We start from the raw sequence: 144,179 nt of genomic DNA on the forward strand, positions 1-144,179 counted from the left end.
CACCCTGAATCACCTAATTAACACACTTGGCACATGTTTTACTATAGAATATTCTACATAAACTTTACCTGTACCTCTCTAAGGTTGCAGGTTCCCTAAGAACTCCTGTTCTCTGAAAAACCTAATAAATCTTTACCTTGACCTCAAGAAGGTTTGAGTTCATGAATTCTTCTCCAGATGGTCCACACAGGGAACTCCACCCTTGGAGTTCCTGTACCACTATTATCTTTCCAGCCCTCATCAGTTCTTATCCTGGGGTCAAAGTTATTAACAAAAATGTTGAAAAAAGGAGGACCAAAGAAACAAACCCTGTGACACTCTATAGGAAACCTTCTGGTATGTTTTACTCTTTAATGACAATTTAATGCAACCTGTCCTGTTTGATGATGGCTTGATGATGACAACATTCAAAATGGATTTTTATGAAAAATAATGTAATAGGGACACACAAAAGGCAAAGCATGAGAAACCTGCAGGTGTTCTAAGTGCCTTAAATTAGTATATTTGCATTTTATCTGCATAGTATTTATACAGCTTAATCTTTTTTTTTAATAATTTAATAATATTAATAAAGATTACTTTGAATACTGAAATTAATGACCAAGAAAATATTTAGAATGATTCATTCTTCCTGAAGTAAGCAGTAATAAAACCCTACAGCTTATCAGCTATATTCCATGAAATATAATATAGGATCATGTATAGCCCTCTAAATTTTCTACGAGGTAAAAAATGGAATTGTTCCTTTTTCTTTTTCACCTTAAGATCAGGAAAAACTTGGGGTAGATTTTCATACAATACTCTTGTATCAATGAGTTATAGAATATAGATTTTGTTTACAAGACTCTCTTTTTGCAAAAATCAGGGATAAAAATGGAAAGGGCAGACATATCTTGCTTTAAAAAGCCAGACATTATACATGAAAATATGTATTAAAATAAAAGTTAAAAATTATTTGATTTCCAAAGTATGCAGAGTATAATTATTTCAAATAGCAAACTCTTATGATATATTGAAAATATAATTTAATTGATACATAAATTTTAAAAACCTATCTATTGAGCAAGACATAATTGGTCCCAGATCAAAGTAAGCAAGATCAACAAAAAAAAATAAAGTTACAATCAACAGATTCAGAAAAAAACTTTTAATAAGATACCACATTCATTCCTAATTTTAAAAAAGCCACACTAGAAAGCATAGGAATAACTGGATATGTTCTTAATATGATAATAGTATCTATCTAAAATTAAGAGCTAGCATTAGCTATAATGGCAATAAACTAGAGGTCTTTCCAATAAAATTAAAAGTAAAGCAAAGATGTACTTTATAACCATTACTATTCACTGTAGTGGTAGAAATGCTAGAAAAGACAAGAAAAAGAAATTGAAGTTACACACATAGACAATGAGGAAACCAAACTATCACTTTTGGCAGATATGATAATTTACTTAGAGAATCAATTAAAATAACTAATAAAACAATTAACAACTTCAGCAAAGTTGCAGGATAAAAAATGAACACACACAAATCATCACCCTTTCTGTGTAATACTAATGAAATCCATCAGGAAGAGAGAGAAAGAAAAATTCCATTTAAAAGTACTAAAAGTACTAAATTTAAACACATCACCTCTAATCTCATCACAGTACTGCTAACTCAAGCCTGCACTGACACTACCTCCCTTAGCTTCTTTTTTTTTCTTTTTTTTTTCTTTTTCTTTTTTTTAATTAAATTTATTTATTTAACTTTTAACATTCATTATCACAAAATTTTGGGTTACAAATTTTCTCCCCTTTTATCCCCTCCCCCCCCAAACACCAAGCATTCTAATTGCCCCTATGACCAATCTGCTTTCTCTTCTATCACCCCTCTCTGCCCTTGTCTCCGTCTTCTCTTTTGTCCTGTAGGGCCAGATAGCTTTCTATACCCCTTTACCTATATTTCTTGTTTCCTAGTGGCAAGAACATTACTCGACAGATGATCCTAACACTTTGAGTTCCAACTTCTTTACCTCCCTCCCTCTCCACCCCTTCCCTTTGGAAGGCAAGCAATTCAATATAGGCCAAATCTGTGTAGTTTTGCAAATGACTTCCATAATAGTTGTGTTGTATAAGACTAAGTATATTTCCCTCCATCCTATCCTGTCCCCCATTACTTCTATTCTCTTTTGATCCTATCCCTCCCCATGAGTGTCGACCTCGAATTGCATTCTCCTTCCCATGCCCTCCCTTCTATCATCCCCCCCACCCTGCTTGTCCCCTTATCCCCCACTTTCCTGTATTGTAAGATAGGTTTTCATACCAAAATGAGTGTGCACTTAATTCTTTCCTTTAGTGGAATGTGATGAGAGTAGACTTCATGTTTTTCTCTCACCTCCCCTCTTTATCCCTCCACTAATGAGTCTTTTGCTTGCCTCTTTTATGAGAGATAATGTGCCCCATTCAATTTCTCCCTTTCTCCTCCCAATATATTTCTCTCTCACTGCTTGATTTCATTTTTTTAAACATATGATCCCATCCTCTTCAATTCACTCTGTGCACTCTCTCTATGTGTGTGTGCGTGTGTGCATGTGTGTGTGTGTAATCCCACCCAGTACCCAGATACTGAAAAGTTTCAAGAGTTACAAATATTATCTTTCCATGTAGAAATGTAAACAGTTCAACTTTAGTACGTCCCTTATGACTTCTCTTTGCTGTTCACCTTTTCATGGTTCTCTTCATTCTTGTGTTTGGAAGTCAAATTTTCTTTTCAGCTCTGGTCTTTTCATCAAGAATGCTTGAAAATCCTCTATTTCATTGAAAGACCAATTTTTCCTCTGAAGTATTATACTCAGTTTTGCTGGGTAGGTGATTCTTGGTTTTAGTCCTAGTTCCTTTGATTTCTGGAATATCCTATTCCATGCCCTTCGATCCCTTAATGTAGAGGCTGCTAGATCTTGTGTTATCCTGATTGTATTTCCACAATACTTGAATTGTTTCTTTCTAGCTGCTTGCAATATTTTCTCCTTGACCTGGGAACTCTGGAATTTGGCCACAATGTTCCTAGGAGTTTCTCTTTTTGGATCTCTTTCAGGCGGTGTTCTGTGGATTTCTTGAATATTTATTTTGCCCTCTGGTTCTAGAATCTCAGGGCAGTTTTCCTTGATAATTTCATGAAAGATGATGTCTAGGCTCTTTTTTTGATCATGGCTTTCAAGTAGTCCCATAATTTTTAAATAGTCTCTCCTGGATCTATTTTCCAGGTCAGTTGTTTTTCCAATGAGATATTTCACATTATCTTCCATTTTTCCATTCTTTTGGTTTTGTTTTGTGATTTCTTGCTTTCTCATAAAGTCATTAGCCTCCATCTGTGCCATTCTAATTTTGAAAGAACTATTTTCTTCAGTGAGCTTTTGAATCTCCTTTTCCATCTGGCTAATTCTGCTTTTGAAAGCATTCTTCTCCTCATTGGCTTCTTGAACCTCTTTTGCCAATTGAGTTAGCCTATTTTTCAAGGTGTTATTTTCTTCAACATTTTTTTGGGTCTCCTTTAGCAGGGAGCTGATCTGCTGTTCATGCTTTGACTTCATGTCTCTCATTTCTCTTCCCAGTTTTTCCTCCACCTCTCTAACTTGATTTTCAAAATTCTTTTTGAGCTCTTCCATGGCCTGAGCCCATTGGGTGGGCTGGGACACAGAAGCCTTGACTTCTGTGTCTTTGCCTGATGGTAAGCATTGTTCTTCCTCATCAGAAAGGAAGGGAGGAAATGCCTGTTCACCAAGAAAGTAACCTTCTATAGTCTTATTTCTTTTCCCTTTTCTGGGCATTTTCCCAGCCAGTGACTTGACCTCTGAATATTCTCCTCACACCCACCTCGCCTCCTGATCCTCCCAGCCAGCACTTGGGGTCTGAGATTCAAATGCTGCTTCCAGCCTCAGGGCTTTTGGTGGTGGCAGGGCTGCTATTCAGTGTGAGATTAAGTTCAGGTGGTCAGGTTGGGGCAGGGCCGCCTCTCAGGCTCAGTTCCTTCAGGGGGTTTATGCAGAGTCCTTCAACAATGGATCCAGGCTCCTGCCTGCTTGGGGAGCCCTGGTCTGCCGCCGCCTCTCAGCTTCTGCCTCCCGAGGGGGCCCGAGCCATGGGGGCACCCCACTCCCCTCTCGACCCGCCAAAGAGACTCTCCCACCAACCCCCATCACCTGTGGGTGGAGGGACTCGTGCGGCCGCTGGAGATCCTGTCCCTGAAGCCTGCTCGGATCTGTTCCTCTTGGTGCTGCAGCCACGGCAGGTCTGGGCTGGGCTCTGAGTCTGCAGCGTGACGGACCTTTTGCGAGAGGTTTGCAGGTCCCTCTGGAACAGAAATCTCCTTCACTCCACTGTTCTATGGCTTCACTGCTCCAGAATTCGCCGTGAGTTACTTTATACAGATGTTGTATGGGTTGTGGGTTCGGAGCTATGTGTATTTGCATCTTTCTACTCCGCCATCTTGGCTCCGCCCCCAGCTTCTTCTTCCCTCTGATTACAGGACTAGAATATGAAGCACCAAAGTGGTCCCAGTGCTTTCCTTTATAGAGGGTAAAAACTCGACTTTTGTGCTCTCTCCACTCTGCATCTGCTGCCCTGCCTGGTTTTTTCAAATCTTGGGAGAACAAGATGCCTTCTGGTGTTCCCAACCTTTTCCCTTCCCACTCAGCTCTGAGAAGGCTGGGGCTGTCTTTTATATACAAATCACTCTGGTCCCAGATCAAGCCCTACTTAGACACTGTTTGGTCCATGACTGGCTCAGCATGAATGCAAATAACAATTGCTTCTATTTTGGCCAGAAATCATGAAGGTCTTCCCCTCCCAGATCTTTTTTTCTAAAGGGGGCCATTCTATGCCTCATCTTTTGTTAAGCCTTAATCACTGAATGGGCGCTGCCTTCGTAAAAGTTAGACCTGTTAAAGTCCTTAGCTTGAAAAGGTCAAAGTCCTTCATTTCAGGCTGGGCTACTGGACCCAGATGCTTCAGGAGCAATGAGTGAGGCTGGTGACTTGACATAGCCCTCCCTCACTTAAATCCAATTCATTTGTATGTCATGGCATCACCTCCCTGATGTCATGGTCCTCTTCAAGAATGAAAGACAAGCATCAGTAGGGCTTGGCACAGAGTAGGCGCTTAATAAATGTTTATTGGTTTGGGTTGGAAGTATAAAATATTTGGGAGTCTGCCTATCAAGACATACACAGGAACCATATGAACACAATTACAAAACATTCTTTACATGGATAAAGATGGATCTAAATAATTGGAGAAATATTAATTACTTATGGTTAAGCGAAGCCAATAGAATGAAAATTATAATGCTACCTAAATTAATTTACTTATTAAGTGCCATAACAATCAAATTTCCAAAAAGTTACTTTATGGAGCTAGAAAAGTAATAACAAAATTCACTTGGGATAATAAAAGATCAAGAATATCAAGGGAATTAATTTAAAAAAGGGAAGAAGGGGGAGATTAGCAGTGTCATAGCTTAAACCATATTACACAGTGTTAATCATAATTAGGTACTAGTTAAAAAATAAAAAGGTTAATCAATGGAACAAATGTACAGAAGCAAATGAGCATGACACGTTAAAGATTTCTAATATTGGGGTAAAAATTCACTATTTGACAAAAAACATTGAGAAAACTGAAAAGAGAAAAAGAGAAACTAGTATAAACCAGTTCTAGCAGAAACCAGGTATAGATCAATATCTCCAGCTGTATACCAAGATATGCTTCAAATGAGTACATGATTTAGACTAAAGGGTGATGTAAATAAAAGAAGCGAGGAAGAAATTGTCTGTCATATCTATGGATAGGAAAAGAGTTCATGACCAAACAAGAGATAAAGGATAACATAATGTAAAAATAGAGAATTTTGAATAAATAAGATTTAAAAGGTTTTATATAAACAAAATCAATGTAGCTAAAATCCTAAGAGAAACAGATTAATAGCAAAAAAAAAAACTTTACAGATTTTTCTGATAAGTTTCATTTTTAAATATATAGGGAACACGTTCAAATTTATCAGAATAAGAGCCATTTCCCAATTGATAAATGATCAAAAGATATGAATAGGTGGTTTTCAGAGGAAAATATGCAAGCTACTGATGTCAGTATGACAAAATGCTCTAAATCATTAATAATTATCCATCAAATTGGCAAAAATGAAAAATGACAAATGCTACAAGGGCTGTAAGCAAACGTACTTTAATGCATTATTAGTGGTGTTGGAAACCGGTCCAGTCGTTCTGGAAAGCAATTTGGAACCATGCCCCAAATGCCCTAAATTATATATATTTGTTGATTCACCTAGTGATATATCTATACTCCAAAAAGATCAAAGAAAGAGGAAAAGATCTTGTATGTACCAAAATATTATTGCAGATCTTTTTGTGAAGGCACAGAACTGGAAACTGAGAAGGTGCCCATCAATTGAGGAATGACTGAAGAAGTTGTATGCACGTGATAGTATAATTGTGCTGTAAGGAATTATGAAGAGGATGATTTCAGAGAAACATGGGAAGACTCGTATGAACTGTTGTAAAGTGAGCAGAGTAACGTATACAATAATAGCAATAATATGAAGACAAATAACTTTGGAAAAACTTGAGCATTTTGATCAACACAATGACCAACCACAGTTCTCAAGTTCTCAAGAAGAAAACACACTATCTATCTCCTGCAAGAGAGGTGATGAACTCAGGGTACAGATTGAAACATATTTTTTGGACATGTCCAACGTGAGAATTTGTTTAGCTTAACTACTTTTTTGTAATATGAGTTTTGTTTTTGTTTTTCTTGCTTTCTTTAAAAAAATTTTTTTTAAATTTATTTTTAGTTTTAAACATTCATTTAGATGCATACCCTTTGATCCAGCAATATTGCTTCTAGGACTGTATCCCAAAGAGATCATAAAAATGTACATGTACACATGTACAAAAATATTTATAGCAGCTCTTTGTGGTGGCCAAGAACTGGAAGTCAAGGGGATGCCCATCAGTTGGGGAATGGCTGAATAAATTATGGTATATGAATGTAATGGAATACTATTGTGCTTTAAGAAATGATGAACAAGAAGACTTCAGGAAGGCCTAGAAGGACTTACATGAACTGATGCTGAGTGGAAGGAGCAGAACCAGGAGAACTTTGTACACAGCAACAACTACAGCGTGCGAGGAATTTTTCTGGTAGACTTAGCCTTTCACAGCAATGCAAGGACCTAAAAAATTTCCAATGGACTCGAGGCAAAATGCCATCCACATCCAGAGAAAGAACTATAGCATTGGATTGGAGAATGAAGCAGACTTATGTTTTGGTTTTTCTCATAGTTTCTCCTATTCATTTTAATTCTTCCATGCAACATGACTAAGGTGAAAATGTATTTAGTAAGAATGTATGTGTAGAACCCATATAAGATTTCACACCATCTGTGGAGGGAGGGGGTTGGATGTGGGGAAGAAGGGAGGAGAAAGGGGAAGAAAATCTAAGATTTATGGAAGTGATTGTAGAAACCTGAAAACAAATTTAAAAAATTTTTAAAAGTAAGCATTCATTTACACATGATTTTGAGTTTCAAATTTTCTCCCCATCTCTCCCCACCCCATATGGCATGCATTTTGATTATCCCTTCCCCCAGTCTGCCCTCCCTCTTATCTCCCTCTCCTTACTTTCTTGTATGGCAAGATAGATTTCTATACCCCATTGCCAATATATCTTTTTTCCCTAGCTGCATGTAAAAACAATTTTCAACATCCGTTTTTAAAACTTTGAGTTCCAAGTTTTCTTCCTTCTTCCCTCGCCCCCCCCATTGAGAAGGCAAGCAATTCAACGTGCAGTTATGCTAAACATTTCCCTAATAATCATGTTGTGAAATATTAACTATATCTCCTCTCCATCTTATCCCGCCCCCCCCCCCCCACTAATTCTATTTTCAGCTTTGACCCTGTCCCTTTACAAAAGTGTTTGCTTCTGACTACTGCCTTACCCAATCTGCCCTCCCTTCTATCATCCCCACACCCTTATCCCCTTCCCCCTTACTTTCTTGTAGGGTAAAATACCCAATTGAGTGTGTATGTTATTCCCTCCTTAAGCCAAATCTGATGAAAGCAAGGTTCACTCATTCCCTCTCACCTCCCCCCTTTTCCCCTCCATTATGATACTTTTTTCTTGCCTCTTTTGTGTGAGATAATTTACCCCATTCTATCTCTCCCTTTCTCCTTCTCATCCCTTAATTTTATTTTATAGATATCATCCCTTCATATTCAACTCACCCTGTGCCATCCATCCATCCATCCATCCATCCATCCATCCATCCATCCATCCATCCATCTATCTATCTTTCCTCCAACTTCTCTAATATTAAGCAAGGGCTCATAAGTTATAAATATCTTTCCATGTAGGAATGTAAACAGTTCAACTTTAATAAGTCCATTCCTATTTACTTTTTTATGCTTGAACCTTACATCTGAAAGTCAAATTTTTTATTCAGTTCTGGTCTTTTCAGCAAGAATGCTTGAAAGTTATCTGCTTCATTGAAATTCCATTTTTTGCCCTGGAGTATGATACTCAGTTTTGCTGCGTAGGTGATTCTTGGTTTTAATTCTAGCTCCTTTGACTTCTGGAATATCATATTCCAAGCCTTTCAATCCCTTAATGTAGAAGCTGCTAGACCTTGTGTCATCCTGATTGTATTTCCACAATACTCAAATTGTTTCTTTCTGGCTACTTGCAATATTTTCTCCTTGATCTGGGAACTCTGGAATTTGGCTACAATATTCCTAGGAGTTTTCCTTTTGGGATTTCTTTCAGGAGGTGATCAGTGCATTCTTTTGATATTTATTTTACTCTCTGGTTCTAGAATATCAGGGCAGTTTTCCTTGATAATTGCTTGAAAATGATATCTAGGCTCTTTCTTTGATCATGGCTTTTTGGACTTCTTTTGCCATTTGGGTTAGTCTATTTTTCAAAGTGTTATTTTCTTCTGTATTTTTTAGGGTCTCCTTTAGCAAGCTGTTGACTCATTTTTCATGATTTTCTTGCATCACTCTCATTTCTTTTCCTGATTTTTCCTCTACTTCTCTTTCTTGATTTTCAAAATCCTTTTTGAGGTCTTCCATGGCCTGCAACCAATTCATATTTTTCTTGGAGGCTTTGGATGTATTGACTTTGTTGTCTTCTGGTGGTATGTTCTGATCTTCTTTGTCACCAAAGTAAGATTCTATAGTCTGACTTTTTTCCTTCTGTTTGCTCATCTTACCAGCCAAATACTTGACTTGCTAACTCTTTGTCAAGGTAGGACTCTGCTTCCAGTGAGGATGGGGGAAGCTGTCCTAGTATCTGTGTGATTCCCCCAACTTCTATGGACCCAGAGCTCTGGAAGCAGCTGCTGCTGTCTCCTCCTCTGCTGTGGGACTGGGGTTGGACCCCAATAGGACTGCATCCTTGCCCTACTCAAGTCTGACAAGAGTTTTCCCACTGACCTTCTATGCTGCTTTTGGCATTTGTGGGTTAAGAAGTCTGGAAACTGCCACAGCTGCCAGCAATTCAGTCCCCTGAGGCCTGCTCCAGCCAGTCTGTGCTGGCTCAACCCACACAGGACTGTGCTCCACTCCCAACCCAGCGTGACAGATACTTCCTGTGGACCTTCTAGTATATCCTGGGCTGGAGATTTGCCTCACTCTGTCACTTTGTGGGTTCTGCAGCTCTAGAATTTGTTTTGAGTCATTTTTTATAGGTATTTGCAGGGGTTTGGGGGAGAGCAAGCAGGTCTCTGCTTTCAGTCTGCCATCTTGGCTTTGCTCCTTTTCTTGCTTTCTTAATGGGGGTGGGAAAAGTGAGAGGTAAAGAATCTGAAAATTAAATTTAATTATTAAACAATTTTTTTAAAGAAATTAAACTTAATTCAAATCAACAAACATTTATCAGGTGCCTACTATGCCCAAAGCCTGGTGTTTGAAATATGCTTGAAAGAAATCTTGACAGATCTTTTCCATTTTTCATTACTTGTTGTCTTCATTTCCATTTTCATTGTTAAATGCCTTTAAGATGCTATTGCTTTATTGTCTCTAAACTTTCTGCAATCTTTTCCTTTCACTGTTTCTCTTTATTATATGAGGTAACACTGTTTGTAGACCCTTTTTCTTTGGCCCCCTTTCACTTCTGAGGAGATGGTGTGAGAATGGAGAAAAAGGTGACAAGAAAGTGCTAAGAATTTCACAGTTCTTAGGCTATTTATAAATATTAACTTAACTGTTGGTACTTTAAATGTGAGTGATCAACAAGCCTACACACTACTAATGGAACTGAATTGTATTTATCTTATATTGTCTTTAAATTAAAGCCTGAATACAAAAGGAAACTGTAGTTAAAGGAAAGATGGCTGACAAATTCTTGTGTGAAAGACAAATAAAGGAGTTAACAGAATTAGTTTTATCTTATGTCTAAAAGCAACAGAAACATCATTTCCTGGGACATTTCATCATTTTAAATTGCAGGGAACAAGATAAGCAATTGTAATGAAAGCTTATGCACCAATATTAGTGGCAAAAGATGAGGAGGTAGAGAAATCCTATGAGGAACTCAATAGCACCACGTAAATTAAATCAATTATAATAACATATTAGATCATTTAAATTCAAAGGTGAACATTGAGAAAAGTATTAAAATATATAACTTAAAAATATGGCACAGGCACAAGAAATAATAGAGGTTTATGGGCTACACATATATACTCATATTTCATAAATATGTTCTTAGAGAATGGAGTAGAAAAATACTGGACATATGAGTACCAAATAACATAACCAAAAATTAAATTGGTTATATTATAATAAACAAGGAGTTACTAAATACTAACATGGGAGCCATTATCTAATGTAGTCAAAACAATGATGTATTAGAACAAAAATATATATTTTAATACAAAAATAAAGGAAAAATAGTTTTTATTTAAAACAACTTCAACTTGACCTATTTAACAAGTTACTGATTCCAAAAAATTGGGAAACAGAAGGGAAACTGTACTGGCAAAACAAGATATTTCATAAGCAAGTTTATCTCATATAAATTAATTGCTGTAATAAATTGTCCAAAAGGCTTAGAAATCCCCTCAAGAAACCAATCTTTCCAAGTAGAGAAAGATCCCATCCAAGGACAATACTGGTTTAAAATATATACTCATTTGCAGAATCTTACAGAGAATGGCAGAAAACCTAAAGTGGTTTAGCAAAAAGCAACAGAGGGAACAATAAATTTAAAGGAAATTTTTTTTATAGATCCTGCTAATCAGCAATGCTTCATGAACTTAAGGACAAAATTCCAAGGAGGATGACAAAGAGATGGAAGATGGAAAAGACTTGAAAATATTTACAAAATTTTTTTGATATCTTCTGTTTCTTACAGTTATTCCAAATATCCCTCCCTCTCCCATTCCCAGAGAGCCATCCCTTATAACAAATATTTATATATTTATAATATTTATTAATTATAACAAAATTTTTAGAGAGGAAAAAAATAACAGCTTAACTGATTGATACATTGAAAAAGCCTGAAAACATGTGCAGTAATATCTGTGGACCTCTTCCCTTCATGAAGGAGTGGATTGGGGGTGTCCTCTAATATTTTTTTCAAAGTAGTTCTGTTGGATCTTCATAATTTTGTTAAATTTACTTTTGATTTTTCGGTGTGTAGTTGTTCTTTCCATTTACTCTGCTACAGTCACTGTGCATGACTTGTACATCTTAAGTAACACTACACTGTAAAGCTTATGGTTTCATTGAGTTACAAAAGCCCCTCTACCACAACAAGGCAGTGATGGGGAAGGAGTGTTGTTTCGTTGTTCTGTCACGTCCTACTCTTCCTGATCCCATTTGGGGTTTTCTGGGCAAAGATACTACAGTGATTTGCTATTTCCTTCTTTAGCTCATTTTACAGATGAGCAACTGGGTCAAAAAGGGTTAAGTGACTTGCCCAGTGTCACCTAGCTAGTAAGTATTTGAGGCCACATTTGAACTAAGGAAGATAAGTCTTCCTGACTTCAAGCCTGGCATTCTATCCAGTGAACTATCTAAGCCGAAAGTTTCATGCAAAAATGGGCATGATAAAAGACAAAAACAGTACGTATTTAACAGAAGCAGAAGAGATGAAGAAGAAATAGCAGAACTACACAAAAGAACTATACATAACCAATTAACACAATTAACATAACCAATAACCACAGTTCTGTGGTTACTGATCTAGAGCCAGGCTTCCTAGAGAATGAAGTCAAGTGGGTCTTAGGAAGCACTGCTAACAATAAGGCTAGTGGAGGTGATGGAATTCCAGCTGAGCTATTTTAGCTGAGCTAAAAGATGATGCGTTAAAGTGCTGCTCTCAATATGCCAGCAAATCTGGAAAATATTACAGTGTCCACTGGATTGGAAAAGATCACTTTACGCGTCAATCCTAAGGAAAGACAATGGCAAGAAACATTCAAATACTTGAACAATTGTGCTCATTTCCCACGTCAATTAGAGTATGCTTAATATTCTGCAAGCTAGGCTTTAGCAATGTGTGAACTGAGAATTACCTAAAGAAAAGAGCAGGCTGGTTTTCAGAGAGAGAGGAACTAGAGACCAAATTACCAACATTCACCAGACTATGGAGAAAGCAAGGAAATATCAGAAAAAAAGATTACACTAAAATCTTTGACTGTGTGGATCACAACAAAGTGTGATAAGTCCTCAAAAGAGATGGGAATACCAGATCATCGTATTGTTTCCTGAGGAACCTGTATTTGGGCCAAGAAGCAACAGTTAGAACCAAACATGGAACAAGTGATTGGTTTGAGATTGGAAAAGGAATACAACAAGGCTTTATATTGTCACCTCGTTTAATTAACTTATATGCAGAGTACACCATGCAAAATACTAGACTGGATGAATCAAAAACTATCATTAAGGTTACTGGGAGAAATATCAACAATCTCAGATATGCACATGATACCACTGATGGCAGAATGTGGAGAATTAAGAAGCATCACGATGATGGTGAAAAAGGGGAGTGTAAAAGCTGACTTGTAGCTTTACATTAAAAACAAAACAAAACAAAAAAAATAAACTAAGATCATAGCAACTGGTCCCACCACCTCCTGGAAATTAGAGGGAGAAGAAATGGAAGCAGTGTCAGATTTTAAGTTATTGGGCTCAAAGGTCATTGCAGATAGTGACTGTAGCCATGAAATTAAAAGATGGTTGCTACTTGGAAAGAAACTTTTTCAAATATGGACAGCATACTAAAAAGCAGAGATATCTCCTTGCCAAAAGAGATCCACATAACGAAAGCTATGGTTTTTCCCATAGCAACGTATGGCTGCGAGAGTGAGACCATAAGCAAAGCTAGGCACCACAGAACTGAAGCTTTCAAATTGTGGTGCTGGAGAAGAGTTTTGAGAGCCCCTTGGATAGCAGGGAGGTCAAAACAGTCAATACTTAAATTAAGTCAGGCTACTTATTCACTGGAAGGTCAAATGCTGAAGGTAAAGTTTGAATACTTTGGTCACATCATGAGAAGATAGGGTTCACTGGAAAAGACTCTGATGTTGAGAAAGATTGAAGGCAAAAGCAAGAGGGAACAGCAGAGGATAAGATGGATAGATAATACGGAAACAATGAACATGAACTTGAATAGACTTTAAGAGACAGTGGAGGATGGAAGGCCTGTTGTATTATGAGCCATGGGGCCATGCAGAATTGGATATGACTGAACAACAAGATGTCACTGTGTATATTATTTTCTTGATTCTGCTTACTTCACTCTGCATCAGTTCATATATATATCTTTCCATGATTCTCTGTATTCATCACACACATTACAAAGTACAATTATATTCCATTAGAATATATTCCATTACATTCATGTATGAGTTTGTTTAGCCATTCCTCAGTTGATGGGCATTAAAAAAAAGGAACACAATCTAACCACATGCACACAACAAAAAACCCCAACAACACAAAAAAACCTTAGACTCAGAAACAAATAGGATAGCTAATATTATATTTTAATTATTATATTAATATATTGTAACATATTATATATATATTATATAGTATTACATATTAGTATATTAATGATAACTGTTAAAATTAGTATACAACAAATTTTCTCACAAACTGTAGCTTGGAATTTGTAATCTTATGTATGATTTTATTTTGTTCAAATGTTTGAAGAAGAAACAAGTCATATCTCATTTTAAGAATGAGATATTCATGAAGAGCTGTGTAAATCAAATTTTTGTAATCTAAATAATTATAAGCAGGAATCCTTTGCTGACTGTTTAAAAAAATATTGCCCCCTAATTGTCTTTTTATTGAAAATCTATTTTTTTCACATATTGGGTAGCTTAAATAACATATATCTGTACTTTTCATAGCTATTATCACATTTAATCTTGCCAACACCTCTGTGATATAAGAACTGGTTATTATTCACACTTTATGAATTATGAAACCTGTGATCCAGAAAAAACTAAGTAATATGCTGAAGGTTACCCCATTAATTTATATAAAAGGAACTTGACAACTTCCTCATTTGGTTCTCTTTCCATTATATCAGATTTTTAATTTCTAAACAAAACTATCCCGGTATAACTGATTTGTATATTATAAAGGAACTGCTATCTAGAGACCAAAGGCATTCTAGGGTATGGCAGTCAGTAAATGAACAAATATTAACAAATTTAGAATATGCTAGATACCCAGGACACAAAGAAAGGCAAAAACAGTCCCTGCTATCAAGGAGCTTGAATTGTAACAAAATGCCTCCCTGGCAGGATCCCAGGAGGCTGACAACTGGCCCATAGAGAGAAGGAAAATGATAAAAAGGGGAGGAAAGATAGGAATAAAGAAGACAGGATGATAAAAAAAAAAGAGAGAAGCGAGAGGTTAGAGAAAATAATAGCAAAGCAGAACAATTATCAGCCTGAGAAAATCAGGGAGAAAAATAGTTAAAACACTACCCCAGCCTGAATATCACTTCAAGTGTCTCCCAAACTGAATTCTGATTGCTACTTAACCTGAACATCTTGGGGAAAAGAAGTGGAAAATATCTGAAAATTCCATCCTCCACCTAGTCCATACCATTCTGTATGTGCAGAATTCCCAATTCTCAAGCCCTCCTACCTGGGTCCCTGTATCCCTGTAATATTATACTTGGACCAACAGAATCCATACTGCTAAAAAAAAAAAAAAGGCAAAATAACCTCAAACCCACTCACCCACTTACACACCTTTGAATGCTATGTACAACTACATAAAATGTTATTTTAATTTATATAGTCCTTAATATTACATCTCCCATCTCCCTACTTTTCCCCCACCCTATATCCACAATGCAGTCTTAGCTCATCTGTAACTCCCAGAATCCCTGAATTCTTTTAAAATGTAATCCTTGTTTCCCCAACCACTATACTTGGTATTCATTTTTTTCTGCATAGCCATCCTGTTCCCCCAGAAGGAGAATAGTAACCCACATGTAGTAAGTAAGTGTTCAATAAATGCTTGCTCTGCAGTCAGAGGATCTGGGCTGAAATACCACCTCCACACTACTGTGTATCCTTGGGCACATGGTTCACTCTCCTTGGACCTCGGTTTCCTCATCCAGAAAAAGATGGGGTTGAACTGAGGGCCTCTGATGTCCCTTCCAACTTTAGCTCCATGATCTTATGAATGAAAGTTTCACAACTGTCTCTTTACACCACACCCAGGCTAAGTAGGTCAAGCTGTTATTATTAGTTTGCTGGATGGGTAAGGAACACATCACACAAGTTATAAGGAGGAATTAGAACAGCTCAGCTGTCCCTCTCAAAAAGACATCCCCTCCCTTGTCCAAGTACAAATCCTCCAAAATGAAGGGGGTTAGTCTGAGGTCCTTGTATTATGATTTTGCAAACAGTTTAAATGGCTAAGGCTTTTCATTCAAAACACATATTAAGGGCCTACTAACACCAGGAACCAAGCTAAGCTCTGGGGATGCAAAAGGACAAGACAGGCCCAGTCCTCAAGGAGTTTACCATCTACAGCCTGGGAGAGTTGGGGGGCAGGGGAGGAGAGACACAAGATAATAAACATATGCAAAACAAGCTTCTGGACACATAGAAAATGATTAACAGGTAAGGAACTGGAAGCAGAGAGGCTGAGGATGTCTAGCCGCAGGAGGTGGGATTTCAGTTGGAATTTAAAGGAAACTTTTTACTTTTTCAAACCCTGCATGTACAGAGCACAAAAGAAGAAAGTCTCCGTCGTTTTGTACAGGGTCTACTTCGTGTTCATGAGAGCTTCCAGGCCTCTGGATGTTTAAAGGTCTCCACAGCTGACTGAATTTCAGTGTGGCACTTACACTCTGCAGGAGCCTCCGACACTAACCTTTCCCCTTTTCCACTGGACTCTGCATTGGTATTAATAATCACTCTTTTTCATTGTTTTGTCGCTTTTTTCGGCCAGCCATCCCAACTGAAGCTTCCTTAACCTACAGAAGGCCAGGCTAAGGCTGCATGGATTCTCGGTGGTTACAACGATAAAAGTCAGCACGTGTCGAAGGCTGAAGAAAAAAAGGTATAGTTTGGGAGAGGCGTTATATAAAGAGGGGCGGGAAGGGACCGCCTTCTTCATCCCCAGGGTCCAATCCTTTCCCTCCAAACAGAGAGTCCTCCGCAACTGATTGGCTAAGAACAGGAATGACAAGCTAGGGCGGGGCCCGGAGAGACGTCCGTCACGTGCGGCCTGCTCCGGAGGTCCTGCGTAGTCGCAGTGCCCTTCTGAGCTACTCGCGAGTTGGGGTGGGGAGGAGGGGCCCGGCGGGGGGGCGGGGGTGCTGGCACTCCTGGTGGCGCGCCTGCGTCGTGGGTGCTCCGCGGGGTAGTGGCTGCCTCCGCCTCCGCCTTCTCTGTCGGTGCGGCCGCCGCCACCGCGTTCGAGTGTAGATTTCAGAATCCCCCGGAGCTGTAACAATGAAGCAGAGTTCTAACGTGCCGGCTTTCCTCAGTAAGCTCTGGACGCTGGTGGAGGAGGCCCACACTAACGAGTTCATCACCTGGAGCCAGGTACTGCGGCCGGCGGCCTCCGACTGCCTCGGCTCCCCTTCCCCTGTCCCCGGGCCCCCGTCGAGGCCTGCCGGGGTGGGGGAACATTCGCATCACCCCCCCACACCTCCTTCCGGGCGCTCCCTGGACACGGGTCCCCCCTCCCTCCCCTGGATTCCCCCCGGTATTGTTCCCCCGGCGGCTCCGGGAGAACGTGCGTTGGGAACGCGGGACGCCGCTCGGACTAGCCGTGCTGCGCCCCGCCGCGGAGCGGCCTCCTGGGGGCGGGGAGGGGGCCGCGGCTCCCGGAGCTGGGCACGCACCTGCTGCCCGCCGGGCTCGGCCTTCTCCGGCTAGCCTGGGGGGGGTCCCCCTGCGAGGGAAGGCCGGGGTCTAGAGCGGCGCTCGGTCTTGCGTGCTCCTCCATCCTCCGTGCCTGGGGCTGGGGGAGGGGGCGGGCCTAGATCCCGGAGCTCTGCGGCTCTCCTCCAGCTGAGATCTTCCACCCTGCCATCTTTCCTAAGAACTCCATCGCTACACGCCCCTCAGGAGAAGAAGGAGGAAAGCGTCTGCCTCCGGGAGGGGTAGGAGGGTCGGGGAGGAGAGTGGGAAGGGTGCCGACCGTCATCGCGGCGGGATAACTGACTCTAAAAATCAAGTGGTTGGCCAGAAAAAGGAGAATTAATCGGACATTTGGGGCCACTTTACAGGTTGTGTGTTTTAAGGATTGTGTGCCTTGGTGGTAGGCCGTCATGAAGCCGTGGGCTGGAACAGAGGAGCGACCCAGCCGGGTGATGTCATGGAAAGAGCCACCCTGGGCAGAGTGGAGAGACCTAGACTTCCCCAAGGTCACACCAGTTGGGATTTGAACCAGGGCCCTCCCGCTCTAGCGCTCTTTCTCCTCCTGCTTTCATTGGTTCCATTACTTTTAGCAAGTCACTTAACCTTCTGTGGCCTCAGTTTTCTCATCAGGAAAATGAAAGTCTTTGACTAGCTGATGATCTCCGGGATCCCTTCCAGTTTGAGCAAAGCCTTGTGTAATGGAAAGGAAGGAGTTGTGTCAGCACTTGGCATGTGGAGAGGCTGGGGTTCGAATTCGGTGGCTGCCGCTATTCATTTTGAGTGACCCTTGGCATATTTATTTGAACTTTCCAGGCCTTTGTTTTCTGATCTTATAAAATGGAATCCTATTAGGTTGTGACACTTAAATGAAGAGAAGAAAGGAATAAGCATTTATGTAGTTTCTACTGTCTGCCAGACGCTGTGAAGAGCGTTACAGATGTTTTCTTTGCTTCTCACAATAACTCTAAAGGTTGTAGTTGCTATTATCCTAGTGGAGGAAACTGAGGCAAACAGAGTTTTAAGTGACTTGCCCAGGTCACTTAGCTAGTAAGTGCCTGAAGTTGGATTTAAACTTAGGTCTTCTGACTCCAGCCCCGGTACCATCTATTTCACCACTTAGCTCCATCGAATGAGTTAATATGTGTAAAGTACTTTGCATACCTTAAAACCTGTGTAGTGTAGCTCATTAATCCTATGCCAGCTAAATGCAAACACAGAGGCCATTGCTAAGTTATGAAAGAGAAATGAGTACTGTGTCATTGTTAGATATAGTTACTCAGTGGAAGGGTAAGTCCCTGTTTGAATGCATCAGTTTGCCCTATTCAAAAATAATGTTCCCTTTCATAGAGATCATAGATTTGAAGATGGAAAAAACCTTAAAAGTTGTCCTGTCAAGCCCCCACCCCCTTCCATTTTATTGGTGGGGAGACTGAAGCCTAATTTCAATGTCTTGCTCAGTCACAGAGATAGTAAGTGGCAGAGGCAGGATTCTAATCCAGGACTTTTGATGGCAGATCCAGTGCTCTCTGCATTGTTCCAGAATGTCACTATATATAGCCTCACAGCACTTTGTTCTTATTTCTCCTATACACTTAAGTACTCTTTTATATTGTACTTATTCATCTTTATATCTTATTAGATTGTAAGATTTTTAAGGTGAGATGAACTTTTTTTGTGTTTTCACCCAACACAAGAAAAATCTGTGCTTAAATATTTGTTGCATTGTTGAATAGTTTATAGTCAGTCCTTAAAGGTCATCATAGAATGCTAAATAAACAAATCCTTCCAGAACCATCATTTTATATTAGTACATTAAGTTCTACGATTGGTTTCTGTGAAGGAATGATTGATTTAAACTGGGGTGGAAAAGAATGATGTAATCAGCAATTTGGAGCTACAAGTGAACCTTAGAGATCTTATAGTCCATCTTATAGTGTTTATTTTGTAGATGAATAAACTGAAGTCCTGAAAGGTTGAATGACTTAAGATGGTATGATATAGAACTGGAAGGGAGGTCATCCAGTCCAACCCCTTCATTTTACAACTAGAAAATTAAGGCCAAAGTAGATTAGTCAGTTAAGTGACTTGCCCACAGTCTCACAATTATTAAATAGGAGAGCACAGATCTTAATCTAGGTCCTCTAATTCCACATCTAATGCTTTTGCTACAAAAATACTACTTGTCTCATGTTACACGATTAGGCACAGGTGGAACTAACACCTACTTTTCTGTGTTCATTGTAGTATCCTTTTCTATTATACCATACCAGGGACAAGTTTAGTATCGTTCAGGCTGCCAGTGATGAATTCGCATTGACCTATCACTTGATAACTAGCCTTCAACTGGTGCTGTTCTTTGGAAGAATGTAGCCAAGACCAAGAAAAGGGGACAGTATGTGCCAGTGTTTGGACAGAGATCCAGAATTCAATTCAATCCAGTAAACATTTATTAAGGGCATACTGTAGGCCAGACACTGGAGGAATGAGAACAAAAATGAAACTGTTCCAGTCCCAACACGCTTTCATTCTGTAGGAAACAACAGGTACATAAAGAAATAAATACAAAATTTATACATGGTAATTTTGGGTGGTGAGGAGAATCTACAAGGGGGGAAATTGGGAAGAGGGGCATATAGGAGGTGGCACTTAAGCTGAACCATGCAGGGAACTAGATTCTAGACTAAATTATTATTATTTTTTATTAATCTCTCATAGGGGTCATATCTTTGTAACTTCTATAAACCTTCCTCAATGCTTTTCACATAATAGACTCTCAGTAGATATCAGTTTAGACCAAGTGACCTTGGGACAGTAAAATATCTAATGGCCATTTCTTTGACCTCTCCAGTATCTTACAAAAACCTTGACTCATGTCTGGGTTTTTGTAATGCTGCTCTCTTAGTTCTCCTGCTTTGATGGCCCTCTTTATTATCCTTTGTTAGGTCACCACTCATGTTCCACCCCTTAACTGTAGGTGTACTCAGGAGGAAGGCTCTGTACTCTTGCCTTCTCTCTTTCTATACCTCTTTCTCAGTGATCTTCATAGATAACATTGATTCAGTTAGCATTTCTCTGTATCATTCTATAGCCTTTTAAGTGCCTCTGTTAGGTTTTGGATCCATACATTTTCTTCTTGCCTGTTGGACATTACCCACTTTGTGCTTCGTAATCATCTCAAACTCAACATGCCCAAAATAGGATTCATTATTAAATCAATGTAAGTGGTGCTTTATAAATGTTTATTTCCTTCTTTTTCCTCTAAACTTCTCTCTTTTTACTAACTTCTGTTCAGGGCATTACTGCTTCTAGTCACCCATGTTTACGGTATAGGAGTTATCCCAAACTCTTGACTTAACTTTCTTCCACCTAGCCAATTACTTTCCAAGTCTCCTCAGGTCTACCTCTACATCTCTTGAATCCATTCCCTTCTTTCCACTCCTCTAAGAACACTATTCTAGTTCAGGTATCCCTCAATTAGAAGTTTTCTAATTGGTCTCCCAACTGCAAGTTTTTCCCCTCATCAGCCCATCTGTCAATAGCTGCCAAAGTGATGGTCTTGGAGGCAGTGTGGTACAGTGGAAGGAATATTGGATTTGGAGTCAGAGGACCTGATTTCAAATACTAGCTTTCTTACTGACTGATTTTCAGCAAATGATTTTACTTTTATGGGCCTCTTCTTTAAAATGAAGAGTTAGGAGGACTGGATGGCCTTTCTAGACCCTTCCTGATCTGAGGTTGTGATTTGATGGCCGTGTTACTCTGCTATTACAAAAGCACTACTGCCTCTCTGATGAAAATTTTTTTTTTTTCTGTTTGGCTTTTATTAACACTTAACCTGTTTTCCAGGCTTATTTGTCTCTTCACGTATTCTATAGTCCCATACAGGTCTTTACTTTCTATCTTCCCTGTCTTTGCTTAGGCTGTCACTGTTGGGAATACACTCTTCTTTCTTATTTCTTAGAACTTCCCTATCTTTTTCAAAGCTCAGTTCCAGTATCACCTCTATACTGTTAGAATGAATGAGGTCCTGACTACTCTATTTCACCCCTCCCCCCACTACAGGCTGTTTGTCTCTCCATTCAACTAATTACCTTAGAGATTTACTTCATACTTATTTTGTGTTCTTTCCTCCTGTAGAAAGTAAGCTCCTTGAGGGCCGGCATTTTGAGTTGTTTTCTATTTTCTTTGTATTAACCTCTGTGGTAGCAGAGGTCCTTGATAAATGCTTGTAAAAAGTATACAACTTAGTCTTCCTGTCCAGCTTTTTTGGCTGACAAAATGAATATTAGGATGACTGCCTTTACCTACTTCTTAGGAGCACAGAATTATTTACAGCAACAAATCATGTTATGATCTCTTCATTTTAAAGATGAGGAAATAGAGATTAAGTGAACCTCTCAGGGTTATATGGTATTAGAACTAGAAAAAGTAATGCATTTGCCATCTCTTCTAGTATGTAGTGGTAACATAAGAATAATGTATCATATTTTGGTGGTTATTTATTGTTCTTTATCCACATTTGGAAAAATACTTTAGCAGTCCAAATGTTGAATGATTACCCAAATATCTTCCTAATTTCTTAACAAATTTGTTGTTTCATCTATAAAATTAGTGTCTTAGTATTTTTTCCCTTAAAAATATGCAAATTTAAAAAGCTTTCATAAATGAAGTCTTGCCCAGGAGCAGCTTATTGAATCAAAATCTCTGGTCTCTTAAAGACTGAAGGTCTGCTTTCCATCTACTGTGCCAGTAGGTTGACTCTGATTATTATATTGTTATTTGCTATTTGGAGATTTTTGAAATATTGATTTGATATATTTGATATTGAAATATTTGATATAATAGAAGGAATACTCCCCTGAGAATCAGAAGACCCAATGAATTCCAGCTGGATTCAAGCTCTGCCACTGACTTGTCTTCTTACAAGTTACTTTCTACCCTAGACCTCATTTTCCTTATCTGTGCAAGAAGAGATTGGAATAAATCAGTGTTTAGAGTTTTTGTTTATAATGGGAAAGGGGAAGTAAAGGAAAAGAAGGCTGACTGTTTTGCCCTCCTCTTCCACCCCCACCCCCCAAAAGAAAGAGAATAATTTGAGCATTTTTTATAATTCACCAAAGGAAAAAGAATGAAGGCTAGAAACAGTTTCAGAACAGCTTTGAAAGTTAAATGTTGAGCTTATTATATACTTGAAGGGTAAACTGTATGTAATAGAGATTCTTTTATGAATACTCATTTTCTAGTCCATCATTTTATTTGGTATTTAAGTTTGAAGTTTAAAAATTAAAATGAACCAAGATGGCCAGAAAAAAAAAAAACACCCAACTCACTTGGCAACAACAGCTCTTGGACTTGAAATATGTTGACAGAACTCTTAAGTGCAGATCAGCCAATCTAAAAAGCAGGTTGGACCAAAATAGAGGGAATAAAACTTTTTGTCATATTGGAAAAGTTTCCTTACATTATTAGTATTTTAATAATTATTATTTAATATTTTAAATAGAAGATGTTGCTAGCACCATAATCTTACAGAACCCTCATTTAATTTTTTTCCCTTGAAATACAGATGATCTCTTTCCTAAAGATTTCTTCAGTGTGCTTTTTGTAGGCACTTTGGTAGAATTCTAACCTATTCACAATTCACTAGGTGGGGCAGTGGATAGAGTGCCAAAAGTCAGGAAGACTCATCTTTTTAAGTTCAAATCTGGCCTCAGACAATTACTAGCTTTGTGACCCTGAGTCAGTTACTTAACCCTGTTTGCCTCAGTTCCTAATTTGTATAATGAGCTGGAGAAAGAAAAGGCAAACCACTGAATGTGACTGAATAATAACAAAATTAAAAATGTATATATACCTTAAATTGTATACCTATTTCTTAGGAAAATTAACGTCACTTCTTGAATTACCCTGTATACAAACTTCAGAAAGGCATATTTCTGCTCAGCCTGAGTAAAAACTTAAAATGTTCCCGAAGTAAAACGGACTGTCTCAGAAGTCGTAGTGAGTTTTCAGTCATTGGAGGTCTTCAAAGCCCAACGATCTTACTGTATGTGTATGTGTAGATAAGATTGCGAAAAGTCAGAGTTGGAATAAAATTTACAAAGCTGGGTAACAAGTACACTCTCTAACAAGAAGTTCTGTACAAATGTCTAACCTGACAAAGTGTGAAAAGAATGATTTAGGGCTAGACTGGAGAATTCATGAATTCCAGGTTACCTTAGAATTCATTCTATAAGCTAGGTAGTAGACTTTGAGCAAACAATCAACGTGCATTTATTAAGCTACTATTCTAAGAATAGTGGGCAAAAATGAAACATCCCCTGTTCTCAAGGAATTTCTTATTCTATGAGGGAGACAATATGTACACATATAAGTAGTGTATACACAAGATAATTTCTGCATGGAGACATTAGGAACAAGGGAGAGTAATAAGCTGAAAATAGAAAAGATAAATCAGGTAACCCTAGGATGGGTTGGGAAAAGGAGACTGGAGATAGGAAACCAAATAGAAAACTAATGTAGAAGTTCAGGTATTTTGTTAGGGGAAAGTAATAAGCATTTGTATGATGCCTGCTATATGCTAGGCGCTGTACAGATATAATCTCATTTGGTCCTCAAAACAACCTTGCAAATTAGGTGCAAAGTAGTGAATTCATTTTGCTGGTGAGGAAAAATGGAGGCAAACAGATATAAGTGACTTACCCAGGGGCCAAATAGCTAGTATGTGATTGGAGACTATATATAAACTCAGGTCTTCCTGACACCAAGCCCAGGACTTTGAACCATTGTGCTTTCAACTGCCTCTAACACCATATATTTTCCAACTCACAAAGTAATATTACTGTTGTGATAACTTTTTTAGGAAAACAGATCTAGGTTTAGGCCAACTGGTAGTAAATACTTAATACTAAATTGGGAGAGCTTTATTGAAGTGTGGTTTGCCAGGTAGGCAATAGTGCCAGTGAGCCCTTCTAAAATTGCTTTGAGAGCATAAGAATACTGATGATATTTCTGTTGGTTATCAGCTACCTCAAAACACTCTTGATATTTATTCAGACAGTAAAGGCATTGATTTTATTACCTTTTTTTTAAAAAACTGTGAATTTGCAAACATTAGCCAACATTTATCTTCTTAAGGATTTTTGCCTGGATTAAATGAAATGAGGAAATGTACTTATGTCTTGTTGAATTTATCTAAAATGGGGCTATCCTATACTAATACCCTGATTGTTAATATTACATGCCATTAAACCATTAATATTAATGATAGAAACTGGAAAATGGACATGGAACCTTCAACTTAGAATATCCCTTTAAATGGGGAAAAAATTCTGTTTTATACTATGGTATTGTTATCTGTAAAATTCTGTGTCAAATAACACCAATTGAATGCTTAAGACTGTAGTCATGAAAAGTGTAACCCTACTGTTTAAACTAGTTATGGAAAATGATCATTCATTGTAATCCTTATTTTCAAATAGGAACACAAGACAAGGGTTGAAACTTTCATAAGGCTCCTGAAGGGATGAAAATAAAAAAAAAAATGTAGTCATACTTAATTCCCATTTCTGTTAAGCTCCATATGCTAACTAGAACATTGTGTTAACACTGCTAGCACTTAATGCGAACTTTAGTTAGTTAATGATAGCTAGAAAAGCAAAAACAAGACACTACCACATTTTTAAAATTGCCATTTGAGGATGCTGTTGATTGTTATGTTTCTGGTTCCCTTCATGCTTGTTTGCTCTGTTTAGTGTTGAGGCAGTTCAGCATTTATGCTGAGTGAAAATCTTATTAAGGCCTCTTTAGAAATAGCAGCTGTTTTTGGAATCAGATAATCATTCATTCAAAAAGCTTTTATACTTGTTATGGAAAATGTCTTTTATCCATCCTAAACTTTAATTGGAAATCTAATCATACCTCTGTATCTTCTGCTCTGTTACAAATAATAAGATGGCAAACAAACAGGATAGATTATGTGGTAGAGTACTGTTCCAAAGCTGGCTTATTCCTAGCTTCCTGGAGCCATGTCTGAATACTTGTAGCCAATCAGTTGCCAATACAGGTTCATTGAGCAGAAATAGCTTGGGGTAAAGTAGTAAGGGGAGGGGAAGTCAGCCTGAGCACATTCTCTTGATGATGACCAAATCTTTTATGAAGTGATGGTAAGACTTATGGTCAAATACACATTTAAATGGTCCCTTTAAAAAATACTTTATTTTTCCATATATTTGTCATATCATTCTAAAGTAAACTTTAAGAAACCACTCTTGGTTTGATTATAGTTAGTATAATAATGCTTAACCTTACTCAGTATTAATTTATACATCAAATAACTATTTCATTTTTTATGCTGGCCTCATTTCCTATGTGAATATCTGATTGTTAGCTTTAGAATCTTACTGAATTAATCATGGTTATCATCCCTTACTATTATAAGGGTTTAGAATTACAAAGTGACTTGAACATTTTTTCTTTCAGCCATTCTGTTGAAGCCAAGTATGGTAAAATTCAGCAGTTTTTTGTGCAGAATGTTCATTGTACAGGTAGAATTAATGCAGAGCTGTTAAAACTCGATCCCAGGCATTAGTAATAGGGTATGGCTGCCCAAACTAGTTCTTCTTGGCAATAAAACTATCAGGGCAGCTAGGTGGCATGGCATATAGAGCACTGACCTTAGAGTCAGGAGGACCTGAGTTCAAATTTGGCCTCAGACATTGACTAGCTGTGTGACTCTGGGCAATTCACTTAACCTTGCTTGCCTCCAAAAGAAAATAATAATAAAATTATCATTCAAATACAAATTATTTTTAATAATTTGACTACTAGTCTGATATTTTAGTGTTTGTTGTGGGGCAGTGTAGAAGGCAGGCAGAATTAAGATTTGTTGATTTATATGAAGCATAAACTGTAGAATGGCCCCATCAGGATGTTGACATATCCTTCTTTTACCTTTGAGATACTTTTTCTAACTGCTTCCCCCTGACTTTCATTTCAGATATTTGCTGTTAAGGTTTTTTTCTTGGCCTACACATTTCTATACCAGCATGATAATTTTAGTATCAAGCCAAGTTATAGTACATTTCTGTATCTCTAAGCAAACTGAATAATAATTTAAAATTTTTTTTATCAGAGTATTGAACATTTTTCTCCTAACTCCATTCCCATTACCCAAATGAGGTAGAGATGATTTTACCAGGAAATCCAAGGGTTAGTTTATATAGTGTGAGGGATACAAATCGGTTGCAGGTGTGGTTATGATGTTCTTTTTTTTTTTTCTTACAACATTCAAGAAGAAAATGAGAAGAGATTCTCATTTATAGTAAAAGCCACCAGATCTGTGTGGTAGTGGTTCTTTCCTACTTGAGCTGCTGTATTCTGGATACTTAACGATTTTTTTTCTTCAATATGGATGGATAAGATTTGAACTATGATATTCTTAAGGCTTTTTCCTTTTAGAAAAAATGATGTGATTGATGAATTCTGCCTTTGCTCTCTGGCACTTAATGGATCTAGGCAGCTTTCATTTATGAATTCTTGAAATATGATATCCAGCTTTTTTAAAAACTTGGTCATGATTTTCAAGGAGTCCAGTAATTCTTACATTATCTTTCCTTGACCTGTTTTCTAGGTTGGTTGTTTTTAATAACAACTAGCTTACATTTTTATTGCAGTCTCATGGAATCATTAAGTTTGGTCTGTTTTAATTTTCCGGGAGTCTCTTACTTGGGTAAAGTTTAGCACATCTAGGATCCTAATAATTCTGTCTTCTGTAGCGTTTGTTTAATTTCTTTTTCTTATGCTTTTTTTTCAGGTCTTCATGGAGACCTTGTGGAAAGTTCATTTTTTTTCCCTTTGGGTCTCTGCTTACATTTGTTTCAGTTATTGGCCTTTTATGGGATCATCTAGATCTGTAGAACTTTTCATCTTTGTTTTATTTACTCTTGTGTCTGTTTGTGGTTCCTGAATTGGGGTGTTATGCCAGGGCCAGGTTCTCCCTTGTATGCTTTTGAGCGAGGAGGGAAGAGGGTTGGCTTTAGTTATCACCCTGTTAGGCTTTCCTGGTTCTTTGAGTTTTAGAACTCTGGATATAAAGAGCTGTATCAGACCATGATATTAGAGACCTCAGAGTTGTCTTGGTTTGAGAACTGCAGTACTGTGTGTGTGTATGTTGCTGCCCACTGCCACTACTTGGCACTTTCAAGTACCCTACTCTGGAGCTATCTAACTAGCCTGAGGCTTTCTCAGTGCTTGCTTTGAAGGTTTTCCTCTTTCCTATTACTCTCAAGCTTCTGGAAGATTTTTTTCTGTAATTCAGAGGTAGAAGGAGTCACTTAATGTAGGTTTTTATTAGATTGCTTGATTGGTATTTGATCTGGTGCAAATTTCATCATCTTAAAGGAGTAGGTATGTGGAAGCTAGATGGCTCATTCCTATTTAGCAGCCGCTTTCTGGACGTCTCCTATTATACATTTCAGACTACATGTGCTGGAAACATTTCAAGCTCAACATGTGCAAAACTGAACTTGTTACTCATTACCATTTCCTCCAAAACCTTTTCTTCTTCCAAACTTCCCCTTGTTGAAGGCATAACCATTCTTTCACCTCAGAGATTTATAACTCCATTGTGCTTTCCTTCAACCTGATCTGATTAACCGTAGCTTGCCTTTCTCTCTATACATTTTCTCTTCTGTAAGTTCCCATCTCCACAGTCACCCACCCACCTCCCTAGTTCTTCCTCTGACTTTTTGGCCTTCCACTCAACTTTAGAGGGGACAGATGGTGTGGAGGGGAGTAGAGTAAGAAAACTGGCTCAGAGTATTGCTTAATCAAGGCATTTTAATTTCCTTAGCAAGTGTAAGCACCAAAACACTAACTGGGTGTCATACCTTAACTTTTCTGAGCTGAGGATAGCTGAACAAATGGACATAATCTTTTGAAAATCTCCTTCCCCCCAGTTAAATGAGTGATAAAAATTTAGGAGATTGAAGGTGAAAGAACTAGGTTAGGTGGCCAGGTGGGAGGTTTTTTAATATTCTGAGAAAAGTAAAATGTTAACAGATCATTGATTATTACAGTTGATTGAGGTGGTGTGGTTTTTCATTGTTCTGCCTAAAGGCAGCAGTTTCCCCTGGAAAAGAAAATCTCTCTGCATCTCTGTATCTAAGTTATCCACAGTCCTCTGCTATAATGTTAGTCTCTCTTAGAAGTACAACAAAATAAGATGAACCTAGAGCCTGGATCCCTCAGTTGTCTTAAGCATGCTTCAGTTGTTGGGTAAACATGCTTTTAATAAATTGGAACCAAAGGATGGATATAATCTTATTAGACTTTTAAAGTCTTCTCTACCAATGTTTAGGATAGAAACTGGTTCAAAAACACACAAAAAAATAAAAATAAATTCTCACTCCTGAGTGACCAAGTAGTATAAATAATAGAGATCTACTATGTAGAATTAGTGTTGAGACCAAATTATTTTGGCTATGACTTACTGTTAAAAAAACTTTATATAATTTAGTTTCAAGGTGTGTATGATAACATCTCTCAAGTTTGTAGAGAACAGTAGGTTCTTCTTGATAGTGAAATGCAAAGCCAGTGGGCATAAATTATAGGAAAACCTTGAGAAGCTGTGCAGAGGAGAGGAAAAGTAGCCATAAACTTGATTGTACACAAGTTCTACTTAGTGAATTTAAGGGAAAATCATCTACATATACTATCCTGGGAACTTTGAGTCCATCCTTTGCTTAAACACTGACCTAGGAAAATCAAATCCACTTCAGATATGTTGGCTATGTGTCCTGAATTGATAAGGTCAACAAAATGTTTGGCTTAATTTGGGTAGTGGAAACAAAAAGGATCATCCTACTTCATCCTTAATGTTAAAAACTGGTTGTGTACTTCTACTAGTTTCTCCTTAAAAATGCAACAAATTATTAAAAATCCAGTGATGGGAATGTAAAATTTCAGAACTTTGGAGATCATCTAGTCTAGTTCCCTTATTATACTGATAAAGACCAGTAAGCCCAGGGAAATTAATGACTTGCTCCCACTCATTCAGGTAATAAGTAGAAAGAGTAGGCTTTGAAAGGAAGTCTTTATCTTCCAAGTCATTGTTTTTTTGCACTGTGCCACAGTGCCTCCACCACAGGAATGGAGACTTTTCTATAGTAGAGGAGATTCTTCAGTCTGGAAAGTCAAAGGCTGAGAGAACAGCTGTTTGAAAATATCAAAATGATAAATAGCACGATTTGACCAAATTCTTGGATTTTAAAACTAAAACTTGGAGTGGGAGGGAGATAAATTTAAAGTGGAAGTTTATATTAAAGCCATGTTCTGATGTCTTATTGTATCCAGAAAGTGACCTGGATTCTCAGACAGTATTGACACCAGAGTGCAAAATTCCGGCAAATTCAACTCAGGTGGGAAGGCTTTGAGTATGGACTAAGTGACAGATAATATTCCTGTTGTTTTAACTACATTACAAAGGGCTGGTCACCACATTTCTGGGTGGTGGATTTTTTGGTCACAGTAATTTTCAAGGATCATCTACTAAATTGTAGAGAAGCTCCCATCTTTATCATTGAAGGGAGTAGGGAAGAGATATTAACACAGAGAAGATGAGAGATCTTTGAAAATATTGAAGTAAGGAAGGTCGCTGTGCACCTTCTAACAATGTATGCTGTTGCCAAAGACTACTGGATTGGACTCTGCTTGGTCTGACCTACTGTGTGTGGACACATAAGGCAAGGGGTCTTCCTTAATAGACATTTGTATTCATTTTAGAATGGCCAAAGCTTCCTGGTGTTGGATGAACAGAGGTTTGCAAAAGAAATTCTTCCCAAGTACTTCAAGCACAACAACATGGCGAGCTTTGTGAGGCAGCTAAATATGTGTAAGTGTAGAGAGCTTTTGGTTTGGGGAGGGGAATGTAGATGGATTAAGTTGTTGGTTTTTTTCTCTGGGGTTGGTAAAGGAAAAGAAAACCCTTTGAATGCAGTAGGATTGAATTTTGATTTCACTTGCTTTTCTCAGTCTTCTTGGTTGTGTAATTCTATTTCAGATGGTTTTCGTAAAGTAGTTCATGTTGACTCTGGTATTGTAAAGCAAGAACGAGATGGCCCAGTTGAATTTCAGCACCCATACTTCAAACAGGGCCAGGATGACTTGTTGGAGAACATTAAAAGAAAGGTAAATTACTGTTTAGTTTTTTTTGTTTTATTTTATTAATCTAATTTGTTTTAGTGACTGAATAATGTAGTGTGCTTAACTCACATAATTATTTTCAAATATAAACAGGAATATAGGTCACTTTTCCAGTTCCTAGCATTTGGGATAATAAAAGGAAAGTTAAAAAAATTTTTGGAATGCTATCCTTTTAGAACTTGATACCGCAAAATTTCTTAATTTATGTAGTAATAGATCATATTATGACTTGGTGCTGGGTTTTGTTTTCCTAGCAGTTTAAGCCTAATACTTTGCTGGGATGATAAAGCTTATATTAAGTGTCTGATTACACATAGTTCTATGCTAGGCATTGTACAGAGTGATCTGTTCCCTCTCCATTTAGGAGCCTAAAAGTATTTTAATACAACCACTACCATCATCTTTCTATATAAAAGGCAAATGTCATGGTAGTAACATCTGCCCTTTCTGAGCAATTGAAGATCATGTGGAGGCTTGAAAAAAAACAACACTCTACCCTTAAAGTCCTGAAGTAGAACAGATTTTTACCTGTTGCAGAAGTGGTGCTGAGCAGAAATAAATGTCTGTACAGACTTTGATATCAGGATTTCAGTTAGTTTACTAAAATTTTTACATATTTAAAAATGACAGATATTCTTGCTAAGTGATTAAAAAAAGAACAGGTCAGTGTTCCATGCCCTGGAGACAAATTGCATAGCATGCAGCTGAGTAATTACTGTAGCATAGGTTTACTAAATAAATGGAGAAGTCACAGAAAACATTTGAGAATAAAGCCATAGGAGATGGTGGAAAAGGAATCCCTGAGATATTTCTTCCAGAGAGAATATCCTGAAACTGAGGTTCTTAAATGAGGGTCTGTGAACTACTTTTTAAAATATCTTGATAATGATTTTGATACCAATCAAAAATTGTTTTTTTCTAATTATTTTATGCCTTTAAAATAGTATTTGAAGTAGAGGGGTTCATAGGCATTGCCAAGTTGTCAAAGGAATCCATGACATAAAAATGGTTAAGAACCCCTGCCTTGAATCATCAGATAATATTTGGAATTTTTTTGCATTTAACAAATGGAAATCATTTTTTCTTGAAGCTCTGTACTGTTCTTCCCTTTGGGAAACCAAATGTTCAGCATGTTCTTTGACAATCTATTCAGTTCAGCCTTGCATATCCTTCTTATTACCCTAAGCTCTGTGTGTTTGTGTTAATGTATTTTTTTAAAACTAGAATTGAGACTTGGAATCCAAGTGTTTAGAATTTATATCTGTCTTCCTCACTGTTTTATTTGAGCAGGTTTCGTCTTCAAAACCAGAAGAAACCAAAATTCGCCAGGAAGACTTATCTAAAATCATAAGTAGTGCTCAGAAAGTTCAAATCAAACAAGAAACCATTGAGTCCAGGCTTTCTACTTTGAAAAGGTAAAATAAAGTTTCAAAAGATACTTGTCTTATGGGTATATGGGTTTAATCGACTGTATCCTTAGCTTCAAATTTTCATGGTGGTGGTCAGGAGAAAGAAGGGATGAACAGATAAATGAATGGTACGAATCTTTTCTGTCCTTGAGAAAAATAAATAAAAGTAAATGCCCTACTGTCATATCATTAGTATATGAGGATTAACGTGCTAAGAAAATTAATGTGAGTAGTTTTCACATAAAGAGGCAGAAAGGTCATTACAATCTCTTTTCTAAATGTGTGAATGCCCTGTTTAAGATACCCTTTGTTTCCTATGTTGTGAAGGATTCTCCAGAACTTAATAATGTGGCCTTGCCACCCAGGATGAAATAGAACTCACTCCCGATAGAACTGCCCTATTTTATATTTATTATGTTAGCTTGGAAAAATGTATGTTACTCAAAGTGCCATTAAAAAAAATTATCTTATCATAATGCCTGATGTTTTGGTTGTTCCCAACATCTCACAGATAATTTGTGTGTGAAGATAAAATTCAGCCCATATAAAAACGCACACTTTACCTCATACTAATAAATTTCTGTGGAGCTTCTTCATCTAAGTAGGCAGGAAACTAAAGACCTCTCAAGTTAGAAATAGAGCAGGTTAAAACTTCCATGCCGAGCAGCAGAGATTCAAGCCCTCAAAACACCTTCAATGTGTTTTGCCTCAAGAGTCCATTGGTTCAAGCTGCTGCCCTTCCAACTTGGGCAAGATAGATAAGGTCTCAGAAAAAAAAAAAAGGCATTTATTCCAGGTCTTGTGTTGACTGTTCCTGTTCTGTATTTTAGAGGGCAATTAAGTTGATCTTCTTTTAAAATGTTTTATTGATACTATTTTATTTTTTTTAACATCACTGTTACTTCTCAGTGACCCTTCTCTTATAAGAAATAGAGTCAAACAAAACAAATATGCTGGACATGTCTGAAATATATACCTTATGTCCTTATAGTCCCTCACTCATCTGATTCTGTTTTCTTTTTAAAAATATATTTATCCCGGTTTCTTTTATTTCCCATATAAAGTAACAACTCTGTTGAATATGGTGATTCAGAGGTACCTCCTGACCTCAGCCTTGGCTTTCATGATTCGTTAATGTCAGGTATTACAGTTTTCAACACATAAGTCTTTTTTAAAAAAATTAAATTATTTTATTTGTTTTCAGAGTTCAACAATCACTTCCATATATCTTAGATTCCCCCCCCCCTCCCCACTTCCTCTCTGAGACAGTGTACAATCTTATATAGGTTCTACAGTCTTATATAGGTTCTAATTTCCTATTAAATACGTGTTGCATAGAAGAATTAAAATGAATGGGAGAAACCATAAAATAAAACAAAACAAAACATAATACAAAAGAAAATGATCTGTTTCTATCTGGGATCCAATTCCATAGTTCTTTCTCTGGATGTGGAAGGTGTTTTGCCTCAAGAGTCCATTGGAAATTTTTTAAGTCCATGCATGTCAGTGAAGTACTAAGTCTATGAGAATAATTCCTCGCACACTATGGTTGTTGCTGTGTACAGAGTTTTCCTGGTTCTGCTCTTTTTGCTCAACATCAGTTCATATAAATCTTTCCAGGCTTCTCTGAAGTCTTCCTGTTCATCATTTCTTATAGCACAATGGTATTCCATTGCATTCATATACCACAACTTGTTCAGCCATTCACCACTTGATGGGCATCCCCTTGATTTCCAGTTTTTGGCCACCACAAAGAGATCTGCTATAAATATTTTTGTACATGTGGGACCCTTTCCCATTTCTGTGATCTCTTTGGGATACAGTCCCAGAAGCAATATTTCTGGTTCAAAGGGTATGCACATTTTTGTAGCCCTTTGGGCATAGTTCCAAATTGCTCCCCAGAATGTCAACACATAAGTCTTGAAAATCATACTTAACTGCTTTATTGGCTAATACAATAGGAATGGACTGATCATAGGACCTAGAAATTGTTGCTCAATGGAAATTGAAGATACTACAAAAATCCTGTTTTCATTTTCTGCTAGTCTCTATATATACTTAGTTTGTGTTAAGAAATTTGGCTTTCATCAAGTTATAAGAGAGTTGAAATTGAAGCATTTAAGAGTTGGGTTTTTTGATATCCTATCAACTTTGTCACTGTTGTCTCTGAGAAGGATGCAGTACAGTTTCAGTAAGAAATTGGTAAAGAAAGGTTTATTGTTAGCTAAGTTCTAGAATGGTTGTGTCCCTGGATATGACTGCTTAGAGTATTTTGGTCTTTAAGTATTAGAAACTAAAGGCTCTGGCATACTGTAAGTAGTGAATCCTGGGGGTGAATCAGCCCATGTTAGAAATGGAGCAAGTCAGAGCTTCTACAATGATAAGCATAGGTTCAGGACCATTAATGCTGCTGCCCATCCAGTTTGGAAGAGATAAAGAGATGAGGTCTCCGTAACTCTGATTTATGTTTGTTTTCTTAGGAACTTTTTTTTCCATTTGCTCAGTTATCCAATGGCCAAAACAAGATTTTAGTCATATTGTAATATACCAAGTTGTTGGGAGGTGGAGGGAGGATCTTTACACAGGACCTTAGGGATTCAGGTCTGAGCGTCAAGTATTTATTTATATATCTGTTGCCATTGGTAGCAGATTCTCAGTGTGAAGCTATCAAGTGTAATATTGGGTTTGTTCCAAAGATAGCTGCTATTACTATACTGCTCTCTGGGCTAGGGGCTGCCCAGTCTCTTGAAAAGCTTTCACTAAAATATGAATGAGTTCTGTAATATAGTCATAATTTTAACTAATGGCATTTAATTTCTTCTTGTCCCTTTATTTTAAATGACAGAGAAAATGAATCCCTTTGGCGAGAAGTGGCAGAATTACGGGCAAAACAAACACAACAGCAGCAGGTGATTCGAAAGGTAATGTGTTTATTCTGTGGCTATGAACTACTACTACTTAGTGCATGTTTATAATTAGCTACACTTGGTTCTATATTGATTTCAATCTTATAACAGTTGGTGTGTGGTAAAGATTGTTGCTTGTAAACTAGGAAATGAAAGCAAGGATTGAATACCTCTTCACTAAATAGATAGCTGTAATGGCTATTCTAATCACATAGACTGTTAGAGTAGTTTTCAAGGAATTTCCCCTCCATTTTACTAAAGTTTAGGTACAGTTATCATCTTAGAGAACTGACTCAGTTTTAAAATTAGTTGTCTATAATTTGTTGGTAGGTGTGGGTCATTTTACCTGAGAATGGTGGTGACACTCAGAGTTTGCATGGTACCACCACTTAGTAATGTCTCAGAATTAAAGCCCAAATAAAAGGATGTGAGTAGGTTAATTTTATTTTCTTCAAGAACAAACTGGATTGGACCTTTAGATGGTAACCCTTTTATATGCTGGGACCATCCTGGTCTCACTCCTGAGCCCTTCCAGGTAAAAATAAATTTATGGCTGTGCTTCACTAAAGGTATGTATTTGGGTAAAAAGTGATAGTAGACATGTGGCACATAAAGTCAAAATAACTTTTCAACATTTGATCATTATGCAAATTTAGGCACGTGTACGATGGTAGTGGTTATTCTTTTGCATTCTTTTGGTGTTATTTGATTTTTCATGATGAAGCCATTTATCTTAAATTTATCTCACTCTTTGCTGTCATGGGCTTCACAGCAATCCCTCTTAATATTTTAATGAAAATATTCTCTTCTGAAGAAATTTTGTAAATATTGATTGATAATGTAAGAATTTTAAGGTTTCAAAAAAAAAGAAAACCAAGGACAAAAAGTTGGTTATGCTGTAACATTTAATATAATAGACGCTTTATTCAGAAAAGGTTAGTATTAGTGTTTGGTGCTACAGTTTAAGATATTGCATTGATTGATTCTAAGAAAGGAAAAAAATTGTCTGAAGCAGAATGCCATAATTGGTGTATTGCTTACCAGAAAGGAACTGTATAACAAGAATAGACTTGATGTTTCCTAATTTTAATATGACAGGTGTTTTATAGAATGTTTTTAGTCATTAGTCTACTTAGTAGTTTCAGTACTTAAAAGTATTTGCTTATACAACTATGTGGAATATTTCATTGATGTGGTAATGCCAAGAATACTTAATTATTTTTTTCTTCTACCCACTCGTACTCCCCTTTTTAGATTGTCCAGTTTATTGTTACATTGGTTCAGAATAACCAGCTTGTGAGTTTAAAACGCAAAAGGTAAATTTACTTGTTTATAATAAAATGGGAATTCACCTATAAACTGCTGAGGGGGGATCCTAGTGTCTTAGATCTGAGTGAATAACAACTACCTTTTTTACATCACTGGCTCTCAGACTTGGTGGCCTGCACTCTTAAAAATTATTGAGGACCACCTCCTTCCAAAGAGCTTTTGTGTGAATTACATCTATTAGTATTTGCTGTATTAGAGATGAAAACGTATTAGTATTATGAAAATAGTTTTGACCTTGGAGCCCCTGGAGGCATGCCTGCTCCATACCTAGAGAACCACCATTTTATCCTACCAGACTAATTAGTGTATCCTCCTATTGCTGTGGCTCCTTGGTGTTTGTCTTTGTGTTGGGATAAATTGCATCATTAATGCAAATTTGTCTCTTCACCCAGTCCACCAAAATTCTACCTTCCCTCCCCACAATTGAGAGAGCAACAGATAGAAAATGCATTTTCTACAAAATTTATATAGGAACAGAAAGCCAGAATTAGTGCAGTACCAGAGGCAGAGCCTGTGCTGGAGATAACAGAACAATTTCTATTGCCTATCCTGTTTACGCTTAGTTACTGATATTTACATTCTCTTTTATCTTGCTTGCCAAGAGTGGGCTAGGTTATAACCATGACTTCTACTGGTTACCTTTGGCATTCTCAGGATAAAGATGTGGTAGAAGGACTAAGGAAGAAAGGGAAAAAAAGAAAGCTTTGGCATTATTCCTTTAAAAGCCAAAATTTTGCCTGAATTTGACTTAATGTTGCTTTGTAAACATTTGACTAAATCACTACTAGTTTGTTTGGAAAATATTATCTTTTTATAGTGCCACAAAACAGTTGTTTTAAAAAATTGTTTAACAATAGATACTGTAGTAACCTAGCCCCTTATTTTTTGTGTGATTGTGTAATTAAATGTATGAATTTTTCTTCTGATTTTTCAGGCCTCTACTTTTAAATACTAATGGATCTCCAAAGACAAATCGATTTCAGCAAATTGTCAAAGAACCATCCAATAACCGCCACCATAAAGTAACTTTTCTTTTTAAATTCTGTAACAATATAGTACTTTTAAAAATAGTGTTATTCAGTTTTTCTACATTTAGTTCATTTAATTAAGGCTTAATTAATAAACACCTATTTCATGTTCTTTATGCCTTAGGTTAGATCTTCTAGCATAGTCACTTTTAAAGTAGCTAATTAGCATCTTGAAACTGTGAACTCTGTGAGGGCAGGTACTCTCATTTCTTTAAACTGAATTGTTGACTGCTTAAAATGTAACCTACAGAATATTTAGAATGATTCCTCTATTTCAGTAATGACCACATGAAATGAGTTAAGATTAGCTATTAGAAATTCTAACACATTAAAATCAGGAGTCCTTAAACATAGTTCTACTGAGACGCAGCCCATACTTTGGCATATGTAGTAATAAATAGAATTTTCCAGTGCTACCATCCAGTGATATTCATTCTTTACATTACCTCTTCTGGTAGACAGTGCTTGATTATTTTTTAAAATGGAGTGTTTCATTTAATTATAAAATGGTAACTGTCACTCTAGCCCCCAACCCATCTCAATGCACATTATAAAAAATGCCCATGTAATTTGCTGTTCTTTTGAATTAAACTTTTGACTTCATGTTTTTTAAATCAGTCATTTCTGAGATTCCCTTCCTCCAAATTAAACTCTCTCATAACAAAAAACAATTAAGCAAAAATACCTTTTACAATAATTTGTTAAAGTATACATCATTCAGCCACCTCTCTACCAAGATGAGGAAGGGCAGTATGTTTCATTTGCTGTTCTCTGGGACCATTAATTGTTTTTTCAGTTACTCAGAGTCTGGCTTCATTTTTAGTGATCTTTTATTTAAATTGTTATTACTTTATTGTAGAGGTGCATATTGTCTTCCTAGTTCTGCTTACTTTACTATACACCAGCTTACATAGATCTTCCCATGTTTTTCTGAATTTTCTCACAGTTGTCACTTCTTCCTGCACAATAACGGAACTTTTGTTTCTAATTATTGATGCAGTAGTTGATTTAGAAATTGGAACCTTGCTCTTAGACATATTTTCTTTTCCAATTTCATAGGTTCCACATAGTAGGACAGAGGGTTTAAAACCAAGGGAGCAGATTTCAGAGGACATCATTATTTATGATGTCACTGATGATAATGTAGATGAAGAAAATGCTCCAGTTACTCCTGAAACCAATGAGGATGCTACATCTGACACTTCAAAGTAAGAAGATTCTGAAAATAAGTGTTAGAAGACAACTTTATAGGACTTGTTATTCAAGGAATAACTATTAAAGCCCAAATCACTTGATACTAGATTTTCATTAGTTTATAATAGTAACTGCTCTGTAGGGCTATTCAGTTAAGTTTTGAAACCTATATTTCATTTAAACAAAAAAACAAAAATAGTTTAAAGTAGACCTGACTTGGATTAGCTGATGGGTTCTGCTTATAAAACACCAGACTAGTTTTGGACTCTAGTCTGGATCTAGTCTGGACACTTTCTTGCTTGGTGACTATAAGTAAATATCATAACTTCTGAGCTTATGGTAGCTGTCATCTACTACTAAGTTGTAGATAGTTATAGACCTCCCTCAGTGGTGGGTGTTACTGAACCAGCAAAAAGTCACAGGTCTTGACATTGGCATAACGAGGAAGAACTGTTAAAATGATTGAATAATTTTATTCTAGACTGTAGTTCTAGAATATAGACTCTTTTTCTAATAATATCTTATATCACTGTGTTCTGTGGTTTTAAAATCTAAATTCTATGTTCTGTCAATGTTAAATATCTATAGAAATTTACAAGTAGGGATAAGAACTTCAGGAAAAAGAATATAACTGCTTCTTTCTTTTCTCTCCTATTCACGGCATAGTTGTAGCCAGTACCCTGATATTGTCATTGTAGAAGATGACAATGAGGATGATTATGCTCCTGTTATTCAGGGTGGGGAGAAAAGAAGTGAACCAGCCAGTGTTCCCACCAGTCACCATGTGAATTCTGTCAGTGAGAGTGGCAGCTCGCTCATGTCTAGTGCCGTCCAGGTAAACAGCTCATCTACTCTGACTTCAGAGGATCCTGTCTCCATGATGGACTCTATCCTGAATGAAAACATCAATCTTTTAGGAAAGTGAGTGATTTAATTTTGAATACTAATTTTGAGCTTGATCAATTAAATTATTAGTGTTTGTGTGTTTCACTCTATTACCTGTAGATTTATGCCTGTTTCATTTCCACCCCTTCAGTTTCTTCTTCAATTCTTGGAAAACTGAGTTATTTACTGAATAATATTTATGTCCAGTTTGCTAAATCCTTCTTTGGTCTGCTTAATTATAGCTTCTTCTAAGCCTAAAGATATGCTTGTAAATACTAGTGTTTCCTTTTCTATCATCTCTGCCCTTTGTGTGTGTATGATGTTATCTATGTAGCCTCAACACAAAACAGGTAGAAAGAATGCTAGCCTTGGAGTTAGAGGACCAGGGTTCAAATCATGGCTCTGACTCATAATATTTGTGTGACCTCGGGCAAGACACCCTCTCTGAACTTCAGTTTCCTCATCTAAAATGAGCATATTGCACCAGATAATCTTTAAGGTTTCTTTTGTCTCTAAATTCGTGATCCTAAGTTTTGTGATTTGTTTCTTGCTTTCTGATACATGTGACTTCTGTATTTGTTTTCTACAACTTCTGAAAAATAAATACTTAAAGGCTGAGGATGAATTTTTAATTTCTGGCTTACTAACCCTCCCTTACCCACCTCACATATCTTTTAGTTAAATATATGTCTTAACTGTTGAATAATGTTTTCAATCTTGTTCTTTCATGGTTTTTTTTTTTTTTGTGGTCTTGACTAGTTGGGAGGGTTGGAGGTAGGAAGGGGTTCCACTTGATTGTTTTCAGTTAACTCCTGCTTTTGGATTTCTGAATCACCATTGGTTCTGGAATAAACACAACAAAACTTTCATGATAAGGCTGACAACCTGCCCCATTTGGTTGTAGCCTAGATTATCCACAATCACTCTTTGTTTTCAGATGGTTTAGCGAGTGGGACACTTCCTTTTCTGAATTCAGGGAATTGGACCTGTTCATTCTCCTCCTCCCAACTTGGAAAGTCCCTAATATTTCATCTAATTAGAAATCAGATTATCTAACATTGTATTGTTTCTTTTTAATTAACTAGCCTTATTTGATTGTTTTTAGTGTATAAAAGTCTGTATTTGAGTCCAGCTCAGTCTAAACTGAGGAGGTCTGGTCCTGCTTTGTCAGGCAGTTGGCATGCATTTGCTTAATAAATCAATATGCTCGAAGATCAAACTTTTCTTAGTCATTTCATCTTATACCCGCCATATTCAGAAGGTAGAAGATGCATAAGAATACAGAGGAAAGGGTTTTAAAAGCAGTACAATTAACTTTTAACTGGAAAAGGAATTCATTAAGTTTATTCGAGTTTTCTTTTTAACTCAAGTTTAGGAATTTTAGTGACATAAAATTTGGTATACTAGGTGAAGAGATATGGTAATGCTTAGAATTTTTCTGAAATCTTTCCCAATGGCTACTAGAACTTCATTTTTAGGTTTATACGTGAGTCAGATAGTATGCATTTTAAATTTTTTTTGCTTGTGTGTGATGAAGCTTCCTTTTTAAATTGGTAAATTTAGTAGTGTGATTTTTCCTTAGCTTCTGGTCCAGGTGTTAGATTGGTCCTAGTTAGATTGATTCCGAGCAGAGTGGTATGATCATTCTCAAGACATAGATCTTTTCATTTTGTTTCATGCCTGTAGCTACTCTTCTTCAGAAATTTTTATTGGCTAACATTTGAGTGCCCACAGGGTATATGTAGCAATTCGCAAGGTCCTTGACATACTTATTAGACTGTGGACATGGCTGTTTTGCTGAAAAGGTAAGAATGAAACATTTAATAGACACCAAGTTACAACATTTTGTTAAGACTTGGAGGATAAAAGATGAATTAAGACATGTTGGCACCAAAGCATTCCAAATTAGTACTCTACTGTTTTAAACAGTCTATATTTTAAGTTTTTTTATTGGAATCTGCAGTTTGATATGCCGCTGGAATTATTACATTTACCTAGCTAAGGTATTGTGGGGTTTCAGAAATAATTTTAAAGTTACGTGCAGACACACATCTCAGAAGATACAATACTTCATTCTTATTCTTTCTCCAGGGTTGAGCTGTTGGATTATCTTGACAGTATTGATTGCAGTCTAGAAGACTTCCAAGCCATGCTTTCAGGAAGACAGTTTAGCATAGATCCTGATCTGCTGGTGGATGTAAGTGTTTTATATACTCTTTTTACTCTTTAGATATATTTGTTGATTCATCAAAGCTATGAATAGAAACTAAAATAGTTTGGGGGAGAGGGTTTTTTGTTTGTTTTTGTATCCTACACGATTTTCCTTCTTTTTAAAATTCTGATGGTAGGTTTTGAAATGAAGCCCACAGACTCTTTTTTAAGGTGTTTAGGACATTTAGATCACTTGAACTTTAATCAACAATACTGTTAAATCTGGGTCTTGTCTGAACTCACTGTGAGATGAACAAGAATTATTAGGCCCCGGCCAGCCAAGAAATTTTATACTTCCATTTTAAATGGACATGGTACTTTTCTTATGAAAATGTGACTTTAAAGGTCTATTTCATTTCTAAATGTGATTCTTCAGCATATCTTGGGGGCTACTGTCTTCCCCCTCCCTTCCCACCTCTCCACAGATGACTGATTACTAACATTTTTTGACTAGAAGTCTTTATTTTTAACTCTTGTCCTTGTGTAAACATTTTGTTCCTTCATTCTTTTTTACCCATACATCCATTCACGCACACTCAATTTGCCCAGGCTTTCATATCTTGTGCCTTTGACCCTCTCTAACATTGTGAGAAAACTTCTCTTTTATCCTAAATAATTTTTCTCATCTCTTCACTCTTTCTCTCTTCTACAAATGAAATGTGCCTGCACACTCTGGATGTTACTTTCCCGGCTTCTCATTCTAATAAGACTTCAGTGGGAGAGCAAAGTCGACTTGTTCTTTGCTCCAGTATTAGTTCCAGATGGTTATTTCTCTGCTGCTTTTCAGAGTTTCTGACATTTGACTTCAACACCGTCTCCATAGCATCATTGTAGTCGTCCAAGGGTTCCACTTTTATTGTTCTGGCTGGCCTCTGCACATGACTTTTTTTTTTTTTAACTTCACCTCAATCTGTGCTTGTCATCCTCAATAACTTTAGCATCCTTATGGATGATAAAAAAATCTTTGTCTCCTTTTATATCAGCTTCCTATCCATATGGTCACACTCTGGAATGCTGCTAGGTTATAGCAAAGCTTGCAAATCTGAGGCACTCCAAATTCTACAGTTAGCTCCAGGATGCTTCATTGTCAGTACTTCCATTCCTCTCTTGTGGATGCCTGGTACATTCTTCAGTATGGTTTTCTGATTTCCCCCCCTTAAAACAAAGCATCCCCATTCTTGGCAGATGATTTTGCTTCCATTAATGAGATATTAGGGCTTTTTCACTTCATGTGAACATTGTCACCTACCAGCATCTGTCTTCATTCTCTCCTTTTCTCCTCCTTCCTGTTTATCTACTACTAATTGCTTATGTGACTGAATCAGGAACTGAGCCCTAGTTTCCTGATAAGTAAAATAAGAGGGTTAGACTTGATTCTCTTTCTAGCACTTAATAGCCTATGGTTTAATTCTTTAAGGCTAAATTTTATTCTTTTCTCAAGATCTATTCCTACATCTTTTCTTTCCCTCTTAATATTTCTATACTGATGCTTTTCCTTGTATCTTCAGACATACATGGGATTTCCCTTATTTTGGAGGAAAAAAGAAATTATTTAGATACTGTCCTATTTTTTCTTCCATTGCACTATGGAATTTCACAAGTCTTTAGTTTACAGACTATTTATTCATTCCATAACTGTGTATGGTGTAGTTTAACCTCCCTCCAGCCCCTTATACTACAAGATCATTAATTTTCTTATATCCATTGGTTTATCTCATTTCTAACTTGACCTGTGAAGCATTTGGTTTTATTGCTCACTTTCTCCTATGGCTTTTGTGGTACTCTTCTTTCCTGACTTTTCTCTAATTTTTCTTACCTCTTTATTATCTTTGCTGGGTTTTCATTCTCCTAGCCTCTAACTGATGGTTTATATTACCTAGGACCAGTCATTTTCCTCGTTCTCTTCTTTACGTTTTCTTTTTTTCTTCTTATATTAGTGAACTGCTTTTTTCAAAATGTCATGACTTTACATATCATATCAAATAAAAGTTGTATATTTTCCCAAATATGGATTAAAATATGACCTGAATAGAACCTGTATTTGCTAGAGGTATATATCTATGTGAAAGGGTAAAGATTTCATTTCAAGGGTCTGCCCTATATTTCTGTCAATATGGCATTAACCTCTGTGAGTATGATTCTAACTATGTATGGGAGACTCTGTGTGTGTGTGTGTGTGTGTGTGTGTGTGTGTGTGTGTGTGTGTGTATGTAGATATATATGTAAATATATATGGGAAAGAATGCTGACTCTGGAATCTAAGGAGTTGGGTTCAAATCTCACTAGCTCTGCTTCCTGTCTGTTTGACCTTGGACAAGCCATTTAACCTAGTTGGGCCTTAATTTCCTCATATGTTAAATGAGAGGGTTGTATTAGATGACCTTTTTATTTTTTTCTAGCTCCCTAGTTTTTTGTCCATACCAGCAAAGGAATCCCATAATATGTGTTATCGTATAGATGACATATTCCTTTTAAGATAACGCATTCCATTTTTTGATAGTTTTAGTTGGGTTTTTGTATTTATGGGTCCTTTCTGTCATTGACTTCCTTAGATTGAATGCCTGGTAGTGGGTTGTTGGGTCAGAAGTTACGAACTAACTGTTCACTAACTTTTCTTACAAAACTTGACATTGTTTTTCAGAAAGTTTGAACCAGTTTTGCACAGCACCTGCAGTGTATTAGGATTTTTGTCTCCCCCCCTTTCTAAAAACGTTCCACAACTGATGATATCCATCTTTTATTTAATTTTCAATGTAGATATGACATGAAGCCTGAGTTATTTTAATTTGTATTTCTCTCATTACAAATTTTGAGCATTATCTCATATGCTTATTAGTAATTTTTGCTTCTCATTTTGAAAACCGTTCATATCCTTTGACAGCATATATTTGACTATTGGTCTTCTTTTATGTCACTTTTCTGTGATTTTTGTTGTTGTTATTGGTCCAGATCTGTAATTTAATTCAGGAGAAAACTTTCATTGAGGAAGCTTCCTTTACTTCCTTTTCTAATCATTTTTTTGATTGGCTCCCTGGTAAGGACTATACATGCACACCTTTATATTTAATTTGCATTAAGAGCATTTTCTCCATCACTTTCTTTAAGACTAGACAATCAACAAAACAATAACTGGAGCCCTGATTTTATAATATTTGTTGGTTTCTTAGGTGGATATGTTCACACTGAAAATTTAGCAGTCAACTCTCACAAGCTGGTACGAGCTGGCTCCAGCACAACACTGGTACAAACTCATTTGTAAAATATTATATACCTGATGGAATGGTGATGATGGAAGACTCATAAGAAACATCTAACAAAATGATGAAAAATATGAAGGGGAAAATAAGGCTGTAGAAAGCTTGTTGTGTAAAGAAACTAATCCATATCATTCTCAGAGCATTTATTTGTGATTCTGGGAGAATGACAAGTAGATATGAAAGGAACATACTTGCCGTTGTATCCTCCAGAGCTCTAGCTTCATCATTAAGGATAATGGAACTACATAGATTATATGAAAAGTGGAAATGGCACATAAAAAGCTGAGGTTACACAGGAAGATCAACGGGACTTGACCAGATCTTCACAGAACAAACTTGATAAAAACAGTATGACAGTTTTAAAACCACTTAGGGATCTTTTTTTTCCCCAAGATTATCTGAGGGGAATATGCCAAAAAGATGGGAAAAGATCACAGATGCTGTAGTAAATTGATCAGGCAGCCATAACTATTGAGACATGCATCAACTCTTTTATCTCTCTGAATCTTTTATTACCCATACTATACCTGTGTATAGTCATCTAAAGTCATGAGTTACATTATTGCCCATCTTCTTGGATAGTCTCATGGGAATTATCATTCTCCTCCCCAACATTCATCTCTCTGTGATATTTGGCTTGGCAGATACATGCCAGGAATGTTCTCCTTCTCAACCCCTTCCTCCCTGTTTTTCATTTTATAGCTTTCCTGTTCAGATTTGCACATCGTCAGATTGGTCTTCATTGGGTATGCTACATTCCTGATCACAGAGCCACTGACAATTATGTCCCCCTTAAAAATTCTCCCTGCCCTTACCTCTCACTTAAGGTCTTTTCTATAGGATACTGCTTTTTGGATGATTTGCCATCACTTCAAAATAATATATCCATAGCTAAACTGCCAGGCCTAGAGGCCTGTGGGCTACCCGAGTCTTCTTACCTTACTTCTCGTAGGTCTTCGGCTGGCCAAACCGGATAGTCTTATGAGAGAAGAGACCTCTCAGAGTCGAACAAGGGTTAAGCTTTATTCAGGGTTCTGGTTACAAGTGCAGGAGAATTCTTCCTTAGGAGGGAGCGAGGAATCTCCCAAGGAGGCAAAGATCTTACAATAAGAGATTGGAAGCAGAAGTGTAAGTGGGGAGAGAGGGGGAGGGAAGAGCGAAGAGAGGGAAAGTGGAGCCTTCTGTCCTGTCCGCGCCCCTCCCGCGCTAAGAACGCTTTCAGGCTTTCCTGATCCTAATTAAGCTCTCCAGCCGCATAGTTTGCACCTGAATACCGTGCCTGTTAGATAACAATAGGTGTGCCCAGACCCAGGACAGTCTCGAGGGCGGGGAGAGCTCTCTCCCATCACGTTTCTCACGGGAAGAGGCGGAAATACACGAGATAGCTCGGTTCACCTCGATTCCCAGCCGTTTCCTGGGGGGCCTCGTGAGAACTCTAAGATTTAGAAGTTCCCACCTTTACCCGCCCGAGACCGCCCACACGGAATTGAGCTTCCATCCCCAGCATCTCCCCTTTTTTGTTTTGCGCAGCGCGCACATGGCTCTAGAGCAAACAGTGGCTGGAGGCTGAGTGGATTAGGAAGGCCTTTAGCATATGAGTACCCCACAAGAGCTTCATATACACAGAAATCTGCAGCTAGCACAACTGACAAAGAGAGGCATCCAACAAAACAAAGATGAAGCTAAATGGCTGAGTTACAGCAAGAGAAAGGGCAATCACTAATTCCAAAGCATATTCTAAGAGAAGTAGCTAGTGCTGGCGCCTTACACATCACCACCCCCTCAGTCATGCAAATGGATCTCAACGGCCAAGCCTGAATGGCCAAGCCTGTGGTATTCAGGCAAAAAGTTGGTCATCTCCCGAAAAGTTGGTCATCTCCCGAAAAGTTGGTCACCCCTTCCCCCGCCAATGTGTCCTGGGTTTGTGATGCCAAAGTCCTCCTTCAGCCGCTGAAAGGAGATGCCTAGATGGAGTGGGCAGCAATGTCAGTGGTTGGGATGAGTGCTGCTTCCTCTCTGGGCAGCAGGGTTAAAGCTGTCAGCAGCAGACTCAGGTAGTGCATGATCCTTCTCTGGGGTCTCCGGCCTCGTCGCCTCCTGCGTCTCCGTCGTTTCCGACACCGGTTTCCACCTACGGATCCTTCTAATGGGAATCCACGCATCCCCTTTTCCTGTGGAGACACAAACATACCCTGGACCCCATATTAGTATCTTATACGGACCTTGCCATTTCCCTGAGGCCATATCCTTTACCATGGCCCATGTGTCCTTATTTCCAGCCTGGGTATTACTTTCCTTGCGGGGTTGTCTTGGAATAGTCACAAAATGTCTCATAGCTGGAGTAGTATGTGAATTTTTTGAGACAGCTGTATCAAGCTCTGTTTGTGTTAGGCGATCTCTTAATCTCCCCCTTTTTTGTTTAGCGAGGATTGCCTTTAAGGTGAAGTTGATAAGAATGCAAACTGGCTGTTTATTTTGGTATAGCTGCTGCCAGGTGCTTACAAATGCTTGATTAACATCTGTAAGGAACCTGAATTTTACGGATTTTTTCTTTATAACAAACACAGGAGCATTCCAGGGTGACTGTGATGGTTCTATATTTCCTTTTTCTGATTGCTCCTGAACTAATAGTTGTAGTGCCTGGAGTTTTTCTGGAGTCAGGGGCCATTGCTCCACCCAAATCGGGGTGTCTGACTTCCAATTCAAGGGTGGGGACTCCAGTGCAACTGCAATGGCCCTTACTACAAATTTGATAGCCTCATCCCCAGGCGGCTCATGATGTCTTTGCCCCAGATGTTAAAACTAAGTCCTGGAATCACCAACGGCCATACGGTCCCTTGGCGATCCTCTGCCTCCCACTTTACTGGGTGCATTGTCTCTAAGGTATTTTGGCATCCTCCTATTCCCCACACTGGTCTCTGGCTTTCTTTGAGCTTCCAGTGCCAGGGTACTGAGCGACCGCTAAGGCAGGTCCTATCCGCTCCAGTATCAAGGAGGCCAGTCATGGGAATTCCATTGAGCCAGATTGTACACTCAGGTCTATTCTGTCCTATTTCCTTTAGTAACTGGATTTGAACTGAGTGCTTTAAGGGAAGGGCAATAGCTATGGGAAGCTGATTGTCTATATGAGCCGGCTCGGCTACCACATTGGAGCATGGAAGTGCTGTGGTGCCGGTGGGATAAACTCCTGTATATATAACTATGGGTGCATGAGAGGGGTTCTGTAATATCAGGGATTCCTCCTGTATGGGGTCTCTCAGGGGAATCATAGTAAACTGATGAGCTGCAAGCTGGTACTTCTCTAAGCTGTAAAGGTGTTGCATTCCTTCCTCTGGCCCCATAATCTCCTGTATTCTCCCTCCAAGGGGCCGTCCCGATTCTCTGCCAAAGGGTACACTTTCGGGGCCCTCGAGGGGCCCCTCACCCCGTTTCCCGACTTCCTACATTGTCTAGCTAGGTGACCTGGCTTTCCACATGAAAAACAAGGGTCCTGGCCCCTCCCTGTACTTATTTCTTTCCTACACTCTTTCTTAAGGTGTCCCGGTTTTCCGCAGTTAAAACATTTTTTCTCCAAAGAGATATTACTTAAGGCGGCGGCCAGGTACTTCCCTTGCACCTGTGCCAAGTAGACCTGACTTCCTACCCTGTCACATCTCTGTATCATTTCTTCAACAGATGCATTCTTTGGCAGTCCCAGCATTGCCTTTTTGCAGTCATGATTACAATTCTGCCGCAGCAATGTCTTTAACACTATCTCTGTCCCTTGATTCTCCTCTCCCATGTCTCGACCCACTGCCTCCTGCAGCCTGGCCACAAAATTAGTAAATGGCTCAGTGTTTCCTTGCGTAATCCTAGTCATGGGAAACTCTCTCTCTTTCTTAGAGGCTATAACCTTCCAGGCGGCAATAGCCATTCCGGCAATCAAGACATAATCGGCGGCCAAGTACTGTAATTGATTTCCTGTAGCCTCAAACTGCCCTGTTCCTGTAAATCGCTGATAAGCCTGGGGGGCCTGAGCCCCCAGCCCACTGGTAGTGCTCTTTACCCTCTGAGAAAATTCTGATACCCAAATCACATTCTGCCCAGGGGTAAGGCAGGCTCTGAAATCTGTCTACTTATTTTTTATAGCACAGTAGCATTCCATTACATTTATATACCACAACTTATTCAGCCATTCCCTAGTTGATGGACATCCCTTCAATTTCCAATTCTTTGCCACCACAAAAAGAGCTTCTTTGAATATGTTTGTACATGTAGGTCATTTTCTTTTTTTTATGATCTATTTAGGATATAGATCTAGTAGTGGTACTGCTGGATCAAAGGGTTTGCAGTTTGTTGCCCCTTGGGCAGAGTTCCAAATTACTCTCCAGAACAATAGGTTCACAACTTCACCAACAATGCATTTGCGTTCCATTTTTCCCACATCTTCAATATTTATTATTTTCCTTTTCTGTTGTATTAGCCAATCTGATAAGTGTGAGGTGATACCTCAAGAGTTGTTTCAATTTCCATTTCTCTAGTCAGTAGTCATTTAGAGCATTTTTTATATGATTATAATCTAATAGCTTTAATTTATTCCTTTGAAAACTGCCTGTTTGTATTCTTTAAAACATTTATCAATTGGGGAAAGACTTGTATTCTTATAAATTTGACTCCCTTCTCTATATATTTTAGAAATGAGGCCTTTATCAGAAACCCTGGCTATAAAAATTGTTTCCCACCTGTTTTCCTTCTAATCTTGGTTATAACATTGATTTTTTTATGTTTTTAATCACGTTTCCTCTCTCTCCCTCTCAGTTTTTGCTCTATTTTTGGACTTTTGGGTTGCTTCCAGCATTTTTTCTCAATTATAAGTAATGATACTATAGAAAAGCTTTGAAAAACAAAACTATTTTTTGTTTTGTTTTTGATAACCCATTTCAGAAAATTTTGACAAGAATGGATTTATCGAGTCAGAGGGTATTACTATTTTGTAACTTTCATTTTGTTCTATTAGATGTCTCTCCAAAAGATTCTTCTCTTATGCATTTTCACCAGTAAACGAGTGCACCTTTTTTCACAGCATTATTAGCATTGATTTCCATTGCTTGTAATAATTTTTGCCAATTTGTTGGGTATGCACTGTTACCTCAGAGTTCTGTTAATTTGCATGTAGCTTCCCAGGACTTTGAAAAGGCTGCAGTTGGACAAAGGATGGGGACTTCAATTCAGTACTTGTATTGTGATCAAGGAATAGGAGTGGTCTCCTAAGGTTAGGTTGGTAAGGAGACTTCCTCTTAACTACCTGGAATGAGTGGTTAAGTGACATTCATGAGGTTGCTTCAGATCTGATTGGCCTACATGGGAGCTGGAATGGAAGAGTAGCTCAATGATTATGTGAGCCCTTTAACCCAAGATTAGTAGGGAGAGGAGGGATAATGAAAACCCCTTGCCCTACCCCACCTCCCCCACCGGGGATCTTGCAGGTGAGATACACATCTGGACAAGAAATGTCAGTTGTATTACAGGTTCTGGGACTTTGGGGTAGCAAGGCAGTGTTTTTCTATAGTCAGCAGTAGCTGTAAAAAATGTTCTCCCTTTCTCCTGGTAACTTTTATTTTTCCATTTCTACTTAATTTCTTTTTGATAAGGCAGGGAAGAGGGTTGGATATCATTTCTAAATTACTGAAGGAGCTCAGGCAAAACTCCCCTGACTTCTTACTGTTGTGATGTCTTCCAGAAAATCCCTAGCATCTTCTTTGACTTTATCCTTCATCATCTTTAGTCAGTGAATCATCAAATCTTGCAGATTATCTTTCAAAATGTCACATCATTTTTTTTCTTTTCCCACTACCATCACTTTATTAAAGACTCTTACTACTCCTGCCTATTGTAGTAAAAAAAAAAAATATTGAATTTAGACTTAAATTTGGGTTCCAGATCCAGCTCTGATACTTGAACTAATTCAGTCACTACCACAAGAAAAGTCTTTTAATATCCTTGAACCTCAGTTTTCCTCACCTTTAAGGTGGGATAATAATGCTTGTATTACCTACTTCACTGGATTATTGTGAGGAAAATAGGGGTTTGTGAAACCCTAAATTTAATGCTTATAATCCACATTACCCTCTGTATTGTAACGACTCTCACTTATCTTGAATCTTTCCCTATCTCCTTGCTTCTTTTCTACTGTCTGCAAACATGTTCATGCCGTTTCCCATTCTCAGAAAACCTCACTTGACACATCCATCCCATCTTTCTCTTTCTATTGTGGCTCAGTCCTTGGAAAGACCATCTTCAATTGGTGCCTCCTCTTCTTTTCCTCATTTTCTTAATTCTGTGCAATCTGACTTCTGATCTCATCATTACAATGAAATTGCTTTCTGCAAAGTTAATAATCTCTAATGTTCTTTTCTCAGTCCTTTTATTCTTGACCTCTGTACAGTCTTTGATATCATTGATCACCCTCTTCTCTCTAGGTTTTCAAGATACTACCTTCTCCTGGTTCTCCCGCTACATATCTGACTCTTCCTTTTCAGTCTCCTTTGTTGAATCTTCATCCAGTTCATGCCTACTAAACACAGGTATCCCACTGGACAGTGCAGCTCTCTTCTCTTCTCCCTTTGGACTGTTTTCACTTGGCAGTCTCATCAGCACCCATGATTTCAGTTATCATCCTTGCTGACGATTCTCAAGTCTACTTGCTAATCTCTCTTCTGACCTCCAGTCTTGCACTTCTATCTGCCTGTTGGAAATCTCAGATTCAATGTCTCGTAGATGACTTAAACTCAACATGGTCAATACAAAATGGGTTATCTTTTCCCCACAAAATCCTCCCTCTTCCTGGCTTCCTTATTACTGTTGAGGGCACCACCATCTTTACAGTCACCCACGCTGTCACCTTAGGTCATCCTCAGTTCCTCCCTCTCTTCCCCCACCCCCACTCCTGTATTCAGTCTGTTGCCCACACCTGCCCATTTGACTTGTAACATGTCTCACAACCCCTTCTCTTCTCTGACTGCCACCATCCTAGCATAGGCCCTCATCACCTCATTCCTGGACTGTTGTAAGAGTTTGCTGTGTGGTCTCCCTGCTTCAGGTATCTCCCCACTCCAGTCTCTCTTCTACTGAGCTGTCAAAGTGATCTTTCTACAGTCATCTGAGTCTTCAGTGTATCTCCATCCCCACCCCCCACCTCATCCCCATTCATTAAACTCCACTGTTTCCCTAGCACCTCCAGGATCAAATATAAAATTCTTTGTTTGCAGTTTTAAAACCTTCATTCACAACCTTTCTCTTCCTTTTCTTTGAATCTCCTTATACTTCCTTACCCCCACCCCCTCAGTCCCTTCCACACACCCACATCTGGTGGCCACCTTCTAGCTGTTCCTTGTACAAGACACTCCATCCCCTGATGCCAGCATTTTCCCTGGCTGTCCCCAGGCTTAGAATTCTCTCCCTCCCTCATGTCTACCTCTTCATTTCCCTAGCTTCCTTCGAGTTCTAGTTAAAACCCCCTTTTTACAGAAAGCCTTTCCCGATCCTTTGTAGTTCTAATTCTTTTCTTTTGTTAATTTCCAGTGTAGCCTGTATATAGCTTTGTTTGTGCAGAATTGTTTGCATGTTGTCCTCCCTGTCACACAGTGAGCTCCTAGAAAAAAGTATCCGCCTTTTACCTTTTTCTGTATCCCCATGGCTGGGTATGGTTAACCTATCATATAGTAGGTACTTAAATGTTTATTGATTGATTGACCACCACAGCCTTCTTCTTTCCAAAGCATCAATTTTTACTCTGAATTTGCCTTGAACTTGCCTTTACTGTGATACTTCTATTAACTCCACATTGCTTCCAGGATATAGTCCTAGAGGAAATAATGTAATTTTCCCTTGTTTACTCTAGGGTACATAATCTGACCCTTCTTCTAAGCATATGCTGTGCACAGAAGTTTCCTGAGGGCATACCAAGATAATTGAGTCAGTCTGTACCTATCAACTCAAACCTTCAGAACCAGCTAACTAGTTTCCTTGCTGTCCCTAGAACCTATTGTTCCCATTCCTACCCCATGTCTGTTTTCATGCTCCCTCCTCCCAGTTCTGTCCCTGTCCATATCCAAACTTTCTTCTCTTTCTGTTTCAAAACTTCCTGTTCCCTTTGACATGAATCTTGCTCTGTCTTGTGTACCTAATACCCTCACGTGTTCAACTTTTTTCTTTCTTTAACTGTTTTAATGCCAAATATTATGGAATGAATAAATTTCTGTTTGAGTTGCAAAATATATGCATCTCGAGTAGGTGACCCACTAGTGCGTGTTAGCAGAGCCCTGTTTAGTAAGAACTTAAGGTTTCTTGTGACAGTGAGAGAGAGAGAAAACAATATTGGGAGTTTCTTTTAAGAGTATATTTGTCATTGGGAGCAAGTGTTACTTTTTAACTATAGCCTTAGTACCATTTTTAGGAGCCGGGGTCTTCAAGCTCTTCAGTCATGACCTATTGAGGGCTACTAAGTGCTCCAAACTGTACTAACTTAGTACTTACTGCAACCTAGGGAGACAGGATAATGTCATTGAGAGGTTTAAATAATGAGAGAAAAATCCAAAGGGAGAGGGATTAATTTGGAGGGTAGATTAGAAAGGATATATTTAAGAGTAAGAGAACATCAGCACTAGTTGTTTTACGTGCCCCCAGATTGCCTCCCTGTGTCTTAGCAGAATTTTTAGAACCAGAAACAGGAGCATGAAACAATAGGAAGCGAATTTCGTATCATATATGCCAAATAAATGCCATATAGTGTATGGCTTTCTCTGTTTTATCTTTTTCTCATCTCAAAATTTTCTCTAGATAATAATATTCCTGTTTGTGAATCTCTGGTGTAGGATCACATCTCTCTACCTGACAAGACCTCTGCCTATTGTAAATATAATATTTTTGAATACTTATTAAACTTACAATGTCTCATTTGGTCTTTCAGCTTTTCACTAGCTCTGTGCAGATGAATTCCACAGATTACATCAGTAATACAAAAGTAAGTTTTAGTTAATATTGCTCAGGACCCATAGCTATAAAAAAAAAATTTGAAATAATATCCTGATAACTAGAAAGCAGTGAGATTGTTCCTTTTACTAATGGAAGGCATTTTGTTTTCTAATAAAATATAATAAGTCTAATGGAGGTATTGGAGTTCTGGGTAAAAACTTTTAGTGGTGATTGTTCTTTTGGAGCTTATGTGATAAACAGTTAGTGTAAAATGTAGTTGGATATTGGACAATCTCTCCTGATTAAAGTTGGGATTGTGAAGGAGGAACTTTGAAATAATAATGGCATATTAAATATACCATGTAAATATATACATACCTTCCATACTTCTAAACAACTTCTTGGTAAAGAGAGGCAATGTTATACCACAAAACAGTGGCTTGAATCAGAAGGCTTGGCTGTAGCACCTAATATCTAAGTGATCCTTGGCAAGAAATTTATTACGTCTGATCCTCAGTTTACTCATCTGTAAACTGATAATACTTAGACTACTTCACAGAGTTGTTGGCAGGAGAGTGCTTTATAACCTTATGGCACAATAAAAGTCTGGGTTATTATAGTAGTATGCTTTTCTGGAAACTTCTGTGATAATTCCTTTTATTACTATGCTAAATTTCATAACAGTATATAAGTGCCAATAATTTGGACTAATAATGGAGATGTAGCAAGTTTAAATGAATGAAACCAGAATTGTAGACTGTTTAAAGAAAATAAATTTTGAATATAGTAATTTCTGCTGAGCTAACAAAGTATTAGCAAATGGATATTTTTGAGGGACCTACTTTAATGACCAGATAAGGATGATTTGTAAATTATCATATCATAATCATAAGAGGTCTGATGTGACAGCACGTTTTAAGTCCCTGCTACTGAGGGAGGCTGAGGCTGGCGGATTGTTTGATCTTAGGAGTTTTGAGCTGCAGTAGGACTAAAGTCATTTGGTTGTGCTTACTAAGTATAGCACCATTGTGGTGAGTTCTTGACAGCAAGGGGGTGAGGACACAAAATGGGAAAGATTAAATCTCCTTGCAGTGGTACGTTAGGGTCAGGTCCACGAGTAGCCTCTGTACGTCCAGGGTAAGGCTCATAATACTCAAAGGTTCATAGGATTTTTAGAGCATTAAGGGACCTTAGAAAGATCATCTAGTCAAGCCCCCTCATTTTGTAAATGAGAAAATTGGGGCCAAGAGAACAAAATAGACTCCCCAGCCACAGAATTCTTAAGTATCAGAGTCTATATTTGAACTCCTGTCTTCAGATTGCAAATTTAGTTTTTTTTGCATGATATTATCTCTTAGGTAGGCAAAAATACCCTTCATCTTGGTTTTACAATCTTAATTTCCTTAGCACATACACTTCTAAGTTTTAAAGTAAATGAATCCACCCCCTGAGAATTATCACATATTCTGAATTATTTCAGTTTTATTTTAGGTTTTTTATTTATTTTTGTTTTGTTTATTTTTATTCTAACACTCAGTGGTTTAGGGATGGGGAAAACATACTAAAGTAATTCTTATTGTATATTGTATTTTAGTGCTGACATGTTATGTGTACATTTTACTGGCTCTGGGTCTTTACAGAACCACCTGCTATTGATAGTTTGTCAAAACTGAATGCCAAGAAACCAGTTTATATTATGTGTGTATATATGTATGTGTGTGTATATATATATATATATATATATATGTACACATTATTACATATTATATGTCATGCAATATATATAAATATATTTTATATATAAAATAGCTCTGTGTTTGTGTGTGTGTGTGTGTAAAACCTGTTTACTTGTGTAAGACTTTTCATGGCTTCTCAACCATATTATGAATGTGTGTTCTCATGTTACTTAGTCTTACATACTTAAGTCTTATTTCTGAAAGGGACCTTTACTCTTGTGTGTATTTAGTGTATGTGCTTCTCTTTTTGATTCTTTACTTCCTTCTGTGTTGTAAATCACCTCCTTAGCACAGGCCAGCATCTTTCTAAGACTGAAACTATCACAAAAAGTGCTAGAAACTGAAAGTTGAGCCGCCACAGAGTTGCCTGTAATTCTGTTGAAGAACATTAGTTTACTGGGGTTTTCACTTAGGGTACTGTACAGTTAATGAAAAATAACAGTAGTGAGTGAAAATAAAGCTGGTCCCAAATGCTTTGCAACAAATACTTAATAAGAACACATTCAAAATATGTATTTTCCTCTGCTATGTAGAATCTTAAATGAATAAGATATAAGCATCCTATATATTTCATAAAAGATAACACCAAATTTATCTATCATATGAAACTCTTGAGTCAACTTTTTTCCTTTAAAAGTACTCCCAAAACCCCCCAGCATTCATAGTTTGAGTACTTCTGTAGAGAAGAAAAAAATAAGTTGAAGTTGGAGTATTTAAAGATGTGATTGGTCCATTTACTGTCCAGAAGATAGGTACACATTTCTCACTAGTGGCTGTAAAAAGCTGTTATCACAGGCCAGTCTGAAAAGCTGAAGAAAAATAGAAAATAAAGAAAGAGAAGATCTTGGCAAGTATAGAAATGGTATAACAAATAGTAAGAAAGAACTTAGTAGATAAGATGACATTGTATGACAGAGAAAGACAAACATTCTGAAAACAAAGGAACAGACAGCTTTGTTGTACTTGTGCTTCTAAGGATCTCTCTTCAGTAATTATTCATAATGATGATCATTCCAAGTCAATCAGAAAAGGAAATTTCCCTTGGTTGTCTCATCTTGACATGGAGATGACCCTGAGTTTTCAAAAGTTGTGTCATGCAGTCCTATTTCTGGCAGATAGTGTCAACCTAGAAGGACTCTGTTCAGAAAGGCTAAGCAATCATCAGGTTGCCTGCAGGTTGATTTGATGAATTTTACAGCTATGGCGACACAAATATCTACCAAGCACGAGAAGAGAAGCTGTGTCTGTGCCAGGTAGTATCCAAGCTCTTTGTTTCTCTTAAGTTGGAAAAAATGTATAGTGTATTTTGAAAATATTTCTATAGAAAATAGGTTTAAGATATTTTGAAAAGATTTTAATCTTTATCAGGAGTTATTTTGAAATCTTAATCATTGTGTATTCCTTCCCATTTTAAAATCTCCCATTGGTCCAGTCAGTTGGCAAGTTTTATTAATGCCTTTTCTGCAGTGTCTCCTATCCCCAGTAATTATATCACTTAAATTTCCAAATACCTTGCCCTGGCTTCCCTTATAACACAAAAGAGAAGGAAGGAGGGAAGGGAAAAAAAATTTCTGCAAGACAAATAAACAGCACATTGGCTGAATCTTGACAGCTGTAGTGTTCCATGTCCATAGTCACCCACCTCTGCAGAAAAAGGTGGGAAGTTCAAAAAAGTTTTTTCCTCTTTTCTTGGGGGCCAAGCTTTCCCTTAGAATCCCACTGCTATCATAAATACCTTATACACCAGTTTAATTTTTCTAAAGTATGGCTGCGATCATTATTCCTTACTAAATACTTAAGTGATTCATTATTGCCTAGTAAATTACATCCAAATTCCTTAGCTAGTACTTAAGTCCTTTTATAAAAATATCTGGCTTTGGCTTTCCTATTTTTATTGCCCTTGGATGTTCCTCACATAGCCCAGTTCTAGCCAGACTGTGCAACTCAGAGTTCTTCTCTTCTCCTAAAGTGATCCCTCTTTCAAATCTACATTTCATTAAAACTCTACCTGCCTTTTTAGGTCCAGTTCAAGTGTTAACTTCTTCTTTGAAGCCTTCCCTAGTTTTACCTCCTTACCCTCTTTCTTTTCTAGGAATGATGTTTCTTTCCTTTGTATTCCCATAGCCCTGTCTTCTCACCTTCCTTTTTGGCATTACAGTGTACTATGTATTAGGGTTATTTGTATGTCTCTTCCCTCTAAGCTCAATTAAAGATGTGTCCATCTTCATATTGCACACCTGTATGTACAACATGAAGTTTGGACTAAAACTTCATTAAGTCCCTTCCAGCACTTAACAGTCTATGACTGATAGTTATGCTTTTCTATATCAGTGCTTGATATGTAGGTAAGTTTTCAAGAACCCAAAAAGGATGCAGGCATAATATGTGACTGTGTTGGGCTTTTTTCTCCAGTTGGAAAATAAAGGATCGGAAACTAATAAGAATCATCAGGAGATGGAAAAAACATCAGGAGATGGAAAAAATTCTAAGCCTAAATCAGGTACGTGTATAAGATGCAACATTGAGGTGGTTTTTATCTTTTGTTGGTACTATTTGGTTTTTTTATACATAGTTAATTCTCAGCAATCCTCACATTTACAAGCTTCTTGGCCAATTTTCTCTTAATTGTGCAAAATCATCTAACAGTGACAGTAGTTATCAGCATTTATAGATACTTTGTCTGAGAGCATCACACAGAAAAATAACTTGTATGCTGTGTCAGTACTAGCATTCTCTGAGACAGGTCATGTGAGAGATGTAAAATATAATTATAAGACCAAGTGAATTAAGAGAGAAGTACTGCATGTTTGTAAAAAGTCCAAATCTTGGAAAATTTTCATTAACTAGATTAGAGTGGAATCATATCTCTAGATCTAGAAGGGACGTAAAACCCCTGGTTTTATAAATGAGGAAATTGAGGGCTGGAGAGTTGACATGACTTTCCTAGGGCCACACAGGTAACAAGTTGGCAAAGGCAGGATGTCTCCAGGCTCTCCCAGCATTAAATCCAGCACTCTTCCCTTTACCAAACTGCCTTTTTAGTGGTGTTAAAGTTGTGGTGTCAAGCTCAAATAGAAATGGGAACCACTAAACTATACATGAGGTTCTCTGACTGTACATATTGACTTAAAAACCACACATTAACACTGTCTGTGTTCTGTTTTTACTTATTAAATATTTCCCAATTACATTTTAATCTGATTCAGACAGCAGTAATGGGCAAGTTAGGAAGAGGGGAAGCCTGGGGACTGGGGGGAAGAGTTAATGAATTTATTTTGGACATGCTGAGTTTAAGACGTTCTATTTTCAAAGAAATGTGAATGTTAAAGGCTGTGCGGTTTATTAACAATGTAACAAATAATACAAAGATATTTAAATATTAGGAGGCAGCTACGTAGCACCTGGATAGAATGCCCGGCCTGAAGTCAGGAAGGCTCATCTTCCTCAGTTCAAATTTGGCCTCAGACACTTACAGCTGTGTGACTCCAGGCAAGTCACTTAACCCTATTTGCCTCAGATTCCTCATTTGTGAAGTGAGCTGGAGAAGGAAATGGCAAACCACTCCAGTATCTTTTGCCAAGAAAACCCCAAATGAGATCATGAAGAATTAGACATACATAACTGAAATGACTGAATAACCACAAATTGAAATATTTCAAAAATATATAAGAGTGAGGAAGATCATAAGCAGGGGCACCTCTAACCATCAGTTGCAACTCCAGACTTCTTAGCCATGGAAATAGTCCCATCCTTTAGCTGTCTTGGGTTGGCAGTCACATTTTCTCAGGAGATTTCTTTTCAGCCTTTCTCAGTGATAGTGTACTCAGAGTCTCAGGAAAGAAGTCCTTTTAGTCCTTTCTCCATACTTCATACAGTCTCTCTGGTCATGACAATAAGTCTCCAAGTGACAGTTAAACTGCTTCTTTAGATTCTTTATTCCCCTTGAAGATAAGCGTAACAATCTGTGGTCTCTGTCCAGAGAAGCTGGGATTACATAGGGGTTCTTGATATTCTTTTTTCACATAGAGATTGGCATCACTGCATCAGTACCCTTACTGAGAAGTAAGAGTGTTAGAATTGGGAGAAGACCTGGATTCTGCTGCCTACTCTGCTTCTTAATTGTGTAGCTTCTCTGTTATCCCTTTTGGTTTTGTATAAATTAATCTTGAGAATCTTCTGTTCCTCATTTTAGACAAGCAGCTCATCCAGTACACAGCTTTTCCTCTCCTGGCATTTCTTGATGGGAGTCCATCTTCCATTGTTGAAAATGGAAGTGCAGCTTCCGAAGCTGCATCGTCTTCAGACAAACCCCTAGAGGTTGATGAGCTTCTGGATAGTAGCCTGGACCCCGAACCAACCCAAAGTAAGCTTGTTCGACTGGAACCACTGACTGAAGCCCAAGCTAGTGAAGCCACACTGTTCTATTTATGTGAACTTGCCCCTGCACCATTGGACAGTGATATGCCACTCTTAGATAACTGAATCCCCAAGAAGGTGGACTAAATGTATATATTCATCAAAATGATGAACTATTTATTTAAAGTATCATTTGGTACTCTTTTGTTTTGTAAATGGCTTTGTTTTGTGTATTCAGATACTGTGGAATCTAAAGCACTTTTCCCTGTCCTCACCCCAAATCTAACCACACACTGATCACTCTTGCAAAGCTTTCAGATGTTACTCAGCTGTGTAGTTCTGTAAGATTTCCTGAATACTATTGGCAGATCCTTAATTTGGATTCAAATTGCTGGTCTTTCCCCAATTGCGGTTGAATTCATTAATTTTTGTTTCATGTATATGCCCATTACCCTGATCTAATTAAACCTTCATTTGTTCATTTATTGTAATTTGTTTTGTTTGATGCTGTCTGATTGCATTCAGTGTAACACACTAGTGCTGAAGATGGTATTCTGAATGCTTTCTCTGTTGCAGTTAATGTTTATTAAAATTTTTACACTTGGCTTTTCAAAACTGGGAACATAAAGTGCCTGGATCTAGTAGAATTTCATTGGTCTCCCTTGGTTCTGAGATGTATTCCTCTGCATCACACAAAAATAGTGAAGTGGGCATGATTTTCTCCTGCCCCTGAAACCTCCCCGGCCTATTTTAGGTAATGGAGATCATCTCTGCCCACTGAGTTGGACTGGAATGTCAAATAAAAGGTTTTACAGTTTGCTTGTGTTTTGAGTTTTTTTTCCTTCTCTTTTTCAGCTAAACTCAAGTATGGTCAGATCTTATTTCTGCTCTGCTGTCTTTTTGTGTATGGTTTCTGTTAAAAAAAAAAAAAAAGCTGTGACACTAGTAGATACTAAAGCATTCTCAAACTTTTTTGCATTTCAGCATACAGTGACTTAGAGGTTTTAATTTACAAGTTAGTCATATAAATGAGGTAAATGAATTGGGAAAGTATCTTCATTAGTGTTATGTTTGCTAATCTTAACTGTTGGTAGTTGAAGGCTACGTATGCGGAATATATTTTGTTAAAGTGTGTGTGTGTGTGTGTTTTCTTGTCTCTGTCTCTCTAGGATGTTACCAGAAAATTGCACTATCTGGGTGTGAGCATCAGGTGCTAAAACTGCAGAATGCTTATTAACAAATTCTTACCAGGGTTCTGTTTCCTTCAAGAGAATTTCCATGACAGTAGAACAGATTAGGACTCGGTTGCCTTGAGTTACTAACAATTACTACGGCCACGTACTTTTTGAAAATCCCTAACTAGTGCTCCTGTTTCTCCTTTATCACTCACAAATAAGGTGGTACTTTTCATAGTGCATTTACAGGCACCAGGTCTGGAAGATACTTAGGACATAATTTAATTCAAACTCTTTATTTGACAAGTGAAGAAACTGAGACCCAGAGGAGTTAAGCAAGTTGCCCAATCACTGATAATGGTAAACACAGAGCTTTTGATTCCAGAGCCAGTGTTATTTTTGCCATACTATCATACTGTCTCTAATAGTGGTTTTTTCTTTTCCTACTTTTCTAGACAAATTAGGAAGCTCCCTAAGTTTGCAGCTTTTGCAGTTTGGCTCCTGCTATTTCTTTCCTTTCACATGACTCAATGACAAAACCAAACTATATTATCTACTTTTGTTATGACTTTCCCATTTCGTAAAATGCCCTCTATTCCCCATCCTTTAAGACTCAGCTCACATGCCATCTCTTCTGTAAACTTCGTAAACCTCTCCTAACCCCAAGAGAAACCTAGAAGTAATGTCTTTTCTGAATTTCTGTAGTACTTCATTTCCACTTCTGTTTATATACCTCACTCCCTAGGTTTTGTGGACTGGAATTTGTCTTATCCATCTTTATATCTCCCACAATATCTTTGTTTTTCTTTTTTTTGGAATTTGGAATTTTTTAAAATTGAATTATTTTGTTTTCGGTGTTCAACAATCACTTCCATGTATCTTAGATTTTTTTTCCACTCCGTCCCTGAGACGATGTACGATCTTGTATAGGTTCTACACATACATGCCTATTAAATGCATGTTGCATAGAAGAATTAAAACGTATGGGACGAACCATAAAACAGAACATAATGCAAAAGAAAATGGTCTGTTTCTATCTGCGATCCAATTCCACAGTTCTTTCTCTGGATGTGGAAGGTGTTTTGCCTCATAGAGTCCATTGGAAATTTTTTAAGTCCGTGCATTTCAATGAAGTACTAAGTTTACCAGAAAAATTCCTCGTACTCTGTGGTTGTTGCTGTGTACAAAGTTCTCCTGGTTCTGCGCCTTTCACTCAGCATCAGTTCATATAAGTCCTTCCAGGCCTCTTTGAAGTCTTCCTGTTCATCATTTTTTTAAAAAATTTAATTTTATTATTATTTTTTTTAATGTTCTACAATCATTACCATAAAATTGAGATTTTATCCCCCCTACACCTGCCTCCCACTACCCCCCTCCCTCACCACGACAGCATACAATTCTGTATAGGTTCTACATACACTTTCCTATTAAGTACATTTTCACTACAGTCATGCTATGTAGTTGAACTAAAATAAATGGAAGAAATCATATAACAAATCAAAACATAATACACAAAAACACACAAACATGATCTACATTCTGTGAATGACTTCCATATTGCTCTGAGTGTGGAAGGCATTTTGCCTTAGAAAACCACCATTGGGATTTTTTTTTTAGTAAGTTCTTGCATTATTATGAAGTTCCAAGTCTACCAGAAAAAACTCTCGCACACTGTGGTTGTTGCTGCGCACAAAGTTCTCCTGGTTCTGCTCCTTTCGCTCAGCATCATATCATATAAGTCCTTCCAGGCCTCTCTGAAGTCTTCTTGTTCATCATTTCTAATGACACAATAGTACTCCATTACGTTCATGTACCATAATTTATTCAGCCATTCCCCAATTGATGGGCATATCCTTGACTTCAGTTTTTGGCAACTACAAAGAGTGCTGCTATAAATATCTTTGTACATGTGGGACCCTTTCCCATTTTTATGATCTCTTGGGGATACACTCGTAGTAGCGATGTTGCCGGATCAAAGGGTTGTTCATCATTTCTTATAGCACAATAGTATTCCATTACATTCATATACCACAACTTGTTCAGCCATTCCCCATTTGATGGGCATCCTTGATTTCCAGGTTTTGGCCACCACAAAGAGAGTTGCTATAAATATTTTTGTTCATGTGGGACTTTTTCCCATTTCTATGATCTCTTTGGGATAGTCCTAGAAGCAGTATTGCTGGGTCAAAGTGTAATACTTTCCTTTGTACAAAGAACTTGCATCTGAGCAAAGCCTGTAGCTTCTCTGTAATTTATAGCCTTAGCTGTCTAGAGCATAGAGACTATATGTCAGAGGCTGGACTTGAACCTGGGTCTTTCCTAGCTTAAAGGCAGCTCTAGCTACTATACCATGCTACCTTCATGGACTTAATACTACCATTACTTCTGAAGTATAGAACAGTATACAGAAGTTGATAGCTATGATTTTCTTAAATTAACCATTTGGGAACGAGAAAACAAGTAGAGTCTATTAGACCTGGGGTTGTTGATTTAAATGAAAAGGCTCCAAAAAGACATTTTCTCCTAATTTGCCATCTATTAGATAAGGTAGCACTTCAGGTTAACTTTGTTCAAGATTTCTGTTACATGATATTTTTTTACTAAGATTCTTTTACCTGCTAAAATATTCCTGAGTGTCTTCTCTTGGAGAAACACAGAATATCAAGGGATATATGAGACCTTAGAACAAATCCAAACATTTTACAGAAACTAAAGCTTGGAGATGTTATATGACTGGGCAGATCACTTAATTGGTAAGTGATTGGGGGCTCAGGTCTTTTGAATGATAATCTAGTTCTCTTCTAACTACATCATACTGCTGATAATGCAGTAGCATTATCATTTTTCCTATTCCCAGTTCACATTTAGTTCCTCTAGATAGTAATGTAGGTAACTGCTTTTTAAAAATTTGCTGTTTCAAACTGGATTGCTGGAAACCTTTTTTAAGCTTTTTTTGACCTGACCAAATTTAAAAAAACAAAACAAAAACTTTCACTCTTCTTTTTTTTTTTAGTTAATTAATTAATTTGACATTCATTTTAACAAAATTTTGGGTTACAAATTTTCTCCCCTTTTATCCCCTCCCCCCCCAAACACCAAGCATTCTAATTGCCCCTATGACCAATCTGCTCTCTCTTCTATCAGCCCTTGTCTCCGTCTTCTCTTTTGTCCTGTAGGGCCAGATAACTTTCTATACCCCCTTACCTGTATTTCTTATTTCCTAGTGGCAGGAACATTACTCGACAGTTGATCCTAACACTTTGAGTTCCAACTTCTTTACCTCCCTCCCTACCTACCCCTTCCCTTTGGAAGGCAAGCAATTCAATATAGGCCAGATCTGTGTAGTTTTGCAAATGACTTCCATAATAGTTGTGTTGTATAAGACTAAGTATATTTCCCTCCATCCTATCCTGTCCCCCATTACTTCTATTCTCTTTTGATCCTCTCCCTCCCCATGAGTGTCGACCTCAAATTGCTCCCTCCTCCCCATGCTCTCCCTTCCATCACCCCCCCCCCCCACTTATCCCCTTATCCCCCACTTTCCTGTATTGTAAGATAGGTTTTTATACCAAAATGAGTGTGCATTTTATTCTTTCCTTTAGTGAAATGTGAGGAGAGTAAACTTCATGTCTTTCTCTCACCTCCCCTCTTTATCCCTCCACTAATAAGTCTTTTGCTTGCCTCTTTTATGAGAGATAATTTGCCCCATTCAATTTCTCCCTTTCTCCTCCCAATATATTTCTCTCTCACTGCTTCATTTCATTTTTTTAAGATATGATCCCATCCTCTTCAATTCACTCTGTGCACTCTGTCTCTGTGTGCGTGTGTGTGTGTGCATGTGTGTGTGTAATCCCACCCAGTACCCAGATACTGAAAAGTTTCAAGAGTTACAAATATTGTTTCTCTTTTTGGATCTCTTTCAGGCGGTGTTCTGTGGATTTCTTGAATATTTATTTTGCCCTCTGGTTCTAGAATCTCAGGGCAGTTTTCCTTGATAATTTCATGAAAGATGATGTCTAGGCTCTTTTTTTGATCATGGCTTTCAGGTAGGCCCATAATTTTTAAATTGTCTCTCCTGGATCTATTTTCCAGGTCAGTTGTTTTTCCAATGAGATATTTCACATTATCTTCCATTTTTCCATTCTTTTGGTTTTGTTTTGTGATTTCTTGCTTTCTCATAAAGTCATTAGCCTCCATCTGTTCCATTTTAATTTTTAAAGAACTATTTTCTTCAGTGAGCTTTTGAATCTCCTTTTCCATTTGGCTAATTCTGCTTTTGAAAGCATTCTTCTCCTCATTGGCTTTTTGAACCTCTTCTGCCAATTGAGTTAGCCTATTTTTCAAGGTGTTATTTTCTTCAGCATTTTTTTGGGTCTTCTTTAGCAGGGTGCTGACCTGCTGTTCATGCTTTGACTTCATGTCTCTCATTTCTCTTCCCAGCTTTTCCTCCACCTCTCTAACTTGATTTTCAAAATTCTTTTTGAGCTCTTCCATTGTCTGAGCCCATTGGGTGGGCTGGGATACAGAAGCCTTGACTTCTGTGTCTTTGCCTGATGGTAAGCATTGTTCTTCCTCATCAGAAAGGAAGGGAGGAAATGCCTGTTCACCAAGAAAGTAAACTTCTATAGTCTTATTTCTTTTCCCTTTTCTGGGCATTTTCCCAGCCAGTGACTTGACCTCTGAATATTCTCCTCACACCCACCTCGCCTCCTGATCCTCCCAGCCAGCACTTGGGGTCTGAGATTCAAATGCTGCTCCCCAGCCCCGGGGCTTCAGCAGGAGCAGGGCTGCTATTCAGTGTGAGATTAAGTTCAGGTGGTCAGGTCTGGGCAGGGCTGCCTCTCAGGCTCAGTTCCCTCAGGGGGTTTTTGCAGAGACCTTCAAGAATGGATCCAGGCTCCTGCCTGCTTGGGGAGCCCTGGTCTGCCGCTGCCTCAGCTTCTGCCTCCCGAGGGGGCCTGAGTTATGGGGGCACCCCACTCCCCTCTCGACCCGCCAAAGAGACCCTCTCACCAACCCCCGTCACCTGTGGGTGGAGGGACCTGCGCGGCCGCTGGAGATCCTGTCCCTGAAGCCTGCTTGGATCTGTTCCTCTTGGTGCCGCGCCTGCGGCAGGGCTGGGCTGGGCTCTGCGTCCGCAGCGCGACGGACCTTTTGCGAGAGGTTTGCAGGTCCCTCTGGAACAGAAATCTCCTTTGCTCCACTGTTCTGTGGCCTCTACTGCTCCAGAATTCGCCGTGAGTTACTTTATACAGATGTTCTATGGGTTGTGGGTTCGGAGCTATGTGTATGTGCGTCTTTCTACTCCGCCATCTTGGCTCCGCCCCCCTTCACTCTTCTTTTTGTTCTGAGATTTGGCAGTCTGGCCCCTTAGTTTTTTAGCTTTAGTTCTTAAACAAGTTTGGAACTTTCCTAAAGTTTTACAGATTCCCCTTGCCCCATTTGATTAAAGAAAAAAATATAAAGTGATCAAATACAAGGATTTTAAAAATTGCGTGTGTGCGTGTGTGTGTGTGTGTGTATATATATTCCAGCTAATACTGCCTAATAAATTGAAATACACCAGCTTATAATATTTAAGAAACTCTTAAAGACTGAATTACATGACTAATGCTTAGATTGTTTATATTTTAACGTAGAATTTTTTTCTTCTTGGAAAAGTGTATTTAATATAACAACTAATAATAGCTTAAATTAAGTTAGTTAGCTTTGAAAAATCATTATTTGCTTCATCTCAGATTAATAGTATATTATATGAATTCATTAAGCACCTAATCTGCACCAGGCTCTGTGGTAACAGAGATTTGGATGAATTGCAGGCCAATTGCTCCATGGTTATTTTTTTAGCATTAAGGGCATTGAGAGCAGAATCGTTAAGATTATTGAACAAATAAGGCTCTAAAAGATTACCAGGTATTTCCTAGAGGAATAGCATCTTGACTTACAGAACAGGATTTTTATTAAGTTGATTTTAAAGAGTTCTGCAATAGAAAAGTTTTTAGAACCTGGCCTCTCTGACTTGTTCAGTCAGGGACAGAGCCAGAAAGTATTATTATAAACAGACAACTCTTTTCTGTTACCCATATACAGGCTCTTTCCTCCTACCACCCAGGAAATATCTTTTCTGATGGGAGGGTCCTTGACAGCCCAGATTCTTATGGTTGTGATCCAAAGAAATGAATTCTTTCCTAAGGATAAAATAAGAGATCCAAGCTAACAGGTTGGGCTGGGTCCAGAACCTAAAGGAGATAGAAGGCTTCTACTAAAAAAATGAGATAAGGATGAGGGAGTGAATATATATATATAGCATCTACTATATGCCAGGCACTGTGCTAAGCATTTCACAAGGATTTCATTTGATATTTACAACAATCTAACAAGGTATGTGATGTTATTTATCCCCATTTTAAGTTGAAACTGAGGCAGACAGGTTAAATGATTTAACCAGGGTCACATAGCTAATGTGTCTGAGACTGGATTTGAATGCAGGCCTTCCTGACTGCAGGTCAGGTGTTACATGCACTAAACCACAAGGGCAGGTGGGAATGATGTATTCCATGCTTAGGTTGACAGCCTTAGAAATATAGAAATGGAATGTCTTGGTTGAACTGTAGAATGCAGAAAGAGTAATATATATAAGAAGCTTAGAAAGCTGTTTCAGGTTGTAAAAGGCTTTAAAAAACTAAACAGAGGAACTTGCATTTGATTTTAGAAGCCATAGCACTCTATTGAACTTTCTTGAATATGAGGGAAATGACATGGTTTAGGCCTGAACTTTACAAAGTCCTACTGGGAGCCGTAAAGGAGGGATTGGAGAGAGGAAGTACTTGAGAAGCAAGGTAACCAGTTAGACTATTGCAGTAGTCCAGCACAAAAGCATATATACAAGCACAAAGGTTAGTACCGTTCAAACTGTGAGTAGAGAGGAGTCTGATGCAAGATAAAGGTAGAAACAGACAAGATTTGGCACTGTTTAGGTATGCACAATGAGAAAAGGTGGGACGCTAAATGATAGTGCTGAGGTTGTAAGCCTGGGTGGCTGAAAGGAGGATAGTGGCTTGAAACAAAAATGCTCAAATTCAGAAGTGGAGCAGGTTTGAGGGGAAATTTAAGTTCAATTTTGGACATTTTGAGTTTGAGATATCTACAGGACATAGTTTTAAATTTCCAATAGGCAGTTAGAAATGTGCAAATAAAACACAGGGAAGACTAGGGCTGGATTTATAGGTATAGGAATCATGTGCATAGCACTAGAGAAGTCATGAAGTTGTGAAGTGAGTTAGAGGAGAATATGGCCCAGGACAGTCTTGAGGGTATACTGGTTAGGGACAGTGATATGGATGATAAACCTGGGTAGGTGGCTGGAAGTCCCACAATTAGAACCCATGAAGGTAAAGAGCTAGCACCAATGTTGTTCTTTATGCATGTTCCATCTCTTAAAAGTATCCCGAAGAGGGTGTTCAGCTGCATCACTTGATGCAGCAAAGAAAGGGCTTGGAAATGGTCAGCAATTAAGAGAGCAATGATAACTGGAAAGAATGGTCAAGAGTGATGAGGCTAGTAGCTAGATTGCAAAGAATTGAGGAGTTAAAGAAAAATTAACAGAGAACATATAAATACCTTTCTCTATTTTGGTTGTAAAAGGAAGGACAGAAACATAAATAGCATGAGGACAGGAAACTGGTAGAAAAGGAGTTAAGATTAATGATCATGGGAGCAACGACAGTATCAAAGATACATTCTAAAAGCTTGGCCATAGTGAGAAGGGTCCCCCTTTATTATGAGAATGAAGAGGTGTTAAGGTGTTGAGATACAAGGAAGGGAAAATGGTCTCTCTGTTAATTATGAAGTACAGTCATCCACTGAGACTGGGGTGGAGTGGGGATGGTTCCGGAGGTTTAGGACAGGTGCCATTGTGAGCATCAGGAGTAAAAGGATGGCCTTGCTGATATGAACTCAGTTCAGTTGCCATCTCCTTTAGTCTCCTTCAGCCGCATACAAGGTGCAGAAGAAACTACCAGTTGGCAATAGTATCACAGAAGGTTATTTGAGAGGGTAGCAGCAAGTTGAACTGATTATAATAGGTTTAAGATTTCAGCTAAAGCAGCAGTGATCGTATGCCAGTGCTAAGGAATAGATGCCTTGGTGAGGAAAAGTTCTTAGAATGGGAGATGGGATGAAAGGTAGTCTGCTAACGATTTCAGAGCTTATCGTTGTAGTGGAACATTTATGGGTGATGTCAAGATCAAAGACATGCTGTCACTGGGTGTAATTGAGTGAAACAGGAAAAGGTCATGGTAATAAAAATGAGGAATTAAGTTAGGATGTTTGAAGGGGACATTAACTTTAATACTTAAGTCCCCTAGTCTATTTCTGGAGCATCATATTCTGAGGCACTGAGATGGAAGAATCCAATTGTAAGAGCAGATTCTATGCCAGAAAACTAGTCCAAGGGCAGGAGATAAACTAATTGGCATTGCCAGCCAACTATTTTACAAGATACCTCCCCCTAAACCCAATATACTTCTGATTATTCCTTCTCTATCCCCCAAGCCCCAAATTGTTTTAATACAGTTCCATGGTGCCCATTCTTCTTCCCCACTAAGATTAAATCTATGGATTTGGGACACCTATATAACAACCATGTATTTGGTAGCAATCATATAATTAACACTTGATACTAATCTTTTTTCCAGCACAGTGAAATGGACAAGGTACCCAGGTATATGATAACCTTTCTCAAGTTATTCATCACTGGGTATTTTTCTTTAACTTTGTGTAGTAGGAGAAAAGAAAATGACTACTGCATATTCTTAAAGTTTCTTAAGGCTCTCTGACCAAAACGTTACAAACCCCAAACCTCTTACATGAATTCATGTTTATTAATAGGTAACATATAGATACTGAAATTTGTGAATATTTAATAACAAGAGAGATTCATAATCTCCAAATATAAGGTTGGAGAATGATAATCACTTCTTTATTATACTCCACCTGCATTCATAACTATTTAAAGTCACGCAGATAAAAAGCAGTAGTTACATCATACAAAAACAAGTGCTTAAGTATGTTTCTAGGTTCATAATCAGAGTGCTCAATTTGGGATGGAACAAACATGTTTAAATAAAGCCCATGTATTTCAATTACATAGCAGCAAATACAAAAAGCATGTAATGAAAGCTTTAAAACTGCACAACTTTAAAAAACAAGGGTTCATTCTTTAGCACTGAATCAAAATAATTTTGCCATTAATTGCAGACATGCTAGGCACCAGCCACAAGAATTACATGGAGTAACCCAAAATAGATCAGGTACAACATGTACCATGAACAATGTATTTTGTAGAAGAATTAATTGTTGGTGCCACTTTGGTAAAATGGCAAATGCACTGAGCTAGTCAGGAGACCTGGTTCTAACCTTGGACAAGTCACTTCTCACATCTCTAAGGTCTCAGATGTTCCAAATCTGAAATTTCCTCTCTGGATCAAAAATCTACTTTATTTTTTCCCTTAGCTGATTTCCAAAATCCTTCCTATGTAAGCCATGACTCATCTTTTCAAAATTCAAACTTTACTTTTTGAAAAGTTACTACAAGTTCCACCTACATGTAACACATAATTTGTCTTATTAAAATTGGTTATTCTCGGGCTGGCGATTATCTGTTACTGAATGCTCACTCTATTCCACTGTGTTAGACGCTACGGAGGGATAGCTAACAAAAGTAGTAAAAGAGTACCTGCCTATAAAAATCTTCCAATATTGGGAAGTTTAAATTATTATTCAAACACTATTAAATTTTCCATACTGTGTAACCCAAAGCATATTCTGTAGGTGAGAAATCATTTCTTGGAATCATGGAAAAACTGGGTAGATACTAGTTTTCAAAAAATGTCTATGTAACATGTTTTAAAGAATTCCAGAATAGCAAATTTCTTGTTAGGGTGTGTTTTTGAAGCAAGTCATCAAGTATTACTAGAAGGCAGTCCTAATTTGCTTATGTAGTTGACAAAATAACTTCAATTCCATCATGCTTTTAAAATGTAAATTTCTAACAAACATTTTTGCTTTCACTCTATTTCACTTCCCCCCCCATATTCCTCATCTACTTTTCCTACCACCTCACACAATGCTGACTATATTTCACTGCTATTAAGTCCAACATAAATCAGTGAGCTTGGCAAGGAAATACCGAGTAAAATAGAAAGTGACACAATCTATGTCATGCAGACTAATACCAGGTAAGCTACCTTGTTAACACACACACATATTTACACCAAAGTCTGGAATACTGTCAATTTCAAATAAGCAAGAAAACAAAAAAACTTTTATGCCAGGATTCCACTTCAGTCAAAATCACGGTTTGTGAGGACGAGTGGCGCCACTAGTGTCCAAACGTACAGCACAATGCCAATCCAGCTTGAAGAGATTTTCACCCAGACTGAAGTCCATTTACTGGTCATCTCACGAGAAGGCTCGTAACTAAAATATTTGGGGATGGGAAGAAAAAGGAAATAAATAAAAATATTAAAACAGCTAAACCTTAAAGCTGAGTTTTAGAATTGGTTAAATAGATACATGCACACATACCTTTTTTATTAAAAATAAACCCACAAAAAGAAATCTCAACTTATTAGATGAATGGTTATTGTTCACATCATAAAAGATTTTGTTTCTGCTTTATATGAGTATTTACTGAACGGTTCAATGAGTGTATCAAGTAAAATTTAGACAAAACTCAGTAGTAGCTTTCCCAGAACATTTCTGCTAAATAAAGTGAGGTAGTACTTTATTTAGAATAGGCCATATTCCAAAGAAGCACTGTCTCACTTAATCAGCATCCTTAAGGAATATATTGTTCTATATAATTTTTTTCAGAAAAATGAAATGTTAAAGCAAAACTTTTTAAGTATTTGTGATGCACATTTTTCTTAAAACAAACCATACATTTCTCTACATTCCTAAATATCATAATACTGTTCAAAAATTTGGAGCTGGAGGACCCTGGAAAGTAAGGTAGCATCTCATTTTGCAGATATGGAAACTGAGGTCCAGTAAGACTAAGTGACTTGCCCATGGTCACAGAGGTAATTAAGTGTCAGGGTCATAATTTGAACCTGTTTTTTTCCCCCACTATTCCAGTCTGCTTCTGAATATGACACTGCTTGATAACTTGATGTGATTTAACAAAGTAAAACAAGATCCTAGGTATTATTACACAGTTACATGGCTACTACTCTGTCTTCTACCCTAAATGGCCTGTGCAATGCTAATCTGTTTTATATAGTCCTGTCCCTTCTTTCCATAGTAAACTGTCATTTACAGAATGTCAAGTGTCTCTTTATGGAGTAAAAAACCCGAGTTTTACGATAACTTTTAAAACTCTGTAATGAGGCCCTTTTTAGGAGACCTACTTTTCAGTATGTCATGGCTATATTCCAAGCATTTTCCACTATCGGTCTTACCTCTGCATTAAGTAGTATGTTATACTCCAATTCTAGTCTGACAGTTCTTCAAATATTTGGCAAGGCTAAATTTTTTTCCTTTTCACAGAACTAGAAATGTAATCTGCAATGAGTTTTAATCTATCTACATATCATCATGCAGCTGGGCTTCTGAAGAGCTTAAAGAAAACTAGAATGCTGAGTTCAAATCCAAACTGACAGTGTGTGTGATACCTAGGCACTTACTTGATACCAATTTCTTCATTTGTAAAATGGTGTTAATAATAGTATCTATCTCACAGGATTCCTATGAGGATCAAAAACTAACTTAAAGCACTAAATATAATTTCTAATTTTAGTTTTTAATAAATAACCATCAAATCCAATGTGTTCCCAGAGAAAAGAAGCAATGAAGAACCACTTTTCTTAACCACTTTCGCTTCATTCAGAAATAGTATAATTAATAATTATTACGGTCTGAAATACAAACCAGTCATGGAAACTCTTAAGGATAATAAAGATGAATTATTCAAGATTTAATATTTTAAAATATGACTGTCAAAATGAAAAAAGTCTACTTCATTTTTGTTAGTTCCAACTAAACACAATGAGAAACTTGGATCCCCTCCCCCCTCCAAAAAATTTCTGCATTTAACACTGAGTGATGACACAAAAAATACGTTTAATGAACTGACTGAAATGTCTGAGGACAAAACTGGATCCCTAATATCTCCAAAATACATTTAAGACTATAGAAATGAAAAGAAAAAAAGAAAAATATAAACATAATAGAGATGGGAAGATGGTGGCATTCTAGGACATAATGAAGCCCAGATCTCCCACAAACATACCAGCAGGGCTTAGAAATGCACCAGTATAGAAAGAATGAGTAAGAATCAATTGGAGAATCCTCCACTCAGCTTGAGGAATCACAAAAAAGGCCAATGGAATACTGCAGAGATGCAGAGGTAAGTAAGGCTTTGGGGAAGGGCTGGCTTAACTACAATGACCCAAACCCAGTGGCAAAGATCAAACTGGCTATCTATCCCCTGAAGTCCATGGTGCAAGAGAGCACAGCATACCCTTTTGGAAACCAGCACAGCATTAGGCAGCATCCAGGCAAAGCTCAGTATTTTAATAGCCTGGAGTCCATTGAAGGAGAGGCCTAATCGTGACATGATATTCGGGACTAGACAGGTCCTGCCCAAGCCCTCTAGCTGCACAGCTTCACCTAAGTACAAGTCCCCCAAACTAGATGCTGGCATTTATAAGCAAACCAGGGGAAAACTCCTAAAAAAATATATTATGGTTTAAAGGACACCTGTGAGAAAACCCATAAGATAACGACCCCACAACAACTCCAGGGATAGCTTCTGAGGAAAAAAAAACACTTAGCCACAAGGATTACAAGGGTACACAGAAAAAAAAAACAAGTAAGACAAAAATTAGAAAAACCTTAGAGGGTATAAAACTGATACCTTAGAAGTAAATGGTAAAAAAGCTGACCTATGAAGTAAATGCTCTGAAAATTAAAATGGACCAGACAGAAAACAAATGAAACCACAATATTAATTAAAAGACTGGGGGGTGGGGGTGGAATCTAAGAAACTTTTTTTAAATGATCTAGGAAAGAAATCATGGGAAATAATGTAAAATTTATTTGATGATCTGAAAATCATCACATCCACATGCACCCATCCACACCCACATCCACACTCAAAAGTCTGGATACCCAGAATTGCCCAGAATTCTTAGAACTAGAAGGCAAAGTAAAGACAGAATCCATAAGTAATCTCCTGAAAGAAATCCATAAATGAAAACTCCCAGAACCATCACATAGCCAAAATACAGAGCTTTCAGGTCAAAGAAAAAATATAAGATGTCAAAGAGAGTTCAAAGACCAAAGATACACATTAAGGATCATGCAAAATGTGACAATAACTACTATAATGAAGTAGGAAAGCTTAGAACATATTTCAAAAGGCAAAAATATATATGCATTCAACCAAGGACAGCCTATCAAAAAAAAACTACAGCCTTACAGGGAAAAAAATGACCTCTGATGGAACAAAAGATTTTCAATCATTGCTAATTTTTAAAAAATGAAAATGCAGGATCCAAGGAAAGCACAGTAAGGTACACATTAGTTTAAGTTTTCTCAAAATCAATATCCAATAGAGCTAGAAAAAATGATATCAAAATTAATCTGGAAGAATAAAAGGTCCAGAATATAAAGGGAATTAATGAAAAGAAATGCAAGGGAAGATGGTCTAGTCCTACTAGATATCAAATTGTATTATAAAGCAGCAATCATGAAAATCATTTGGCACTGGCTAAGAAATAGAGGGGTAGACCAGTAGAATAGGTTAGGTACTCAAGACACAGTAGTCAATGAATACAGCAGCCTACTGTTTGATAAACCCAAGGACTACAGCTTCTGGGATAAGAAGTCATTGTCTCACAAAAACTGCTGGTAAAATTGGATAACAGTGTGGTGGAAACTGGGCATAGACCAATGCCTGACCCCATACGCAAGAATAAAGTCCAAATGGATACATGATCTAGGTATAAAGACTGACGCTATTAACAAATTAGGGTAGCAAAGAATAGAGTATTTGTCTGATTTATGGAGAATGGAGAAATTTATGCCCCAACAAGAGACAGAGAACATTATGAGGTGCAAAATGGATAATTTTGATTACATTAAATTGAAAAGGTTTTGCCCAAACAAAGCCAATGCAACCAAGATTAGGAGGGAAGTAGAAAACAGAAAGAATTTTTGCAAATAGTGTCTGTGATAAAAGCCTCATTCCTAAAATATATAGAGAACTGAGTCAAATTTACAAGAATTCAAGTCACTCCCCAAATGATAAATGGTCAAAAGTTATGAACAGGCAGTTTTCAGAAGAAGAAATTAAAGCTATCTATGGTCATATGAAAAAATGCTGTAAATCACTATTAATTAGAGAAATACAAATCAAAACAACTCTGAGGAACCATATCACACCTATCAGATTGGCTAACATGATAAAACAGGATGATGATAAATGCTGGAGAAAAGGTGAGAGAATTGGTTGCTCGTGGAGCTGTGAGCTGATCCAACCATTCTGGAGAATAATTTGGAACTATGTCCAAAGGGCTACAAAAATGTGCATACCCTTTGACCCAGCAATACTGCTTCTAGGACAGTATCTCAAAGAGATCACAAAAATGGGAAAGGGTCCCACATGTACAAAAATATTTATAGCAGATCTCTGTGGAGGCCAAGCACTGGAAATCAAGGGGATGCCCATCAATTGGGGAATGGCTGAACAAGTTGTGGTATATGAATGTAATGGAATTCTATTGTGCTATAAGAAATGATGAACAGGAAGACTTCAGAGAGGCCTAGAAAGACTTATATGAACTGATGCTGAGTGAAAGGAACAGAACCAGGAGAACTTTGTGTACAGCAACGACCACAGTGTGTGAGGACTGTTTCTGGTAGACTTAGTCCGTCACAGCAATACAAGGACCCAAAACATTCCCAAAGGACTGCTGATGCAAAATACCATCCACACCCAGAGAAAGAACTATGGAATTGGAACACAGAAAGAAGCAGAATATTTTCTTTTGTTATGTTTTGTTTTTTTGTTATGGTTTCTCCCATTAGTTTTGATTCTTCTATGCAACGTGACTAATGTGAAAATGTAGTTAATAAGAATGTATGCGTAGAACTCATATAAGATTGCATGCTGTCTTGGGGAGGGAAGGGAAGAAAATCTAAGTCTTATGAAAGTGACTGTAGAAAACTGAAAACAAATAAATTAATTTTAAAGAAATAAATTTTAAAAAACCAATATCCAAAAAGGCCAAGAGAAAGATTTGAAAAAAAATTTTCTTTGGAGGAGCTAAGGCAAGGCAATTTGGGTTTAAGTGACTTGCCCAAGGTCACACAGCAAGTAAGTGTCAAGACTGGTTGTGCACTCAGGTCTTTCTGACTCCAGGGCTGTTGTTCTATTCACTGTGCCACCTTGCTGCCCCACAAAAGGATTTTTTAAAAAAAGAGACAGAAGAATAGATGGTTTTGTTTTGTCACAGATGGCCTGGCAAAGGTAAAAAAACAAAAAAGACTAACTGGAGGGGTTGTAGTAGGAACACAGGGACACTACTACACTACTGGGAGAGCTAGAAACTCTTCTAGCCACTCTAGCCATTTGGAACCATGACCAGAAAGTTACCAAACTGTGTGTTGCATACCTGTCATCACTACCAGGACTCTACCTCAACCTCTATCTTCAAAAATGTTCATAGCAGCTCTTTTCATTGTAGTCAAAATTTAGAAACTAAGAAGCTTTCCTTCTATTAGGGTAAACAAATTATATCAATTTAAATGGAGTATTACTGTGCCCAAAGAAATGATGAAATGGACAGTTTCAAAGAAAACTGATGAGACCTCTATGAAGTGAGGGAGATCAAAGTAAGGCCCAGGAGAGTGATTTATAAATGACCACATTAGGGAAAAACAACTTTGAAAGCTGATGCCTTTGAGCAACGCAATGATCAACCTTGAGTCCAGAAGACTGAAGATGGAGCATACCACTCACTCGCCTTCTGCCAAAGGTGATGAACTCAAACCGCAATGATACAACACATTTTGGGGCAAGGCTAAAGTAGGAATCTTTTGAAGGTTTTCATTTTTAAAAAATTGTTGCTGTCACTGATGGGGGTGGAGAGTAGGGGCGTGTGTCACACTGTGAGGGAAATTATGAATGCACGTATAAGTACTAAAAAAAAAAATCATACAGCATTTGAGATATCAAGCAGAACTAAAATCCAGATACACATGTATCCTTTTTTATCAATCAAAAATTGGCTTTCCTACAGGCTCCATAATTATCAAGACATCTTCATTCTATAAAATTTACTACTTTTTTGTTTTAAGATGTGTAAACATTTTAATATCTTAAGTATGACCCACACCAAAGTAAAAAATAAATTGTATTTTCCTAAAAGACCACAGTAATAATAATAATACTCCAGTATTCACTTTTGCATTGATTCAAAATAAGAATTTCTAAAACAGTACTAATATTATACCTTTATGAATTAGTGCCATCATATCTTAATTTATGCCAAATGCAAAGTTTCTAGAATTTACAAATCCTGGAAGATTTTAAAAACTTCATTAAATACCTGTACCAGTTGGTCAGGGTCATCATGATATAAAGTGAAGCCAAGAAAAGCATGAAATGAAAAAAGGAGTAACTGTAAGTAACACCATCCCTTTCATTGTCTATCGCTCGGTGAACATCATCACCATCATCAAGTGATCCATCATGTCTGGCCACACCATCTTCTATCAGTGTTGATTCATCACTGGTCAAAGTCAGTTTATTAACCTGACTGTTGTTAGATGACCGGATGCTATGGAAGAAGGCAGAAAAGGAGAAAAAGTCATTAGTTTCAGGAAACTATGATTTAACAATAAGCTGTAATGCTTTTCAACAAAATATTTTATGAACAATGCTTACTCACCTTGAATAAAGCACACAACACAGAAAGAGCATAAGTCCCACAATTCCTTGAGCATCCCACCACTGGACAGAGTCCCCTTGCTTTGGAATGCTTGTTGTAACATTATAGCCAATTATGCTTAATAAACTTGGATTGCACTGTCTGTCTGTGAAGTGAGTAAACATAAAATCAGAAAAAATTCAAAGATGACATTTTCCAAAGAACCTACACTTTACCCATTACAAAAATTTATTAATTCAGAACTTTTAAGGTACTATAACTAAGACAGGTAAGAGCTAAAAATTATGCTTGCTATATTTTATTTTTAAACAAGATATACTAATATTATGCTAGTTAACAAAGCACTAAATTTTTCAAAACATTTTTTATCTATTATCTTTCAAAATCTCATGTGTGAAGATGCCATGATTTCTATTTTTAAAGGAAGGAAATTGAACAAAAGTGATTGACCAAAGATCACAGTGAGTTAGTGATCAATCAGAACTACATCTCAAGATGTTTTGATTCCTAGTTTTTTACACTTCACTATGAAGATAGTAAGTGTTGATTTTTTATTTACTAAATACTTGTCTGTAACAAATCTGTATAATTCTCAACCTATCCATGTCTTCTTTATCCTGTGAAGTTTTGGACTCTAGAAAGTACACCCAATGTCCTAAGGCTCTTGCTCTTAACAATTCATGATTAGTAATGGTGTGCACAAGCTTTCTACCAGCTAGATTTTCCTCTCACTACATGATTAGCCCAGTTCTCTCCAGCTGTAATTTTCTTTTAGGGGGTGGAAGGTGGTGCCAGTGAGGCAATTAGGGTTAAGTGACTTGCCCAAAGTCACCCAGCTAGGAAGTGCCAAGTGTCTCTGGCTGGATTTGTACACAGGTCTCTCCAGTGCTCTGTGCACTGCGCCACCTAGCTGCTGCTCTAGTCATAAATCTTGATGATATCCTTTACACAGTCTCTTCTGTGGAATAATGCCCATTACATGACTCTCCATTGCCCTCTGGGTGACCAACAACTTTGATTCTTTGGAGATATTATTTTATATCACATGTCACAGCCATGAGGTATGAACAGAATACTAGTATTTAAAAGATTAGCCTGTATTTCATAGAGAAACTTGAGGAATTTTGAAGAGATTTTAAATTGCCTCAAGGAAATCTGATTGTGGGCCAAGCTCACTTTCTACCTCCATTATCTATCTAAAATACCAATGGCCCAGTTTTATGGGTTGCGTAGTCTGCTAGATATTAAAGTTTTCCTATACAGGATAAGGCTTGCTTGAAGAAAGCTTTGTTTGGAATATTCTACCAAATCAACTGGGCAGAAATTAAAAACAGGTGGAAGATACAATGAGGTAAATTTACTTTCCATATCAGGAAAAAATCTGTTACAATTAGAGTTATCCAAAAAGTCAAACAGGGTGCCATAGCCCTCAATTCCCACTCCCTGGAGATCGTCAATTAAGGAATGACTGTCTACTTGTTGGGTACGTTGTAGTAGGAACCTTTTATGTCTAGTGATCATATTAGGTGGCTGTTGAGGTAAATTCTAACTCTGAACTTCTGTGAAAATGTATTTTTTAAAAAAATAATAAGCATAGTTGTATCTTGTATTGTCTGCACCATTCAGTCAATCATGCTACTACAGAAATATCTATTGGAGCATAGCTTTTGTCAAAAACTTGCCTGCTCTCTTCTAAAATTTTCATCAAGATGTCTCTGATAAGGGTACATTATTCTCAGAAATTTTGAAAAGATGAGAAAATAAAAGCAAGGGTTATTAATTATCAAGTAATTAACAACAGTATTTTTTTGGACACACACCACCCACTCCCCCTTTATGGTAATAAGGGATATGACTTCTCCCCCACACATTTGATTGCTTTGACCTTGATCCCTTATTGCCTTCAAAATTTTGCCACCTCCAAGATTTATTTCTTCTGTTATTTGGTGTACTCTAGTTATCCTGCCCATATTTGTTTCCTTTGTGCCGTTTTTACTTTCTTTTGGCACCTGGAGAGATGTGAAGGTAGACATTTGGTGTTGAGTCCAAATGTGGTGGTTCTACTGTTACTGATAGAAAAAAGAATTTGTTATAGAAATCTTTGTAGAATATTTTCTCTTTTTAATCTATATATTCTGATTTTATTTTTAAATGGCCCCTTTCGGATATGGCTTGAGTTTCTTACTAGCCTTATGTAAATATTTTCCCCCTCTACTACCACTAGTTTTCTGATGTAATATAAAATCTTACATGAGTCTCTTAGAAGACTTGAGTACAATCTTCTATCAGACTACACTGTAAGATTTTATAAATAATTTTGCATTTTAAAGTAATGTTACCTTTGGCTATTATTCATTTCTGAAAGAACAGCAAGTGCTCACTTATTACTATGGTCTCTAAGATCTTTTATTCTCATTATGATGATTAATAATCAATTAAACTTCCCTAGACACTGGGAATACTCTATATCACTGTATGTTCTCTTATCCATTTTTCTTCATCAATAGCTTGTTAGAACAGATCAGGATGGAGTGGCCTCAATTTCGTACCATACATTCCTCTTTTAATTTAGTTTTGATTTTTGTTTTTACACTAACAAATTCATAGTCTGACTCCATATAGTTATCAGAAAATAACCCAATCTCAGTAACCAGTTGTCTTTCCTCTAAAAATACAATCAATTTTTATGTTATTTCAGTGCTTACTCCATTTAGTACCTCCTGATTTTAATCTTAAAGGATTAATGCTCTAAAGGTATGATTATTTCTGAAAATTATACAAACCTCTGACTCTTCTCATTTCATGTTTCTGAACCACTTTCAAACATTTTTACCATGTTTCTCCAAGTTCATTTTTGCACTGAAGTGACAAAGTAAATATTTAATGTTTACTCTTATCAAGTTTCTCAAAAATGTCGCTACTTATCCTCCATAACAAGTTTTGGCACATAAGACTATAGTTGCCTCCATTATGATCTTTTTGTAAATGTCCATTATAACCAATATAAGATGTCCAATGTTGAATGAAAAGAAATGTTTTGCTGCCTTTGGACATATGATAAAAACAATTCCATAGCTTCTTTTATTTACCTATTCAAGGTCAAACTGCTGGCTTCTGCTTTTACGTATAGCTTGAATGAAAAGAGTGACATTTCAGTTCCTTCACTAGAATGTCCGCTCTGCAATGTTACAAGGCATCTTTGGTAATCTATTTTATAGCTCGCTTGATACTAATAGTATTGAACACAGTTATTTCCATGAATATGAGATGTCTCTTGTTTTCAAGGTTTTGCTAACTGAACACTATAAGCAGAGATTATTGAATTTTGAGAAAAAAGAAAAATCCTGTAATCTTGAAAAAAAATGTCAAGGACAATTCCCATAACATACCTGGTTCATTCGTCATAGCAGACCAGGTCAGATACATTGTGTAGATTGTGATTACTGAAGATTGCAACAAACCAGATCTTGGTTGTGACTCCTGTTAAGAATTTAAAAGTAAAAACAGTACTTACAATTTGACATGGCTCAGTATTTATGAACATTTAGAAATTAATATGACTGTCAATTAAAAGAAGTCTTCAAATAAATAGCATACTTGGATCTTGGGCAGAATAGACATTACAGATGCTCCAATGCACAGAAGCATGTTGACACTGATGAAGGCCTTATTTTCTGAGCAACCGTCTGGGTGAGTGTAGTAGACAAAGAATAGGACTATGGCAACTAAAGACAGCAGATAGTTCATTGCTGTAGCTGATAACAAAGCTGTGAAGACATACGATTGGAGAGCTAAGTTTCATCACAAATATTAAGAAATGTATGTAAACTCACATTAAAAAATATTTACTAAATATGCTATATTATCAAAAACAAAAACAAATCATGACACTATATAGCTATCAGCTTCATACAGGCTTTGGAAGAATATCAGCTTTTCAAGAGAACTTTCAAGTTTTAGTATATGCTCTGTTCCTATAGGGTTATTGCCCAAAATAGAGTAAAATTTTATTTCATATCCAAGACATCACAAATCTTTTAATTTTGTCTATACTGGTATTATGTCCCCTAATAGAGTCTGAGCTCCTCTAAAACTTAGTACATGATTTAAGGAAATTGCTATGACAAGAAAATCTGTCAACCTCCATCATATGGGTAAGCCTCTCCAACTTAGCAAGACTGATTCTTGAGAAACAAAGAGTAGTCCCTTCACTGGGTCCAAAGTCAAAGGCCTTCAAAATTGATACGGCCTGCCAGAAGTTTGTTTCTTACTGATTTACATTTAATGCTTGTTATTTGGGAAACATCATTTGAAAATGAAGTTCTTATTTTATTCTCAAGAAGTCTGCCCACAAAACAACACTGCTTTCTCATGAGCAAAATTTCTGAAATAAATTTTCAAATATCTAATAATTTGAAGTACTTCAAATATCTAAAGAAAAAAAAAATCATATTTCTTCTGAGTAACTCTGAAGTTCTGGGTTTACTACGGCCTAAAATAAAATGTACACAGATACTTTAACAGCAATATATAGTAAAGTCCTTTTTATCTTGCTTCATCAAAAAATAAAGTTGCATATCTGTGAATTTCCCACATAGGGAAAAAGTATCAAACTATTTCAGAGGGGAATCTTTTTAAAAAGGTATTATGTATTTTCCATCTTAAATACAATATTATACATAAATTAGGCATAACTTCATGACTCAGTATCACTATTTGATTATCAATTATTGAACAATGTTGCAAAGAAATAATGTTTCAAAAACTACTAAGGTATACAGTAGTATTTATCCTTCATGTTAAACAGACCATAGCTTTTGAGTTTTTTTGTCTCTATGCAGGCTGGTGTTCATTCGTGTCATTGTGCTTGACTTTCACAGTTCTGAGTAAGCTATAAAACCAGATGACCAACACTATTAGAGAATTGTGTGCCTAAAACAAGAGTAAAAAGGCTCTGGTAATGCCTTAACTAATAACAAAATGACAGAACTTTTAATCCAAAGCCACTGTCCCTTATTTTTGCTTTTCAGAGACCTTTTCCTCTTTTCTTCTAGTTCTACTATGTTCCAGAAAACTGAGGGTGTTGGATGTGCAATGTAGATCATCTGAATAACTTAAAACTAAAAATATCTCTGGGCCTGTTTTCTCATCTCTAAAATGAATGCACTATATTAAATGGCAACTAAGCCTCTTCTAGTTCTCCAAATTTTTGATCCCATGGTGTGTATAGTTAATTAAATGGGAAACAATATGTTTTAAAATGAGCCTATGAGATATTATATGCTTATTTAGGCCATGAAGCTTCTACAATGTCTTACCTGCATACCAACATCTTGAGTTCCCTTCCTCCATTTTCTCAACCCATGATTCATTCCATGAGTGAGCAAAGTCAATAAGTAAAACCAGTTGGATGAGGATGAAACAAAAGGCCCCTGCCATGCCCACATAAAACCACACTGAAAGAGAAAAAACAGTAACAAATTCCTCTATAAAATTATTTTGTATTTATTTTGCACAGACTTAAGAGAGGTAAACGTGGTCTCCCTGACAGGCTGTAAACTTTTTAAAGGAAGGGACTGATTTTTTCCCTTGTATCTCCAGCAATTCCTGCCATACAGTAAGTACTTAATAGACACGATTGATAAAAAGGAATAGTGATGAAACATGTTTAAAAGAAAAACCTAACTCATCACGTGAACTACAAGTGAAAACTGGAACTAAAAAATAAACCTTCATTATGCCAGTTCAAGGAAACCAGGAATAACAGTGATGATAACACATAAAGTTGAAGCACTTGGGCTAAGAGTGTAAGAATTTGTAATAAAGGATGAACACAAGAATCAGAGTATTAAATTTATATTCCAAATAAAGTTTCAATTAAATTATAAAAGAAACTTTTTTTATTACAAGACAAAATAAACAGAATATATGAAATTATTAAAGTGAGAAGAAATCAACACTATTATGACTATGATTAATCTAATGCAGATGATACACATCAGATGACAAAGATCTAGAAAATATAAGGACAACCAAAAAGTGAAATAATAATTTAAATATAGTGGGACACAATATGAAGTGTAAAACCAATAAATAACAACTTATTTTTAATGTCACATAACATGATAACCAAACACACACCCACACACATTTCACAATCTGGCAATAATTTACCCAAAGTACAACAATTTTCCTTTGTAAGAAAAAGGGCAACACTGGGCAGTAAGCAAAAGGAAGATCTGAATATTAAAGAAAGTCTACAAATATAGGTCTAGAGTTGGAACTGACTTAAAAGGCCTTTTAATATCAATGCTCTTGTTAAGTGACTTGCCCAAGGTCACAAAGATAATAAGAAAGCTACTAAGTAGCAAATCATCAGGGTAAAAAACATCTCTCGATCATAATAATCCCAATGGTTTAGATCAGGGGTGGGGGACCCGCTGCCTTGAGGCCAGATGTGTCCTGCTAGATTCTTGGGTGTGACTCTTTGACTGAGTCTAAGTTTTACAGAACAATTCCTTTCATTAAGGAGGATTTGTTCTATGAAATTTGGATTCAGTCAAAGGGCTGCACTTGAGGACCTAGAGGGCCACATGTGGCCTTGAGGCTGCAGGTTCCCTATCCCTGGGATAGATTATAGACATGGATAAAATAAGTTAAATTTACATGTTTAATTTACATAGAGAATATAAAGCTGACAAATAGTTCAGATGGAGATAGAGAAATGGAAGTCATTACACTGGAGATAATGATTGCAATGTTTGAGATCAACATGCAAAGATCATATAGACAGAAAATTTAAAAAAAAACAAAACCCTTCTGGAACACCTAAATTCAGAGGAGCAAGAGAAGAGATCTGACAATAGAAGCAAGCAAAAGCAGTGTCATAATAGCCAATGGAAAATAGAGTACACACATTCACATAGATATTCAATGTTCTTACCAGTAGTAAAGGGTCCTTCTGGGATAAAGAAAGCTCCAACAGTAATTGCTACTGCTGCTACAAATTTAAAGAACCAGAATCTTAAAAAAAAAACAGAAAACCATACATGATTACAGTATTAGTAACTGAAATACATTTAATATGTGATGTATATTTTCAAATACATGTAATTTCACATATAAAAAATTTAAGAGCATATCAAAATAACAACTAGACAAGAAATGAGACTTTGGAGGGGTTACTATAAAGTGAATACAAGACTCAATTTCATATACTTCTGCATAACTTTAAGAAAAACTGTCTTTCAAGTCCTACACAAATGATGGCACTTTGACAAGAGTTCATTGTGTTAAAATACTATAACTTACCTTGACCTTAATAAAGCTGCTATACTAATTACAACAATGTAAGGATGTACTTTTATAAGGTATAAGGCACGAAATAATTTAAAACATATGAATATATGAACCTTGCATTAAAGGCTTTCTATTATATCTAAAAAGTTAACAAGAGAACACTAACTTATATCCTGATAATTCAAGAAAATCAGTAAGTGCAACAATGGACTATTTATCCTTTGTGGGAGTCACAGGAGAGAACCAAACTAGAAAATGGATTTTTTAAATGTGTTTAAAATTAGTTATATTAGTGTTTAGAAACACTAATTAAAGTCAAATAAATGGGCATAGGGATATATGTTGAGTCTATTATACTATAAAATTACATCTTACATCAAGAAGAAAACTCCCAGCAGCTGACAAACTCAGAAAGGAAATAACATTCTTTTATGTCATTTCGCTACTTTTCTCATCTGTCACAGTATTATATAACTAAAAGTACACTGAGAAAACAGTTCAAATGAAGATAATCAGACTCATAGTTATCACATCCAGTAGCTTCAGATCATTAAATATCCCTTGCTATGACCCTAACCAAGAAATCCCATTCCATAAAAGGTTTGATGGACATTGTAAAAGTTATCCCCCAAACAAATCCAAGTTACTCACTGTAACTCTTAGAAAGAGATTATCTTTCATGCCATGAAAAAGCAAGGTATCATTTATAAAAAATTGAATTAAAAAATATATATAGTTTAGGTCTTAATTTCCTAAGGGACAAAAAAAAAAATTTTAGACAAGAACTAGGGAAGTATTCATTTTACATAGCAAGATTTTGAATGGGTGTATCTCACTCAAAGTGAGAATATCTGGTAACAGATCTTAGCCTAAAATGGCCAAGGTTTCAAACTGCATCCTGGGCCATCTCCTGTTGTCCTGATGAATATCTATCTGGTCACTGAATCCAGATGGCTCTGGAGGACAAAGTGAGGCTGGTGACCTTGCACAGCCCTCACTCACTCAAAACAAAGTCAAGTTCAAGTCATGTCATCATCTTGATGTCACGGTCCTCTTCAAGAATGAAAGACAAACACAACAACAACAAGATTTTCCCAATATAGCCAAAAAACATTGCTTGGCTAAAAAAAAATTCTTTCCAGATGACAATACAATTAATTATTATTTATGATGCAGTACTTTCAACTACTGGTCTATTCTCTTCAGGAAACAACATGATGGTATGCTGCACATGAAAACATTTAGTACATAAAATGAGCTGACAGCATCATAGTCAGGCAGACAGATTTTTAAATAGGTTTTAATTCGAACTGTCCCCAAGATGGTTCCTGCAATAAATCATCATTAAGAAACATTAAGTTTCTCCCCTATACCCTCCACCTCAAGATATAGTCCATTTGCTTCCTATATCATGCCAAGATTATAACATTTAATTTTTTACACCAAATGCCTACTAAAAAAATATGATATGCTAGCAGAGTCATTAGATTCTCTAATATCTGAAAAGCTATTTAAAAATTTTTTTTCTCTACAGCCTTAGAATATATGTAAATTATATTTCTATGGTTAATTCGACAGATCTTTATATTCACCGATATGGATATTCCCTCCAATGCTAAAGACAACCCCACACTTTCTCATTTTTGTGCAATTCTTATCAACACTTTCCAGTAAATTCTCCACAAATGGTCCATTTCACATACTGAGAAACCTTCCTGTAAGTCTTGACAATGCTCAGGAAACAATGGAGAAAGTGCACTTCCTGAGTCTCACTCCGTCAATAGCCAATCTGTTCTGGTCATATATTTATTTCTCTGACCATTCATACCTTTTCCCCTGCTCACTTCTCTACTATATGCTGCTAACTATTCACCACTCACCATGCATTTATCTCTTCACTCTCTTGGTACCATCAGATGAAAATTACTAGGGTTAAAAAGGTGGATCTTTATTTCAGGGAGAAAGTCTGTATTCTAAATTAATTAATTTTAGATCACGAAAAGTGCTAAAGTAAACAACTGTATCTTTAAGTCTCAGAGAGAACACAAACTCAGAGTTGTGTGCATTCCTTGAGCTATGCCACTTGTATAAAAGGCACACATTCCAGTGATGAATCATTTTTAAAAAGCAGGCATGTTAGAACTAGAAGGGATTTTTAAAAGATCCAGACCTCTCATTTTAGACTAGAAATTGAAGCACTACCTTAGAATGATTTAGTCATGTATCTAAGGTCACACAGTTTATGTATTTATGGCAAAGCTGAGACTAGAATCACAGAATATTCGTTTTAGAAGTATCAACAAATTTACAGATTATCTAATATAATCCTCTCATTTTATGATACTAAATTGTTAAAAGTTAAAATTGCTGCCTTTTGTTTCTACATCAGTCATTTGTAGAAATTTCCCCCACTTCTTCATTATAAGGAAAATCAAGTAAGCAAAACTACCAAATATAGTAACTTATCTATCTATCTATCTATCTATCTATCTATCTATCTATCTATCTATCTATCTATCTATATAATATTCTCTGTGACTATAATATAGTCAACTCCATAATCTGACAAGTGAGGAAACCATGGCTTACTGTGGTGAAGGGAACTGTCCAAGGCATCAGTGGCAAGGCCAGGATTCAAACCCAAAATCTTCAACTGTAAATAAGTGCTCTTTCACTCTATCTTACTATTTCATTAAATTCTCACAATATCCAGTTCAGTTTTCCTTTACTTCACATCTCATTTATCCAATGCCATTTTTTTCTTCTTTAACTTTTCATAATACAAAATAAATTTCCTACCAAAGTTGAAGTTCATGTTCTGATAGCCCGGTGTGAATAATAAAGTCATAAGCACTAATGAAACAGGATCTCCCCCCTCCCCCCTTAGGCAGGAAATAAATACAAGTTGAGAATTTTAAATTTTATAACCACCAGAAATTTTCCCCAGAACTATTCATCAAAATTTAAATAACCGAAACTGCTATTCTAGTTAGCTAGCTTGTCTAATCATAAAATGTGCATTAAAAGAATTTATCATTTTCAATATTCATCAAAGCATTCTGAGCACTTTTATTAGGTAGGCTAAGAATAGCTATCTATTTCTTCAGTTTCCTTAAAAAAAAGTTGGAAACTTACCCATTGTGCACTGCAGCTCTAGGATCACTGCTGCTCTTCACTTTGATCATCAATAAGGAGAACAAAAGGAAAAACATGGCCATGCCGAAGCACAAACGGTATACAGCTTTGTATCCAACCAACACACTGCAAGGCACAAGTCCTGTCCCACTATCACAAAATCCAGGAATCTAGTACAGTAAACAAGATGCCAAGACTAATAAGAAAAAATGAAAAATTTACATGAACTAAACATGTATAACTAAAGAATTTCTTAAAAAAAAAAATCTTGTTTATTCACTACTAAACTATAAAAAGACAAATTTCCATTGTCCACCCTGAGTTTAATACTTTTTAATCACTGGTTTTTCACAACTACACTTTATATTGAGACACTCCCATTTTCCTGATGCCCTCCATACCAGTAACTAGGTTCCTATAACTCTAACTGCAAGAGAATACTGAAGAATACGTGGCTTTTCAAAGTTAATGATTTTTCAACCCATTTACTAGAAGACATTTCTCAAGGGACTGATCTGGCTTGTCAATTTTTAATAGTTTACTATTCAGAGAATTAAAGGAATACTGTCCTTACAAATATCAATTTATCAATAAAAAGAACCTCCAACATTAACTCTCAGAATTAAGATCTATTTTTCACCAGAATTATTCCTAACTTTAATAAAACCCAGTTATCTCAAAATTCCACAAATTTAATAATGCACTTTAATTGTGAAAAGAAAACATTTTGCTAAGAAATGAAAAAATCAAGGCATACAAATCACTTGTGACTTGTGCCTCAAATACTTAAAAGCCAAACTACCAGTCTCTACAAGAAAAAAACAAAAGCAAAAATAACCCCTCCCTCCAAAAAAAATTTAAGAAAGGGTTAACAAGTGTGTATGGATCTTTTGGAGCAAATCAACTCATATTAACAGCAGATCAGCATCTCTGAACATGTAATCTATAGTGTTAGCATGTTACATTTCAATCTGCTAAAGTAAAACAACCTTTTAAACGAAATGATCAATTACAATGATGAGCTAACACAAAATACATTTTATGTGGTTGTTACTGAGAAGTATTATCAAAAAAAAAGATTACTCACAGTCCTCTAAAACATAAGAAGAGGAAACAACAATTTCTGTCAACCAAGAATTTAGAGTTTTAATAACTCAAATACAGAAATTTCTCCTTTGCTAGCCTCTTCAAAAAAAAGGAGTCACTGTGAAATGAAGTGATACTAGTTCAACATCTACAAAGCACTTTTTAAAAATCGGAGAAAGTTAGAAAGAGGCTTAGACATTACCTACCTTATCCTCATCATTAGCTTTAGAGCAGAAAAGTTAACTTATTTATCCAAGAACATGGATATTATGATACTAGAATATTTTGATCCCAAGACTGCCAATGGCTAAGAAATAAATTATGTCATGTGTGTATGTTTTCCCCCCAAATATGTTGCTTAGCTCCTTGTGGGAAAGGGCATACTTTATTAGCTTTTAAAGAATCTAAGCACAGAGGGCTTTTTTATTGGGGGAAAAAACCCAAAAAACAAAACTAATAAAGTAAAATCAATTAAGTCATAAATCATTGCACTGATTATCATATTTCAACTTTACATCTACTATAAAACCATACATCAAACAAACAAAATGAAATCTAACCTTATTTAACTGTTCTTCCATTCCTGGTATCAACATCACACAGGATATACCCACGCCAATAAGCAAAAAGAATGCATAAATCAGCCTAGTTACTGTGGAGTTATTTCCACTGGGACAGCATCGGCACAGCAGACATGGAGCACTCCCACATAAACATGGTATCTGGTAAAGAAAAAATTGTTGGAAACAAGTAATACTTTAGTATATAGAAAACCAGTCTACATTACCCACAAAAATAAGTGCCCAAAGTTAGAAAGTTTACAAAAACCTCAATTAGTGATAAAAATCACAGATGTCTTCCTACACAATTCAATTATATTAAAGATGTTAGAGAAATGGTATAATTATTTTTGGGTGATATGCTAAAGAGAATTTTGTGGTGCTACAGTTTTTATTAACCTTACTAATCAATTTTATTATTTTTTCATTTCTTCTGCTAACTAAAATATGAACAGGTAGGGTCCCTGAACAAAAGAAAAACACAAACGTGTGACTTAGAAATAAAAATGACCTGAATTTCCAAATCTAAATCCTGTGAACCTTGAGGAATAAAACAAGATCTTTTTGGATCAAAGGCAGTACAGTGTTCTATTAATACCACACTGCCAACCAAAATTTGGGCTCTTTTGGGGAAAGAAAATGGGAAAAGAAGGGAAGATGAAAAGAGTAAGTACACATTAAAGATTAAACTCATATGATTTTAAAAGAATGAATCACTGAGTCACTAAATATGGTATTTTAAATATACTTAAATTTAAGTTTTGCCATGGAATGGTAAAAAAAATTAAAAATTAAAGAGACAAGAAGTATAGCGAAGAAAGTAAAGGGGAAAGACACATGGAAGTAGAAGAGACTAAATGAACAATAATATGGAAAATAAGAAGCAAAAGAATATCAGGAGAACTACTAGGTTTTATTCCAAGGAAATTCTCTGTCATAAAGAGACTCACGAATAAAAATTTACTCTTTGTAGAGAGGAAAATAAACTCACAATCCTATCAATGGTATGACTGGGTTTAACACCCTTTGGGTTTTAAAAAATATCCTTAATTATCAACGAACAAGTTCAATTAAATTCGACTGTTCCAGGTATGCTCTTAAAGACAGTACCAACAACACCTCTATAAAGAACGAACGAAATGAATGTCTATTTTGGAGTAATTCTGAGGTGTTAAGGCAGCTGCAGCGGAGAAGCCTTATGTGGTGTATGTGCAGGAACGATGCCTTCCTACGTCAGCTGTGTTTTGTAACGATCACAGCACGGCATTTCAGAGCTGAACAGGACCTCAGAAGTCGTCCAGTTCTCTCATTTTAAAAATAATGAACCTGAAAATCACACTGGGTAACAGTAAGGGGCTTTGAAGCTGGGTCAGGCAGCTCCCGGAGCACGATTTCTTCCCTTTTTATCAGACTGCCTCCCTAAGGTTTCCCTCGGAAATTCTGCAAGTCATCAATAGAGTTTCCAAAGGCAGGAGGCTTTTATTCTACATCTAAAACGCTCCCACCGCGCAGGCCAGTCTAAGGCGGCACGGCCGCGCTTCCCGGGGAGCGCTGCCTTTTCCTCCCCAGGGGGGCGAGGGCGGCTCCGGTCTGCGGTAAGCGCTCAGCCACACCGCCTTAGGGCACTTCAAGGTTTCTGCGGTTTACCAAATCCTTTCCTAACGACGGCGCCCAGCCTTTCCAGCCTGCTTTTTCCCCATAAAACACTCGGGCTCGGGCAGGGGAGGCGTTTTTGCCCAAGGTCACCCAGCAGCTACCGCTCAGGACTAGACCCCGGGTCTCCCATCCCGGAGCCCTTCCCAATTCCCCGGGCACCTCGCTAAGCCCCCCGAGTTCTAAGTCCTACACCGACGCAATGCCCCTCCCTCGGAAGGGCCACCGAGGTTCCCATCGGACGTCCCTGGGCCGCAGGAAGACTGCGGAGGCCGGCCGGCAGCGCTGCGCAGTGAGGAAAACACAGCCCGCAGCCCGGGGCGGGCGCTGGGGACGGGGCCGAGGCCCGGAAGGCGGCGGCGAGGGCTCCGGGGGCAGGGAGGAGGCCGGGCGGGGGGGGGGGGGGGTGTGGATGACGCCGGCCCTTTTCTTCCCTTTCTCCCTAGAGCTCAGACGACTCCGGGCGAGTCTCCCCCTCTCCCCCACTCCCTTCGCCAGATTCTGGGCTGGAGAAGGCCCCCGCCCCCGGGACAAGGGGGTGCGAGAGGCGAGAAGCGGCCGAGCCGAGCAGCTCAGGCGGGGCGTCCTGGGGCGGGGGCGAGGGCGGCGTGTCCACACCCGGAGCCTCCCTCCCAGGAGTCCTTTCCTTCACGCAGCCAGTTTCCTCAACCCTCCGAGAACGCCCGAGGGGACATACCCAGCTCGCCATGGAGCACAATCCTAGGACACCCCCCATCTCCAGGAGACAGCAGGAGCTCCGGGCGCTGTAAAGATGGTGCCAGGCTCTTTTTTCTCTCACAGCTTATTTACCATCTTCCAGGCACTTCCGGCTCAGGCCCCGCCCCCGCCTCTTTCGGAGGATCTACGTCATTTCCGCGGGAGAAAAAGACTGGGCTCTGAGTGGGCTGGGCAAGCGGATTGGGGGAGACCGTAACAAATTCAGCCTTGCCTCGGGCTGGAGGGGAGGAAGAAAGGATGGGTCCTGGTAGTCTGCGACCCCCAGGCGGACCCGTAGTTTGACTGCGGTGTCTGTGCAGTTAACTGAAAGGGGAAAAAATAATCCCGGCCGTAGGGTGGCGCCGGCCTCGCCCACCTCCGGGAGAGTCGCCCCGTGGCTCCCGTCTTGCCGCAGAGGCGGAGCCTGGGCGAGGTCGCTGCGCAGCCGGAGCTGCCTTCGGCTCCCTAGGGTGCAGGGCACGGAGCAGGCCTACTCGGGCTCTGCATCCTGAGATCCTGTGCTGTTGGAGGCGTAATTATGCTTTGCCATTCCCCCGGCAGATGAGCGTCTTTTTAATTTTGTATTTATTTTTATATTTTATATTATAAACGTTTTATTTTTATAAACATTTTCTTACATTTCTCATGCAAACACCTTTTCTCTCCCTCTTGTTAAATAACATGCATTTCTTACATAAATAATAGTAATATAAAATAGATTATTGATAATAGTGTGAGTCTAGGCTTTCAGAGGGAGAGTGATTATTTCTCTTATGGAGATCTCTGAAGGTTTTCATGCAGGGAAAGGATACTTAAACCAGAGCTTGAAGATGGGCAGAATTGGAATAGTTGAAGCTGTAAGGGAGAAATATATTCCAAGCAAAGAGGAAACCAGAAGGAAAAGTACAAAAGTGGGAAATGAGTGGATAGGTTTGGGTAATCCAGCTTGACTTGGAAAGTAAAAATGAAAATAGTATAGCATATTCCTGAGAGGATGTTCCCAGCAGGCTGGAGAGGGAATGAATCTGAAAGAACTGGTAAATGCTTGAAATGTCAGTGATCACTGGAAATGAGAGCGTTTTCACAGGGTTGGAGAAAGTCAAATATCTCAAATTTCAACAAAAGGAAGAGAATGGCGTTGGCAAACTATAGATCAATTTGGAACTTGACTCGAATTTTTGACAAAATTTTAGGATGTATTATTAACGGGATAGTTAGGAATCTGAGGGAAGGGGAAGCAGTGATCACCAAATAGCAAGCATTTACTGCATCAAGAACAGATAATGCCAGTCTAACCTTACTTTTTCTGTAGAGTTGCTAAACTGTTAAGTTTACATCTGCATCAGGGAAATGATGAAGATATAGTTTGTCTGAATTTTAGCAAACTGTTCCATAAACCATATCAGACTGTTTTTTTGGGAAAGATGAAAAGATGTAGTGGATAATGGTGAAGTTAAGTAGATTTGCAACTGGTTCAATGGCCAGAATGAGAGTCTTCCTTAATGGTTGAGTGTCACCTTGGAAAGAAGTGTAGCAACTGAGAGGATATGTTCCTGACTCCTGTGCTATTTAACATGAAGGCATAGATGGCATGTTCATCAAATTTTTAGATGAGTCAGAATTGGGAGAGACAGCTAACTTATTGAAGAGCAAGAGTCAGGATGGGATCAAACTTTAGGTTGAATCTATTAAGATGAAATTTGATTTAAATGTTGTCTTATATAGGTTTAAAAAAAGTCATACCAAACAAAGATGACTAGAAAGCAATTCATTTGGGGATTTTAGTAGACTGAAAAGTCGACAGGAATCAATAGTGCTAATATGATAGCCAAGAGCTATCACAATCTTAGGCTGCATTTAAAAGCAGTGTCCAAAACTATAGTTCCCTTTCCTCCACCCTAGTCAGAAGTACTATATTCATTTGTGAGTACCCCATTTTAGGGAGAGCATTGTGAAGCTGAAAAGCATGCAGAAGTCACACTGGTTAGAGTCATAGCCTACAGAAAAGAATTGGGATATAATAGCTGCTTTTGGGTATTTGAAAGGTTAGCATGTGGAAGGGGGACTTCAATTACTACGTAGGTCCCAAAGGGAAGAACTAGAAACAGTGGATGAAATTGAAAAAATTAGTTGATAAAAAGAAATAATTGTTGTTCAGTCACATCTTTGTGACCTCACTTGGGGTTTTGTGGCTTGCTCTTTCCTTCTCCAGCTCATTTTACAGATGTAGAAACTGAGGCAAATAGGGTTAAATGACTTTCCTGGAGTCACACAGCTATTAAGTGTCTGAGGCCAGATTTGAACTCAAGAAGTTGAGTCTTTCTAACTTCCAGTCTGGCACTCTATCCACTTCACTTTCAAAGGTAGAATGAGTAACCTTAGGAGGTAGAGGGTTTTCCCTCAGTAGAGGATTTCAGGCAAATACTGGATGACCATTTGTTGAGAATGTTGTAGAAGCTAGTAGACAATCATTGAGCTCCCTTCCAACTCCAAGTTTCTATGATTCTGTCATTTTGCTAAGCTAATAAGTTTATACTAACAGTGGCTATGTGATTGAAGGTGTTTCTGTTGCATACTGTGTGATTTTGAATAGGTCAAAACCTCCCTGGGCCTCAATTGCCGTATTTGTAAAATGAGATTAGATGGCCTCTGATGTCCCTTACAGCTCCAGATCTATGATTTTGTGTGGTGTGGGATGACATGATCCGAGTTGTGAACTAGAAAGATTAGCATATAGGAAGGATTAAAGTGGGGGGAGAGTGAAGCCAGGAAAACTGCTTAGGAAGATGATTTTTGTAGTTTATATAAGATATAATAAAGACCTGAATTAATATGATCAGAGAGATTTCTCTAATGCAGAATACCTCGGGAATACTTCTAATTCTCATTGCTGTTTCTTAACTGTTGCTCTGTTAATTTCATTCAACAAGCTTTCCCACTTTGAAGTTTGAGTCATCCAGTTGTATCATTACTATAGATTTAGCAGTCATATACCAGTGTCCAGAATTCTACCATTTGCCTCAATGATTTTAGGGCCTAGCTCAATCTTCCTCTTCACTCAAACCACTAGTGCTATCCTTTGTAATTTTAATGTTCTCATTGATGGTCTATCACTCTGATTTCCTACTTTATCAAGCACCTTTTATGATCTCAGTCATCAAGAGATAGTACCACCTCTCTTTCTAAAACTCTTCTACCAATATTTAGAACTCTGAAATTCCCCTCCTTGATCACTTTTTTATTGTAGTTTTTGAATCCTGATATATATTTTTTCCAATTTATTTATTTTTAGTTTTCAACATTCACTTCACAAGTTTTAAGTTTTCTCCCTCCCACTTCACTCCCCAAGATGGCATGCAATCTGATATGGGCTCTACACATACCTTCCTATTAAACACATTTTCACTTTAGTCATGTTGCTTATAAGAATTATAATGAATTGGAGAAGAAAACACAAAACAAGATAAAACAAAAAAGGAAATAGCCTGCTTCACTCTGAGTTCCAGCTCCATAGTTCTTTCTTTGGATGTGAATGGCATCATGAGTCTTTGGGAATTGTTTTAGGTCTTTGTATTGCTGAGAAGGGTCTATCAAAATCTGTCATCACATACTATGGCTGTTTCTGTGTACAGTGTTCTTTTTGTTCTGCTCACTTCACTCAGCATCAGTTCATATCAATCTTTTCAGGATTTTCTGAAGTCCACCTGTTCATCATTCTTATAGCACAATAGTATTCCATCTGATCACACTCTTATCCCCTCATTCCCCTATCACTGCCATTCAGAAATCTTTAGTGGCTTCCTGCTGCTTCTAGGATAACTGACCTCTGTGTTATTTCCTAGTCACCAAAGTATGCCAGGGATCAAGAACTCCTCTTTTCCAACTTTCTAGCTTCCTCTATGTGCTAGCTTTTCAAATTAGGAATATAAGGTCCTTGAGGGCAAGGGCAGTCTTGTCTGCTTATATTTTGACAGGTGGCACAATGCAGTCAAAATGTGAGTTTGAATCGTGCCTCAGACACTAGCTGTGTGATCCTAAAAAAATCACTTAGGTCAGAATGTTTCATCAAAATGGGCATAATAATAGCCTACCTCACAAGGTTGTTGTGAAGATCTTATCAGACACATATAAAGCATTTAACAAACCTTAAAGCACTATAATAAACACTGTTATTGTATTATGTCCCAGTACCTGGCACATCGTGATCTAAAAATGCTTTATTAATACAAACGCTTCAGCCTAACATTCAAAGTCCTCTACAGTTTGACTTCAACCTCTCTTACTAGTTATAATTCATGTTAATGTTCTCAGTGTACTCTATAATCTAGCTAGAGCAAACTAGGAAGTGTTCTTTATTTAACTCCTCAATTAAGATTTTAAGCTCACTGAAAGTAAGGATTGTTTTCATCTTTGTATTCCTCCTACTTGCCAGTGTCTTGCATATGATGTAGTAGATGCTCAAAAATTTTTTTGGAACTGAATTATAGCATCAGGAGATCTTTGAGCGGGAAAGGACCTTAGAGATCACCTTGCCTCATTTTACATGAGACTAAAACCTCAGAGACTTAAGTGAATTGCCTAACTTTTCACAGGTAAAAAGCAAGCCAGAATCACACCCAGGTTCTCAATCTTTCCAATATACCAGTTTTCTTGAACTGAGGGGAAAGATCAACAAATTCCAGGCTTATATGATTGTACCAATACTAACTAGATGGAGCAAATTTAGGGGAAAATATTGTTTGTTTGGGGGCATTTTGAACTTGAGCAGCATCACAGCTAAGCATCCAGTAGTTGGAATTGGGACTAGTAGTTCAAGAAAATAGATTACAATTTATCTCCATAGAACTGATATTTGATGCTTGCACAATAGGAAAGATAATCACAATTTTTTGGACACTAAATCCACATAAAAATAAACCACTTCTTCACTCACATTCCTTTAGTAAAACAGCAAAAGTGAGGGAGGAAAACAACTGAATAGAGATATAGGAACAGCACCTTCTATTTCTTCTTAAGTCATTATCACAGCTAGCAAATATGTGTAATAGTAAAAACAAAGTTTTGTTTTTCTTCATGAAATTTCAAGCCACCTAAGGAACCTCCATAAGTGAGATAAAGGGGAAACTTTTAGCTTTATCCTTACAAAAAAGGGAAATGTCATTTTGGAAGGGGATATTTTAATTCATCCTTGGGCATGGTCCCTTTAATGAGGTCAAGAAAAAGAAAGACATCAGGCTGGGTGGGAAATGGCACTATTGATAATCACTCTAAATCTAAGAGTCGAGGAGCCCTTAGGCAGGGGCCCACTGGCATCCCAGTTTCAGAGTTCAGTAGGTTTAAGGTTTTGGGAGAGGACAGGACAGAACAGAACAGGAGGAAGGGAAGGAAAGGGACCAGTAAAACCCAAGTCAACTGGGCATCTTTTGGCCATCCAAATTTGCCATCCTTTGGAGAGGAGAAGGAAGGGGAGGGAGAGGCAGACAGGAGAGAAGGAGTTGAGTTACCCAGCTAGCTGGGTCCCCATTCAGCCAGCTGCATCTACTCATAGGCTTGTGTTCGGCCTTCATTGCCAAAGAAGACCATGCCATGAGAGAAATGATGACATGACTTACACTTGTGTTTGTTTTGAGTGAGGGAGAGCTGTGCAGGTCACCAGCCTCACTTCTCCAGAGCCATCTGAATCCAGTGACCAATATTCATCAGGAGGAGTGGAGATGACCCAGGATGCATTGGGAGACCTATGCCTCACCCTGAGTACCTGCAAAGATGGGCCCAAAGGGCCCAAGATCAAACAGTGCATCCTCACTCAAAACAAAGTCAAGTGCAAGCCACATCATCATTTCTCTCATGGCATGGTCTTCTTTGGCAATGAAGGCCGAACACAATTTTAATTCATCCTTACCTACTCTACTAGGCTACTGGACCATTTAGAAGCCTATTTATTACCCTATTATACAGGCAGTTCAAGCTAAAATGATGTAATCACATTGGCCTTTAATTATACTCGCACTGGTCTGATCCTGTCACCCATTACTCAATAAACTTCAGTGGCTCCCAATCACCTCCAGAACCAAATACAAAATCCAGTTTGAAGCTGGGGTTAGAAGCCCTTCTTAACCCAGCATTTTCTTTCTCCCTCCGCTCTGCCCCCAACCCAGTTTTCCAGTCTTCTTACACCTTCCTCCCAAGCAGTTTTTGATCCAGTGACACTGGCCTCCTAGTGGTCCTGACATACAAGACACTCAGCTCCAGGCATTTCCTTTGGCTGTCCTGAGCCTGGAATCTTCTCCATCTTCATCTCAGTTTTTTGGTTTCCATGAAGTCCCATCTTTTAAGAACCTACAGGAATTCCTGTAGAATCTACAAGAAGCCTTCCCCAACCCCTCTTAGTTCTAGTCCCTCCCTCATTTATTTCTTTCCTCCCCCTCCCCCAATATTTATTTACTTGTTTGCTGGTAGTTTCCCTTAGATTGTGAACTCATTGAAGGTCAACCCTCTTTTGCTTGTGTATTCTCTGTACTTACCACATAGTTGGTGCTTAGAACTGACTGACCTGATACTAGATGCATCCTGTGATTTTTTTTGTAAATGGAAAAAAAACCAAACTCCTAGAATTGCCTAATACTTACTTTGAAAAATAAATTTAAGTTCCTAAGATTCAGAGATGGAAGGAACCCCTGGAGATTTGTCTAATCCCTCACTTTATGGGTAGGAAACTGAAGCCCAGAGAGGTGACTTATCATATACCTAACTAAAGAAAAGCAGATCTTCTAGTTCCAAATCTTGTTCTGTCATTGGCAATTTAACTAGCCTGTTAACAAAAGAGTTGAGAAAAGAACTAATAATTTAGTATTCCTGGTGCAAATCAAGAGCTTGTAAAATATTACAAGTCAGTTTCCAGATTTCATTTTCCCTGTACATCAATGGCCTTCCTGTATTTATAGCAAGTGAGCTAAGAACAGGGGATGCTAATTTTTATCTTGAACTAGTATACTGTATAGGTACTAGTAGCACTACCTTAACAAGGCAAGATTTACATTTCCCACCTTTTGGAGTTGACCATGGTTACTTCTTTCTCCCCCTCCCAAATATATCGTGAATAAAACAAAGGAATTGCAAGGGACTTCAGGGATCACCCTGTGACCACCCTCGTAAGTTCCACACGCAAAATTTTCATTAACTAGCACACAGATATCCTGGGATTGAGCAAGTCAATCACACCTATTTAAAATGATAGAAATAAAATAATTTAGTTCTATCAACAACATGTCTCCTGAAGGAATTAAATGAATTGAAAAAGCGGCACAGGTGCATTGTAAACTTTCTTTATATTTCAATAGAAAAAAGATATGGTTGCAAAGTCACTTTCAACATTTTTGGCTTCACAATTAATAAGGTCCTCATTTGTCATCCTTCCCCTTTGTCTTTCTATATACCATTTCTCGGAAACTGGCTAGAATCTTGTTTTCTCTCTTCCTTCTCTCTTCTTGGTTAAAGGATGCTAGAGCTCGCTTCTCATCAGCACTGTAGATCTGATTTTCTTTTCGGAGTCGCACAGCTTCCATTCTTCGGTGTCTACTACCACTCATTACATAGCCTGAGCATTCAAATGAAGCAATTTCTTCACTGGTCAGGCCAATTTCTCCTCTTCTAGGGATTCGCTTTCCAGCTTTGACATACTCAGCCATGGCTGCACCTTCCCCCGGCAACAGAGCATGCCCATAGTTCAAAGGTCTGTCATCTTGAGAGGCATGTGTCACAGGTGCTTCTGGTCCAATTAAATCCATAGCTTCGGCATTCTTTGATCTCTCAATCCAAAGATCATCCTCTGGGAACTCTTCATCAGAGGCATCAGAGCTTGACTCAGTAGATTCTTTTTTATGTTTCTTTTTCTTGGACTTTTTCACTTTGCGTTTCTTTTTCTTTTTCTTCTTGGCTTTCTTTGCCTTTCTCCTCTCTTCTTCACTGCTGGAATCAGAGTCAGAATCAGAGTCACTGTCACTATCATCGGAATATTTTTTATGTTTTCTTTTGGATGCTTTTTTCTTTCTTTTCCTCTGCGCATTTTCTTTGGAGCGACTCACCTTCTTCTTCTTCTTCTTCTTTTCTTCTTCAGAACTGGAACTTGAAGCACTTTTCTTGGCCTTTGAATCCTCCTCCTCCACCGGGGTGTGTTCATCTGAATCAGGCTCGGGGATCTTGGGGGAAAGCCCCCAGACCTCCGGCGCTCCAAGCTCCCCGATCCGCTCCCGCTCATTTAACCTCCTCTGGCGCAGGCTCTCCTCCTTTTCCTTCTCGTAGTAATCCGGCCATTGTCGGTCGCCCCCGTGGTGGTGGTAGTGGTGGTGGTGATGGTAGTGGGCGGACGAGGAAGACGAGGAGCCGCGCAGATCCGGGAGCCGCTCTCGCTCGCGGCCGTGGGTACGGCTGGGGCTGCGGCGGCTGCGGCCTGGGCCTCCCGACTCCGTCAAGGATGACGGCTGCCGGAAGCCGTTGCGCTCCCGGGAACGAGAACGAGAGCGGCCCCGCGGCGAGCGGACGACTTTGGTGTCGGGGGGGCTCTCCGAGGAGTTTCGCTGGCCGCCGCCGCCTCCCCCTCCGGATGCCGCAGCTGACTGGCCGCTACCGCCGCCTCCGTGACGCCGTCGCCGTGAACCCGGGACATCCTCCGGGCTGCGAGAGCTAGAGGCCGGCGCCATGGCGCCCAGCCGCTCCGCTGAGAGCCCCGCGAGGCGCTCTCGCGAGAAGAGAAATCGGAAGAACCTTTTACCTTAGCTCTGGGACGAGAGACTGCCTCCGAGAGGCGTGGCCCGTTTCTAAAACCAAGGATTAGCAAACTCCAGCGTCTTTCTAACGGTGTCGCACAAAGAGTCAGTTTTCATTCGGAAAGAATGTCCTTGGCCCTGCTTGGGGCCGAGATTAGCGAATTACAGCCTGTTGGGACACAGAGATTTCGTTTCCGTTGGAGAGAACTTCCGGGAGGGCGTGGCCTAGTTTTGGGGGCTGGGCTTAACAAGCTCCAGCCGTTTGTCGCCAATGGCGCACTGGGATTCAATTTTCATTGGTGAGAACTCCAGGGAGGGGCGTGGCCCTGCTTCAGCGCATGGATAGTAACCTCTGACCTGTTTCTTGAGAAAAGCGTCAGGGGAAGTGATTTTCGTCAGTATCCCCTTCCTTCTGGCTGCTGTCATTCCCCCGCTGTCATCTCTGCAGCATGATTCCCCGCTGTGAGAGTCGGTGAGGTTTCACTCTCTCCCTCCCTGGTTCATGCCACAGTCGCTTCCCTGAACGCCTCCTTTGCCCCCTCCCATCCTCACTTCATTCTCGCAGTTCTCCCCCACCCCCAGCACGGAGCCGAGGTTACTTAACCTGTGTGAGATTCAGTCTGTTTCTTCATCTGTGAAGTAAAGGGATCGTACCGGCAGATGTCCGCAGCTGTGGACCTGTGATCTCTGTGACACCAAGAATGTCAGAGTGCCTTATTGTCAGAGCTAACCACCCACTTTCACCCAAGCCTTCTTTTCCTAAGAGTTTGAATGCTTCTGTGGAATTGGGAATAATTGCTAGGTTCATCTGATACATTGAAACGTTTATAATATATTCACCAAGTGTCACTCAATAAACGATCAAAACCCCTAACGATGCTGCTTCTTGCTTCTTGGGTCTTACCTAAAGCCTAAAATGTAGTCTTATAGATCAGTGCTAAAGAATATTGATTTTAAAATAATTAAGGGCTGAACACAGATAAACTCTAGGATAGGGAGATAGAAAAGATTTTTAAAAAAAATTTTAGGTTCAGTAGCAGTTTTGTATGGTGTTCCAGACTTCCTTTAAAAAAAAAAGCCACCTGTAAATTTAAACTTTTTAACAATGTGGCTCACCTAGTTCATGAGGTAATATTCGCTAGGGGGCAGTATAATCTAAGGCTTGGAAAAGAAGCAGTCAAAGCTGCTAAAAATTAAAAAACTCCATTTGTCGGTTTAAGGACAGGCTTATTCTTCTTGAAAATGATAAAAATAACAGAAAGTGAGATAGTACATCGTATCTATAGGTTGGGTTTTTGGAGTCTTTTCTGAATTAAATTTGCTTGATAGCAAATGCAAAATTTTGTGTTCTGCATAGATCTCATTTTGCTTAATACTTATGAACAGTTTGAAAGTTATGTACAGTATTAGTCTTTTTCAGCAGTATCTGATAGCAAGAAGAAATAGAAAGTACAAGGAAATAAAGGTATTATTTCAGAATAAGTTCCCAATTAGAAACAAAAGTAGATAAATATTTATCAAGAAAATAATGGGGAGTCAGAATCCAAATACTGAATTTCAGATTTCTTAAATGCTATTTAATTCTCCATGGGTAAGAATAACTATTTATAACAGTATGCTTTAGGATTTGCAAAGTGCTTTACAAATATCTCATTTTATCTTCACATCACTCCTTGGAGGTAGATGTCACTATTATTTCCATTTTACAAATGCAAAATTGAGGCTGAGAAAAGTTAAGTGACTGGCCTTGTCTCACACAACTAGTCAATATCCTAGATCAAATTTGAATTCATTTCTGCCTAACTCCAACTCCAGTATACTATCCACTTTGCCACTGGTAATGGCATTTTGATTTTTCTTAAAATATCATGTATCTCAAGAAGAGCCAGCCAAAACACATTATTAATGTTAATTGACCACTTATAGGATTTGTTTAAACATGATAAAATTTTATTTTTTAGGCATTTTGATGTCATTTCAGAGTCATAAAAATGTTGCAATCATTATACAAAAGTTTATTTTGGACTGAAAGCAGCCAACTCTTGTTAGCAGTCACATCAGTCTATTACTGATTAGTTGTTTTCAAGGCACTCTCTAAACCCAGGAGGTAAAGTGGAAAATTTTGGCAGTTTCAGCTAATTCAACCAAAACAAAACAGTTTGCACATGCTTTATTTGGAGAACTTGGTGCAGTAGAAAGGACAAGGACCCTGGAGTCAGAAGATCTGAGTTCAAATCCTGAGTGATGCTTATTAAACTTGTATAATCTTGGTCAGCTCAAAGTATATTTTGGCCTTCCCTCAGCTGAAAATGAGTAAGTTGAATACTCTGAAGTATGATCTGCTATGCATAGAAGACCTCAATTTGAATTCTGCTTCAAATACACCAGTAATCCTAGCTAAGATATGTAACTTGTCTCAGTTTTTATAAAATGAGAATGACAATAGTACCTACCTTACAGGATTGTTGTGAAGTTCAAATGACAACATATGTAAAGAGCTTTGTAAATCTTAAAGTGTTATATAAATGCTATGACCTCAAATATTTTGTGGGCCTGAATTAAATAATTACCTTGTCTTACTTTGCTTTAGTAGATTTCCCCCCCATCTATTCTACAGTTTAGATAGAAAGAACTACCAAATAGTCATTAAACTTGACCTGTACTCTTATTTTCTTGAATTCAAAAGGGTCATAAGCCAGCATTGTGACAAAACAGTTCTAATGGTCTTTTGGCCAATTATTAAATATTCAGCATAAGAATTTACATCTCAGAAACTGGCAGACAAATCAAGGCTGGATTTTATTGTTTTGTGGATTATCTAGATTTAAGAAAGTTATGAGGGAAATGTTAATAACTCAAGTTAAACTTAAAAATGTGTGGTGTGCACATTTTCCCCTGGAGAGCTAGGTGTTAAACATTTGCTAGCACACCTCTGTCCCAAATCTGCTTCACGTAACTCAGCACTTATTAAGTGCCTACTGTTTGAAGGGCTCTGTGCTAGGTCCTAGAGAATGCAATGTTTAGGTAAGATATGATCTTTACCCTCATGGAGTTTAGTCCTTTTATTTTTTTAAGGCTCAGCTCACGTGTCACTCCACCACGAAGCTTTCCTTCTATCCTCTCCCTGCTAAGGATCTTTCTTACATTGTCTTTGAGCACTTTGTCTGGATTGGTACTTTGCACTTCGCGCCCCCCCAAATCTGTTGTTCAGTCATGTCCAACTCATCATGACCCCATTTGGGGTTTTGTGGCAAGGATACTGGAGTGGTTTGCTGTTTCCTTCTCCAGCTCATTTACAGATAAGAAAACTGGGACAACAGGGTTAAGTGACTTGCCCAGAGTCACACAGCTAGTAAGTGTCTGAGGTCAGATTTGAACTCAGAAAGGTGACTCCAGTCTTAGCACTCTCCAATGAACCACCTAATCACCCCTCTGTATCAAATATACTTAAATAAGTAATTATCCTAACCACTCAGTTAGACTTTAAATTTCCTAAAGGCAAGGGTAATGAGACATACAAGAAAGGAAAATGTGGCCAAGGCAACTTACTTGCTTTCCTATAGGGTCTTAATCTTCTTCATCTCCTTATAGAGCTCTCACATTGCTACCTTGTGGATGAAAGGTCTTCATTCCTAGCATCTGTTTCTTCCCACAATTCATTTCTAAGTTGACAGAACTGGTTCTCTCAGGTCCATAGCCTCTTCTTTGAGGTCAAAAGTCCTACTCCTTGAAATTGCTTACTCCTGTAATAACTGCCTATCCTGATCTATCCTTAGGGATCCTTAACCTCGGTTAAGTGAACTTTTTTTTAATATGTTGATAACAATTTAAATTTAATTGATTTTTTTTTTGTAATTCTATGTATTTTTGTTTTATGAATTTAAAAACACAATTCTGAAAAGGGTCCATAGGTTTCACCAGACTGCCAAATGGGTCCATGACACACCCAAAAAAGGTTAAAAAAATACTTTGGTCTAGAGAATATGTGTCTCTGCTTCATGCTGAATATAGTGTGTGCTTCTAGTCCAGCAGTTACACTTCAGTGCCTTTGAGTGCCCTATTAGATGGGAGAGAGAGGTTAGGAGAAAGTTCTTTCTTCTACCATCAAGATATGAAGTATGATTCCCACTCAGTGGCTGGTTCATGCCTTACTTTTGGCTCCTGGCTTGAACTGGATGGCTAGAGTGAGTAAACTCAGTTTTTGAGGGTCATGAAGCGTATGACCAAACTTCTCTTGGGCAATTTCCTCTTCCGACTCAATCAAGGAAAACTTCACACTTCTTAAAAGCACGACAGGGTGTAAATGTATTTTTACATTTAGTTTAACACTCTTTCCTTTCTGTGATTACATCCCATTCTTCCTAGACTGTAAAGATTTATGTGTGTATGTGTGTGTATGTTTGAATGTGTCTATGTACATGTGTGTATACAAGTGTAGATAACACATATGCACACATGTACATAAAATATATGTATATGTAAATATAGGGGCTGTCACTAAGACTTTGTGGACACCATATTCATGCATATACATATATATTATATACATATAATGTGTTCACACAGTAAAGGCAGGCATGAATAGGTTATAATTTTCGGTGTTGGAGGAAAGACCTGTATCAATGAGATCATGGGATTATTTGAGTAAATGGGAACATTCTAATACAATAGCAAATAATAAAACCACTATTTTTACAATAACATAAAATATAAATAATTACAAATTTTAAGAAATGATCCTTCTGGTTGAAGGTGGCATTTTGCTTATTACATAAGACCTCAGAATATTGCAGAGATTCCCAAATAATATCTATATTCTCTCAGAGTTTGACCTGGCTAGACACACAAGAAAAATTAAGTGGATGAATAATGGTTGTTGGCCAGAACTCAATATGAAATTGGATGGACATTTTATAAAGCTGGTCCATCACCTGTCCAAGATAGATATAAGCTAGGTCCTGAATTGAACAAAAAGGAAGAGAGTAATTTGGATTACCTTTAAGAAACTGTGTAGGGTGTAGGAGGATCAGTACCTTTGGTGTGATGGCTGCCGAGCCCTTTTCGGGGATCTTTCCACCTTTGGTGTCCACATGTTCCACCCAGCTCTCACCTGTGGCTCCAAGAAGCTGCAGCATGCACAGCAGCCACACCCCGGTAAACCATTTCAGCAGATGGGCCAAACCAGGCTGAGAGTAACCAAGGGTTCTCAAACCCATTGGTGAGTTAAGGGGGTGTTTACCCCAAGCATGCGAAGACTTCATCTGGTGGAATGGGTGGATTAGAACAATTTGTTTCAATGGCCATGAAGGCAGATGAAGCAGGCGATGTGGAGTGTTTAGAGCCTGATTACATGCTGAAGACACTAAGGTCATCCACTGCATCCTGAGCCATCACCAGCTGTCTTGATTATGTCCTGCCACTGGACTATGATGACTCAGGAGGAGAGAGTGAAGCTGATGACTTCATGCAACTCTGCCTCACTTAAATCCAATTTACACACAAATCAAAAGACATCATCCATACCATTTCACTATTATGCCTCAAAGTCCTGTGGCTACAGGCAAGTGATGAAGCAGCAGGTATGGATACACTGGGAGTTGTAGTCATGACCCTGCATACAGGCAGCCCATGCCATAGGGTCATTCCTCACTGAAAGCTGCAGAGGGACTTGGCAGCCCCCTGGGTGTCTGAGCAGCCTTTTAAGGATCACACTACTCACCTCCTGGTGTGAGGAAGGGGGCTAGAAAAGGTGCCCTAAACATTACCTGCTTACCCAACCCTGGCCTGATTACCACAGCAGGCAGGGAATCCCACTATGTGGTTGAAACACAAAAAAATATATGAAAACATCAGCAAATATGATTCCACTCACCATCGGCACATGGAATGTGCGCACACTAATAGACAACACAAAATCCAATAGACCTGAAAGAACTGTCCTTATTGCAAGAGAACTCAACAGGTATCACATCCAGATAGCAGCCCTGAGTGAAGCAACATTGGCAAATGAAGGCCAGCTTACTGAAGTTGGAGCTTTATACATTTTTTTCTGGAGTGGGTGCAGTGAAGGGGAGCACTGAGAAGCTAGCATGCTTTTTGCAATCAGAACTAATCTAATCTGCAAGCTGGTATGCCTGCCAAAAGGAGTAAATGACAGGCTCATGACAATGTGATTACCACTCGTGGGAAAATGCCATGCCACCATCATCAGTGCCTATGCTCCCACCATGACAAACCCTGATAAAGTCAAAGAAAGGTTTTATGAAGGCCTAGAGACCCTTATCATCAATGTGCCAAAAGAGGACAAGCTTATAATTCTGGGTGACTTTAATGCTAGAGTAGGCTCAGACTACCAGACTTGGCAGGAAGTCCTAGGGAGGAATGGAGTTGGAAACAGCAATAGTCATTTACTGCTGAAGACTTGTGCACCACATGACCTTCTCATCACCAACACTGTCTTCCATTTACCTAAGCACAATAAAACCTCATGGATGCACCCTTGCAGCAAACACTGGCATCTAATAGACTATGTGATTGTAAGGAGAAGAGACAGACAAGATGTGAGAGTAACAAAGACAATGTGTGGTGCAGAGTGCTGGACTGATCATAGACTTACCTTTTCCAAGCTAAATATTTGCATTCATCAAAAGTGCCACCCCCAAGGCAAAATGACTACCAGAAGAATTAATATCAACAAATTAGAGCTCTTCTCTGAGCATGAACAATTTGCTGCTGACTAGGAGGGAAAGTTGAGCCAATACACAGTTGGCAACAGTGGAGCAGAAAAGGAGTGGGCAGCTCTCAGAGATTTGGTATACAGTACCGCATTTGCTCATCTGGGTCAGAACACTCACAAACACCAAGATTGGTTTGATGAAAATGATGGGGATATATAGAAGCTGCTAAATGAAAAACAAGAACCCCACAGGATTTACCAAAAGAATAGTTCATCCACCTCTAAGAAGGCAGGATTTAATTCCATCTAAAGCAAAGTACAAGCAAAGCTTAGAGAGATGCAGGATTCCTGGCTTAGTAAGAAGACAGATAAAATTCAGTTTTATGCTGATAGTAACAATCCAAAGTGCTTTTATAATTCCCTGAAAGCTATTTATGTACCAAAAACCTATGGTGCATCACAACTACTCAGTGCTGATGGAGCCACGTTGATTAGTGATAAGGACATGTTCCTAGAGAGATGGGCTGAACACTTCCATAGTATTCTCAACAGACCATCACTAATCGATGCTGAGGCCATTAACCATTTAGCTCAGGTTGAAGTCAGTCCATCCTTAGCTGAACTTCCAACAGAAGAAGAGGTTTTGAGGGCCATTAGGCTCCTTTCATGTGGCAAGGCACCTGGTGCTGATTCTATTCCAGCTGATATTTACAAGGTAGGGAGTCAACTCATACAAAAGCTGACTAAAATTTTCCAGGTTATATGGCAAGAGGAGGTTATCCCCCAGGAGTTCAAGGATGCCTCCACTGTCCATCTCTATAAGGGTAAAGGGAATAGATTGCAATCACAGAGGGATCTCTCTCTCTCAGTCATTGCTGGCAAAAATCTTGCTAGAGTCCTCCTTAATAGGCTGATCCTTCACCTGGAAGATATGCATATACCTGAGAGCCAATGTGGCTTCAGAAAGGGGAAGGGTACAATTGATATGGTGTTTGCTGCCTGACAACTGCAGGAGAAATGCCAGGGGCAGAACAGAGGTCAGTACACAACGTTTGTGGATCTGACCAAGGTCTTTGACAACGTTAATCATGAGTGCTTATGAAAAATTATGTCAAAATTTGGTTGGCTGGAGAAGTTCATTAATATTATATGTCCATTTCATGACGGCATGTTTGCCTGGGTTCTGGATAATGGACAATGCTCTCATGCCTTCACAGTCACCAATGGAGTGAAACAGGGCTGTGTGCTTGCTCCCATGCTTTTTAGCGTGATGTTTTCAGCTATGTTGACAAATACTTTCAAGGAGAATGAACATGGCATCAAGGTCAACTACTGTACTGATGGTAAATTCTTCAATTTGAAAAGGTTACAAGCCAAGACCAAAGTGGAGGGAATGTTGGTGCATGGTTTTCTATTTGCAGATGTTTGTGCGCTCAATGCAGCCTCTGAAACTGAGATGCAACAAAGTATGGATCAGTTCTCTGCTGCCTGTGCTAATTTTGGCCTAATAATAAACACCAAAAAAAACACAGGTGCTCCATCAGCCACCACCACACCATACATGAAACCATCGATTACAACAAATGGAGAAGTTTTGAATGCTATGGATAAGTTCACTTACCTCGGTAGTGTACTTTCCAGGGATGTGCACATTGACAATGAGTTTGACGCATGCATTGCCAGAGCTAGCTCAGTGTTTGGGAGGTTCTGAAGAAAGGTTTGGGAGAGAAGAGGTATTAGACTGACTACCAAACTGAAAGTTTACAGAGCCATTGTGCTGACCTCATTGTTGTATGCTTGTGAAACATGGACAGTCTATCAGCACCATGCCAGGAAACTGAATTGCTTCCACCTGAACTGTCTTAGAAAGATTCTGAGGATCACTTGGCATGATAAGGTACCAGACACTGAAGTCCTTGCTCAGGCTGAACTGCCAACTATTCAAACTATGCTTCAGAGAACGCAACTCTGATGGGCTGGCCACGTTGTTCGAATGCAAAATATACGCTTGCCAAAAAGACAATTTTATGGAGAACTTGCATGGGGCAGGAGATCAAATGGTGGCCAGAAGAAACGATACAAGGTCACCCTCAAGGCTCTCTCAAGAACTTTAGATTTGACTGTGCAGCATGAAAGACACTGACACAGGACCGCTCAGCATGGCATGCCCACATAAGAAAAGGTGCTGTGCTCTTTGAGCAAAGCAGAATTGAGACAGCACAAAGTAAACACAGGATGTGCAAATTTGGGATATCCACCCCAAATATTCAAATGACTATCTGTGCCAAACCTGTGGTAGAGCATTCTGAGCTCGTATTGGTTTGATCAGCCATAGTCAGACACACTGAAATTTCACTTTACAATGGTGATGTCATTTTGGTCCTTTTCAAAGATGAAGGACAACAACCAATTCTTTTAATTATCCCCAAGATTTTCCCTGTTACAAAATGCCACCTTTTTTTTTTTTTAACACTGGTGATATTGTATGGCTATAAGTCATATAATATTATAGTATAACAAAAATTAAAGCTGAGGGTTACCCAAAGGGTAATTACGACGCTCATGATGAGAATAAGCTGTAACATATTACAAATGAGGAATTATATAGGAGAAATTTTATATGAGCTTGAGTTCTCTGGGGAAATTATGTATGTCAGGCTGTCCCCACATGTGACATTTGCTCTCCTGTGTGACTCAAAAGGAGACAGGAATGAAACATTGCTAGTCTCTTCTCCCCCAACCCTTCTCCAAGGGAGACTTTAATTCCTGCTAGCAAGGGAAGAAGAAATACAGGGTAACAGATGGCTACTTTGTTCTCCTCAGGGAAACTCTAGCCAGACTAGAATTATATATCTTTCTGCTTTCTTAAATATTTAGTCTAGGAGATGTGGTTTTCAGGTTCAAGCTAAAGTGGTCTCTATTCAGTAACAGGGAAAGGAAATTCCCAGTCTTTATATCCAAGGTTTCACTTCCTTCCTACCAAATACCAGTTCCATGATGAGCACATAACAGATAGTAGCAAGGAAACCCCTTTATCCAAGTCAACAGCAAAACAGAAATCAAAGTAGGTATGTAGTAAGAATATACACTAGACAATATAGATTGAAGGAGTGAGGTAACCGCTCCAATGAAAGTCCCAAATCTTACTGAGGGGAAAGTTCCAGTCTCTAGAGTAACAAGTTGGATCTAGGGATATGTTGGTGACTGCTAGCTCCTCTAATATTGGCTTCTTCCCACAGTCTTGTTCTCCCTTCACCAACCTTAAATGGGGTTGGCATTGTCTATCTTCTCTCTCAAAGCTAGAAGCCAAAAGTGCCCATAGAAATGGAAGAGGCTGAGATAGGGCTCTTCTCTCTTCTGTTCTCACCAATTCCACCCACTCCCTCTTGCAATTACAGGACATTGATCTCCAGCAATGAGGAGAGAGAATCATATTAAAAGATTTTGGTACTCAGATTAGATCAGCAGGAAGCTGGACACGTTGTCTGTGGTATACTTGGTGAACTCTCTGGTGTGTCAGCATTGGTTAGTACTTCTAGCCTATTCAAGGTATTAGAATTCTGTAGACAACAAGCTACAACTCAATACCTGGACACTGACCATCTGTGTTTCTGTGTGATAGAAGACAGTAGAAGCATGTGATTATAGAGTGTATCACAAGAACACTAACTATTCCATCTTGAAAGTGGGCTAAGAAATGTTTGACTTTAATCACTCTAGAGTGCCTGAGAGATTATTTACAGAAGAAACACAGTTCTAGGTCCAATGTTCTCAGTAAACAGTATGTTGTTGCTGTTTGTCTTTTGTTTTTGAAGAGGACCAATGACATCATGATGTCTTGACTTGTGCCTGAACTGGATTTAATGAGGCAGAGTTGCACAAAGTTGTCAGCCTCACTCTTCCTGAGTCATCAAAGTCTAGTGGCAAGACAAAAGTCTAGCCATGGTCCGGAATGCAGTGGATGACCTTGGTTGGCATCTCTGATATCTGACCAAACTCTAAGCACTCTACAATACCTGCTTCAGCTGCTTTCATGGCCATATACAGCATTCCTCTGAAGAACAACACACAGAATCCACTTCAACAACTGTTGGCATTTTCAAGATTTCAGTTTCAAAAGATTGAATGGGAAGATCTTAGAAAAGATCTGAGGAACCCGTCAGTGAATAGTATCATTGTGTTCTCCCACAATCCCTCTACATCATCTGAATGTATATGAACTACTAAACTTTGAACAAAAGAATTAGAGTAGTACACAATGCCACATGTTCAAGATGCCCTGGATTGTTTGCAAGTCAAGCAGTGGTTTTCAATGCTAAATCTGCATACCAGATGCTATCCAATTCCCTGTCAGAGGAAGAGAAGGTGATATCTTTTCCTTAATTTACCCAGAAGGATGAGCATATATGTCAAGTATTATCAGGGCCCTAACTATAGTTCAATTGCTTATGGAGAAAGTGGCTGGAAATATGAACTATCTGTGTTAGTATTCCTGGATGACATCAATTATTTTTGGAAATTCCTTAAAGGAACATGAGGAAGGATAATGAGAGTGTAAAATCAGCTGGAAGAAGCTGGTCTAAAGCTGCCAGTTGACAAATGCCAGTTTTATAGAGCTTCTGCTAAGTAAGTGGGTCACATAGTAGCTCAGCAGGGAGGAAATACTATTTCAAATAAAATGGATGTACTTGTCAGCTGACTATACCTACTGAATCTTGCAGTCAGTCAGCAAACATTTATTAAGTACTCACTATGTGTCAAGCATTGCACTGAGGCTGAGGGTACAAATACAAACATAAAGGAATACAATCCCTGCCCTCAAGGAGCTTCCATTCTAGTGGGAGAAGACAACATAAAAAAGAAGTGAAAAATAGAGTGGGTAGAGAGATGCTCCAGAAAATGAGGGGTAACTGGTCTGGAGCCCTTCCCCAGAATCGAGGTTACAGGAGTAATTCACTAACCAAATGGAGAAAAGTCCCTCAGGAACAGAACTAAAGACATCTTCAGGATTTGGTGGCTATTACTCAACATTTATGAAGAACTGTTTTTTCACTGTTGTAATAGCAAGTACGCAAGCACAGCCAGGATGGCCTGCTAGCACAGGTTCTTTGGTCTGCTTTATAAAGGAAACACAGCTCCAAAGGGGTTAACAAGCCTTCTTTAATTAAGCATACATAGGTCATTAAGTAGTTCAGGGGATAGGTCAATAGCCTGAATGTGGAGAAAATACAAACAGAGAAAATGCAAGCAGAGAAATTAGCACAAAGTTCAACAGACAAGGTTCCAACTGTCTGAAGAAAGTAATACAACCACCTATATACACTACACAACAGTATCTGAGTTGGGGGGATGGCTCTTAAGAAGCTCAAAGCCCGATCCAGGGAATCAGAAAATCCTTCTCATAAGCAGAAGCATTTATACCATCCTCAGAATATATATGCACTTTCAGAGCCAGAAAGCATCACAACCCTCTAACTCAGTGCCTAGTTGTGTGTGTTCGTCCTTCATTGCTGAAGAAGACCATGCCATCAGAGATGCCATCAAATGATGATATCACTTGCACTTGACTTTATTTTGAGTAAGGGAGGGCTGTACAGATCACCAACCTTCTCCAGAGCCATCTGAATCCAGTGACCAGATATTCATCAGGATGACTGGAGATGACCCAGGATGAGGCAATTGGGATTAAGTGACTTGCCCAAGGTCACACAGCTAGTGAGTGTCAAGTGTCTGAGGTGAGATTTGAACTCAGGTCCTCCTGACTCTTGCATTGGTGCTCTATCCACTGCACCACCTAGCTGCCCCCAGTGCCTAATTACCTTAGGACCAAAAGGTGTGAAAGCCTTCCTACAAGCAAGCCTCCCCCTAAGCAAGCTCCTCCTTAGGCAAGTTCCATCCTCAACAGGCTCTGTGTGACTCAGGATGAATCACAACTGGGCCTGAGTTTAAAGCAACAAGACATCCATGACTGAACACAATTAGTCATATAGGCCTATTAATGAACTGGGAAGATCTTCCTATTCTATTAACATTACAGTGGCTAAGCTTCTTAATTCTCTGTCTTATGTAGTTGAAAAGAAATGAAAGCAAAATGAATGAATGAGAAAGTTAAGTACTTATTATGGCCCATGTACTGAGGATATGAATAGGACAATTCTTGCTCTCAAGGAGTTTGCATTACATAATAGAAGAAGACCACACATATAGGAGAATGTGGCTAGAAAATTTATAAGGATCATGACACAACCCTTTCAGAAACAGTGGCAGTATAGAGTTAATCATGATTGACTGATGGTAGTAATTTTCTATACAGTTCAGTTCTGCTTATTTCACTCTACATTAATTCAGACAGATCTTCCTATGTTTCTCTAAACTCCTAAGTGTTTCTCACTGCACAATAATAGGCCATTCAATATAAGTAATACAGTTTGTTTATTCTTAATGCTATTAAGAGGCACCCACCTTGTTTCCAGTTCTTTGCAATAAGGAAAAGCATTGCAACAAATAGATTTTTTTAAGTTATTAGACCTTTTTTTTTTTTCTGTCTTTGACCTCCTTTAGATACATACATAGTAGTGGGAAGGATAGGTTAAATGATTCGAATAACTGAATAACTTTTGTGGGAAATACATACAAACAATGAGCTGAACCCAGAACTAAAAGAAAATAGCAGAGTAGTTGCATTACATTTGGGAAAATTCTTAATGCTTACAATGATGAGAAGTAATCCTGTGCCACAAATCCCATCTTTTCAATACCTATTCTCCCATTGATACTAATGCCTAAAAATGCAATACCACAGTTTCCAAGCAATTACAATTTTATTAACTTAAAGGCAATAGAAAAATGCATAGAAGGTACAGGTAGGCTGCAGCGTTAATACAAAAACTTACATTCAAGAAATGGCATTTAGGTGGCTTGGTGTACCTGGAGTCAGGGAGGCATGAGTTTGAATCCTACCTCAGACACTGTGTGAATGTGAGCAAATCACTTATCCTCTCTCACTTTTAGTTTCATCTTTTGAAAAACAATGACAATAACACCTTATCTCACAAGGGTTGTTATGAGAGTCAAATGAGATAAAACATGCAAGCCTTATGGTGTTACATAAATGTGAGCTATTATTATAAAATAAAATTAAAATAATATTTTAAAATATGTATGTAATATATTATATACATTAATAATATGGATAATATATAAAAATAAAAAATAAAAAAAACATTCAAAGATGTTCATAGTTCAGAAGCCATGAGGAACCATCCAGAACAACCTCTTAATTTTATAGATAAGGAAACCAAGGTCGAGGTTTGTTAAGCAACTTATTTAATGTGGCATAAATAATAAACACCAGAGGTAGGATGTGAATCTAGGTATTGGATTGTACACCATGATTCCTCATATATAACAAAAGAACAAGACAGATCAGTTATCTAGTAAAAGCGAAAGATAACAGATGGACAGTCCAAGTGTTGCCTTAGTATCCAACACATTAAAACGACTATCTGTCATGCCACAGCATGGCACAGATTTAAATCTTTAGAATTAGTTTCTCCATGGAGGATCTATAACAGAGTATAGACAATATAGAATACAAAGACATGGATCAGCTTGATTTGTACTGGTGGCAGTTGTACCCATGTCAACATACACATAAAATATTAAAGTATAAACTTATTTCTGTAAGAAGAGATTGTGCGATATAGGGTAAAGGGAAGAGTCATTGCCTTGAAGTCAGAAGACCTTGGTTGGAATTCTGGCTTTATGATTTATTTATTAGTTGTATAATGAGGTAAGTCACAAACTCTAAAACTCAGTTTCCTTATCTGTAAAATGAGTTAATATTATTTACACTATTTGTATTTCAGGGTTACTGTAACCATCCAATGAGTTAATGGATGTGAAAGTATTCTGTTACTATAAAATGCTATATGGATATAAGCAATTATAACTGATAATATTACCTAATCTCACTATCAATGAGCATATTATTTTCTAGAGAATAATTTTAGGGATAACTCAGTTCAAGTCTTTCATCACAACTAGAAGAATAATATAGAACATAGGTACTAATGATGGTGAGTAAATAATCTCATCTTTTTGAGCCTTTTGAAAAATTATAAATACTTTAATTAAATAATCATGATAACTCCTTATCTGTTCATATAAAGAACTATACACACTTGTTGAATCATCTTGTTGGAAGGCAAGTGTAGAGTTTAATGTGGAAAAAAAAAAGAAATCATTAAGAGTGACCAAACTACTTATTTCTCTTTCTTTGTGGTTTTCATATCAAGTTTTCTTACAATAAGGGAAAAATATAATTTTTTTTCTAGTTTCCAGTAACCCATATTCCACTTGGGATTTGACACCAAATACTATTATTTCTGCCTTTTGAATCAATAATAAAGCCTCTAGGTGAAACTTAGCTGACATTTCTATATCACCCTTCTGTGATTGTATGGGCTCTGTGAACACACAGCTGGAGAAGTTTGTTTTTCAATAAAGAAAGCAGATATGACTCCTATTCCACCATATGCTACATACAGTTCTCGTATGTTGAGTCTGAGGATATTGTTTTCATACAGTCAGTCACCTTTTAACTTCCCAGGAAGTATATCCTAAGATCTGTTATAACTTAAAAAGGCAGACAATGGAGTCGCAGAACCTACCCTTAGTTTATGCAAAGTGGGGAGAATATGTTCTTGGAAAAAAAATATCTTCTTAGCCTAAACACAAATAAAGCAGCAATGCCCTCTACTTCAGATATTATTCTTGTACTAGGATTTCTTTAGAGTATAAAGGCTGGCACTTGAATTGGCATCCACCTTGAAATGTTTTCTCTAATTTTTTAAAGTTATGTCAGTCATGCTTCATGAACAACAAACCAAAGGACAAGTATGTATGAACAAGATCTGAGTTACAACCAACTTAAAAAAATGCTGACATATATCGATAAACATAATTATTAATTATGCTTTACGTCAATTCAACATAAAAAGTAAGCGACTCATATAAATGATTGTTATTAGTTATTTTTACACAATCAGTCTCTCCTACTTGCTTGAGCCTGACTTCTACCTGTATAGAGGATTTCTTAACTCCTCATCTCTCCTTGCTGGACAGTTGATTTTGGAATCCCTTTAGCTTTGACTTCCTAGGAACAGGAGATCCAATGGGGCAGAGCTTGTGGTGGGGCCGGAGAAGGGTTAAGTGTAGGATGGGAGATGCTGGGGAAGTTAAAGGCAGAAAAAGAGGCTCTAGGAAATCTTTAAAAAAGAAAAGAAAGGAGGGAGAAAGGAATATTATAAGGTGGAAGAGAGAAAGAGAAGGGGAAGGAAATTATTTCTCATAATTTGGATGTGCAAATAGAAGATATACAAACAAGGAGGAAGGTATAGGGGAAGCAGACGTTACTTGAACCTCATTTTCATCAGAACTGGTAAAGAAGGGAAGGATGGGTACAAAGGTTGGGTACAAAAATATATTTTACTAACACAGAAATAGGAGGAGAAGAGGGAGTAAGGAGATGAGAGAATAAGAGAGAGGGCAAATTAAGGGAGGGATTAGTCCTAAGCAAAAACAAACTCTATCCATGGAGCATAAGTTTAAAAGGAAAGAAAAAAAAGATAAGAACCTGTGATTGGGTTCTGGGTGAGGGAAAGAGAAGCTGAACAGGGGAGCAAAATCAGATTGCTGCTAGGTAGTATGAAATCTTGATTGTCTTTTTCACAGCATTTAAATTGTTTTTTCTTGTTGCTTGCCATATTGTCTCTTTAACCTGAGAATTTTGAAACTTGGTTATGACATTCCTGTAAGTTTTTTTCCTAGGATTTTATTTAGGTGGTGATCAGTGGATTCTTTCTATTTCTGTTTCATCTTATTCGAGAACTTCAGGACAATTTTCCTTAACAATTTCTTGTAATATTGTTTCCAAATTCTTTTTTTGATCATAACTTTCAGGTAGTCCAACAATTTTATATTGTCTCTCCACAGTCTTTTCTCTAGATCAGTTGTTTTTTAATAAAATGTCTCAAATTATCTTCTGTTTTTTTCTAGTTTTATTATATCTTGGTGTTTTATAACATCATTTGATTTCACTTGCCCAATTCTAGTTTTCAAGTTCTTCTCTACCTTAAGATTTTGTTTCTCTTTTTCCAATTGGTTAACTATCTTTTCATAATTTTCAATTGATTTTATTTTTTTATAATTTTTCCTCATTTTCTCTTATTTGGTTTTTGAATTCCTTCTTAAAGTTTTTGCAAGATTTCTTTTTATACTTGTGATCATTTGATTTCACTCATTAGGATGTCAACTCTGGTAACTCTAAATATACCACAGAGCTCACACAGGTTGAAAGCAAAAAGCTCTCTTCATTCCATTGGGAGGGAGAAATTAGGCACGTGTTGGGGCCTTCTCTAGTTGGAAACCTGAGGCAGTGGAGCGAAACCTTAATTTATATATTTGTGGCTAGATAAAAAATCAAACAGTATAGTGTAGCAATAATAGTGAGGCACAACAGCAGCCATGAGACAAGGTTGTCTAGTAACAAAAAGTCCATTCATAGCAGGGCTTCATGTCTAGGCCTGTTGGCACTTGTCTGAGCTCAGGGATCATCAGTTCTGGGATTTAGTTGCAGAGGGTGAGTTCATCAAGGATTGTTATTATGCCAAGTTCAGGGCACAGCTTACTTGCTAGGTTTTAGCTCTTAAAAACAAGATGTCTCCTAATAGTAAAAAAGAGAGGAGTATAAGAGAGTAGTGGTCTTGGATCCTGACCAAGGTAGGGGTGACTTTTTTTTAGCCTCACTAATTTCCTCTGAATATGAATCCAGATCTTCATTTGCACCAAAGTAGCTATCAATGGTCAGGTTCTTTTTCCTTTGCTTGTTCATTTTTATTTTTAATTTGTCTTATTTTATTTTTAGCTGCTCAATATTGTTATCAAATTTTAATCCCTAGTTGTAGTAACGTTGCCCTAGGCCTCAGGTCCTTTTTTGTGATGTTTTCTGAATTTTTCCGGGGACCTCAACCTCAGGGACTCCTCTCTTTTCTCCTTTAAACCCCAGCGTCACTGTCCCAAAAATGTTCTCCTTGCTACGCCAGGCTCCTTTCTCCTCACCCACAGCCTACACAGAATTAGAAGTTGAAGGGAAGCTGAGAACCACTCCTGAGGGAAGGTATTTGCCCAAGGTCACACAGATAGTAAACTGCAAAGCCTAAATTCCTCATCAAGTTCTAGTTCAGGTTCTTTGTCATGCTGCCACTTATCTCATTTCTTATAGTTCTTTCTTCTGTGAACTGGCAGGAAGCTTTGTTTCACTTTTACTTTTAGCAGTCATAAGATCATGGAATCATAGTGCTAGAAAGAGCCTCAAGAGACCATCTAGGCCAATCTACTTATTTTAGATATTTATTCAACAGTCATTTGTAAGTGCCTCCTAGATATATTTAACCCAGGTGATGCTGGTAGCTGCTCACCCTAGTGGTTTGTGTGGGCCTTGATGAAGTAGAAGTCCTGAGTAAATTCCATAATCTTTATGGTTGCTAGAGAGTCATGGTGATTGACGGGGTGCATCAAAAACTGGAGGAATAGGGAAAGACCTGGTGTGAGTAGAGTCTTGAAGGGAGTTTCAGGAGAGGAGTGAGGAGGGAAGCCATTGCAGGAGAGCCTATGCAAAATCAGAGGCAGGAAATGCAGTTCCTATGCAAGAAACAGCAATTAAGCCTGTTTGGTTAGAACATGGAGTAAATGAGGGGAAATAACTTAGAAAAATAGACTGAAGCCAGATTGCAAAGATTCTAAATGACAAACAGAGGAGTTCATATGTTATCGTAGAGGCAGTGGGAAGCCATTGAAATTTCTTGAACAAAAGAGTGACAAGGTTAGACTGATCCCTTGACTGGAAAGCAATCCTTCCTCACTTCTCCCTTAAACTTGAAATCAGAGGACCTGCCTACAAATCCATGCTTTCCCGCAAGACCACCCAAGTGACCTTGGGAATATTATTTTCCTCTGTAGGCCTCAGTTCTTCAATTATAAAATGAGGAGGTTAGACTAGATTAGATCGAAGGTCTCTTCCCTATCTAAAGCAGATATAAAGGAGCTGGGGGGAGGGGAGGGGGTTTACTATCAGCGGGATTGATAATGGAATAGAGATTCTTTTAAGGGGCAATGAGGTGTAAGGGATAAAGTGCTGAACTTTGAGTCAGGAAGTCCTGGATTTGAATTTGATATTTGCTAGCTCTGTGATCTTAGGGAAATGACTTAAACTCTCTGAGCTTTAATGTCCTGATCTTTACAATGAGAAGATTTGTCTAGATAGACTCTAAAGTGCCTTCCACCTCTAATTCTTTGAAATCTAAAATAATGTAACATGGAAAACACAGGAATTAAAAAAAAAAACTCAACCAAAGCACCTTCTATCTAATAACCCTTCCCCTTTAACCAACACTTTTAATTAATTTGACCTTTTAACAAGCAAGGAATACCTTTCCTCATGCCTGACCCTACGGTTAAATAGTGGGTATAGAAATATTAGGAAATTCCATTTGAGTGAGTGTGAAGCCCAAGGAAGAATGATTATTTCCTTTACTTTGTGATTCTGGGAAGTCTTAGAAGGCATAACTGGAAAAACCAACAAAGCCACAGTGTCAGACAACTGCAGAAGGGAATGCTTCTGATGGGTCTGCTATTGTCAAGTCACTCTGAGAACATAGAACTTCATGCTTAACTCTCAAATCTGAACTTTCAAAGATAATCCTTTTCCCTTTTTTGTTGTTTTGCATCTTAGGAAGGAAAAGGCAAAGGACCTGGCCTTCAATATGAAAGTCTATGCTCTGATCTAATACTGCTTTAACTCTGTGCAGCATACAAACAGTAGGAAGGCAGGGCAATGAACACTGTATTTGAAGCCAGAGAACCTAGGTTCAAATCCCAGCTCTGATACTTACTAGCTATGTCCTTGGGCAAGACATATATTTAAACTCTCTGGACTTTAGTGTCTTCATTTGTAAAATGAGGGCAAAATTAGGTATCTTTTTTAACTCTAAATCTAGGATTCAATGAATTATTAAATGTATAGTACCACCTATGATAGATAATAGATTGATCAAGAACAACCCTTGCATGACAAGGATTATCAAATGAACACACCTTTGGAGGCATGTCTGAGCAATGAAAATAAAGCTATATATTTTAAAACAGATGATCTAAGCCCTTTATGGGTCTATAGGAATAAAAATAGCCAACATGATTATAAATATAAATTATGGCTTACATCTTAGGTACAGGGCAGTTTGAAAATATAGAGCAGAGAAGGATGACAGAGTTAGACTTCAAACAGATCTTAATAGGCTACAGCATTGGGCCAAACGGATTAAGAGGAAATTTAGTAGGTATAAATGTTAAGTATTACCCTTGGACTCAAAAAACCCTCAGAAGTACAACTTCAGAAGTATAAGATCAGAGAGACGTATCTAGATGACAATTTTCCTGAAGATGGTCCCAGGGTTTTAGGGAAATACAAACTAAATATGAGTTAATAGAGGAATATAGCAGTAAACAAAGTGAATATGATCCAAAGTTTCATTAAGGACCAGGAAAAGGATGGTCCTACTATACTCTGCTTAGTTGGACTACTTCTGAAATATTGTGTTTAATTCTGGCTGCCATATTTTAGGAAGGCCATTAATAAACTACCAAGAGTCCAGAAGAGGGCAACCTGCATCATGAAAGGATGTGAAGATTATTTTGAAGGAACTAAGGATATTCAGCCCAGAGAAAAGAAGATTTTGGAAGATATGCCAACTGTTTTCAAGTATTGGAAGGGTTATCATGGGGAAGAAGGATTAGACTTACTCTACTTGGCCACAAAGAATAGAACAAGAAACAATCTTTGAAAATAGCAAAAAAAAGCAAATTTAGGGTTGGAATAAGGGACAACTGCCAAAGCTTAGAGAGAGTCAAAAGAATGAGCTACCTCAGGAAATATTCAGTTCTTTCTTATTTGAGGTTGTCATGTAAGGGCTAGATAATTAGTATGTAATAGAGGAAATTTTTTTTCCAGTTTACAAATGGTCTACATGGCTACTATAGACCTTCCTTTGAAATTCTGTAATTCTATGAAGAATTTTGACATTTAAACCTGAAATTTGTTTATTGTAACTAGAAACCTTATGTATGTTTGAGACAAGAAGGCCAAGGACAACGAAGCTCTCTTTGTGAATATTATTGATTTCAACCATATCTCTAGGGTTGGGTTTTTTATTACTATTATTGATTTTATGACCAGCCTAGATTTAAACTTTTCATTTCTGCAGAAGGGATGTTCTGCTAGTAAAGAGAATAATCTTCTTAGGAAAAGTGGCAGTGCAGTTATCTGTCCCTGTAGTGGGGACAGACCCAAGGGAAATGGCATACTCTTTTCATCATTTCCATGGAATTTTCATTTTATTTTCCTGTCATTGTTGCATACTTCTTTGTAGCTTATGAGGGTGGTAGTGTATCTTTTAATTCCCCAAACTTTCAATTCCATGAATTATTCTCAAACATTTTTCTGGCTTATGTACTATTTGGTTTCATTTTACACACATTATGTTTTAGAAATATTTTAAATTATATATTTAATGAGGGCGTCACAAGTAAGGGGCACTACTATTCTACCAGCAGTTACTATGACTTCACTGACAAATAAAGTTGAATGCAAATATATATTACAATATACAAGCTGATTAAACTAATTAAAGCAACCTATTTCTGATGTTCATTTGTCTTGAAAACATTGAATTGTGTTTTCATAATACATGTAGTGGGCATGCTTGGATGTAAGTCAAAACTAGCTTTCCTTGCCTACTTGGGAAAGCTGGAAGGCACATAAAAAACAGAAGAACAGAACTTTGGGGGGCTTGAACTAGGGAGTAAGAAAATGCCTTATGATGCTATGTGGGAGTATGATAGGTTACCAGAACCAGATGGAGAGCTCTGACTATTGGGTGAATATAAGAGTAAGGGCTAGAGCAAGGAAACCAAAAAGATTACCTATACTAAGCTAAGAGATTGGGGAGAGGGGCATTGACTCCATGGAATTTCCATAGGCCACTAAATTAATCCCCTCCCAGATCATTGCCTTCTTGTGGCTGTGTTAATCAATGAAGCTATGAACTATGCCATGCAGGCTTATCCAAGATGGACAGGTTCTGACAAAAGGTGGCCCTCTGGAGGGGGAAATAGCAAACCAACCCAGTATAATTACCAAGAAAATCCCAAAGGCAAAGCCTGATGTACTATGATCCACAGGGTCATGAAGAGTCGGATACAACTGAACTACTGAACAACAACGAAATTAATATAAACCTCTATCATCTCTCCTCCAATATCTCCCTCTCTTTTATTTTTCCTCTTTTCTCCTCACTAACCAAGGAAGAACCCAGCACTAGATAGAGACTGGTCCGGCCTTGGGGCCTGTGATTCCGCTTGCAAAGGAAGGACTTCATTGAGTGGTTAGTCTCTCTGACCACTCTAATCCATTTTCCCCTCAATTGCTAGTAATCTTCCTTAAGTGTAGGCCTGACCCTACCGTATCCCCTCTCCCCCGACCTCTACTCCACAAACTCCAGTTGCACCCTGTTATTTCCAGGATCAAATATAAAATCCTGTTTGACGTTTAAAGCCCTTGAGAACCTGGTTCTCTCTCCAGGGTTGTTATACCTTCCTTCCCTTCACGTATTCTGCCATCCAGTGACACTGGCCTCACTGTTCCCAACTTAGTGCATTCTTGCTGGTGTCTCCCATGCTTTGTATGTTCTCCCTCCTCATCTCCACATCCTGGCTTCCCTTCAAGTCTCAGCTAAAATCTTCCTTTCCATTCTCCTTAATACTGGTTCCTCACCTCTGAGATGGTATCCTGTTTATCCTTCATATGTCTTGTACATAGTTATTTGCAATTAGACTCTAAACTCCTTGTATTCCCAGCGTTTCACACAGTGCTTGGCACAAAGTAGTCAATTAATAAATATTTATTTGGCTTTATACCAAAACAATATCCAATTAATTTAATCCAGTGTATGGGGTGGGGATAAGGAGATGAAAAGAAAAATAATCAAATCCTTTCTCAGTTTTATAACATTTGTTGGACATACAATCCCAAACCAGCTGGCTCCTGGGCTGCCTCCTTTTCTCCTCCTCCCAGTCAAATGATAAAGCCCTTTGTCCCTTTAAACACAAATATGTAATCAAGTTAGCAACACATTGTGAAGAGAAACAAATACTGAGATAATAGTAGTACAAATGGATTATTGCTATAAAGTAAACTAAACATTCATTTTAAGTCTGTATACTATTGTAAACAAAATAAATGATTGACTGAATTTTTCACTTTTCAGGGGATTGTTTTGGCTGGATTTCCTTTATGCATTTGAAAACATAATTCTGAAATTAGACTAGCCATGAAAGCCTGGGTGTAAAGCATTTGTGATTTTTAATTAACAGATCGCTCCAGTTCTAGCCACTGCCAAAAAAACCCCAACAACACCCAGATATCAATTCCAAAGGGCACCTGAAAATTCAACTGAACAATTTACACAGATGTGGACACAGTGGCAATAGTAGCTCAGCTGGAACCTTTTGGGTTGTAGGAAATTGATGCCACTTTAATTACAAGTTGTAAAATCATGTCAATGTGTTTGAACCAGCTATTTTGAAAATAAAATACATCACTTTTCTTTTCTCTGAGCCAAATTTCTCAGAGAAAAATTTTTATGTGGCTAAAATATCTGGAGCTTAGTGAAACACCTTGGGGAAATTAAAATTTTGAGTATCTATCTATGGTTTGTTTCTACTTTGCACAAAATTATCTGCCTTTGATAGGCAATATCTTGGATAATTTATTTATCATTCTATGATTCTCAAAAGTTATTATTTTATCAAAAGTGTGTGTGTTCGTCCATTGCCAAAGAAGACCATGCCATCAGAGAAATGATGACATGACTTGCACTTGACTTTGTTTTGAGGGAGGGAGGGCTGTGCAGGTCACCAGCCTTACTTCTCCTCCAGAGCCATCTGAATCCAGTGACCAGATGTTCATCAGGATGACTGGGGATGAACCAGGATGAGGCCATTGGGGTTAAGTGACTTGCCCAAGGTCACACAGCTAGTGAGTGTCAAGTGTCTGAGGGGAGATTTAAACTCAGGTCCTCCTGATTCCTGCACTGGTGCTCTATCCACTGCACCACTTAGCTGTCCCTTTATCAGAAGTATGTCCTTTTCCAACATTCTCCTCATAATACTAAACAAATACCACATCTCAGATGATTCTTAAGCCTTGGAGGACAGGAAATGGAAGCAATAGCCAGGAAGTACCAAATATAAGAGCCTGACAAGACAATGTTTACTGCAATTTGGGATTTATGGTTTGTATGCACAAAGAATAAATACCTAATATCTTTAGTATCTCTGCTAATAACAAAGCATGCTCATGTCTAGTAAATAATAGATTTTCTACTGGGTTTATTTTTGTGTGGGGTCCTGGAGACCCCTTCTCTGTGGACCTCAGAATGCTTCCCCAGCTGCAAGCACTTTGTGGATGTGGATTAGCATTCATTCAAAATTGCATCTGTGTTCCAACTAAAGTGAGCTCTTTGAGAACTTTTTTGCCTATGTTTGTATCCTCAGAACTTAGCACACTGCCTGATGCTTAATAAATACTTGTTGACTGATTGACACTTTCACTAAGTCAAGCAGATAGGATATATTAGTGCAAAGCAAAGGTTATTTAATTTTTAAAAATACAAATTAAGTACCAAGAAAAGATTTCTTCATGCCTGTAGTAAACTCTTCCACAGGTTATCACATAACCAGTTACCAACTGAAAACATACATGATCAGGGGACACAAAAGGGAAAAAAATTGTTTGCAATGAAAGCATATTGCTAGGCAACATTCATGAATTTATTTGGAGGGGGCGGTTAGAGAGAATACAGAACAGGGGAAATAGTTTGTATTTATACTAAAGAAACTTCTAGTACTTCATAAGAATGGCACATAAGCTCTGTGTGTGTGTGTGTGTGCATGTGTGTGTGTATGATTCATTAGTCTATGAGCAAGGTAAAATTTCATTTGAAATGTAAAATGTTAAAAAAAATGCTAAATGATGATTGGTGTATCCTGATTTTCCCTATAAGTGATGATAATTCTATTTTGTAGATATTAATTTATTGTCAAAGAAATGAAATATAATAATACTTTTGCAATGGAAGATACTATTGGTTGGTCATTATGTAAATGGCTTTTTTTGTGTAATTTATGAGGAAAACAGACCTTTTCTATTATAGCTATAATCTGTAAATGTCAATAATGATAGTATGGGCAAAACTGGGGTACACCTGTAGACCAAACATGCCTTTGACTCCCCAGAAAAATATTAAATCAGCTGAAGAAGGCACTTCTATATTGCCCATTTTCTTTAATTATGGAGTTGTGGGGATGTCTGAGTATACATCAGTCATCTAGTAGCCTTCACCATCCACAGAAAATCCCCCTTCCACTTGAACTCTGTGCTAGATGTCTTACATCTTTAAAGAGAATACAACTTCCATTTTTATATCTCACCTAATGCTTATAGTTAGGGTTATAAAGAGATTGGGATTTTTTTCTGGTTATACCTTTCGAAAATGAGCAAAGAGGGAATCTAAGCTCTTCTTATGTACCCAGCAGTGTGCTAATTAAGGGGGATACAAATAGAAAAAGAATGCTGTCCCTGCTCTTAGGAAATTCCTTCTAATTAGAGGTGTAGTTTGTCTTTTTTTTTCCCGAGGACCATGACATCAGGAAGGTGAGGCCATGACTTGCGAGTGAGTTGGATTTAAATGGGGGAAGGCTGTGCAAAGTCACCAATCTCACTTTCTTTTCCAGAGTCATCTGGGTCCAGTGGCAAGATATAGATCTGTATGACTGGAGATGGCCCTGGACTCAATGGGAGACCATGGTCTTTTTAAGTTAAGGTCTTTCCCAGGTCTTAGTTTGACTGAGGCAATGCCCATTCAATGATTAAGGCTAGGTGAGATATGAAGAAAAGAATAGTCTCTTTTACCTAAGAATATATGTGTATATAACTATATCTATGTACAATTTTGTGTGTGTGTGTGTGTGTGTGTGTGTGTGTAAGACACACACATATAATCTGGGAGAGGAAGACCCTCAGTGTTTCTGGAAGGGAAGGTTTGATTTACTTAGAAAGAAAGAAAGAAGGATGGAAACATTTTATATATATCGCATATGTCTGTAACTACCTGTCATATTTGAAGTAGAATGATCAAATACTCTAGGATCATAGACTTAGAGCTAGAAGGGACTCAAAGGCCATTCAGTCCATTTTATTTGTGTAACAGGATCATCTATATAGTGGAAATTTTTAGATAGATCTGGAATGCTTCATTCCATATTTCTAGGAGATTGGAATTCCACCTTTGTGGGGAGCAGGAGGACAGTTATGACTGGGCAATCACCCTCTCATTCCTTTTTCCTCCTCAGTTTAGTTTAGTGGCTCCTAGTTAGTTAAATTAAGAACACTTCATTGGGTGTTTCCAGACAGGGAATTATCCCTTGGCCTTAAGGAGATAGTGAAAACATTGGGTTTGGACTCAGAGGGCCTGAATTTGAATCTTGAATTAAGGGTTGGTATTGGTTAAGAATTATACCTATCATAATCAGATATTTGCAGTCTAGAGGTGTGATTCTTTGAGGATGGATGTAAAGAAAAAAAATAATTTTCCTTGATTACTTAGAAGAGGGGGAGAATAATTCAGCCTCAGGCCTAAAGGGTCTTAATGCCTTAATTTCCAGGACTTTTCTCCCTTCCTCACCATATACTTATTATACTAAAGATAATCACAGATATCAAATAAACATATTTATCAAAGTAATTAAATAAAAGAGTAGTCAGGGAAACTATGCAGATTAGATTGGTGATGGAATGCACTAGAGTAAAGTAAGCTCTGTGACCAAGGAATGAGATGAAATCTCAGCCTAAGTGGGAAGAGAATGATCTCAATCAAAAAGTCTTCTCCTAGCAGTCTCTTTCGGTACAAGCACTGGGAATCAAGGGACATGTTGGATTGCCTGTTCTTCTGCGTCTGTAGGGGCCTCCCTTTCCCAATTCAAAGCTGAATTTGTTTCTTTCCCTCCCTCTTTCCTATTTTCTAATTCTTCCATTTTAGAAAAGTCTCTCTGGCAATCAGGAGTCAAGTACACATACATACGGTCATAAGGTTATCCTTCAAGAATTTACCAAGCCTATCTGGGAGTGGGACTATACATACAAAGTCTCCCTGGCATTAAACAGCAGATGTAGGATTAAAACTCTTTCCTTTTGCTCTGAATCCATTCTTGTTCTATTGGATTATAATATCCTTCTTTCTCATTTCACTTCAGTGGCTCTTAGTCAAGTAAGAACATTTGTTTAAGGGTTTCCAGTCAGTAAATTATTTTGTTATTAAGGAGAAAGTGGAAACAATTTTAGATTCAGATGATTTGAATTTAAATCTTGGTCTGCTACCAAGCTGTGTCACCTTAGGTAAGTCATCATCATCTGTAAAATTAAAGGAATTGGACTAGATGATGTCCAGGATCCCTTCTAATGATAAAATATTGTGATTTGGGAGCTGATTATTTGAGTTCCATGCTTCTGTGTTTTCTGCATCTTGGCCATTTGACTCCTCATCATCATCATTGATGGTGAATGGGAAGAAAGGCTCACTATAGAATCAAAGATCTAGGCCTAGAAGACATTTAAGGTCATCTAACCCAATCCTCAACAATGTGCACACGAGAAACCCTAGATCCAGAGAACTTTAGTGACTTGCCTAAGTTCATCATCTGGGGAATAAATAGCAAAGTTACAAGAAATGAATTTAAATCCTGATTTTAAATCCTGAACTCTTTTATGGTATCAAAGTCCCTCTGCCCAAAGAAAAAAGAATTTTAAAAAAGGGAACATTTGTTAAAGAGGAACACCTCTTTTATCTTCTGACACTCTCACTATATCCTGTCTGGATAGTTTGTTGTCTGTGTTACATTGTCTTCTACTGATAGAACATATTTTTCACTCACACTTTTTAAAATAGAAAAAGAAAAGAAAATTTCAGGGCACATTTATACAGAAAAATAGTCAAGCCAAGTGTTTGAAGATGAAAACTAAATATATTTTTGTAATTGCTTTGTTGGAATAAATACAGGATTTTTTTCTAGCTTCTTGTAAATTTATTCTATTTATGGAAAATTTTTACAGAATTTTCATTACTGAAAACCCCCATGAAATCTTATTATTCAGCATTCAACAAATGTTTATTTTACTTTTGAGTTGACTTCTCCTAATCCCAAACCAGTCAACTATTCAGTAGCTATGCAGATATTACATCATTATCCCAGAAATATAATTGTTTATTTTTATTAATTTATTTTGAAGACATAATATATAAATCTGGATGAATTAGGAAATTAAAAAACCATGTTGACACTTATTAAACCTTTAAGTTGTCAATCATATTTTGGCTCAGTTACAAATATCTGATGTTTGTTTAGCAGATCTAGAAATTGAAGTGGTGATTTAGACATTGATTACAGCAATATATAAATAGATTACATCATTATAGTTTTTAGCAGTGTCCTTTTGAGAATTAGAATGAGAAAAAGAACATTTTCATTGTTGCTACTTTTGTTACATCACTTTAGGATGAAATGGAGGGCAGCTACTAACAAGGATGACAAAGGACTGAGGATCTCATTTCCTCTAAGTGTGAACATCAAGAAGTTGTTTAGTGAAGAAGGTTACCCAGAATGAATGATTGTTTTTCTGTCGTGTACAAATAAATATTAGCTATCCTCAAAGTGTAGTCTTATTTCCCTTCTAGAATAAAACATGTGGAAAGAACTAGAAAAGTTCCCCACTTTTCACTTTATCATTAAAGCACCTCTTCCCCCACCTCCTCCCAACTCAGAATGAAACCCAACATGTACTCACACTTGTCAGCTGGGTCCCTATAGGGCAGCTGCTACCTTGGGTTCTAGGTTACTCTGTGAGTTTGTACTTCTAAAATTATAACTAATGAGCTCTCCCTGATGTGCTTTCATCAGTTACTAGACTGATGAAAACATTTGCTAAGATGGCAGAGTTTTAAAAAATAGCTTCAAAACATTCCCCCATAAACTTGAGATATATTCTTATGTACATACCTACAGCATGGGAAGAATGGGCTTAGACTTAGAGTATAATGGTAATAAGGCACATATAAACCAAGGAGAAGAAAGCAAGCATTTATTAAGTGCCAGGTACTGTGCTGATTGGACCAAAATGACATCACTATGTTGGAGTCAAGGTACAGTATGCCCTACTGTGGCTTATCAGACCAATATAAGCTCAGAAGGCTCCACCACAGGTTGGGCACAAATAGTCTATATGAATATTTGGAGTAGAGATGTCTCTAAATTTGCACATTTTATGTTTCTTTTGAGCTATTGCAATTCTGCTTTGTTCAGTGGGCATACCATGCTGGGTAGTCCTGTGCCAATGTGTTCCATTTCTCACAATTTATTTCAGAGTTCTCCAAAGGGATCTTGAGAATATCCTTGTATTGTTTCTTCTGACCTCTAAGTGTTTGTCTTGTATGAGTTCTCTGTAAAATTGTCTTTTAAGCAAACATATTTTTGGCATTTGAATAATGTGGTTAACTCATCAGAGTTGTGCTCTCTGCAGTAGAGTTGGAATGCTTGGCAGGTCAGTTCGAGAAAGGATGTCAGTGTGCAGTACCTTATCTTGGCAGGTGATTTTTAGAATCTTCCTAAGGCAATTCAAATGGAAACAAATTGGTTTGAGAGCAGTTTTCCCAAGGGACTTATGATGAAAAATGCTGTCCATCTCCAGTGAAAGGACTGATGGAGTATGACTGCAAATAGGAGCATTTTTAAAACTGTATTAGTCTTACCAAAAGTTAATTAGAAATTAAATAATCTAATCCTAAAGAATGAGTGGGTTAAACAACAAATCATAGACATAATCAGGACCTTCATTCAAGAGAACGACAATAATGAGACAACCTACTTATGAGATGCTGCAAAAGTAGTTCTTAGGGGAAGTTTTATATCATTTAATATCTACATGAATAAAATAGAGAAAGAGGAGATCATTGAATTGGGCATGCAGCTGAAAAAGGTAGAAGAAGAACAAATTGAAAATTCCCAAATTAGAAATACTGAAAACCAAAGGAGAGATTAATAAAATTGAAATTAAGAAAACTATTGAGCTAATAAATAAAACTGAGTTGGTTTTATGAAAAAAAACAATAAAATTGATAAACCTTTGGTCAATTTGATTTAAAAAAAGAAAGAAGAAACCCAAATTACCAGTATCAAAAATGAAAAGGGCAAACTCACCTTCAATGAGAAGGAAATTAAAATAAAAATTAGAAATTACTTTGCCCAACTGTATGCCCATAAATTTGACAATCTAAGTGAGATGGATGAATATTTAAAAAAATATAAATTGCCCAGATTAACAGAAGAGGAAGTTGAATACTCAAATAACTCCATCTCAGAAAAAGAAATTGAACAAGCCATCAGTGAACTCCCTAAGAAAAAAATCTCCATGGCCTGATGGATTTACGAGTGAACTCTATCAAACATTTAAAGAACTGTTAATTCCAATGCTGTATAGACTATTTGGGAAAATTGGTGGAGTCCTACCAAATTCTTTTTTTCATACAAATATGGTTCTGATACCTAAACCAGGAAGAGCCAAAACAGAGAAAGAAAATTATAGACCAATTTCTCTAATGAATATAGATGCAAAAATTTTAAATGAGATATTATCAGAAAAAATAGAGCAACTTATCATGAGAATAGTACATTATGATCAGGTAGGATTTATACCAGGAATGCAGGGCTGGTTCAATATTAGGAAAACTATCAGCATTATGATCATATCAACAACAAAATTAACAGAAACCATATGATTATCTCAATAGATGCAGAAAAACTTTTGATACAAAACACATTCCTACTGAAAACACTGGAGAGCATAAGAATAAGTGGAGCCTTCCATAAAATAATAAGCAGAATCTACCTAAAACCTTATATGTAATGGGATAAGCTAGATGCATTTCCAATAAGATCAGGGGTGAAACAAGGATGTCCATTATCACCACTGTTATCCAATATGGTACTAGAAATGTTAGCTTTAGCAATAAGAGAAGAAAAAGAAACTGAGGGAAATAGGCAAAGAAGAAACTAAGTTATCACTCTTTGGAGATGATATGATGATATACTTAAAGAATCCTAGAGAATCAAGTAAAAAACTACTTGAAATAATAAAAAAAACTTTGACAAAGTTGTAGGTAACAAAATAAACCCACATAAATCATCTGCATTTCAATATATTACTAACAAAGTCTAACAGCAAGAGATAGAAAGAGAAATCCCACTTAAAGCTATGGTAGACACTGTAAAATATCTGGGAGTCAACCTGCCAAAAACAACCTGGGGACTATATGAACACAATTACAAAACACTTTTCACACAAATAAAGTCAGATCTAAGTAAATGGAAAAATATCAGTTGCTTGTAGGTAGGCCGAGCTAATATAATAAAAATCACAATTCTACCTAAATTAATTTACTTATTCGGTGCCATACCAATGAAACTACCAGATAATTATTTTCTAGATCTAGAAAAAATAATATCAAAATTCATCTGGAAGAACAAAAGGTCCAGAATATAAAGGGAACTAATGAAAAGAAATGTTAGGGAAGGTGGGCTAGCTGTACCAGATCTCAAGTTGTATTATGAAACAGCAATCATCAAAACCGTTTGGTTCTGGCTAAGAAATAGAGGGGTAGATCAGTGGCATAGGTTAGGTACTCAAGACACAGTAGTCAATGAATATAGCAATTAACTGTTTGATAAACTCAAGGACCCCAGCTTCTGGGATAAGAACTCACTGTTTAACAAAAACTGCTGGGAAAACTGGATAATAGTGTGGTGGAAACTGGGCATAGACCAATGCCTGACACCATACACAAGAATAAAGTCCAAATGGATACATGATCTAGGTATAAAGACTGATACTATAAACAAATTAGGGGAGCAAGGAATAGTTAGAGTGTTTGTCAGATTTATGGAGAATGGAGAAATTTATGACTAAAACAAGAGATAGAGAACATTATGAAGTGCAAAATGGATAATTTTGATTACATTAAGTTGAAAAGTTTTTGCACAAACAAACCCAATGCAATCAAGATTAGGAGGGAAGCAGAAAACAAGGAAAGAATTTTTGCAACTAGTGTCTGTGATAATGACCTCATTTCTAAAACATATAGAGAAATGAGTCAAATATACAAAAGTGCAAGTCATTCCCTAAATGATAAATGGTCAAAGGATATATGAATAGGCAGTTTTCAGAGGAAGAAATTAAAGCTATCTATAGTCATATGAAAAAATGTTCTAAATCACAATTGATTAGAGAGATGCAAATCAAAACAATTCTGATGTACCACATCACACCTCTCAGATTGGCTAACATGACAAAACAGGAAGATGAGAAATGTTGGACAAGAGGTGGGAGAGTTGGAACACTAATTCATTGTTGGTGGAGCTGTGAGCTAACCATTATGGAGAGCAATTTGGAGCTAAGCCCACAGGGTTGTAAAAATCTGTGTACCCTTTGACCCAGCAATATTGCTTCTAGGACCTGTATCTCAAAGAGATCATAAAAATGGGAAAAGGTCCCATATGTACAAAAATATTTGTAGCAACTCTCCTCTTGGTGGCCAAGAACTGGAAATTGAGAGGAAGTCCATCAATTGGGGAATGGCTGGACAAGTTGTGGTATATGAATGTAATGGAATACTATTGTGCTCTAAGAAATGATGAACAGGAAGATTTCAGAGAGGCCTGGAAGGACTTATATGAGCTGATGCTGAATGAAAGAAGCAGAACCAGGAGAACATTGTACACAGTAACAATCACAGTGTGCGAGGTATTTTTCTGGTAGACTTAGCCTTTCACAGCAATGCAAGGACCTAAAGCATTCCCAATGGACTCTTGAGGCAAAAAGCCATCCGCATCCAGAGAAAGAACTATGAAATTGGATTGCGGAATGAAGCAGAATATTTTCTCTTGTGTTTTGTTTTGGGTTTTCTCATGGTTTCTCCCATTCATTTTAATTTTTCTATGCAACATGACTAATGTGAAAATGTGTTTAATAAGAATGCATGATGTCTCAGGTAGGGAGAGGGACAGAGTGGGAGAAAATCTAAGATTTATGGAAGTGATTATAGAAAACTGAAAACAAATAAATTAATAATAATATTAATAATAAAAATGTCTGTGCCCCTCCAAAAAAACTTTACTATTCTTGTTTTGTTCTATTTTGTGTTTTCTTTTACAAGATGAGCAATATTAAAATATGTTTTACATGACTGCACATGTAGAATCTATATCAAAATGTTTACCTTCTCAATAAGGAGGGAAGGTAGGGAGGGATGGTAAGAATTTGGAACTCAAAATTTCAACAAGCAAATGTTAAGAATTGTTTTTACATGTAATTAGAAAAATATAATTTCATTTTAAAAAGAAAACCCAAAAACATGTGTGGGTAGTATACATTTATATGCATATATAAAGATATATATAGAGACATATACACATATATATGCACATTGAATATATTTATATGCATACTATATATAAAGACATATGCAGACATATAACTGTCCATCTATATGTATATCACTTGTATCTATATTATTCCAGATACACATATATATATATTGATACTGACAGGATAAAACACTGGTCTGACTCTAATAAGACAAAATTTAATCAAGTTAAATGTAAAGCCTTATAATTGGGTCCCTCCAAAAATCAACTAATAAGGACAAAATGTGAGGAGTATGATTAGATAGCAGTTTGTCTAAAAAAAAAGATCTGGAGGTTTCAGTGGACTCTAGCCTTAATATGTATTAACAGTGTAATTTGGCAACCAAAACAGTCTAATGTGATAGTAGACTACATTAAGACAAGCATAGGTTCTGAGAATAAAGGACCATTAAAATGTCAGCTCAACCCAATAGAATGTAAGCTCCTTGAATGAATGACTATCATTTTTGTTTTCCTATTTCCAGTTCTTGGCACAGTCCCTGAAATTTTGAAGTTACATGGCAAATGTTATTGATTAGTTGATTGATTGATAGGGACATGACAATCTCACCTTCTGTCCTGGTCCAATCATATCTAGAATAAATTTGCTATTTTCAGAGTGCAACATTTTAGGAAGACCATTGATTTTTGGAGAAGGTAAGCAAGGTAGTGAAAAGGACCTTGAAGTGATGCCATAAGGAGGACTTGAAGTTACTGGAGATGTTTAGGCTAGATGGCTGGCTTCTTGCTTGGATATGGGCTGTACTAGACAGCCTCTGAAGCCCCTTTCAACTCAGAGAATGGGTGATTCTGGTAAATGAATTACTTTATCTGAAAAGTAGCATCAAGAATTTCATCAGAACTGATATCCCAATTTTGTTTAATGTAGCTATGATAAGAACAACTACTTTGTTTTGTCACACAGAGCTTCTTTAAAGGCTTTGATGGTCAGGCCTGAGTCAGAGGGAACAAAATCAAACTTGGCCTGTCTTTTCTCATTGTCTAGCTTCCTTGTGATCCTCAGTCCTACCTTATCAACAGTTGTCTTGGTGATGTTATCACCAGTCTTCTGAGTATAAGTTGCATAGACTTTGTTGCCTGTATACATCAGAAACAACATTTCACTCTTGTTAGAATCAAAATTGGCTAGCATGAATGTGGCAATGGCATGATCCTGGTATGAAGCTGATATTTATATAGCCCTTGACATTTGCAAATCCCCTTACATGCATCAGCTTTTTGGTGCCTCATACCCATCCTAGGAGGTAGGTACCACTACAGGTATTATTTCCATCTTACAGATAAGGAAACAGAGTCTCAGAGATGTTCCCAGACTTGCCTTGGGTAAACAGAGTTAGGAGTTATCAGAGTCGTAAATTGATCCCAGGTCAGTAGGGACTGTATGACCCGCAGTCTTTCTACTATATCATGTTTCCTATATAAGCAGGATGGGTATCAAATGAATTCAGATTTGGGACCACCAATACCACTGTTGCTTCAAACCCTGAGCCCAGAGTTATCCATAAAGTAAATATAAGGGTATTCAATTGATTTAATATTTAAAATAGCAAAATTGTCTTAGTGGAAGAGTATTATGCTATTTTTTATAGTTCTGACTAGTATTAATTTTTGCTTTACTCTTTTGTTTTGCTTTGTTTTCTCCAAATTTTATAACTAGCAATCATTCATCTAAGTCTTTTTAGTTCTGGTAGGCTAAATGTTTTCCCTAAGGGATAAGAGTCATATCTTCCTTTTAAAAGAAGCTTTGAGAAAGTAGCAGTACATATTTAAAAGTAAACAGAAACATTCCTCTGTGGCTTTGAATGATCTGAATCTATACCCTCTGCCTCATCTTAATGCATATTTTAGTACTAAGTGCATCTGTAATTTCACTGGTGAACGTATTTTTTACCCAGCCCCTCATGGCTTAGTTCGTTGTCTTTGAGGATTGTTATTTCTGAAAAATGTAGTACCTTGAAACCAAACTAGTAACACAACTCTCTAAAATTAGGGAGGCTGTCTCAGACATGTAAGCCCCAAGCTATAGTCAAAGGTTATTAAGCTTGCCATGCCCTATTCGATATTGAGCTTCAAGAACCCAGGGCCATCTCCAAGCCATGATGAAGCAGGGGGGAGCTAGGTGATGTAATAGCTAGAGTGCTGGATTTGAATCAGGAAGACCAGAATTCATATCTTGTCTCATACATTTATTAGCTATGTGAACTTGGGCAAGTCACTTATCTCATCCTCAGTTACTTCATTTGTAAAATGTGAACAATAATTATATCTGTATCACAGAATTATTGTAAATATCAACTGAGATTACATATATAAAGTGCATGGCAAACTTAAAGCGCTATGTAAATGTTAGCTATTATTATCATCATGAAGTATTCGAAAAAGACTTTAGTGGAGGCAACCATTTCTTTATTTGGGGCCACAGGAACTAGTGATAAAGGTTATCCATTAGTGTTATGGGCCAGAGAGTGACTGGAAAGTAGCCTCTCAACGACCCATCATATGTTACACAATAGATGACTCATTTACTGGTTGGGGTTTCATATGTGTGTGTGTTCATCCTTAGTTGTCAAAGAACGCCATGCCATCAGAGAAATGATGACATGACTTGCACTTGACTTTGTTTTGAGGGAGGGAGGGCCGTGCAGGTCACCAGCCTCACTTCTCCTCCAGCCATCTGAATCCAGTGACCAGATATTCATCAGGATGGCTGGAGATGACCCAGGATGAGGCGATTGGAGTTAAGTGTCTTGCCCAAGGTCACACAGCTAGTGAGTGTCAAGTGTCTGAGGGGAGATCTGAACTCAGGTCCTCCTGACTCCTGCACTGGTGCTCTATCCACTGCACCACCTAGCTGCCCTTGAGGTTTCATACATAGTAGAGAAGTTACCTCTCTGTGATTTACTGAAAGTCACACATGAACATACATTTTTGTCATCAGTTCCAATGCTGTTCTATTTCAGAGCTTTGAGTATTCCAAAACATCTTGGGTCCACTTATTTAACATACAAAAACCGTATCTTAACCATTATTTAAACTCTGATAAACCATATCTAGCCATTATCTAAATACTAAACCCTAGCATCTCATTCAAGTCAATCCCAGGATGTTCTTCCTGTCCGAGAAGCCAGGTTGGACTCTCTTCTTCTTTAGCAACAACAGCAGTGGCAACAATGACAATTTGTAGAGTGTTTGTAGATTTTCAAAGCTTCTCAAAGCCCTGGGAGTTCAGTGCCTTAGAGGTGTCACTAGCCCAATGCTATCATTAAGTAAACTTGGGCACAGGGCAGCTAGGTGGAGGACCGGATAGAACACTGGACCTGGAGTCAGGAATCTGGTCTCAGACTCTTATAAGCTGTGTGACCCTGGGCAAGTCACTTAACCCTGTTTGCCTCAGTTTCCTTGTCTATAAAATGAACTGGAGAAGGAAATTGTAAGCTTCTCCAGTGCCTCTGCAAAGAAAACCCCAAATGGGGTTATAAAAAATTGGATACATCTGAACAATAACAACCAAAAACCCCCAACAAACTTAGGCACAGAGAAGTCAAGCAATTTTCCCCTGGTTGTCAGAGTTGGAAGGAACATTAGACATTATTCATTTCAGGTTTTCATCCTATTTGAAGGTTTCTTCCCTACTTCCCAAGTTTAATGTGCTACTTTGGATCATTGTCTATTTACTTGGAAAGATGTGAACTCTTACTCAATGATTTTTTACTAACCTTTGCCAGATGACATGAAATGGGAGAGGGGGTGATATATTTAGCAAAAAAACAGAATGTAACTCAATAGCAAGAATTGAATCAGGTTATAAACTTTTTTCAAATTAATCTCTGTCTTTCCAACACATCGGGAGAGGGGCATATCAGTTTAAACTAATAAATCAGAATCCTAAATATTTTCTCTGCTTAGTTATTTCTCTATCTCAGTATAGCAGCTAGTAATTATAGGTCTTTTGAGAGCCATAGCTTTAGGATATATGGGCAAGTTCCATAATTCTCAGTTGATCTTTCCATGACTTTGCAATCTCCATTGTCTCTGCCTGTTAGTATAACTCTTGATGTCCACATTCCTGCCCACTGAATGCTGTCATAACAACTACCATTTTTGACTGTCTCTCTCTTGCTCTGACTGTGCTTGTGTCCACTGATAATTGTATCCCATGCCTTTCCAAACTCCTGTGAGATTCTCTTAGTGTCTTTTAAACTTCCTGCATTGGGAGCTGTTACTACTTAATCCAAGTGTGTAATGGGTGACATTGCCGTGGTGCATGGCTCCTACACAGTCTTCTTAGGAATGTGGTTCTGAGAATTTCCCTGAAAGCAAGGGTAAGTTCCTTGCTTTCAGGGAAATTCTCAGAACAAATGACTTCCTTTTAGTCTCAAACATTGCGGGAACATGGAGTCTATCCATGAATACATTTTTCTGTGTCAGCTATTGAAACTGGTCCAAACAAGGTAAGTGACCTTTTCATGTTCACACTGCTAGTTAGTGGTAGAGCTTGGACTCCAGCTGGAGTGTTAGCTATACTAATCTAGGGTGGTACTGTGCTTCTTCACCAACTCTCAGGAAAACCTATTGAACACCAGAATTTCAGAAAACTTGAGAGAAATAATCCAGAATCAAAAGACATTTTTGCTTCCAGAAAACATTTTGAAAAAGAAGAGCAAAACTGCCTCTCAAAGTAACCTAATTTTTATTTTCATCTCAGGAAGAAAGCTAATTTCATAAGAGGATAATGGAATATTATGTTGTTTTTTAATTTCTTGATATTTACAAAGCATTGAAAATTGCTAGTAATTTTTTAAATTGCCAACATGAAAAACTCCTTGTCTGTCAATTTCTGTTAATTCAAGATATTTTCATTAGCCTATGGAAGCAGAGGAAAGTGTAGTAGCAATTTGTCTTAATGGAGGTATTCAAAGGAAACTATTATATATGATTTTCTTGAGTACTGTATATAGTCTAGGCTTCATTTTATCCTCTATCAATATGTTCCTCTATTAATATGTCATTACCAAAAGGAATCAAATAACTTAATAAAATTAAGGGGAGTGGTATTTCTTCATGAGAACCAGAAACTAATTTTCAAGGTGAGGGACTTAGGGACAATGTGAACATATTCCTAAATTTTTGAGAGGGATAGCTGTGTGAAAAAAGCCTGCAAAGTAGGATGTGATTAGAAAGATACAGGGATGCTAAGAGGGAGGAATGTTGAACTTCTGTATTCCAACTTCTTTTTGTTGTCCTTGTAGTTCAGTCATGTCTAACCCTACATGACCCTAGTTTGTCCATGAGGTTTTCTTGGCAAGCATATTGAAGTGGTTTGCCATTTTCTTCTCCAGTGTGTTCCCATTTTACAGTTGAGTAACTGAGGCAAACAGAGCTTAAGTGATTTGCCCAGAGTCACATGGCCACTTAGCATCTGAGGTCGTATTTAAACTCAGATTTTCCAGTTCTGATCCTCTATCCTTTGTACCACCTAGCCACCCACTCCAACTTCTAGCTGTAAACAAACCTTTGACTCGTAACACAATGCTAAGAGGTCTATTTAATGTCATTGAATAAAAGTAATTTTTCCTGAATCTTTTCCATCAGTGTTAGTTGTTAAATTTCTTTATATAGAAGTATGTCTAGCTTGTTAGTCACTTACCCATGTGGCTGAGAACTCACTAAAAGCTGTGACTGGAGAATTAGCTGGGATTGTTCTGATTGCTCCAGAATAGCAAAAACTAAGACTCTCTCAGATGACTAGAGTGCAGCACAGAGACTGTGTGTGTGTGTGTGCGTGTGTGTGTGTGTGTGTGTGTGTGTGTGTGTGTGTGCCCCAGAAAACTCTTAAAGACTATAAATTGACGATTTGGATTGATAGAGAAAAATTATGCCTTGAAAGTTTGCTACAGCCAATCAATTAATAAACATTTATTATATTCCTACTATGTGTCAGGCCCTGTGCTAAGCAGCTGGAATACAAAAAGAGACAAAATACAGTCTATTAGAGGAGGCAACACGTAAGCCAATATATACAAAGCAAGGTATATACAGAATAAATAGAAAGTAACCAACGGATGGAAGGCCAATGAAATAACGAGTATAGAACAAAAACAAAAATGAATTTCATTTAGCCAAACTTGATTTGGATTGTTGAGAATCAAATGTAAATTATCCATATGGTTGTTATACCTTTCTTAAAGCTCCTATTCTGATGAAACTAAGTGTATAAATGCAGCTCTTTTGCAGTTTCTTTAATAGATGGGAAGGGAAGCCCAATGCTTTAGGCCATGCTACTGTAAATACTTTCCAGCAGGCCCTCATTCATAGCTTTTGGGAATGTGTTAATGAAGGGATATTTGTATAAGCAGTGTTCAATGTGTGTGTGTTCATCCTTAGTTGCCGAGAATACCATGCCAACAGAAAAATGATGACATGACTTGCACTTGACTTTGTTTTGAGGGAGGGAGGGTTGTGCAGGTCACCAGCCTTACTTCTCCTCCAGCCATCTGAATCCAGTGACCAGATATTCATCATGATGACTGATGATGACCCAGGATGAGGCAAATGGGGTTAAGTGACTTGCCCAAGGTCGCACAGCTAGTGAGTGTCAAGTGTCCGAGGTGAGATTTGAACTCAGGTCCTCCTGACTCTTGCACTGGTGCTCTATCCACTGCACCACCTAGCTGCCCTGTAAGCAATGTTCAGTAATAATTTAATGGAACCCAATATATCTCTTCTCTTTATGGAAGACCTTGGGGTTAATGAATTTCATTTTGTAACTTTTGCCCTTTTGTCCTAAAACTTAAGATTCTGAGAGCACATAAACTGTAGAATCTTTAATAACTTGGGCATTTCCTTATTTCAGAATCTCTGTCATTTTATATCATGATTCAAATGAGAAAGACTTATCTTTGGACTTATAGCATTGACTGCTGGGAATAGCCATTAAATTTGACGAAATATTTTTTTTTTAGCTATGATTCAATTAACATTCATGCCAGTGAGTGCTAAATGTCCAGCAGCTGCTAAAAGATTCTAAAAGAAGTTTCCCATTTCGGTAGGAAATGTTCAAAAAGCAGTAATCCCTTTCTCTCCTGAGTTCCTTTTTATCTGTCTCTATTTTTAGCATGTGGACTCTGAGACACACCTGGATGTACTAACATAACCTGCTGCTGAGTCATGGAGTACAGTTCCACAGCTGGTACTATGATAGGATAAGGGATTAATGCATCATTTTGAAGGATGACAGCTTTCACTTCCTAGACCCCATTTTCCACATAAATTTATTATACTGTGCTGTGGATGTCATTACATTTTTCTTGAATTCAAGAAAATTTTCCTTGCTTAACCATAGGGAATGAAATTTTGGCATCCTCAGTTCAGTATAGGCTGTTGCCACTTATTGGCATGGGCATGTGAAATAGTTTGTATTGCAGTTCTTTTTCAGGGAATAATCTTTCTGAGAAAATAATTATATTTGGAAATAGGTACACAACTCCTACCTTTTTTTTGGAGTTAATTTTATACCTTCTCTAATTTTATAGCTTCTCCCATGTCAAAATTAATATAAATTTTTAAATTAAGGTAAACTAAAATTAATTTTGCCTTGATGTTCATAGAAACATTTAATGGCATGAAAAGCTTTTCTAGAAACAGAATATACAAACACATTTAAATATCTTCTGAGATTCATGTCATAAAAAACTGATTTGAAGTCTGAACTCTTTGAATTTCAAAAGTTTTTCTGATCCACATTGTCAGAGTCCCACAAACTCTGACACAAATCCCTTGGTTGTGTCTGTACCCAAGAACTTAGGCAGTTCAAAGTATAGCTCAGCACCAAGGATTTCTCTTTGGGGTACATAATGCAGGAGACCATAGAAATAATCTACCAGTTAAATATTAATTTCTTGCTCTTTGACAGTCACTGTCCTAGGGACTGAAGATTGTATGGAGATTGTTCCTGCTGTCAATAAAATGCATTCCATCAGGGAGATTCAGCATATTTGCGAACAAATAAATTTGGAAAATACAAAACAAGTATACAGTGGTTTGTAAGGAAGCATTAACAACTGAGGACTCTGAAAGGATTCTTGAAAGAGGTGTCAATTAAGATGTACCTTAGAGGGAGTGAGAGGTCCCAATAAGAGGAGGTATAGGCCTCCAAGAATGGAGAGGAGTCTATATCAAAGCATGGAGGTGGGGGATGGAGTGTTGTGTCCAGGGACTAGCAACCAGGTCAGTTTGACGGGAGCATGGAGTCCACTACAGGGAGTAATATTCAAAACATTTGTAAAAATTGGCTGGAGGCAGATGTGAAGGGCTTTAGATGTAAAACAGATGAGTTTGCATTTTATCCTAAAGGCAATAGAAAGCCATTTATCTTGGGTAGAGGAGTGACTTGGTTGGAGTCATCTCTTAGAAATATCAATTTAGCAGCTGTGTAGAGGACTTATTAGAGAAAGAAGAGACTGAAGGCAAGGAGACCAATTAGAAAGCTATTGTAATGGAGCTGAAAAAGGCCTGGATCAGGATTGTTCCAGTGTGATTGAAGAGAAGGGGACTGTTACAAGATGTGGAGGATGTCAATCAAAAAGATTCATAAAAAAACCAGATATATGGGAGGGTAGAGTGGGGAAGAGCCAAGAATGGCTCTTACTTTGTAAACTTAAATGACTAGAATGGCCATCAGAAATAGGAAGTCTAGAAGGATGTATGGAATTGGGGGTGGGGAAAGAGAATAAGTTCTGTTTTGGATATGCTGAATTTGAGATGCCTACCAGGACCAGAGCTCAAGAGAGAAATCAGGGCTAGATATGTAGATTTTGGACTCATATACATAGATCTGATAGTTGAATTAATGGAAATGAAGTACCAAAAGGGTATTGAGAGGCAACAGGAAGGAATCCAAGGCATGGCTTTGAGGATGGGACATGGATGATGAACCTTTAAAGAGCAAAAAGCCTAGGTACTACAGGTAAAAAGAGATCCTGACAAGTTGTCTTGCTCAGTTCCCTTAAGGTCCATGACATAGTAATGTTGCAAAAGTTCAGGGAAGGTAGAGTACTAAGAAGGAAGGAAAGAAGCAAGGAAACAAACATTTCTTAAGCGCTACTACATGCCAGGCCCTGTGCTAAGAGCATTACAAGAATCTCATGTACAGAAGAGAGGACAAGTCAACAGGATGAAACATTGCAGAGGACAATAAGAATGAGGCCTGTTAAAAAGATCATTGGTGAGCTTGGAGCAAACAGTTTTAGTTGAGTAGCCTAATTTCAAGGGGTAGATAAACAAGTGTTGAGAAAATGAAGAGAATGAGGAGAGGCAGCCTTTTGTAGGACTTTGGCTCTGAAAGAAAGAGACATATAGGATAATAGAGGGGATAGTAGTGTGAAGGTGAAGAGAGAGGGACCCTGCATTATACCTCTCCTGGCACGATTAATTCATCTTTAAAGTCTCCATTTCTTTGTAAAATGAACAGGAAAACCCTTCCCCTTCCCTTTGTGTTTATATTTTGGTTCTTCCTCAATTCCCCCTGCTATGCTTGCAAAAACAAAATTTGATCTTGAGAAGAATGACTGCTTCATCT

The 144,179-nt window shown here is 37.8% G+C and overlaps 3 protein-coding genes across 9 annotated transcripts; 1 reads left to right on the plus strand and 2 right to left on the minus strand.

The window, feature by feature from the left end:
• Window positions 1-16,971: 16,971 nt before the first annotated feature.
• On the plus strand, window positions 16,972-60,689 carry HSF2 (heat shock transcription factor 2). Of its 6 annotated transcripts, none has more exons than XM_072643177.1 (13): window positions 16,972-17,085; window positions 30,190-30,298; window positions 30,467-30,594; window positions 31,900-32,024; window positions 34,864-34,939; window positions 36,179-36,240; window positions 37,188-37,275; window positions 38,341-38,489; window positions 39,142-39,396; window positions 41,452-41,557; window positions 53,776-53,829; window positions 57,929-58,016; window positions 59,709-60,689. In XM_072643177.1, the coding sequence occupies exons 1-13, from the start codon at window positions 16,993-16,995 to the stop codon at window positions 59,996-59,998; spliced, it is 1,623 nt and encodes a 540-aa protein (XP_072499278.1). In that variant the 5' UTR covers window positions 16,972-16,992; the 3' UTR covers window positions 59,999-60,689. The 6 variants fall into 6 exon arrangements, 5 of the variants coding, with proteins under 5 accessions (XP_072499278.1, XP_072499279.1, XP_072499282.1 ...); XM_072643180.1 differs by lacking the exon at window positions 16,972-17,085 and adding an exon at window positions 17,190-17,648; XM_072643179.1 differs by lacking the exon at window positions 16,972-17,085 and adding an exon at window positions 19,677-19,949.
• Window positions 60,690-69,910: 9,221 nt separating this feature from the next.
• On the minus strand, window positions 69,911-92,658 carry SERINC1 (serine incorporator 1). Of its 2 annotated transcripts, none has more exons than XM_072643183.1 (10): window positions 92,436-92,658; window positions 90,086-90,247; window positions 88,440-88,609; window positions 84,949-85,028; window positions 83,324-83,461; window positions 81,603-81,772; window positions 81,395-81,485; window positions 78,006-78,150; window positions 77,664-77,894; window positions 69,911-71,526 (listed from the first exon to the last, which is right to left on the minus strand). In XM_072643183.1, the coding sequence occupies exons 1-10, from the start codon at window positions 92,472-92,474 to the stop codon at window positions 71,391-71,393; spliced, it is 1,362 nt and encodes a 453-aa protein (XP_072499284.1). In that variant the 5' UTR covers window positions 92,475-92,658; the 3' UTR covers window positions 69,911-71,390. The 2 variants fall into 2 exon arrangements, with proteins under 2 accessions (XP_072499284.1, XP_072499285.1); XM_072643184.1 differs by lacking the exon at window positions 92,436-92,658 and adding an exon at window positions 91,901-92,073.
• A 7,106-nt stretch (window positions 92,659-99,764) lies between these two features.
• Window positions 99,765-101,572, minus strand: LOC140526733 (NF-kappa-B-activating protein-like). The gene has a single exon (XM_072643185.1). The coding sequence runs from the start codon at window positions 101,152-101,154 to the stop codon at window positions 99,856-99,858; it is 1,299 nt and encodes a 432-aa protein (XP_072499286.1). The 5' UTR covers window positions 101,155-101,572; the 3' UTR covers window positions 99,765-99,855.
• Window positions 101,573-144,179: the final 42,607 nt, after the last annotated feature.

The sequence above is a fragment of the Notamacropus eugenii genome, chromosome 2 (genome assembly GCF_028372415.1).
Source record: "Notamacropus eugenii isolate mMacEug1 chromosome 2, mMacEug1.pri_v2, whole genome shotgun sequence".
Taxonomy (NCBI): domain Eukaryota; kingdom Metazoa; phylum Chordata; class Mammalia; order Diprotodontia; family Macropodidae; genus Notamacropus; species Notamacropus eugenii.

Bases quoted from the DNA above. Each gene is read 5' to 3' on its own strand.
- HSF2 (XM_072643177.1), top strand. From the start codon at position 16,993: ATGAAGCAGAGTTCTAACGTGCCGGCTTTCCTCAGTAAGCTCTGGACG. The intron at 17,086-30,189 runs GTACTGCGGCCG...TATTCATTTTAG, and splicing joins AGTTCATCACCTGGAGCCAG to AATGGCCAAAGCTTCCTGGT. The intron at 41,558-53,775 runs GTAAGTGTTTTA...TTGGTCTTTCAG, and splicing joins ATCCTGATCTGCTGGTGGAT to CTTTTCACTAGCTCTGTGCA.
- SERINC1 (XM_072643183.1), bottom strand. From the start codon at position 92,474: ATGGGGGGTGTCCTAGGATTGTGCTCCATGGCGAGCTGG. The intron at 81,773-83,323 runs GTAAGACATTGT...ATGTCTTCACAG, and splicing joins CTCAAGATGTTGGTATGCAG to CTTTGTTATCAGCTACAGCA. The intron at 71,527-77,663 runs GTATTTAATGAA...CAAATATTTTAG, and splicing joins ACCCTGACCAACTGGTACAG to TTACGAGCCTTCTCGTGAGA.
- LOC140526733 (XM_072643185.1), bottom strand. From the start codon at position 101,154: ATGGCGCCGGCCTCTAGCTCTCGCAGCCCGGAGGATGTCCCGGGTTCA.